Source organism: Cervus canadensis, chromosome 31 (genome assembly GCF_019320065.1).
Source record: "Cervus canadensis isolate Bull #8, Minnesota chromosome 31, ASM1932006v1, whole genome shotgun sequence".
Lineage (NCBI taxonomy): Eukaryota > Metazoa > Chordata > Mammalia > Artiodactyla > Cervidae > Cervus > Cervus canadensis.
This window is the reverse complement of record NC_057416.1, coordinates 27,058,211-27,201,319: the sequence shown is the minus strand read 5'-3', so window position 1 is coordinate 27,201,319 and position 143,109 is coordinate 27,058,211. Positions and strand designations below refer to the sequence as shown.

Below are 143,109 nucleotides of genomic sequence, written 5' to 3'. Positions count from 1 at the left end.
TGCATACATGCAAACCCTCTGCGTTGTCTGTGGTTATTGCCATGCAAGGGAACCAAATGAGGTTCTTTGGGACCCTACGGATGCCAGGATACAGCTGAGGAAAGGTAGAGGATGGAATTTCCCTGGTGATCCAGTGGTCAGCTTCCAATGCAGTAGGTTCGAGTTCAGTCTCTGGTCAAGGAACTGAGATCCCACTTCCTTCCCCGCCAAAAAACCAAAACGTAAAAGCAATACTGTAACAAATTCAGTGAAGACTTTAAAAAAAAAATAAAAAGGTGCATGGAGAGTCACGGCAGATGGAGGATTAGCCTCTTACAGCATCAGCTGTTGGTGAGACGGGGCAGGGGAGACGTGCCTGGTGGGGAAGAAGCCTCTTTGGTGTGGAGGACAGTTACCTGGAAGACAATCCCAAACACTGTTTTGCAGAGTAGACAGAAAGTTGTTCCTGCCTGGCCAGTCCAGCATGGTGTCTTCATGGAAATATCAACCTCCGTTGGCCCACAGAGGTCAAATATTTGAGCGGAGGGTGAAGAGTTGGTGAAAACTTTCTAACCCATGCTGGAGGCTGAGAAGCAGGGGTTTAGCAAAGTTTAGTAGCTAATTAATTTTTTCCCAACTTTAACCCAGAAGTCTCTCTGGACAAAAACTACTTTTACTTTTTGTTTCCCCACAATGTCTAGATCAGTGTATAAATCAAACCAGCAAGCACTACTTGTTGGTTGACTGGTCACCCGTCAGCTGAGGGCAGTTTCTGGGCAATTTTCCCAAACTTCAGTCTCCATATTTTGAAGCAGGAGCTTTTGCCAAGAGGACTAGGTCGCCTTGAGAAAAATCAGGAATTACTTCTCTGTTAACCAGTTACTGAAAAAAAGGCAAGCGTGAGGGTAGACACTGAAAAAAGACCAAGGACGAAAATTCAAGTTGCTGTCCTCAGACCTAGGAGTACTCAGGCTCATTAGAACTCTCTGTCTCTGATGTCAGAATTGTGTGTTGTTGTCATTGTTCAGTCGCTAAGTCACGTCCGACTCCTTGCAACGCCATGGACTGCAGCCTGCCAGGCTTCCCTGTCCATCACTATCTCCCAGAGTTTGCTCAGATTCTTATCCATTGAGTCGATGATGCCATCCAACCATCTCATTAGTCAAACATCTATGTGCCACACTTTCCACGATGGAAATCTTTGTGTCTTGTCTTCTTCCCTAGACTGTAATATCATCTAGTCTTTGCTTCCTTTTCCTTCAGTGTCTGTCATGGTACTTGTCATGTAATCAGTGTTTAATGCGTGTTTGAGTTAAATGAAGCTGATTCTAGGAATCATAGGGCAACCTAAGACAGTCACCTGTGCTGGAGCCGAACACGTGATACAGGCTGTGAGCGCTATAGTATTCGAGCCGGGGTTGGAGGTGGGGTGGGGGGTCCTGGAATACCACAAAGACCAGCCTTTGGGGGGCTTTGGGAAGGGAGAGAGAATTTCAGGCTGAGAAAGTTGCATGAGCAAAAGTTTGGAGGCAGGTGAAGCAAGAAATAGAGAGGAGACTCGCTCACCTTGGGTGATGCTGGGGGATACTGAGTTGGGGAGGAAGTGAGGGGACCCAGCGCATTCCTGTTTGGGAGGACTAGAAGCCTGAGTTTGGTAGATCATAGTAGAAAAACAGAGTGGGAGGATATGCCAGACATGTGGGCTAAATTAGAGGAGGGACTAGACATCAATTAATAGGGACTTGGAGTAGAACTGGGCTCCAAGTGTGTTTGGAATAGAAACTTGGCAGGAGAGCTGGCATACAGTCTGAAAGAGGTCTGGAAGGGGCTTGTTATATTGGTCACTAGATTGATCTCGGGGATGAAGAGGGTGGAGATGTGGGAGGTCAGAGATGACTCCGGTCTTTCGAGTCAAGTCTTCTGCGGAGCTGGGGTTGCAGCCCTAATTACGGTGTAGCGTTTCAAAGTATATTAATGGCTCCTAACCACAATGTCAGGAAAGCACAGAAACCCGTATTGAAGGCCTGAGGCCTTCTCCCCTCTCTCCCCGCCCGCCCCTCCATGGCTTGTGAGATCTTAGTCCCCACCTCCCGACTCCCCTCACCCCCACCAGGGACTGAATCTGTGCCTTCATCAGTGAAAGTGCAGAGTGCTAACCACTCAACTGCCAGGGAAGTCCCCGTAGGTCTTTGAAGCCAGGCCTTCTTAGCTGTTTGACTATAGGCGTTATTTAATGATTGACTCTTTTTTCAAACCCTGTGGAGGGGGTGGGGAGAGTCCATTTCATGGTGATGTTATTACAAAGGTGCAGTTGGTAGCATGAGATGTGTTTGGCTGGTAGCGTGTGTAAGGGCTTTCCAGGTGTGTCATTGGTAAAGAATCTGCCTGCCAGTGCAGGAAACTCAAGGGACATTCGATCCCTGAGTTGGGAAGATCCCTGGAGAAGGAAATGGTAACCCACTCCAGCAGTCTTGCCTGGAGAATCCCATGAACAGACGAGCCTGATGGGCTACAGTCCATAGAGTCGCAGAGTTGGATACAACTGAGTGAATGAGCGCACACACACACACACACACACAAATGTGTGCACACACACGTGTATGATGAAGTCTAGCCTTCCTGTCCCAACACTTTCTGAAATAGGGGCTTACCTGTCAGATCACTGATATTTTTGCCTGCTAGGAAGAAAAACCACTCACCTGATCTGTGGTTAATTCCTTTTTCTTTGTTCCCCCTTACAACCATGTTAGACAATTTTCTAACCCTCAGGACCAATGGTCCCAGGAAGTAGATCCAGGATTGAATTTTCCAGCCACTTGACAGACCGCATCTTTCATTCCTCCTCTTTCCTTGTCTTCTCTGCCACCAGCTTTATGTTGAACTTCCCTCTTACCAGCTGTAGCTTGGCTTCCACCATTCCAAATGCTTTGGAGAGATGTGACCCAAAAAAGGAAAATCTTGTCTTTATAGCAGATGTTCTCTTTGTTGTTCTTCAGCCAGAACCTAATCATGTACCTTTGTTGGTGTTGTCATAGTCTCTGTCACCCCATGGACTGCAGCCCACCAGGCTCCTCTGTCCATGGGGTTTCCCAGGCGAGGATACTGGAGTGGGTTGCCATTTCCCTCTCTTCTCCAGGGGATCTTCCCCACCCAAGGATCGAACCCCCATCTCCTTCTTTGGCAAGCGGATTCTTTACTGCTGAGCCACCAGGGAAGTCCAATCACATACCTACCCCAACACCAAACCCTGCAAAAGCAAGGTGATTGTCACCTTCAAATCAATCAGGATTTACTCCTGAGTCACGTGAGTGAAGCTTCTAGTGGCCACCCATGCTTCCCACACTGAAGGGACCTTGTTAAAACATAGATTCTGATTTGCTTTGATGGAGGCTGGCCTGAGATTCTGTGTTCTGCAAGCTCTGGGGACGCCACTGCCATTAGCAGACCGCTTGGTGAGGCTTTGAATAGAAAGGGGGATGGTGGCCAGGAAAAGTGAGCCGAGGCTCCCCTTCTCCCCCCCATTCTGGAACACGGGCCCAGACTCAGAGTGAACAATTTCTATTCTGGTCTGGGTGCAGCCTGGCTTCTGGAGCAGGTGGCTTAATAATGACAAATGACCTTTGCAACTTCGCTTTGCAATTTACAAAGCATATTTCTTACACCACAGTCTTTGGTCGCCTCTGCACTTTGCTTGTTTTCCTGTGACAAAGGGGAGCTTTTTAGCAAGGTAATTTCTCAAAGGTCGCATAGCTAGGGAGGGGTGGGACTGGAGCCCAGATGTACATTTCCTCACCTGAGGCTCCCGGTCTTGCTATTTCATCCTAGGGGCTTCTACCAGACGGAAGTGAGTTTTCCATTTCCACCCATTGCCTGATTCCTTGATCCCCTAAGAAGGGAGTGCTGGTTGAAGTACCATGTGTAGGATCCCGTTTCCTAGATTGATTAAATCATTTACCCAAGATCATGTCGCTAGTGTTAGAATGAGGGTGTAAATGTAAGTCCCTGGAATGTAAATTGGTGCACCCAGTATGGAAAACAGTGAAGAGGTTCTTTAAAATACTCCAAGTAGAACTGCCACATAATCTAGCAGTCCTGCTTCTGGGTATTTATCCCCAACGCCCCCCAAAAAAACCCACTCATTCAAAAAGATAGTTGTATCCCAGCATTCATAGCAGCACTATTGACAGTAGCCAGGACGTGGAAGCAACCTAACATCAACCCGAACCGTCAACAGACGAATGGATAGAGAAGATGTGGTTCACACACACACACATACACATACACACACAGGATATTGGGTTGGTCCAAAAGTACATTTGGGTTTTTCCATACAATGTTTCAGGAAATAACCCAAATGAACTCTTTGGCCAATCCAGTATAATCATGGAAAACTAATCAGCCATAAAAAGAATGAAATAATGCTCTTAGCAGCAATGGATGGACCTAGACATAATCATCCTAAGTGAAGTGAGTCAGACAGAGAAAGACAGATACCATACAATATCACTTATATGTGGAATCTAAAATATGACACAGATAAACTTGTTTACAAAACAGAAACAGAAACATAGAAAACAAGCTTCTAGTTCCCAAAAGAGAAAGGGAATGAGGGAGGGGTAAATTCGGAGTTTGGGATTAACAGATACCAACTACTGTGTATAAAATAAATAGCAAGGACCTAGTGCATAGCACAGGTCATATTCTATATTCAATATTCTGTAATAAGCCATCATGGAAAAGAATATGAACAAGAATACATGTATGTATATGGATATCTGAATCACTTTGCTGAACATCCGCAGTGAACACAACATTGTAAATCAATTATGCTTCAATTAGAAAAAAGTCAGTCCCTGAGTCAGAGGCTTGCCACTTCTTGCTGTATCCTTGCTCACGCAGAGTGCCATCAGCCTTGGTAGTAAATTTCCCACTATCATAACACTTGCCCTCCCCTGTTCTCCGCAGGGTGTTTCTGTGGCCTGGGACTGGTGAGCACCAACAAGTCCTGCTCCATGCCCCCCATCAGTTTCCAAGACCTTCCCCTCAACATCTACATGGTCATCTTCGGCACGGGCATCTTCGTCTTCATGCTGAGTCTCATCTTCTGCTGCTATTTTATCAGGTGGGTGGCTCGCTGGCTGACCTGGGGTCCCGGGGAGGGGGAAGTCCAGGAGGCGGCGGCCATAGGTAGGGTGAACCGAGTGAGCCTCCTGTTGCAGAGTCACCAGCCTCCAGCTGGGGCTCCTTGCTTTGAGGACAAGACTTAGCCTGCCGTTTGCTGGGCCCCTGAGGCCTGCTGTTGCTATTTCCATCAGCCTATCAAGTTGTTCCAGAGCATACAAGGTCAGCGTGGATCAGCCTGCATCCCGCCTGCTGGCCAGTTCCTCTCGTGTTGCCTAGAATGACCAAGTAATATCATCAGTGGTCCTTCGCCATCTCTCTCCACCCACTCACACCCCCTGGGTGGCCAGGGCTAAGGGGGCGTCATTCCAACCCATGGCATGACCCTCTGCCCTCCTGGGAAATCCTGTTATCATCCTTCCAGATACTAATATTAGCAAGCTGGTGTCTGCAGAGCTGCCTGTTTGTACTGCCTCTTACATTTGGGAGAATAAAAACTGAAAACCATCACTTCTTATCGTGTGGGGGTCCAGGGAAGGATTGGAGCTTAGCAGGGCGAGCCAAGCTCCAGGAACTGTGTTCTTTGCTTCTAGACAAGGGACTTGGTGGCTATCTTCTATCAAAAATGTAGGGCATGCCTGGTATTCAGGGTAGAAAATACAGTAGTGTTTCTGAACTAGGGAGCCCTGTGGGAATTAACAATTCCTCATTGTATGGGTCTGTCCTGTGTATTGGGGAACATTGCATACCCCTGACCAGTAGAATGTCATGGTCCCGAGAGCCATTGTGATAAAACCAAGCCACACGCCCACGCACAGACACACACACAAGCATATGATTACCCAACGCCTGGGTAGATGGACATCAGCTGGGGTCTAGTGTCTCATCAGATCATCTAAACAGGTTAAATTAAGATGAGGGCCAAAGGAGTTCCCATGCCCCGCGGAGATATCCTGGTGGGTTTGAGTGGCTCGCCTGGAAGGAGGCTGGAGGGCCAGCAGATGCTTGTTCAGATTCCTCGGCCGAGGAGCCCCTTCTTAAGAAGGGGAAGTGCCCTGGGGCCCTGCTCCCCTTTGCTTCTCATCCACTGCCTCAGCCCTCTTTTTTCCTCCAGACTTTAAAAAGTCCCTGGGACTGGAATTTTCCACTTACAAGGCTTTTTGCAGAGAAGGTAGTGGTTTATTTCCCCGCCTTGTACCACTGAGTCTGAAATTTGCATCTCATTAGTAAGTGAGGGTGTGGGTAGATTTCCGGTATCTCAACACCCTCCTCCACACCCGCCCGCCCCTTTCCCCCAGCTGAAGTTTTCTTCCTCAAACTTTTCATCTTCCTGACCAGCAACTACCCCACTCTCCGCCTATGAAGCAATGTATGCAACTCCCCGGAGACGGAAGATGGAGGCATACCCAAGATTTATGTGCGATGCTGGCAGGAGGCTGTAAAACCAGGCTGTGTCTGGCCCCTACACACACACACACACACACACACACACAGACACACAGACACGCATGCATGCATACATGCACATCCCTGCCAGGCTGCAGAGGTGGTCAAGAGAGGAAACTCTACAAAATCACTCTGAGCCAGTAGGTGGGAGTCCCAACTTCGTTTCCTAGTTCTGCCACTAGTAGGTGTGATCTTGGGGTTTAAGCTCCTCTTTGCCCAGGAATTCCTTGTGTGCCAGGCACTGTGCTGACCACCTTTTATTAGTCTGCTTCATAAATAGGAAACTCATGCTCAGGCGGTTAAAGAGCTGCCTGAAGTCCTGTATCCGGGAAGATGGTGAGATGGGCTCGTCCGATGACAGTCAGAGAGGGTCTTTCGGATTCCGGATATTGGCCTTCCCAGATTCTTATTTCTTGAACGGGATCATCTGGGGCTCCCGTGGCCACCCGCTCACAGCCAGATACTATGGTGCTGCAGAAGGATGGGCTGGGAGCTCTGGGCACGGCGGGTTTATTTTTTTTTCTTTGCTTGGCTGGAGCTGGTGACCACATGATACCAGAAGCTTCCCCCCCGCCGCAGGGCTGCTTGTCGCCACCTGTTTTCCCTCTGCAGTCATCTGCCCCTTTGCCACCCCACCCTCTGTCCTGCAGCCCAAAGCCGGTGTGACCCTGGCGTCTCGTGGCTCCCCAGCCTTGCTGGTATGTGGCAGCCTGGGAGCGCCTATATTTAGAAAGACACACAAGCACAGAAGCCACTTCCTCTGCCTGCTTCTCGGTTTCCTCCTCAGCCAAAATAGGCCTGTGACCCCCGCTCCCGACCTGCTGAGCTCATCGGCCCAGCTCCCCCTGGCTCTGTCTTCCCCGGCCGCCCCCAGGAGCTGATCTCTGCCCTACACAGGATGGAAGGGGCCTCGTGAAGTACAAATCAGGCAGGAAAGAAACGATTCTTTGCAGGACCTGCCCGCATTGTTTGTTGCAAAAGGGGAAAAGCCAGGAAGCGCCCACTGGCAGCGGCTGGAAATGGGCTCATTGAATTCAGGGTATTTTTAGCTGCTTTGCTCACCCCAGCAGCTGAGAAGGCCACCTGTCCCGAGTTGTTGGCACTCCATTCCCGCTGGGATGGCCCAGAATCTCTGCTTTTTTGCTTTCATTTTCCTTGCAACCCTTTTGGCCCCATTTCATCCTAACCTCTACCTTCCTGATATGGAAATCTACAGGCAGAGTGAATCTAGAGCATGGCTCTGAAGCCTTCACTCTTTGAATTGATGGTCCTGGACTCTCAGAATCAGGCTTCTGGAGAATCCTTGGGTAAGACCATTAAATGGAGCCAGCCAGACAGAAGGGCCCCCCAGGTGTCCTCCGACAGAGCAAGCAGAAAGGCACTGCGTGTACTGCGTAAGTGTAGCCATGCTGCAGGCGAAGTAGGCGAGGCTCCGGAGATGTGACATCCCCTCTCTCTGAACCAGGAAGCCGACAGGCTCCTTACCACTTCCTTATTTACTCTGTACATACCTGCTAAAAGAGCAGCAGTCTGTCCCTCAGAAGGCAGCTCTGGGCAGCCTGGCAACGAGAGCACGTTTCTTCCCCAGATGAACCCAGTGTCAGGCAGGTGGCCCTTGATCATTTAAGTGCATCCTTCATTTTGAGAGCATCCTTCCCCGCCCCTCTCATTTGGAGGTGGGGACACAGATGCAGGTGGTGCAGGTAAGGATGGAACAGTGGGAGTGCTGGTTGGACCCTCAGCCTGTCCCTCCAAGGACCAGAACCCCCGCTAACCCCCGATGAGGGAGGAGGCAAGGGGCGGGGGGCAGGCATCGGCTGTACTGCCTGGTCCTCAACCCCGAGGCAGAGGGACACTGGCCTCATCTGTCCCCTGACCTCCTGTTAGGAGCCATGGAGGTGGAGGCCGCCGGATCTTATCTGCCCCCCTCCCCGCCAGCTGTGCACCAGGCTTTCTGCATCCTCCTTTGCTCTGGTTCCAGCATCTTGGAGCATCTTACTTTGCTCCCTTCTTTCAATTAAGGCTAGTGATTGAAGATTCTCTTCCTCTAACTCAGACCAGCCTTTTTTTCTTTTCTTTCATAAAATGCCAGATATTACAGGCTTTGCGGGTCATACGATATCTGTCTGAACCACCCAGCCCTTCTGTACAGAAGCAGTCATAAAGTATAAGTGTGGCTGCGCTCCAGTAAAATTTTATGGGCATTGAAAGTTGATTTGCATATAATTTCCACATGGCATGAAGTATACTTTCAATTCCTGCTTCCAGCCATTTACGAGTAAGCAGAGTTCTGTAACCAACAAGGACCTAGTGTATAGGACAGGGAACTCTGCCCAGTGTTACGTGGCAGCCTGGATGGGAGGGGAGTTTGGGGGAGAGTGGATCCATGGATAATGTATGGCTGAGTCCCTTCACTGTCTACCTGAAATTGTCACAACCTTTGTGTGTTAATCTGCTATACCCCACGACAAAATGAAAACTTTAGGGGGAAAAAAAAAAGACAGGGCTTCTCTGGTGCCTCAGTGGTAAAGAACTCCACCTGTCAGTGCAGAAGATACGGGTTTGATCCTTGAACCAGGAAGTTCCCATGTGCCGTGGAGCAGCTAAGCCCATCCTCCACAACTGCTGAGTCTGTGCTCTAGGGCCTGGGAGCCGCAACTCCTGAATCCACGTGCTACAGTAGCTGAAGCCCGCGCACCCCAGAGCCCATGCTCCACAATAGGAGAAGTGTGAGCATCAAAGCCAAGGGTAGCCCCCGCTTTCCCGAAACTAGGTAAAAGCCCCCGAGCAGCAGCAGAGCGCAGCCAAAAATTAAATAAATAAAATTGTATATATAGGGAAGGACAGTTCTTCACGTCTGGGTCTTGTGAAACAAATGGTTAGCTGGCTTTGACTCTCAGGAGACTGATTGGCCGCCCCTGTCCTAACCTAGTGGTTCTCTGATGTCTTCTTCCAATAACACAAATCTTTGGTAGAAATGTTTCCTGGGAGAGAAAACTCCATCTGCTCCCTGCACAGTTCAGAAGGTTTCTCTCACTGAAAATAAAACAGCAAAAAAAAAAAATCAGTGCATCATCTCGGTCTTGGCCATTGGCACAGTAAGCCATTCAGAAAGTTGGTGGCTTGTTGATTGAGAGGGTGTTTCCCTAAATCCCATCCTATGCCCAGGAGCATGGTGTGTGCCACCTGACTGTGAGGCTGGCCACAGTTTGTGTTAAAGAGCTCAGGCTCTGTCATCAGATCGACTTTGGTTAGAATCCAGGATCTGCTGCCAGGCAGCTCTGAAGTTTGGGCAAGTTATTTAGCTTTTTTGGACTCCGTGTTCCCTGTCTGCCAAGAAGCACATCTCTCCCTCTGGAAGGTGTTTGAAATCGATGAGCACAGATATGGATCTATATCGGTACAGAGATCGACGCCCAGCAAATCCTCCATCACAGTTATGCTCCTGCCATTAGTAACGGCGTGTTCTGGCCATTGTGTTCTAGCCATTGAGAGTCCGGCTGTATACAGGCCACCAGCTTGAAACAAAAAGAGGAAAACAAGGGATTGCCTGTGTTGCCCTGGTGCTGTGAAGGGGGAAGCGTGTGCTCTGCCTCCAGAATACTTGTGTTCTCTGGGTGGAAAATTCCCCAGGCTCAACAGATGTTCTCCTGCTGCCCGGGCTTGGTGGAAATAGCCCTCTAAAGAATGTCTAACTTCCAGGACTTCCCTGGAAGTTCAGTAGTTAGGGTTCCTCGCTTTCACCACTGAAGGGGGCAGGTTTGTCCCTGGTCAGGGAACTAAGATCCCACAAACCACGTGGTGTGACCAAAAAACAAAAACAAAACTAACTTTTGCACACTCAGCAAGCAGATGGTTGATCTGTCTAGTTGGGGAGCCCAAAGGAAGTGACCTGCCGGGAAGGAAGGTGAATGAACTTTTAGGGTGCTCTGCTGGAACCCCCACCCCCAGTTGAGGGGAGGTGACAGTGAGTTTTGAGGCAGTTGAACCTAAGAGTCGGAGTCCTTACCCCAGGCTGGTGACCTGCAGAGGCGTCTAGGCATACTCTGTCTACGGGTCACACCTCCCCACCCCCAGAAGGAAGCCCCAAGCCGCCGGCCTGTCGCTCCTGCTCTGAATGGCTGTTTGTGCAAAGACATAATGACTTCTTCTCTCCCCTCTTTCTTGCTTCCCCCAGCAAACTCCGGAACCAGGCACAGAGCGAACGATATGGATATAAAGAGGTAAATAAAGTCCTCGTTTTGTTCTGAGACCTCTCCCCGCTCCACCACTACTAGCCCAGCTAGAGATAGCTGGGGAGGTGGAGGGAAAGGGGAAGGGGGCAAGATGAAGCTGGCCTGTTCTCCCTTTGGGCCTAGGGAGGGTGAGGGTCTCCCTGGACAGGGCTGGGGGTTCCCTTCCTTGGCTGATGCCACCTGGCCCCACGTTTGGTTTCTTCTAACCCCAGGTCTGCCCTCTTTTTTCCCAGGTGGTTCTTAAAGGAGATGCCAAGAAGTTGCAGTTATACGGGGTGAGTGCCCTGGGGCAGCTCGCGGGGCGCCCAGTGGGTAAGGCAAACCTTCTCCAGGTCTGAAGACCTTTTTTAGGAACCTTCTTAGTCCCTGCCTTCCTGTCTCCTTGGGCCAAATAGAAGACATTCATACCAGGAGGTGATCAATGTGCAGAATCCGTTATGTCTGGGACTGATGCAGGCAGAAAACAAAGGGGGTCACAAAAGGGTTTGGGTACATGGTGACCTGTGACCCCAGGAAGCCTGCTAGACGTAATCTTACCAGGGAAGGCAGTCTGACCACCCTGGGCCAGACTTCGCTAACTTTCCTGCTCAATCCCACTGTCTGGGTCCTAAAGCGGTCAGCTTTGTGTGTGCTTTGGCCTGGCGACTGTGGATCTGACATGCGGGTCCAGCCCTCTAGTTCTCCCTTTTCCCCTCCATTCTCGCCCCCACCCACCCATCACACCCACTTCCTGGGGCCCCTCAGCTCCCAACTCTTTTAGGACTAGACCACTTCTTCTTCCTTTCCCACCTGTGCCTTTGGGGTCGCCTAACTCATGTCCCAAGACTTCTGTCCATAACCACAGGCACTCACGCAGAGAGCATGTGAGTGGTTGTCCAGGTGTGGGAAGAATCACTGGTCCCATCACACACAAGACTAGCCCGGACATGGCCTCATTTCATCCGTCTCTTTGGGGCCCATGGTCATGATGTCCCCGAGTTCTGATGTTTCTTAAGCGCTCCTCCAGAAGAGGAAATTCAGCTGGGATTGAGGGGTTAATATACTAGGCTGCAAGGCTGGCTTTAAAGAATGGAAACCATATACCAGACCCCCACCCTTACCTCTAGTTATGGATAAGTGCCCCCTGGTCGAAAGTCCTAGGCTAGAAAGACTCTTAAAAAAAAAAAAGGATGAAATAATGCTATTTACAGTAACATGGGTGGACCTCGAGATTATCATGCTAAGTGAAGTCAGACAGAGAAAGATAAATACCATGTGATAACACTTACATGTGGAATGTAAAATATGACACAAATGAACTTATCTACGAAAGAAAAAACAGACTCAGACATAGAGGACAGACTTGTTGCCAGGGGGAAGGGGAGTAGGGAGGGATGGATTGAGAGTTTGGGATAAGCAAATGCAAACTACTATATGCAGGATGGATAAACAACGAAGTAGCACCTGTAGCACCTGGAACTATATTCAGTATGCTAAAATAAACCATAATGGAGAAGAATATGAAAAATAACGTGTATAACTGAGTCACTCTGCTGCACAACAGAAATTAACAGTAATAACAACTAAATGCTTTTTATCTGTATTATCTGGCATGGGAGCCACTAGCCACGCTGTGGTTGTTGAGCATGTGGCTGCCGTGACCGAGGAACTAACTGTTTCGTTTCATCTACTTGGATCAGTTTACATCTGGAGTGGGCCGCTGTGGATCATGGCTACCACGTGTCAGGGTTGGTTCTGTTTTGGGTGGAGACGAGGTGGTGTGATTCAGGATTGCGGGGGAGGCTGCTCCCCGGCTCCTCTCACACGGCTCTCTCTCCCCACAGCAGACCTGTGCCGTCTGTCTGGAAGACTTCAGGGGCAAGGACGAGCTGGGTGTGCTCCCGTGCCAACACGCCTTTCACCGCAAGTAAGTGTCCAACGTGGGACTGTGTATCCAGGTGCCTTGGAGCCAAATAAGCAGGGAGCATCTTCTAGAGGGCGGCTTCCCAGGTGACACAGTGGTAAAGAACCTGCCTGCCAGGCAGGAGACTCAGGTTTGATCCCTGGGGCTCAGGAAGATCCCCTGGAGAAGGACATGGCAACCCACTCCTGTATTCTTGCCTGGGAAATCCCATGGATGGAGGAGCCTGGCGGGGTACAGTCCATGGGGTTACAGAGTCAGACATGACTTGGAGACGGAGCAATAACAACAGTCTTCTAGAGGCTCCTGCCCTTCCCACCCACCCCTTGCTGATGCCCTGCATCCTGTCTGCACATAGGCAGGCTGGAAGGGTTAGACCAGGGCAGAGATAGATTCTTGTCTGGAGAAGCAGCTGGGCTCTATGAAGGGGCAGCCGGAGCACGCTGGTATCTTCTTCTTAGGAAGTAACAGGTCGGCTTTTGCCCGCAGGTGTCTGGTGAAATGGCTGGAGGTGCGCTGTGTCTGCCCCATGTGTAACAAGCCCATCGCTGGCCCCTCTGAGGCCTCCCAGAGCATCGGGATCCTGCTGGACGAGCTGGTGTGAGCGCTGCCTCCGTCCCAGGCTTGGAGAAGACCTCTAGCTTCGTGGGTGCCTGGTCCTTCCTCGCATCCACAGTGAACAAGACTGGCGGGTGGTGAGGGTCCTGGTCACCTGGAGGGGAGGGGATGCCCGGCTGGTCTTCACCATCAGGATGAGACCAGATTCGCCCACTTCCGCCTCCCGAAGCCTTCCTCCCTGCTACCCGGTGTCGATGGCCTGGCCTTGCCGGGATCGGACTCTGCCTGCGTCGTCCCTGCTCTGGGAACAGAAACCCACTCCTGTTTGGCCGAGAACTTGGAGCTCACCCTGCCTTGAGGATCTTCCCAAGGAGGACAAGCTGCCCTGACCTCGAAGAAGGGGTGCGATGAGCTGTGCCCCGCCTGTGACCCCCCCCACCTCCTCACCACCGCTTCCAGAGGAAGGTTAGAAGGCAAGGGTGGGGAAGACGGAGGAACCAGGTGCCTCCAGCGGAAGCCAGGGAGGCTCTGTAGGAAATCGGGAAGCGCGTGGACGGGCAGAAGAGGAGTCAATGTTTACACGGGACCTGCGGAAACAAAGGCTGGCCGGCCGGCCTGCTGACTATAGCGGGGGGGATTGGGGGGCAGCCCCCGCCCGCTCCTAGCATCTGAGGTGCTTATCCATTCACTGTTCCTCGGTTGATCTCAGAGCTTCCTATTCCGTGTTGGCGTTTGAGCGCCCCTCCCCACCCCTCCCAGAGGAAGGGCTTGTTTTACACCCAGGTGGATTCCCCAGGGTTTGTTTTTTTGTTTATCTTTTCTAAAGGAGCAAAAAGGGGCCTGGGGGTAAGGGCCTGTCTGAAGGTTAAGGTCGCAACGGACACCCTCTTTTGCTTTGTAAATAGTATTTTTATACTTCATCCTCACCATCTCAGGCTTTGTACATGGAATCCCCCAAATGGAGGGACTGGGGGCTTTCTGTTCCTCCCCCGAAGTGGGTGAGGGTGGGAAAGAGGTATGTATTTAAAGAAAATTAAATTTAATAACAAGTTTCTCTAACCTCCTGCCTGTGGTTGTGGCTTGTGTCTGTCGGCCCTTTGCTGCCAGCAGAGGGAACAGAGGCCTCCAGCAGCGTCTTCCCGCTTCCCCTGTGCTCGGAGCAGACACGCGTATAAAGGGTCCTAATCCTTGACCAGGAGAATTGGCATTAGGTTAGTATCTATCTGGGCTTCCCAGGTGGCTCTGCAGTAAAGAATCAGCCTCCCAATGCCAGAGAGACAGGTTTGATCCCTGGGTCAGGAAGATCCCCTGGAGAAGGACATGGCAACCCACCCCAGCATTCTTGCCTGGGAAACCCCATGGACAGAGGACCCTGGTGGGCTACAGGCCATGGGGTCCCAAAGAGTTGGACATGATTGGGCAACTGAACAAGCATGTAGTATCTATCTGTTTAGCATAGGTTAGGACTAACATCAATGTGCTTGAAAACCTGGCTGAACCAGGCTCACTCAAGTGATCTCTAGAATTTTTTTTTTTTAAAGCTGGTGTATGGTACCAGAGCATTCCAGCTACCAAGACTTGTCATTCATAGAATTGTCCTTGTAACTCACTGAGCTCTTTAAAAAAAAAAAAAAAAGCCTCTATGCTACCATAAAGGCTTGATTTCTTTTGCTGGTAAGACTTTTTCTTACCCAGTAGCTGAGAATCACTGACCCATCCCAGCCTGCACCACATCTAGAAATAACTACATTGTTAACTTTTTAACACATTTTATTTAGTTTTGCCAATGCGTGGTCTTTGTTGCTGCATGTGGGCTTTCTCTGGCTGTGGCAGACGGGGCCTGCTCTTCATTGCGGTGCGTGACCTTCATCAGTTGCAGGCTCTGTAGCTGTGACTCACGGGCTTAGTTGCCCTGAGCCATGTGGGATCTTAGTTCTCCAACCAGGGATGGAATCCGAGGCCCCTGCACTGGAAGGGTGGAGTTTTAACCGCTGGACCACTCCCTTGCCACTTTTCTTCACTCTCAGGGGTAACCACTGCTCCTTAGAGCCTCCACCCGCTCTACAGGGTTGGATCTCTTCTTCATTGAGAGCATCACTTCCTCTTGGTCTGCCCAATTGCTGTAGTACTGTGAATACAATGTATTTCCTGAGCAAGACAAGAGTCCTCCCTCTCACTCTTGCCTCAGCCTCCCGGTGGATGCATCAAGAGAAGGAGGTGGGAAACAGGTGGTCTAGAGGTGGGGAGGGGAGGGGCCGTCTCGACCTCTCGCTCCTCCCTCCCCACCTGGCTTCATCTTAAGGAAAGCTCGTCAGTGTTGGAGTAAAACTGGAGTGCCAACACAGGAGTATCTGTATTGCAGATATGCATAGCATTGTCCTGAAGTCAAAACAGTGCTAGGAATGGTAAGGTACGACCTTCATGGTTTCCATGCAACTTGGTAGGATGGTGCTGCAGCAGACAGAGATGGGAACACCGGCTAGTTTGTAGCTGATCAGATGGGATGTGATCAGTAGCTGTTCACCAGCTAAAATAGTCACAGGTCCCAAATCCATAGGCTTAAGAGTGGTCTTGTTAGTTCAGCGTTTCTAGAGGATCTACTGCCTGGGCCAGGCACTGTGTCCAGTGTTGCTGGAAGACAGGACCGCCCTGGCCTTGGGGAAGGGCATAAGTGCATTGTAATTTGGGTGAGGAGCTCGTCTGATAGACCCTTAGCTTAGACCCTGGTGTGGAAGTGACTGCAGAGGTGCCTGCAAGGAAACGGTCCTCAAGGTGGGGCTTGCCAGTAATATGGAGAAAAGAATACAAGGGTTAACTACCTGTGGGTGCTGGAGACCACACAATCCATGTGAAGTTGGGGTGAGGGAAAGCTGGGGGTGAGAGGTCTCTATGGCGCTAGAAATCTGGGACTTGATAGCCTAAGAATCCTGAAGTTTCTTTAAAAATCTGGGCATGGGGGCTTCCCTGGTGGTCCAGTGGTTAAGACTCCTCCCTTCCAACTTGGGATGTGTGGGTTCAATCCCTGGTCGAGAAACTAAGATCTTACATGCCGTGTGGCATGGCCAAAAAAAAAAAAAAAAAAAAAAAACCTGGACATCAGTTGGCAGCAAAGTCAATGGTTTTCTAATTTGAACACAAAATATTCATGGGCAATTACTGTGCTAAGTAGTTCCCATTACTGAAAATTTGCACCCTAAATGTGTTTCAAGGAGTTAAAAAAAAAAGGAAGGAAGCTGAGTGATAGTCATACATCCCAGGATTATGACTTTAGTGAGCGTATCTATGGTGAGCAAATACCATCCATCAGTCAAAACATAAGGAGCACTTACCTACCAAGTTCTTTCACAAAATACATTTTGCTTTTCTTTCAACGTACATTCCTTTGAGTTTGGGATCAGGAAAGGAATGTTGAAAAGCACATTATGGCTTACTCATAATTACATAGATACAAGCATCAAAACCAAGGCACAGACTTGAATCCTGCATATCTAAGCATCGTTGATTTTCATCCACATAGCTTTGGTAGCAGATTGCTTGCTATGAAGATACTCAAAGCTAGCAGGTGCTTTTAGCTCCTGGGCTGATGCAGTCGTGGAGGACAGGAACTCCAGCTCACTGTCAAATGGTTTGTGGGTGTTTTGAAACTCTGCAATGGATTGCTGCTTTTAAAGAAATCTTATGTGGATCCACCATTGAGAAAATGCATAATTAAACTCAGAGCAGAATTTGAAAAGCACTGACTTGAATGGGATGTCCTTGGATGGGATAACCGATGTTGATGAATTGTGCCCTCCCATCCCCCCTCTCTCCCATCAATTCTTCCGTCCGCACTGGCACTTTCCCCCTTCTCACTGGGTCCTTTGATGCCTGCTCAGTTATGCCATGTTTCCCCTATAAACCTAACTCAATCCCTGCCTTTGACTCTGCCGCTCTCTTCTGTCTTTCTGGGCATCAGAATTAACACCTGGAGTGCCCTTGACTGTATCACTCACAGGTGAAGCTTCTTTTAAGGCCATACACATGGTTTCAGAGGGACAGATGTGACCGAATTGGGGGCGAGAAGGACAAATGGATGACTAGTCATGCAAGCTTGTACAACAAAGCCATTCATGGGAAAAGAGGCAAGCTGTGTACCGTGCCCCAGGCCAACAATGGCATTCGATTTCCACTGATCCAATTTTATAAAGCATCATAGGCTTCCTCCTTGATAAACTGGCAGACTCTAGACAGGGAGGATGCCACTGATGTCACCTTCGTGCTTTGTCATAGCCCTGGATCCTGTCTCCTTATGACAGTCTCAGCTGCAAACCAGAGCCTGCCCTTGGCAGACAAAGGGGAAACGAACGGCACCCGGAGGCCCAAGATGACGGCTTCTGACCGTTCATCACCACCTATCAGCTCCCCACTGGTGCTGCAGCCCAGCACATTTTCCTTTTTCCCTTTTTGTCCATGCCTGTCAGCTTGTGGGATCTTAGTTCCCAGACCAAGGATCCAACCCGAGCCCTCGACTGTGAAAGTGCAGAGTCCTAACCACTGGACCCCAAGGGAATCCCCAGCACATTTTTCTTATCCATCCTCTCTTCTCTCTCTTTCCTTTCTTTCTCCCTCTTCCTCTGTTTGAGGCTTTCCTGGTGGCTCAGATGGTAAAGAATCTGTCTGCAATGTGGGAGGCAGATTCAATTCTTGGATCAGGAAGATCCCCTGGAGAAGGGAATGGCAACCCACTCCAGTACCCTTGCCTGGGAAATCCCATGGACAGAGGAGCCTGGTGGGCTGCAGTCCATGAGGTCGCAAAGAGTCAGACATGACTGAGCGCCTAACATTTTCCTCCCGCTTTTTCTCCATCCCAGCCTGTTCTTTGGTATGAGACAGAGCCCCAAAGCCATTGCAGAACCCTCATGATGGGCCATCATTGTCATCAGTGGTTCAAAAGATACACCAATTCTGAGGGGTTGACTGCCAAATGGTTGTGTGAGCAACCCCAGGGACCAGCTCTGAGTTTCTATGTATTTAACATTACATGTGTTCATTAAGTCTCAAGAAGGTGGCTGATAGCCTCAAAGATCCATGGTGATGCTGATACATTAAGGACATGATGCAATGTGAGAGAAGCCAAGAAATCCAAACCCCAAACAAGGAAAAACCAGGCTTGCTTCAGTGGGAGAACTGGATCTGGAAACACAGTGGCTGTCAAGTTGGGCATGTCAGAAAAAAAAAAATCCATACAAATCCAAAATGCAATAGTGAAGCTGTACACAGTCCGGGAGTCATCCTCCTGGCCTTCTTCAGTATCGAGCAAATCTCTCTGGGATTACTTTGCTCAGATTTTATGTCTGCGAAAAACCAAAAAAGCTATAAAAAGGACCATGAGAAAAAAGCTGGAGTATTTTAAGTGTGGATGGATAAAGACCAAGGGGCAAGAACTTAGTGGTGACATTCAATATTATGTTGCAAGTATGCATCTCTATCACGGACTCTGATATTCCAGAAATGTATTGTTTTCTTTAAGTTTATCTTTGACCCCAAGCCACCAATTCTCTTCCCATCTGCAGTGCTTGCCTTCCTCCCCAAATTATTCATGAATCAGAGTCTCACACAGATCAACCCCCTCCCTCCATCCTTCTGAAAAGATGATTTAACCACAGAGATGTCCACTCTCCAGTCCCCAGAGACTCTGCCTCCATCACTGTCAGTGTCCAGTTTGTTGTGTGTGAAACTTGTTGGGATGTTGAGAGCCCTTTTGTCCAAGTCCCACATAGTGAGCTCCACGGGCACCATCTCTGGAAGCTACCTGGGAGCTAAGAGGCAGGTTCCCAGTAACCTTGGGACCGGCCACTTTGATCCTTTCCAGGCTGAAGAGTCGGTTGTAGAGTGAGTCACCTACATTCCACAACAAACATTTTGCTATTTCTATTTTATCCCATATCTATCCATCTAGCCTTAGTTCATGTGCTATACAATTGCATTTCAAAGCAAGCTTCAAATACCAGTACACGTTAACAAAAAAAGTTTTTGACCACACCCTGTGGCATGTGGGCTCTTAGTTCCCCAACCAGGGATCGAACTCTTCTACCCTGCATTGAAAACACCAAGTCTTAACCACCGGACCACCAGGAAGTCCTCAAATACCAGTATACTTATATTAAGTTGTATAGCCAACTTTTTAAAAAACAAGTGAACTGAGTATAATCAGAAATCTGCCTTGCATATGAAGAAGATAAGCATTTTCTGATAACTGGCGGATACATGGGGATGAATGGCTCTGACTCAGGCTGGTTTGAGAAATAACTCAGATATGAAATCATTTTATACTGAAAATGTGGCCGTAAAGCACCTTTCACTGCCTCAGGTAACATCTCACCTTGCTCAATTATACACTGGATGTCCAGGCAAAAAGAGAGAGAGGATGAGAGAGACAGAACTATGCATCCAAAGTGTGAGACATCCTTCTCTTCCTGCACGTATTAACCTTGCTTGCACAGTTACCCATGGAATATTCTCATTTTGGACTTTTTCCACACCCTAAATTTAGCAAGCTAGAATTATCTTTAAGGCGCCACTTGAAGCAACTCTTTTGAAAGGAAGAAGCTAGGGGGTTGGGGGGTGCGGAATTCTGCATTTCCTTGTGGTTAAGATGCCGTGGTCTCAATTTAATTCTTCGGCCGAGACACAGACTCCTCCTTTATTGTATGCTGAGGGTAGGGCAAAAACAGTCTCGCAGCAAATTCATTACAGGTTTGTAAGATTAAAAACGTATACATTCAGATGAAGAAACAGGCCGTGCATTCCAGGCGTTGTGTGTTCTGGCCACGGTGCGCACTGAATTGAATAATTGCCTTAAGTGTGCCAGGCGGATTTCATTATTTAAAAGGAATTCTCTGTCTGAGTTTTTAATGCCTAAGAAAGTCTTTAAAAGGAGATCTAAGGACTTTTTCATTTATATACTTTGAAACACAAAAATCTTCATATAAAATCTGTTTGTTTGGTTTTTTTTTAAGTGTGACATGCCTATAGAAGAAAATAAATTAGAAGAAATTTCTTTAAAGCCTGGCTGACAATGCAGGAAGCCAGCACAGATCAAGACAGAGCTGTTTTGAATGAACGAGTTTTGCTCATAGTGACTTGTTTTAAAAGGGGTAAGGGCTCAGGGGTTGAGAAACAAATGGTTGCCTGGCAAGAGTCAGCGATGAACTGGGGCTGTGTTTTAGGAAACCAGGGGTCCTCTCCCTTCTGCTCCTCATTATGAGGTTAATTTGCTGAGTGGAATAAACAGAGCCAGCAGCGGAATCCAAAGAATGGGTTTTAAACCCAGCTCTGCCTCTAATTAGCTGGGAGGCACTGGCCTTGTATCTTACTCTCTTTAAGCCTCGTTTTTCTCCTCTGTAAAATGGAGATCGTGGGAAATGCCTGGGAGTGTGGTTAGGAAGAGTACATAAAAGAACACGTAACAAGGCTCAAAGTCCCTTTCAAATATAAGCTCTTTATGTTTCTAAAGTCAAGTCTCCAGATAAGGGGATTAAGAGATAGATATCTCAGAAATAAGTCTTGTGGATTTCTCCCAGTTGTCCTAATGAATACAGCATCCTTTATGGAGCATAGACTGTGTTGCAGATGTTGCATTCATTTTTTAAAACTTGGGGTATATTGCTTTACAATATCATGTTAGTTTCTTCTGTAGAGTGAAGTGAATCAGCTCTGTGTATACATATATCCCTTCCCTCTTGGACCTCCCCCCGACTGCCTGCCCCATGCTGCCCCTCCAGGTCATCACAGAGCGCTGAGCCAAGCTCCCTGCCCTATACAACAGGTTCCCACTAGCTAGCTATTTACCCATGGTAGTGCGTATATGTCAACCCTAATCTCCCAAATCATCCCACCCTCCCCTTCCTCACTGTGTCCACACGTCCATTCTCTACATCTGTGTTTCTGTTCTTGCCCTGCAAATAGGTTCATGTGTACCATTTTTCTACATTCCACATAGATGCATTGATATACGATATTTATTTTTCTTTTTCTGCATTCATTTTGTATAAAGAAGATTTGCTTTACTTCACTGGGCATAGCTGAGACCTATGGAATATGCCACACTTATAGAGAAGTCATACGGATAACTGTACTCAGAGTCACGTGTTGAAAAGTACATATTTCAGAGTTTTCCTCTTTATTCAACTGCCAGTGCATATTGAGTGCCTCCCATGCGCCAACCCACAAAACCAATATGGTCCCTGCTCCTAAGACACTTACTGTCTAACGGGAAAGACAGAGAAAAAGCAAACCAAACAGACACACAGCAACCACGACAGAGTATGCAGCACCTTCCTAAACTAAATGGGCCCGGGGTGTGGAGCTGAGTCCAGGAAAGGCCTTTCTGAGACCAGAAGAATGACAAGATGTAGAAAAAGACCAGACAGAAGAGCATATGTAAGGACCTGGAGGCTAAACAGGGCTTGAATTTTTGGAGAGCAAATCCAGCGTGGTTGGAGCTCCATGAGAAGTCGGGAAAGACAGTATAAAATGAGGCTGAAGGGACTCAGCGGTCAAATCACGTCAGGGCCCGGGTGAGGAGTTTTAATTTATGATAATGGGATTGAAGCGCAGAAGTGACATGACTTGAGGGAGTGGTTCCATGGAGACGCGGCGCTGGATGAGAATGGATGCCAGCGGCCAGATGGGAGGGAGGGAACAGCCAGGATGACTGTCAGGTTTCCGCCTAAAGGACTTGGTGGGTGGTGGGTTATTCAAAAGGAGCAAGATTATGGAAAGAAAAGCTTTGGAGAGGAAGATTCAGACTTCAATCTAAAAATGTTAAGTTTAGGAAATTCCCTGGCGGTTCAGTGGTTAGACTCTCCACTGTAGAGGTCACAGGTTCAAGCCCTGGTCAGGGAATTAAGGTCCCCCAGGCCTCCCGGCTGAAAAAGCAAAACATAAAAAACAGGAGCAGTGTGAAGTAATTAGCCTCCAACTAATAAAAAATTAAAAAAAAAAAAAGAAAAAGAAAAGAAAAATAAAGAAATAATCAATCCTGCCTCTTAAAAAAAAAAAAAAAAAACAGGAGCAGTGCTGTAACAAATTCAATAAAGACTTTAAAAGTGGTTCACATTTGGAAAAAAAAAGACTCTGTGCTTCCACTCTAGGGGGCATGGGCTGGCTCTCTGGTCAGGGAACTAAGATCCTGCAGGCTTTGCAGTGCAGACAAACAAGAAAAAAGAAACAGGTTTTAAAAAAAAAAATTATATTTACCCACGAGACCTACAAAAGGGGATAGAAGGAGGTAGAGATTTGAGTGTGTGATTCTGAAGGTCAGTGGTGGGTATGGACATCCACAGTGGGGTTTGGACACCCTAACCCTAACCCACAGTGTTGAAGGCTGTGGGCAGTAAGAGATCACCTCGGGAGAGAGGGTTGGCGATGAAAAAAAAAAAATAGATACCTGATGACTTCTGAGAAACTAGAGGCTGTCAATACCAGGAAGAAGCAGATGATCCTGGAAAGGGGTGACAGAGAGACGGAAGGAAAACCAGAAGGGATGGGCTCCCCATAAGCAAGAGAAGATGGTGCTAAGGAGAGGAAGGTCAAGAGCCGGGTGTTTCTTAGGAATCAGGTAAGAGGGATGTGAAAGTGTCCTCCGAATCTGGCCATGAAGGGGACACTGATGGCCTGAACAAGAGCCATTTTGCTCGATTCAAGGGGGTGCAGGCTTGGTTGAGCATCTTGAAAAGTGAATGAGAAGCAAGAAAGAAGCCATTGTTTAAAAACTGAAAAGAAATAAGTGGATCTAAATGTCTATCAAGTTGGTCACACAGCCATAAAGAAAAGGAAATTTATTTCAAGTGATTGGCATCTTGATGGCAGCTGACTGATCAGGGTGGTGGTGGCTGAAGGTTGTGGTGGCTGTGGCAATTTCTTAAAATAAGACATCAGTGAAGTGGGCCACATCGATTGACTTCCTCTCATGAATCATTTCTCTCTAGCAGACACAGCTGTTTGATAGCAGTCTATCCACAGTAGCACCTCTTTCAACACTGGAATCAGTTCTCTCAAACTCTGTCCAGCTAAGTTTTATGTTGTGTTCTAAATCCTTCGTTGTCATTTCAACAGTCTTCACGGCATCTTCACCAGGAGTAGCTTCTAGCTCAAGAAATCATTTTCTTTGCTCATCTGTAGGAGGCAACTCCTCAGCCCTTAAAGTTTTTTTTGTTTTTGTTTTTGTTTTATGTGATTGCAGCAATTCAGTCCCATCTTCAGGCTTCACTTCTAATTCCTTGAGAATTACCAAAAGGTGATGCGGAGAGATAAAGTGAGCAAATGCTGTTAGAAAAATGGGACCGATGGGCTTGCTTGACGCAAGGTTGCCACAGACCTTCAATCTGTAAAAAAAGGTACTATCTTCAAAGTGCAACAAAGTGAAGGGCAATAAAAAGAGGTCTGCCTGTTATAAAATTAGAAGTTGCCATTTTGTAGCCCCTAATAAAGCAGAGATCATCTATGGCTGCTAATGCCACCAAGGGAGAGGCTGATAAGGAACTTTATGTCAGATATTTCTCTTATCAATAAGAGTGGGAAATGACGTGCCTCCTGCGATACAGTCAGGGCACAGCCCTGCCCCCCAAGACTGATCCTGGCTGTAGTCCTGCCTCTAGATCTAACTAGCTCTTCACAGGAAATGGGGGTGATAGAGGAACAATTTACATGACGCCAAGCAGAAGCAATCTGCCAAATTCAGAGCTTTGGTCCCTTTACAGGAAGAAATGGCCCTTCTTCTTCAATGGCCTTTTTTTTTTTTTAAAGAGAGAGATTTTTAAAGTATTAAAAATTTAAGAGATACAACCAGATGTGAACTTTTCATAAAAAAAGAAATCTGAGTGAATGTTAAGTGGGGAGTTGGAGACAACATGAATAGTTTGTTGTTTTCTCTTTTTTTTTTTGTAAAATATTTTGCTGAGGGACTTCCCTGGTGGTTCAGTGGTTAAGGTGGAGCCTTAACCACTGAAGGGGATGCAGGTTCGACCCCTGGCCGGGAAACTAAGATCCCGCTTGCCATGGAGCGACTAAGCCCATGCGCTGCAACTACTGAGGTGGCAAGCCACAACTACAGAGTCTGCGCACAGCGACGAGTGATCCCACAGGTGCAGCGGGGATCCTGAGTGCCACAGCTAAGACCTGGTGCAGACAAATAAAGAGACATTTTGCTAAGCAGAGAAACAGGGTAGCTCCAGAGGAATCTGGCGTCAGGGAGGACATTTTAGCAGTGGACTAGAGTGAGCCTTTTGGAAACTAACGGTAATGATGGAGTAGAGAACATAGCAAGGTCATGCCATTGGAATGAGGTCCTCGAGGAAAAACAAGTGAGTGGGATCCACACCCTTGTGGAAGGACCAGCACGTGGGGAAGATGTTCTTTGATCATACGCCGCCTTAACAAAAGAAATGACTGCAGAAATGTTACACTGAGCTCAGGCACAAAAAGGAGGCTAAGTAGCCCTAAAATTTTAGGAGGGAGAAAGATATATAATTGGAGATGCAGTGGGCTCATATCACTGTGAAAGTCAACTCACTTGGTCAAATTTTCAGCGTGGCTACAGCTGTTACTCTGATGGATGTTGTGTTTATGGGCTTCCCTAGTGGCTCAGTCAGTAAAGAATCTGCCTGCAATGCAGGAGACCCGGGTTCAATCCATATTTACAAGCCTCTTTTGCTTTATACTTCTCTATAATGTTATGTTTTTTCAGTAGTCATGGATGGATGTGAGAGTTGGACTATAAAGAAAGCTGAGTGCCAAAGAATTTATGCTTTTGAACTGTGGTGTTGGAGAAGACTCTTGAGAGTCCCTTGGACAGCAAGGAGATCACACCAGCCCATCCTAAAGGAAATCTGTCCTGAATATTCATTGGAAGGATTGATGCTGAAGCTGAAACTCCAATGCTTTGGCCACCTGATGCGAAGAGCCGACTCATTGGAAAAAATGCTGATGCTGGGAAAGACTGAAGGCAGGAAGAGAAGGGGTTGACAGAGGATGAGATGGTTGGATGGCATCACTGACTCGACGGACTTCAATTTGAGCAAGCTCTGAAAACTGGTGATGGACAGGGAAGCCTGGCATGCTGCAGTCCATGGGGTCGCAAAGGGTCTGACACAACTAAGCGACTGAACTAAACTGAACTGATATTGTTTCAAAAGAATTTTGGTTCATTAAGAGCCATTGGGTGCTTGTTCTACGGGTTTTATTAATGTAAAGAAACTTCAAAATAATTAGTATATTCTTAGTCCAAGAGTTATAGTCATAATCAATGTTAAAAATTTTATAGCCTTATATGCAAAAGGATATAGTGGTTGCCTCACTCTCTGTGGGTATTCAGGGTTTAAATATTGTATTATCATTTTTTATTTGGCCTATAAGCAGAAAAGTCTCTCTGCGCAAGCAGTAATTATCTTACAGTGTATTTCAGAATCCTATTATTAACCATGTTTAGACCATCCGAGCCTTGAAAGACATAGTTGAAATACAGTCAAGCTGTAATCACATCAGCTTTTACACTTAGTTGAATAAATGGGAGCAAAAACTTCATTTTCACTTTAAGTCGTCAGACCTATGGTCTTGGAAAACCTGAGAGGTACTACTAAAGGTTTAGCCACAAAATCTCTGGAATTTACTACATTCTTCCATTTCTCCTTAAAAGAAAGGTTTAAAACTCTAATCTCTTCATACATAACCACGTTCATATATAATTTTACTTAAGTATATAAATATAATCACGTATATGCTTTGTAAAAAGATGTGGTCATTTTTCCCCCTTTCTGTTTGGTTTTCTTAAGCTCATGCATCTTCCTCTGTTCCTTCTTTACCCCATGGCAGCATCCACAGTCATCTGTGCAGAGACTCTGGGATATAGCCTGGCATATGTCCTCCTCATGCAAGTATTCTTAGATCTAAAGGCATTAACTTTAAAGCACTGTCTGATAACTGGGAGATCATACCATCTCTTGCATCTTACACTCACCACTGCACAAGACCTTGTGGAAACCCCTCCTGGTCCTCTGGTTTAGCTCTATTTCATTCTTTTAATAAATGGCTGGGGAATTCCCCAGTGGGGATGTGTTCTTGATGAACTTTCATTTTGTTTTCAGGGTTTTGCCCTACGAACAGTCACACAAGGAACCTACTTGTTCTTATGTGGTCTTAAAGCCATATCCTTATAGGGTTATTTGTATTTGATGGAGTCTCAAGACTATAGTTGCCACTGAATTCATTCTTTCAAGGGATGTTGCCAGATTGCTTTCCAAAAGTTGGGGGAGGAGAAAGAGTTGAGGAGAGGGAGGCAAGATGGACAACATGCCTACTCCAAGGAGTTAAGCTGTATAGACTGAATGAGGGGACAGGTGGAGGGTAAAGACCAGTCCAGTTGACGTTATTATTAGTTCTTTTCCTGGAGACTGTGGGCTCCCCACGTCACCACCCGGGTTTCTGTTGAGGGGGCCCATTCACGAGGTTCACAGTGGTAGTGACATTCCGGGACTGGGCACCCGGGGGGTCTACAGAGAAAAGGAAGAGCCAGGAAGAGCAAAGACCTGGGGACTTATCAGATCCGGTTTTAATCGCATTTTACCACTTTCCACTGTGAGATCTTGGGTAAGTTTCTAAACTTTGAAGTTTCAAAGTTTCTTCATCTGCAGGACGGAGATAATGATGCCAGCCTCGTAGGGTGACTGTGAGGAGGAAACATCGGATTTGAGGCCCGGAGCAGGATGCCTGGTGCCCCTTAAAGGTGCCACTTTTTCTCAAATGCCTTCCTTATAGCTCTTCCCCCAGCAGATGAAAAGCTGTTGAAGGCAGGAACGTCGTCAAATTCATCTCTGTATCCTTTGTAAAAAAAAGTATTTATTTCTATTTTTTGACCGAATGGCATGTGGGATCTTAGTTCCCTGACCAGGGATCAAACCTTCATCCCCTCCATTGGAAGCACAGGGTCTTAACCACTGGACCACCAGGGAAGTCCCAAGATTTTTATTTTTCAAACGTGCACCACATTTTAAAGTTTTTATTGAATTTGTTACAATATTGTTCTTGTTTTGTGTTTTGGATTTTTGGCCGAGAGGCATGTAAGGTCTTAGCTCCCTGCGTGTGTGTGCTCAGTCGTGTTGACTCTTTGCGACCTCATGGACGTAGCCTGCCAGGCTCCTCTATCCATGTAGTTCTCCAGGCAAGGATACTGGAGTGGGTTGCCATTTCCTACTCCAAGGAATCTTGATGAACCAGGGATCAAACCCAAGTCTCTTGTGTCTCCTGCATTAGCAGGCAGATTCTTTACCACCACGGCCACCTGGGAAGCCCTTAAACCAACACTGGTTAAAATAGGAGCAACAGCACATCTTTTATCATGGGAAGATTTCAGATGTACATTAGAGAAGCTGATAAGAAGAACACCCATGACCTACTACCCAGATGCAACATGTTGATAATCTTGTTTCATCTCTCCCTCAATCACTCCTTCCCACCACCCCTCTTTCTGAAGTATTTCAATGTGAATCCTAGATATCAACTGATATTGATTGTTCATGCATGCGTGCTCAGTTGCCTCAGTTGTGTCCGACTTGTGTGTGAATTTCCAGGTGCTGTTCTCAGAGTGTGATCTGGAGCCCCCTGAGGGTTCACAAGACTCTATGAGGAGGTCTGCCAGGTCAAAACTATTTTTATAATAATATTAATATATTGTCTATCATTTTCATTCTCATTCTTTCATGAATGTATGGTGGAGTTTTTCAACAGGGTGAATGCAGCAGCAGATCTGAGAATCCAGCTTTCTCCTATTAAACCACATATGACAGCTGAAAATATTTACAGAAATGTTTGCAAAAAAATGAGGGGCTTCCCTGGTGGCTCAGACGGTAAAGAATCTGCCTGCCGTGCAGGCGACGTGGGTTCGATCCCTGGGCCAGGAAGATCCCCTGGAGAAGGAAATGGCAACCCACTCCAGTATTCTTGTCTGGAGAATCCCATGGACAGAGGAGCCTGGCGGGCTGCAGTTCATGGGGTCTCAAAGAGTCGGACACGACTGATCAACTGGCACTTTCACACTTTTTCACTTTTTACAAAAATGTAAAGTAATTCTACTCTTCTTGGTTTTTGTTTTATCTTGACAAATAGAATTGATTTTCAGAAAAATAAGTTTTAGTTAACATATAATGAATGTGGTTATTATTGCTATGTTTTAAGCAATTCAATGGAAATATTAAAATTTTGTCAGTTTTCATTTCTTGCATAGAAAAATTTATCTATCAAAATAATATCTAACATAAAGAAAAGCAATTTGGAATCCTCAATATTTTTTAAAATTAGTTTTTAAATTGACATTTAATTCACATACCACGGTGCTCAGTTGCTTTGGTCGTGTCTGACTCTTTGCAACCCCATGGACTATAGCCTGCCAGGCGCCCCTGTCCAGGAGATTCTCCAGGCGAGAATACTGGAATGGGTTGCCATCTCCTCCTCCATCACATAACATGGGACTGGCAATTTAGAGTTTATAATTCAGTAGATTTTAGTATATTTACAAGTTGGGCAACCATTCAGTTCAGTTCAGTCGCTCAGTTGTGTCCGACTCTCTGTGACCCCATGGACTGCAGCACGCCAGGCCTCTCTGTCCATCACCAACTCTCGGAATTTACTCAAACTTACATCCATTGAGTGGGTGATGCCATCCAACCATCTCATCCTCTGTCATCCCTTTCTCCTCCCGCCTTCACTCTTTCCCAGCATCAGGGTCTTTTCAAATGTGTCAGCTCTTCGCATAAGGTGGCCAAAGTATTGGAGTTTCAGCTTCAGCATCAGTCCTTCCAATGAATATTCAAGACTGATCTCCTTTAGGATGGACTGGTTGGATCTCCTTGCAGTCCAAGGGACTCTCAAGAGTCTTCTCCAACACCACAGTTCAAAAGTATCAATTCTTCGGCACTCAGCTTTCTTTATAGTTCAACTCTTACACCCATACGTGACCACTGGGAAAATCATAGCCTTGACTAGACGGACCTTTGTTGGCAAAGTAATGTCTCTGCTTTTTAACATGCTGTCTAGATTGGTCATAACTTTCCTTCCAAGGAGTAAGCGTCTTTTAATTTCATGGCTGCAATCACCATTTGCAGTGATTTTGGAGCCCCCAAAATAAAGTCTGACACTGTTTCCACTGTTTCCCTATCTATTTGCCATGAAGTGATGGGACCAGATGCCATGATCTTAGTTTTCTGAATGTTGAGCTTTAAGCCAACTTTTTCACTCTCTTCTTTCACTTTTATCAAGAGGATCTTTAGTTCCTCTTCACTTTCTGCCATAAGGGTGGTGTCATCTGCATATCTGAGGTTATTGATATTTCTCCCGGAAATCTTGATTTCAGCTTGTGCTTCTTCCAGCCCAGCGTTTCTCATGATGTACTCTGCATATAAGTTAAATAAGTAGGGTGACAATATACAGCCTTGACATACTCCTTTTCCTATTTGGAACCAGTCTGTTGGTCCATGTCCAGTTCTAACTGTTGCTTCCTGACCTGCATATAGCTTTCTCAAGAGGCAGGTCAGGTGGTCTGGTATTCCCATCTCCTTCAGAATTTTCCACAGTTTATTGTGATCCACACAGTCAAAGGCTTTGGCATAGTCAATAAAGCAGAAATAGATGTTTTTTCTGGAACTCTCTTGCTTTTTTAATGATCCAACAGATGTTGGCAGTTTGATCTCTGGTTCCTCTGCCTTTTCTAAATCCAGCTTGAACATCTGGAAGTTCATGGTTCATGTACTGTTGAAGCCTGGCTTGGAGATTTTGAGCATTACTTTGCTAGCGTGTGAGATGAGTGCAATTGCATGGTAGTTTGAGCATTCTTTGGCATTGCCTTTCTTTGGAATTGGAATGAAAACTGACCTTTTCCAGTCCTGTGGCCACTGCTGAGTTTTCCCAATTTGCTAGCATATTGAGTGCAGCACTTTCACAGCATCATCTTTCAGGATTTGAAATAGCTCAACTGGAATTCCATCACCTCCACTAGCTTTGTTCGTAGTGATACTTTCTAAGGCCCACTTGACTTCACGTTCCAGGATGTCTGGCTCTAGGTGAGTGATCACACCATTATCATTATCTGGGTCGTGAAAATCTTTTTTGTACAGTTCTTCTGTGTATTCTTGCCACCTCTTCTTAATATCTTCTGATTCTGTTAGGTCCGTACCATTTCTGTCCTTTATTGTGCCCATCTTTGCATGAAATGTTCCCTTGGTATCTCTAATTTTCTTGAAGAGATCTCTAGTCTTTCCCATTCTGTTGTTTTCCTCTATTTCTTTGCATTGATCGCTGAGGAAGGCTTTCTTATCTCTCCTTGCTATTCTTTGGAACTCTGCACTAGCTAATTCCAAACATTATCACTCTAAAAAGAAACCCCATAGCTGTTAACAGCCACTGTCAATTCCCTGTTCTCCCCAACCAGATTTTTTTTCCTCTTTTTGGCTGCACTTAAGAGGCATGTGGGATCTTAGTTCCCCCATCAAGGATCAAACCTATGCACTCCACATTAGAAGCACAGAGTCTTAGACCCCTGGACCACCAGGGAAGTTCCTCCTCAATCCCTTTCTGACTTCACTGATGTGTCTACCCTGAACATCTCATATAAATGAAATCCTTAACGTCTGGCTAATTTCATTTAACATAATGTCTTTAAAGTTCACTCATATTGCAGCAGATATCAAAAACCCATTCCTTTTTACGGTTGAATAATGTTCCACGGCAGGTACACGCCACGTTTTGCTCATCAGTGGATGGGCTTTTAGGTTGATTTCATTTTTGGCTGTTATGAATACTGCTGCTAGGAACATTTGCATCTAAGTTTTTGTATGAATACATGTTTTTAGTTCTCTTGGCTACATACCTAGCAATAGAGTTGCTGGGTCTCATATGATTAATTCTTTGTTATTCTATATTTAGGGGCCTTCCCAGGTAGTGCTAGTAGTAAAGAACCTGCCTGCCAGTGCAGGAGATGTAAGAGATGTGGGTTCGATCCCTGGGTCAGGAAGATCCCCTGGAAGAGGGCATGGCAATCCACTCCAGTAATCTTGCCTGGAGAATCTCATGGACAGAGCAGTGTGGCAGGCTACAGTCCATTAGGGTTGTGAAGAGTCGGACACAACTGAAGCGACTTGGCATGCACGCATGCATGCAGTCTATATTTAACTTTTTGAGAAACCATCAAGCTGCTTTCCACAACAGCTGCACCATTTTACATTTCAACCACCACTGTATGAGTGTTTCACCATCTCCACATCCTTAGAAAAATTTATTTTCGGTGTTTTCGATTCCAGTTATCTTTGTGAGTATGACTCAATAATTTTTAAAGCATGTAAAGGCTTCTGAGGCTAAAAAGTTTGACGATTGCTTTTCTAACAAATAATTTTAAAAAACATAAAAGCATTTTTATAAATAACAAGTTCATAGAAACAGGACAGATGGGTGATTGCCAGAGGCGGAGAAGGGGGCAGACAAAATGGGTGAAGGTGGTCAAACGGCATAAACTTCTAGTTTTGAAATAAATATGTCCTGGGCATGTAATGTACAGCATGGTGACTATAATTAATAAACATTGTATTATTTATTTGAAAGTTGCTAAGAGAATCCATCTTAAAAGTTCTTATCACAAGAAAAAACATTTAACTGTGTGGTGATGGACATTAACCAGACTTCTTGTGGTGATCATTTTGCAATACATATATTGAATCATTCACTGGTGAATTCAACCAAACATTTATTAAAAAAAAAAAACAAACTCTTTCAGAAAACAATCTCATTCAGAAAATAAAAGCAGATAGTTGTTGTTCAGTCTCTCAATCACATTGATTCTTTGCAACCCCATGGACGGCAGTATGGCAGACTTGGCACCCTGATGCTGGGAAAGATTGAGAGGCGGGAGGAGAAGGGGACAACAGAGGATGAGATGGTTGGATGGCATCACCGACACAATGGACATGGGTTTGGGTGGACTCCGGGAGTTGGTGATGGACAGGGAGGCCTGGTATGCTGCGGTTCATGGGGCTGCAGAGTCGGACACAACTGAGCGACTGAACTGAACTGAGTTATTTATTGAAGAAACTAGATAATTTGTGAAATTTCCTGTATCCTTAGTTCGGCTGCTCATATTGACTTGGTGTTTTGATCTATTTCTGTGTTCTCCATGTTTCTTGCCATTTCACGAAGTTAGATCTAGAAGTTTGATTAGATTTAGGGTCAGTTTTTGTGCAAGAATATTTCATAGACCGTGTGTATTTCCTGTTGCATTGCATCGAGGCACATGGCATCTGATTGTCTCTCTTTTAATGATTTAAGATAATCAGTGGGTTCAGGTTTTGTTAGCTTGATCCAGCCATTATAAGTTTCCCATCAATGTTCCACTTCATAATTCCAATAGCCACTGTCTGTGGCCATTGCCTAGTCCCAGAGCTTCATTAAGAGCTGTGAACAGTAATTTTCTAATTCTACTAGTTCTGTGACATTTGGTGCCCTTACAAACTATCTGGGTATCCTGAAATCTATAGTAGAATAAATGCTTGTTTTTTTTCACCTTTTACCAATTGTAAAATAAAGATTTGGTTCCTTAGGTGATCAAGCGTGAATGATGAGAGATTTTTATTTTATTTTTTAGTATTACTATAAGTGAATTCATGGACTTGTGGATATTAGATGTGTTTCAATCCATTAGTCATTATTCTTTCTTAAGTTCAAGTTGCTCCATCTTTGGCCAAAGGGTCCCCCTTCATCCTTGCCCTTGGGTTCTTTTCACATAACTTCAGTAGTATTTGATGGCTACCTTGCTTTCTGTCATTATAAAACACCTCAAGCTCATCTTACACAATCCTTGCCCCAGTTCTAACATCAGTCATTTCCTCAAGGAATCCTGGCTACTCTTAGTGGACAATGGCCTTTAAATTGTGCATTTGGACACAAGAGCTGCTCATAACTGTTGGATTATCATTACTTATTGATCTTTTCAGTGAACACAGTTAGGATATATTTATTTTACAGAATAAGAAAAATTAATGATTAATCACACTACCATTGCTGATTGAAATATTCGCTTATGGAATTTACACCTAACTTCATTGATTTCATACTTGTATATCTTTATCTTTCACCGTAGATCTGGTTTCTAACAACATTAAGACTTCTTTGCTATTTTATATACACAAAATATGTAAAATATACATGCAACAGCATCTAAATAACAATACCAGTATTATTACTAACAACTACTGTTACTGAAAGCAGCTTGGTTTTTTTGCCATTCTTTTCTGTTCTTAGGCTATATCACACTAAGGATATACAGCCAAAATCATCAGTTTTAAAGTCAGTTTCTTATTTTTCCATGTGGTTATGCCAGTAACTTGAAATATACTTTGATTCATGGCTTTTTTTTCCTTGTAGGAAGTGCTTTGTTATTTTCTTTTAAAAATAATTACGTATTTACAAGATCCCAAATTCAAAACTTAGAATGAGACCGAGTAGATCAAAAGAAGTCTAGCCTCCACACCCATGGTTTTCACCTTGTTCTTTTCTTATAAGTAGCCCTTTTTAAAATTAGTGTGCAATTTCTTCTTCCATTGCTGCTTTTTAAAAAATGTGAGCAAATGCACCACATGTTTCTTAGGAAGGAGGCAACATATATCTGATGTATGCTTTCCTTTTTTTTTTTTGACCACACTGCCTAGCATGTGGAATTTTACTTCCCCCACCCAGGATGGAATCCAGTCCCCCTTCGTTGGACACGCAGTCTTAACCAACGGATCCCAGGGAAGTCCCTCAGCCTTGCTTTTTTTTCACTTAACAACATATCCTAGGGTTCCATGGCCTCCACAGAGATGGTCTTCATTCCTTTGTACAGCTGTACAGAACTGCATTGTGTGGATGCACCCTGCTTTATTCAGCCAGGCCTTTGCGGATGGACTTGTGGGTTCAACAAACATGCATTGCATGACTAAATCGTGCCAGGCACTGGAGATAAAGCCACCGTCTCTGGCCTCCGGAAACTCAGTGAGCAGAGGGGGTGAGCTCTTGCAACAAAAGTACTTTCCTCATAAGGAATTAACTCGAATCCACTTAGCACAAGGGGAATGTGGAACAGAACAGACAGGGTCCGCAAAGGAGGGGTACAATAATGGTTTGTGGATTGCCATCTTGCCCCCATAGGGGCCGATATCTGATATGGGAGAATCTCCTTGGGAGAACTTTTTAATCAACGTTGGATTTTGCTAAGAATACCATCAGTGCCACCAATTGGTCAGAGAAAAGAAGGTCAAGTGAAAGGGAGAGAGGAAGGGTCCTAACCATAAAATTCCCCTAAAAGGAGGAAATAAAAGTTAATACAGAAGCTGTGGTTTAACAATAAGAACTAACACCTGTATTAAATTTACAAGAGACTAGGGATTGCTCTGAGCCACGTATATTTAACTTCTTTATTTCTCATAACAATCCTAAGAAGTAGGCAGTATTATAACCCACAGAGAAGGTACTGAAATTTTGGCCAAGCTGGGGTGGGGGTCGGGGGGAGGAGGGAGTTGGAAGCAGGAAAGAATTACAGACAAGATCCACAGATAGGGAGTTTGATGCTTTTGAACTGTGGTGTTGGAGAAGACTCTTGAGAGTCCTTAGACTGCAAAGAGATCAAACCAGTCCATCCTAAAGGAAATCATTCCTGAATATTCATTGGAAGGACTGATGCGGAAGCTCTAACACTTTGGCCATCTGATGCAAAGAACGGACATACTGGAAGAGACCCTGATGCTTGGAAAGATTGAAGGCGGGAGGAGAAGGGGAGGACAGGGTTGACACGGTTGCACAGCCTCACCTACTGGATGCACGTGAGTTTGAGCAAGCTCTGGGAGTTGGTGATGGACAGATAACCTGGCGTGCTGCAGTCCATGGGGTCGCAGAGCCGGACTGAGCGATGGGACAACAAATCAGGGCGCTGTCCACGACGGAACAAAAGTCTTTCGTTTCCCCTCACCCTAATCACGCTCTGGGGCCCGGAACCTGCTCTTGACACCGTCCCACTCCCTAAGATCTGCCTCAGGACGGCCTAGGGGCTCAGAGCCCAGAGGAATCCAAGAAACCCGAGGCGACCTGTGGGCACACGGAAGAGACTAAGCCGGCCTCCGGGGCCGCGTGGATTTGCGCAGCGACCCGAGGCCTCCCTCTGAGAAGCGGCCGAGTAGGCTCTTCGACGCCTCCCGCCCCGGGTGTCCGCCGCGCGTTTCTCAGAGCGCGCTCCCGCCCACGCCAGGGCACAGACGGAGTGTGCTTCCCCGGATTCCTATTGCACGATGGAAGTTACGGGAAATCACCCGGCAAATTCCCAGAACGGCCAAGCACCGCGACCTGAGAACGCGTGAGCCACCTTTCACGCCGGGAACCCACTGCGTCAGCGGCCGACACTTTTCCGGCAACTTCGGGGGGCGGCCCCGCCCCCACAGCCGCGGGAACAACAGCATGATATGCGCCTGACACTCTACTCAGGCGACCCTTGAACGTTTCTTGCGGGTAAGTGTTCCCAGAGGACTACGACTACACGTACTAAATGTTCCTCAAAAGTTGACGTCAAACCAGAATAAAAACAACTGCGCGTGTACTAAATATGTAAAAATTACCAACAACAAACACACAGCTGAAACATAATATCTTGTAATTATAAACGATCCTCTTAGTTCACGTCAGACAGGTAATGTGCCGATGTCGTAACAAGGTTTAGTGAGGGAGGCACATGTCACGCAGCAGCGTGAACACCCAATCATCATGCTCATGAACTACAAAAGGATCAGCCTGATCAGCTGATTAAGGAACTCCAGAGACGGCCCACTCACTTTTCACGAAGGATGACAGAGGTAGGGCTTATTTATTTATATTTGCATATAAAATCCTGTACATTTTATCACCGTCACCGACGTTCCGTGATATTTCTTTTGTTTCTACTTTAGTGGGCGGAAACAGAAAGAAAATATCTAGGGGGGTTATTCCCCATGCAAAAATCCTCCTCACGGCTCCGCCCTTTTTGATCCTGGGACGGCATTGCTTTACGACCGTCCGTCGTGAAATGATGGAGCGTTGCCGCGGTAATGGCGGAAGCTAGCCTTCTGCTTTGCGGCAGCGACGCTGGCTGAGTCGGATCCTGACACGCCCAGGCGCGCCGGAAGGGCTTCAGATAACGGTGGCCGTGCGAAAGTCGTGCGTATGGGGTTTATTTCTTAAAGTCTTTTTTTTTTTTTTAAGTCTTTAGAAAGGCCAGAGTAACTTCCCCTCTCCATTTTGGGAATCAGACTCTGTTACTTCCAGAGACACCTCTTTCTCGCATCTTTTCCTTTATATCTTTACTCTTCTGCCTGTTAGACCGTCTCTCCCCGCTGTCCTCCTAGACGTCTCACCGTTTTTTTTTTTTTTCCTTCTGTGCTTTTCGAGAATCCCAGCCCCCGAGGTGATCTTTCCTCCCGTTCTGTAGCGGATCCCCGGCCGCCTCCGTCGGCGTTCTCGGTCTGAGGGATGGAGCCTCACGGCCCTCGGGAATCCCCGGGGGGACCTTGGGAAGGTTCTTCCTTGCCCGGAGCGTGGCCTTCCTCCGCCCTCGGGCAGGCCTTCTCCCAGATCTTGCACCAGTTTGCCGGCCAGGAATCCCGACGGGGCAAGGCCAGAAATGCAGCTCTTGAGGACCTCGCTGCTCTGCTCGAAGCTAAAGAATCTGATCGGTTATTTGAGGGGAGTGACGCCTCGCTCCGTGGAATGCCCGAGATGCTGGGGCAGGTGGTAAAAGCCTTGGGGAAGTATGCAGCCCCTGCGGAGGAGCCGGAAGGGAGAGGTGACCGCCACTCCGAAGTGGCGGAGAAAGCGGCGGCAGTTGCGTTACTGTTTCTTAAGCTCTTGAGGAAGGTCGAGGCCGCCAAGAATTCCTTGGTTTGCCCTGCATGGAAGACAAGCCTCCGTCCCTTGGCAGGACCCATCTATGTTTTTGCGGTCACACACAGCTTGGAGCAACCGTGGACCAGCCAAAGATCTCAAGAGGTCGCTGGACAGGTGCTCGCCTTATTGCTTCAGGTCACAGATTGTGGCTCTGTGGCTGGATTCCTCCACGGAGAAAATGAAGAGGAGAAAGGGAGATTTAGTGCGATCATGGGGCTTCTCAAACCCGATTTGAATAAGTGAGTACTCTTGCCAATAAGGGCCATCAACTTGAGCTTCAGCCTAATGTTTTAGAAGGCTAGAGCTCAAAGGAGTCTTGTATTTTCATCAGTAAGATGAGGGCGTTTAATAGCAGGTCTCAAGGCCCAGAAAGATTGTGATTTGCTATAAATGACATTAACTAGGTAGTGGCAAATTCGACATTAGAACCTAGGTCTTCAGACTCGATTTTCCAGTGCTCCTGACAACTGCCCTGAAATTGGAAATTAAGTCTCATTTATTTAGACTTAACTTTCTTTAGTTAGGTGAGGTTGGGGATTTGGAGATTTAAAGGTAGGGTTTAAATTTAAACTCAGGGCTGTTGAAACTCATCCTTGCCTTTGTTAGATGTGGTAGCCATGTTTGGTGGCTTAGTGGTAAAGAATCCACCTGCCAGTGCAGGAGACACAGGTTCGATCCCTGGGTAGGGAAGATCCCCTGGAGAAGGAAATGTCAGCCTACTCCAGTATTCTTACCTAGGAAGTCCCATGGACAGAGGAACCGGGCAGGCTGCGGTCCATGGGGTCAAAAAGAGTTGGACATGACTTAGCGACTGTACAACAACAATGGAGTTAAAAGGCTTAGTTATGAGGCAGCCTGGTATTGCGTTTTTATTGCTTCAGAATAGGACCAGTGTCATTGTTACAAAGATAACATTACGTGTTACACTGTATTTGAAGATTGAGTAATGTGTATAAACTCACTTTATAAGCTATAAATTGCTGTTTGAATGTTGAATCATTTGCTCCCATATAGTAATAACGTTACTGAAGGCATCTCCTTTCCTCCTCTCTCCCTTCTCAAGACTTTCTCCCTGTAACCACCACTACTACCATCGCCACAGATTCTTTACATAGCAGTGGCTGTAACTGGCTACTTTTCCTTGGATATGCTTTAGGCTCAGAGCCCTGGGTAATAAATGGATTTAGTGTAATTTTAGTAAGTTACTTTTATCTAAATCTTAAAAATGTATGTTATAACATCAAGAGTTACCTTACGCGGGACTTTTTTTTTTTTCAAGTCCAAGAAAATCCATTGAGCTTCAACAGGACACCATGTCACTTAATGTGGTTTCACATTTCTATTTAGGGACTCCTGGAAGAATAACCCGGCCACCAAATACGTTTTCTCATGGACTTTGCAAAAGGTCGCTCGACCCTGGTTGAGCCAACATCTGGAGAGAATACTTCCTCCATCATTGCTCATGTCAGATGACTATCAGACTGAAAACAAAATCCTGGGTGTCCGCTGCCTCCATCACATTGTGCTTAATGTGGTGAGTGACCTCCGCTCTCTGGTATGTGTGTTGATGGCACAGACTGAGTCTTCGTGGCCATTCCTCATTCACAGTATCACCATTTTATTGTTTGTATTTATATGTTTTATTAACTATTAATGCTGTTATGTACCTCAATTCAGTAATTTATATTTTTGCCTATATTTTCCTCAAACAATCTACTAGCTTGTGAGGTGAAGTGAAAGTCTCTCAGTTGTGTCCGACTCTTTGTGACCCCATGGACTGTAGCTTCCCAGGCTCCTCTGTCCATGGGATTTCCCAGGCAACAATACAAGCAGCTTGTATCTCAGAGCTTTTGAAATATACACAGAAATAGAGTAGTGTAATAAATCCCATGTACCATGTTTGGTCTCAAAATTTATCAACATTTTGCCCACCCTGGGAAGCTTTAATTGGGTGATTTGTCTCATTGCAGCCAGCTGCTGAGTTGCTGCAGTACAACAGGGCCCAGGTCGTCTACCACGCCCTTTTCAACCACCTGTACACACGGGAGCACCACCTCGTTCAGGTGATTAACTGTAAGATTTGCTCATAACTCTAAGTCTTAAGCTTTCAAATTTGAGAAGGTGGCATTATGTGAATAAGAATGGTTGGTAGCATTTTTCTCTTCTTAGAAGGTGGGGATGATAACTGAGAGCCACTACCAAGTTGAAAATATGGGGATAGCTGGACTTCCCTGGTGGTACAGTGGTCAGGAGTCCGCCTGCCAATGCAGGGGACACAGGTTCGATCCCTGGCCCAGGAAGACCCCACATGCTGCAGAGCCGCTGAGCCCCTGTGCCACAGTCACTGAGCCTGCACTCTAGAGCCCTTGGGCCGCAGCTGCTGAAGCCAGTGCGCCTAGAGCCCACGCTCCACAACAAGAGAACTCACCGCATTGAGAAGTGAGGTTACTGCAGCGAAGAGTAGCCTTGGCAGTCTGCAACTAGAGAAAGCCTTTGAGCAGCAACAAAGGCCCAGCACAGGCAAAAATAAATACATTAAAAAAAAAAAAAATGGGGTTAGCAAATGGCTAGTGAAAATGTCTCAGTACCAAAGAGGTATCCATGTTTCTGAGCTTCCACAGAAAAGCCAGTGTTTTGTCTTCATCTGGTCAATTATATATCACTTGGGGGCAGCTTTATGTCTGAAAAAGTTCTAGTTTTTAAAAAGATTTTCTTTTTGTAGTCTCTCACCTATTTGTGAACCAGAGAGAAAGAAGTGTTCTTTCTTCCCACTGCCCCCCTCCCCCCCCCTCCTTTTTTTTTCTTTTTAGCCACATGGCTTTTAGGATCTTAGTTCCCCAGCCAGGGCTCAAACCCTGGCCCCAGCAGTGGAGTGCAGAGTCCTAACCACTGGACCACCGGGCAGGGAACTCCCGAATGAGTTCTATTTTTATTAAGTATCCTTCCTTCTGGGCTGCTTTTATATCAGCACAGACACGGGGACCTCTTTGCATGTTGGGTAAGCGTCATTTGCTGTTTCCTCCAGTAGACACTGAGTATCTCTTGTGTGCCAGTCACCACTGTAGGTTCCAAGACTGAATGAGTCAGGCAAGGTTTCTGGCTTTAAGAAATCCTTTGCAGACATGTTGATGTAAATATATATATACTGTAAATATAAATACAGTACAGAGTAATACATCTATTCAAAGAGGTTTGTATAAAATGCAGTAGGTATTTAACAATAGGCAGCTAACAAGGTTTGGTGGTATTGGGGTGTTTTAAGAGGATCTGGTAAGGAGGTGATACTTGCTTATAAAGAATGAGAATTTCTGGGGGATAGTGTGGTGGGAGGGGCGCCAAGACCATTCTGAAGTCAAGAAACAAGTTACATAAAATTAGAGGTAGAAATAACCTTGTTTCTTATCTTAGGCCAGATATTCTCCCTCCTCCTACCTCAGCCTGCCCCTTTCTTTTTAAAATATGATTTTAGGTTTTGAGAATCTAGGCTATACTAAAAACCAGTAAGGTTAAGACTCTTGTGATGGTAGTTAAAAAGTAAGAGAAAAAGCAATGATCCCAGGAGAGCTAAAAGGGATTACATGGACTTTGAAACTTCAGATAGGGAGGTCAAAAGTGGATACAAATAGAGTCATCTTAAGATTCTGTTGGGGAGAGGTCTTATAGTAGATATTTATACTTGTAAATATCAACTTAAACTTAGGTATTCAGTGACAATAGACTGAGACTCCTAAATTCTGGATTAAAGTCTTAGCTCTGCTCCATTCAATAGATTAGCAAAGAACTATCCTAGGAGATTTTAACTTGAGACTGTCTGATGGAAACTAAGAATGTTTAAAAAGTTTGAAAATATAAAGTAATACATTAAACTTAATGTAGTATTACTCACATCTTTTAGAATTCTATGACATGGACACTGAGGGTGGTAGATGAGTGGAAGTTGCAAGAGAAATCATTGAGTGTCATGACTACCAACTGGTGAACTACAGCTCCTTTCTCCTACTTCCTCCTAGGCTGTGCTCCTGTGTCTGCTGGATTTATTCCCCGTCCTGGAGAAAGCCCTACACTGGAAGGGAGATGGGGCCCGACCCACCACACACTGTGACGAGGTCCTGCAGCTGATCCTAACGCACATGGAGCCCGAGCACCGCCTTCTCTTACGCAGGACTTACGCGAGAAACCTGGCAGCTTTTGTGAAAAGGTGAGTCCCTGAGCAGCTGGATCTGGCCATACTCCTCAACTTCACTCTGCATCGCATCTTCTCTGTTGTCGTTAGGTTGGGGATCCTAAGTGTCCGGCACTTGAAAAGGCTGGAGCGAGTCATCATTGGTTACTTGGAGGTATATGATGGACCCGAGGAGGAGGCCAGACTGAAGATGCTGGAAACCCTGAAGCTTCTCCTGCAGTATACTTGGCCCAGGTATGACCGCCAGGGTCAGGCGTGCTGAGGGGCGAGACTCCACCCATGCTCCCCGCAGGACTTGGCCAGGTGTGCGCGCAGTACCAAGTACTAAGGACATGCTGTACAGATACCCGTTGGACTTTACTGTGAAAGTGGCATTGACAAGATACAGACTCAGTTCCTCAGGTGACATCTCTATTTATGAGGCTTGTTAGAACGTTCAGGCTGTTGAGCAGCGCGACAGTAGACAGCCTTGACTTTGTTCACCCTTGGGTTTCCTGAGTCTGATCAAGGGTGCAGCACTCCCAGCACACACTGAACGTGTGTGGTCAGGAGAACGCTGACTGGGGACACATTTGCTTAGCATTCCAACTCTGGCTCAAGGGGGGTGTCATGAACAGCAAGCTGGAACCCAAACACATTGAGTCTGCAAAAGGCTGTCTTGCAGGAAATGTTCAGTTGCTCAGTCGCGTCCAACTCTTTTAGACCCCATGGACTGAAGCACGCCAGGCTTCCCTGTCGTTTACTCTCTCCCATAGTTTGCTCAAACTCTTGTCCGTTGAGTCAGTGATGCTATCTAACCATCTCATTCTCTGCCACCCCATGCTCCTTTTGCCTTCAATCTTTCCCAGTATCAGGGCTTTTTCCACTGAGTCTGAATGAAACAAGACTTAGTTGGGCGAGAGTCCCATTGTCTTAGCAACACGTATGTGTCTGTTCTGAACTGTATTCTCTCATCTCCTTATAATGTACCCCAGAATCACATTTGTTCCCAGGTTGCATTTATTTACTTACTGTCTCTCTCTGCTGAACTCCAAGCTCCAGGAAGATGGAAGATCACCTTGGTATACCGAGAACTCCAGATTTACTCAGAACCTGGTATTAAGTTTTGCTGTTTAGTCACTAAGTGGTGTCTGACTCTTTTGCAACCCCATGGACTATAGCCTGCTAGGCTTCTCTGTCCATGGGATTTTCCAGGCAGGAATACTGGAGTGGGCTGCCATTTCCTCCTCCAGGGGGTCTTCCCAACCCAGGGAATCCTCCTGAACCAGGGATTGAACCCAAGGCTCCTGCATTGACAGGTGGACTCTTTCCTACTGAGCCACCAGGGAAAGCCCAGTACTAAGTACACAGATATTTCAGAAGTGACTGGAATAGATGGATGAATGAAATTGAATCAATACTGATACTAAGTAGAAGTCAAGAAAATGTGGAGAGGTCAGAAAACAAATGTGAAGTATGGAGGGGGTGAGGTCTGGGGAGTGGAACGCAGAGCCCAACTGTGTTGAAAGACGACAGGTGAAGTACTGAACCTCACCCACATTATAGGAAACCACTTAATGGTTTTCAGATCAAGATGAAGGATGTAAACTTTTCTTCTCCCAGTCATATTTCTGCCCAGAAGTGTGGTATTTTCACACTATAAGTTAAATTTTTCAGCCTCCTTAGGGCTTTTTAGTTTTTTTATTATGGTTAAAAAATACACAAAATTTACCATTTTCAAGTGTATAATTCAGTGGCATTAAGCACATTTACAATTTTATGTAATCATCATCATAAAAATTTTTAGAAAGGCAAAGCAGAAGTAAATAGAGACAGGGTGGTAATCTAGGATCTAGCATTGAAGTGACAGAAAAGTTAAATCAACTCTGAATTCTCAGAAGCCAAGCTTACTTCCCTCACTGTATCTTTAACCTCCAGGCCTAAGACCACATCCAAGCTAAAGAACTGTGGGCCGTTTCCTGTTCTCTGGCCAAAAGTATAGGCCCCTGGTAGGGAGGGCCCAGTTCTCCCTTTTCAGGAGGGCTGTTTCCTAACAGTAAAACCACCAACTTCTGGAGGGCAACCAGGTGCTCTTGGGCATGCCAGCGTGTCCGGGTGTGTGGGCAGTGTGCTGTAGAGAAACCAGCGGGCTTGGAGTTCAGAAGTCTGGACTCTGGTCTCTCGTTCTGCTTCCAGCCCTATGGTCTTAAACTTGGACTTCAGTTCCCTCCGTTATGAAATGAGGGCTTTATCCCAGATGCCTTTTTCAGTTTTAATATCCTGATTCAGAGTATGAATATCATGTTTCTTCTTGATTCCAGAGTCTCCTGTAGACTTGTGGTCTTACTGAAGGCTCTCTTGAAACTGATATGTGACGTGGCAAGGGATTCAAGCCTCACACCAGAGTGTGTTAAGAGCGCCTTGTTAGAAGAGGCCACTGACTGCCTGATTCTCCTGGACCACTGCTCTTCAGGACGGGTAAAGGTGAGGGACAGTTAGTTTCAGAGGGACAGAGGTTTCAGTTAGGCCTCGTCATCCTCAGGCGATTTCTGTGATAGTTTTGTGCCTGACCAAGTCTGTAATTGGACATGGAAGGTTTGAGTCTCTACCTCTCAGTCTTTTAGCCTTCAGCAGAGTTTGATCAATACCTTATTCTCCCTTTAAAGCTATTCAGAACTTTTTAGATGAAAAGGCAAGAGGATCAGTGGATGCTTCTGGAACTAGGACAGAGAATGGGCAAAAGGATCATGATCGAGTTTTCAAAATTGAAATTCTGTTCTAGTGGTCTGAATGAAGAGAAAAAGTTAAAATAATGGGCTGTAATCCACCAAGGAATAATTTAGGTAGAGTAAGTAATTCAGATAACAGATGTTTCCAATTTTTCAGAGACAATGATGTTTTCCACATACTTTATTTATCCATGTGGGAATTCTTCCTTTGGTCTCATATTCCACAGAAGTTTACTTCTCCAAGCCATCACATATAACAGCTGTGTGTCCATGTATACATAATTTATAAATCATTGTCTCAAAATCTTCAATTTAAAGTTATAGGCAGCATGAAAAGAAATTAACATCCTAAAAATATTGAGGGATATTTTATTCATCTTGGCTTTTTAACCTCCATCAGTTTTCAAGCCCTAGATCAAATCTGATTCATCCTGGCTGATAGAAAGCTGCTGCTTCGTGAGCCAGTAGGACATTTCCAGTTCCTAAAGTCACACCAGTTCTGTGAACTGCCCTGGTGTCGTCGGTTCTTTCCTTCTTTGAGTCTGATACCAAGAAAAAACCACCAATGTGCAGTAACAGTCAAAAAAACAAGCCTGTCTGGTTTCACGTTTCAGGGTCTCCTGGCTAAAATCCCCCACAGCTGTGAAGACAGTCAGGTGGGGAGCTGCATCCGAAGAGTGCAACAGCTTTCTGAAGGCGCTCCCTGCGACGCAACTTAAGACTTGTATTACTTTCCTGAAAAGGATTTTCTTTCTCTTCCAGTTGTTTTAAATGGAATTATTTCAGGCAAAAGGTATATTTATACTAAACATTATAACTTAAACTTTCTCTTTCCTTCTTTCTTTTTAACTCCCACAGAAGTAGGGAAAGGAGAATATGAAAAAATGGAATCTGGACATTTCTAAATAAAGGGGTGGGGGAGGCATGCAAGAGGGAGGATGCCAAGGAAACAGGGGTGAGTGGGTAACATTTAAATTTAGAAATATTTATACCCACAGACTCATCCCTTATGCTTCTTGGGCTCAAGCTGTTACTTCAGCACATGTCATGTAACAATGCTATAAAAATATTCACAATTTAGGCTTTTCTCCACTCCCAGATTTTTTGCCCCACAGAACTAGCATAAATATTAAAAACACAAATATTGTGTTAAGAAACAAGATGAAGAGCAAAACCCAGAAGTGTTATGTGTTTAAGATGTAAAAAAGGAAGATGTTCAGTCCTATTTACAAATGTCTGAAGGGAAATCACGTGGTTTTGGCCTTGGCCACGGGCTCTGTCTCTTGCTCGTACTCTATCTCTACGTAGGCTCTTTTCTTCCTCAAAGGCCCTTTCAGAGGTGTTTTGCCTTTGTGTTTGGCATCAAGGGCTTTTTCTTCTTCTTCACTGGAGGATTTATCATCCTGATCTTCATCACTGCTGGCGTCCACTTTATCCATATCCTACCACATGAAGGGAAAAAAAGAAGACACTAGATTCATTCCCTAAACTCCCGTCTCTGTTCTATTTAGAACTAAAATTAGAGAATTTACCTGTTCTGTGTGATCCGAACCCCAACCCCCATTTCTGGTTGAAGCCAAAGGACAGTGTTTTACCCATGAACCTCACCTCAAAATCACTTATGTCGCTCTCATCCACTTCATCGTCTTCCACAAACTCTCTTTTCCCCACATCCTAAAATAAAACTAACTGTTAGGTTCAAGATACATAATGAGAATTCAGTTTAGACATCTAGAATTATTCTTTGATAAGTACATCACTAACGAAAACACAATGAGAGAATGGTTACTAGGCAACCAAATCAACTTACTTCTTTAGGGATATCAATTCTCATGCCTGATTTAAATCATCAGAGATAAAACATCAGTTTAATCGGTTAAAATCAGTATATAGGAACAAACAATTCTTTATACATTCAACTAAAACTATTCATTTCAAATATTAAAAACTATATTACTAATAGGAAAAGTACAACTGTGTACCTATGTGAGTCTCCTGTGAATCAATTTGTTGAATCTGCCCCTATCCCCAAAATACTATCACTTAAGTACTTCCTGTATATTAACAGTAAGATTAAAACCCTTGATAAATTTTAGTAGGTTCCTTAACGTTATGTTCCTTTAGGCAATAAGGACTTGTTATTTGTCACCTTGCAGGAAAAATTTTAGAAGGCTACTGAGTAAGATTAAATTGTCAATGTGTGGTTTGTTGGCTGATCCTGGAGAACAAAGAAGCCACTATTGAACCAAATTAATAAAAAATGATAGGAAATGAGTGACCAGATAACTATTTTTGGTTAGGGAACTAAAAATGATACTCTGTTTCTGTTACATAAAAATAGATCTAATCCTACAGAGTACTGCTTGACAGAGCAAAAACACAAAGCTTACTTCTTCATCTTCTTCATCATCTTCTTCCTCAGCATCTGAAGAGTCACTCTCTGCCTCCTGCTGTTCCAGGGCCTTATCGAAGGCATGGATGGGGAAGTTGTAGATGTCACCGTACTGAAGAAAAGAAACAGGGGTCAGCTTTCGCCACGTTTGACCTTGTGCTTAAAGTCCACTGTCCAACCAGCGTATTATTTTCCTCAGTGATTAAATAGGAACATTTAGTTTGACAAGTAATAGTACTATATTATGTTCAAGCCCAGAGCCAGTGGTGTCTTTAAAAAACCCATATTTGACATTTAAATAATCAGCAATACCAAACTGGTAACTTCTATGAAGGATGGACACCAGATCAGTTAAAATATAGTAGTATATAAAACCCACGGATTGAAACAAATGTAGTTTTGCCAACAAAGGGGAAATAAGGTGTAAAAAGCCTATTTTATTCATGTTATTTCTTTAAATGACATTCATTTTTCAAAAGAGAATAAAAATCATTTTAAAGAACCTTAAAAGACTAGGATGAATAAGCAGAAGGATCAAAGCTGTGTGTCTTTTGTAGAGACCTGGAATTGCTGTGTTTGGAGGAGGAGTTGGGAATAATGGCAAAAAAGGAAAGGTCTCCAAACTGGAGTATCAAGGGTTAACTGCAGTAGTTTACATGCTTGCATTACAAGCCAGAGCTAATATGATACTTATTTTATTCCAGGAATAAAATCGAGGTAAGGCTCTTTCTAACATCTTTAAAAATAAAACCCATTTCCAACTAGTCCCATGTCTCCTGGCATATTACCTACCACCTAAAAAATAAAATCTGAAAAAAAAAAAATAAAATAAAATCTGTACCCCAAAGTTTCTAGCTTTCTCACCGTATCCTGTTTCAGTCTCTCCAGCAACTCTTTTTCGATGGCATTGTCCAGCTGAGCAGCTATTAATGCCTTTTCCTGTGAGAGAGAGAGAACAAACCCATTTACTTCATTAGTACTCATTGTTCAGCCTGTAGAAGGGAAGAAACCAAGTTTTTTTTTTTTTTTTTTAAGAAACCAAGTTTTTATGTGAAAGATGTAATCACCTTTTCCCTCTTGTTATAACAGGAACTTCTGCCTGTCTAACCAGATATATTTTTTCCTTGTCAAACTTTGGAAATCTTTCAACTTAAAAAAATTCCTATGGTTTTATGAATAGATTTCTAAATTAAATTCTAACAGAGTCTTTGATAAAGCAAATTGGTATATGAACACTTAAATATTTCAGAAAATTAGCAATCCCGAAGCAAGACTCTATAAAAGCTGCAAGAAAGGAACAGAGACCTTCACTTATTTACATTTTCTAAAGCCATAGATACAACATGTTAGAAAAGAAGATAAAAAAATCTCTTCCTACTGTATAAATCAGGGAACTATATTAAACATCCTGTGATAAACCATAAAGAAAAAGAATATTATATATGTAACTGAAGCACTGTGCTGTAGAGCAGAAATGAACACCAATACTGTAAATCAGACTTCAACGAAATAAATCTCTTCCTTTAGTGATTTCTTATAGGTGATGATACATGGTATCTCTACCTTTACTAAACTGAGACATAAAAACCAAAATGTAGCCTCAATCTACCTTTTTCCCCAAAGACTGCATTAATATGTTAGTGGAAATCTCAGAGGATGTTAGTGGTACACTCTGAAGCTGGGTTAGAATGAATCGTGCACAGGATCAGTTACAAAGGAGATGGGGGCTCACAGAGCAGTCAAGAGGTTATTGTGATATTCTACATTTTTCTCTAAAGTGGGTGCTTACACCTCAAGGGTGATCTACTGAGATGTAGGAACCAAATGCTCAAAACTTCTGTAAATATTTTTTCTTTAAAATACCACACAAAGAGTAAAAGTGGTGCTCTCATTCAGATTCTTGCAGCATACAGCTATTTGGTTAAGTTTGGTTACGTAGTGAATAGTTTGCGATAAGATAGGCAGTAGTTATATATGCTGGTTATTTAATGGTTTAGCACTGGAGTCACAGAACTTAAAGAACCACGCAGTTTTCACACACATACACACACACCCCTCCCCCGTTCAGATCTGTCAACATTTTCTAAGATAACAAATGGCTATTGGTGGTATGTAATATGAAGAAGTTTTTAAAGTTGTGACAGTCAAGGAAGATGAAAACTCCCTAGCCAGATTTAAACAAAGGTGTCTGCATAACTGGTGGTGGAGAAGGAAAAATGAACAGCAAGTACGAAATGCAGGCACTCAACAAGACCCTCCTTTCTCTGTCTGAGCTCTATCACCTGTGACAGCCCTTAGAGGCAAATTTTACTTTGCTGAGAACCAGACCTTCACTACATCACAAACTATTATTTAAATATATCTATAGCACAAATGTACATGTATAATAACATCTGCAAATAATCTACTGGGGAGGAAATTTCAAAAATTTTATTGATGGAGTGATCAAAAAAGTTTGGAGACCAATGACTCAGGCTTGAAATGCAGAATTCTATGTGATTAATGGAAACAAAAGCATCAAGATTACTAAAGCTGTTTTCTTGACAGGATATGAGAAATGATGAGGTGGATGTTTGTGGATGTGCGGTAAGCAAAGCAAATACTTAAAATGACTGAAAATGTCAACTTGTCAGGAAGACCTCATTCTGGGTCTTACAACCATAAGAATGTTCAGCCTGAGTGAGGTCCCATGAAGTGGACAGGGAGACTGCTCTCTTCCACAAAGGCTGTAATTTCCTGACTAGATTTTCCACGGTTAGCACAATATTACCATCATTGTTCACTACCTCAGTAACAAAGCTGACTAGTTCAGAGACATGAATAATGTCAATCCCTTAACAGCAATTTCAGAACCCCCAAAGCTCAATTTGGGCTTCTCTGGTAGCTCAGGTGGTAAAGAATCCGCCGACAATGCAGGAGACCCTGGTTCGATTCCTGGATTGGGAAGTTCTCCTGGAGAAGGGATAGGCTACCCACTCCAGTATTCTTGGGCTTCCCAGGTGGCTCAGACGGCAAAGAGTCTGCCTGCAATGCAGGAGACCTAGGTTTGATCCCTGGGTTGGGAAGATCCCCTGGAAAAGGAGACAGCAACCCAGTCTAGTATTCTTGCCTGGAGAATCTCCATGGACAGAGGAAGTTTTTTTCAACAATTCTACCTACTATAAATTCATCTAGTGAAACACTGTTATATATCACTGTACAACTACTAGTGTGTGTGACTAGAATACTCAAAATTAGTTGAGTAAAATGTAAAATATAAGATCAGCAAAACATCATAGGATTCTAAATCTGAAAACCCTGACTCAAAAATTTCAGACAAGGAGCTGCGGATCTCTGTTGAAGTTTCCGTTTCGTATTATAAATGTCCCTGAAGCACCCACATTTTATCTGGCCCCAAGAGTCATAATCTTCAGATACAGGATACCAGATACCGTATGCAGCTAACACTTGTCTATTATCCAGGGCGTGAACAGTTCACAGACAGTGGTCACTGAATAGTGCTCATGAGCCCTGCTTATACATCCCTACTCTTCGGTGAACATGGAGATGTCGTGACTGTCAGAACAATAAGTTACCTCTCTTCGTTTTTCCCTCCGCTCCACCTTCTTACTCAAAGGAACAAGTTTCCTCCTATGGGAAGTAAAACACAGGATCAGAAAACACATTCCTTTATTTAAAAAATGAGAAGAAAAAAGGATGTAGGGCTCACCTCAATATAGCAAGATTATATACTAAAATATCCTCGATAATGCTATAAAGTCAAGTAATTTTACACACATTTGACAGACATGTTTCACATGCATGGCTGTTTTTGTTTCTTTAGGCATTCTGAGATCTCTGAGGGCACTCACAATGCTGAAGATTAACGCTTCTGTGAACTACGAGAAAAGAACTTTCTAGAGAACTGAAAGTTCTAGCCTTCTCTGCAGGTCACAATCAGAAAGCATTAGGGCTACTACTCCTTAAAGAAGGCATGCAATTAATTCTGTGGATTTCATATCACTTTAAAAATTAGTTTTCAGTGAACCCAGAGTGAAGTTCTTACACTCATTTTAAATTCCCTAATTTTAGGATTCCCTCAGGGTTATAAAGACAGTTTTCTGAAGCTGATTTTCAGACAGGAAGGGAATAATCAAGTTGTACTATATGCTTTTAAAATCCTGCAAAATCAAAGAGCACAATTTTAATTTGTGGTAAAACTGCTGCTGCTTAGCAATGCTAGTCATTAAAAATTACCCAAAGCTCAACTTAAGAAAAAGCATTTCTAGAGGTTTCACCATCTCTCAGCTTTCATAATATGATGCATGCAAAGACATTTAAAAATGAATGATCAATACTTACTGTCGCTTAAGTGTAAGTTTTCGAATTCGAATTAGGTACTGAGTGATCTTGGTGAATCTCTGCTTACATTTGTGTCGAATGAAACGGGGCCAGTAAATTAGGTTTTCATCTATTTGCTCCAGTGCTTTCTCATAGTTTTTATGAAGCCGGACCTGTTGAACAGATTAACGGAAGCATGATGAACAAGGATAAATGATCAGGTCTTCACTGTTAGTGACACCCATGGGGCCTCTTAGAGGCCTTAAACTCCAGGAGTTTAAGTTGGTGTGGTCAAGGAAGGGAGAAAAAGCATGTGGCCTTCTTGCTGTGATCAGTGGTCATGGTAATTTAATACCCCAAGTCTTACCCGTTCCCAGAGACGCCTGGGGAAAGCTGCTCGTTCTATAACCTTCATATACAAGTAGCACTGTCCTGTGGGATACAGTAAATACTTCTATTATTATTTTCAGAGAGACTGAAGAACATCCTTTTAAAAGCTGCTAAGTACTTCTCGTGGAAGATAAACCTGTAGGAGTTACCTTTCTCTTCTTTGATAGTGGCATACTGACTGTTTGCCAGGGGACAGGATGACCGATTACATAGTCCAGTCAGGCTATATTCATTTCTGCAGAAACTCTGAGTCTTGGTTCTAAATAAGAGGGAAAGAACCAAAATTATAAGATGGGTTACCAAGAGGGCAACTGAAAGAATCTCTGTTCAAGATGAAAATCTAGACTCACCTTATTTTGAAGGAACAAAATTGCTTGTTTCCTAGTGTATCCCAGATAACCTGTAAGACAAAAGTAGAAATCCATTTCAGTTGCTCTCACCTAAGAGACGCCACATTAATCCAAGAAAACAATGCCCTGCTTTACTAAGAAAAAGTCTCTAAGGACTTTTGAGGACAAAGTGCTTTGTAAAATAGTCTGATTTATTTGTTATTTTACACAAATAACAGATTCTTACAGGAAAAGTAAATACAAATTAATAACCATAACCTTACTGCCCAGAGATATAATTTCATTAGTATTTTGTAAATATTTGTATGTTACACCAACTAATATGCCTACATGGATATTTTGAACAACATGAGTTTGTAGTAAGTATATATAAACTATATTATATATATAATAGTAACTTTCCTTTTTTAATTAATATGTTCATTATCCATTGTGAAAGGCGGCACAGTACTAGGTTTTTAGATATACATTCCATGATTTTATCTCATTGAGGACAAGGAAAATCATCTACTATCTTCCACTAACTCATGTGCTCTATATTCATTCGGCATTTAATGTACATTTAGTAGTTATGTAAGACACTGACATTTCAAAGTCCTGACACACAGGAGATACTCAAGCACATGCTGAATGAAGGAAGGTACAGTCCTTAAAGAGTGTTCTCTATCTAGTTAGGAAGATACAAAACATCAAGAAGCAGTAGTTGCTAAATACCACAATACTGCTGCTGCTGCTAAGTCACTTCAGTCGTGTGCGACCCCATAAACGGCAGCCCACCAGGCTCCCCCCGTCCCTGGGATTCTCCAGGCAAGAGTACTGGAGTGGGGTGCCATTGCCTTCTCCGAAATACCCACAACAGAGGTGTATAAATGGCTGAGAACCTGTGAGCGCGCTGCCTTGAGGAGCTGGGAGAGGGCTCTAGAGAAGTTAAAGGGAAAAACACAAAGAGGCGTTAAAGAATGAAACATTTTTGGAACTTTATGGGACCTGTTTGGTAGCTCAGATGGTAAAGCGTCTGCCTACAGTGTGGGAGACCCGGGTTTGATCCCTGGGTTGGGAAGATCCCCTGGAGAAGGAAATGGCAACCCACTCCAGTATTCTTGCCTGGAAAATCCCATGGACTGAGGAGCCTGGTAGGCTACAGTCCATGGGGTCGCAAAGAGTCAGAGGCGACTGAGCGACTTCACTTTTGCTTTCTTGGTGAGGGATGGTAGGAAACAGGTAAGAGGAAATGAAACTGGAAAAGCAGGAGCGAATTCTGGCTTGTGGCTTTAAACATCATCTCAAAGTTGATGACTCCCAAACTGTCATCTCCTAGTCAGACTTCTGAGCACCAGATTGGTATATACATCCAGCTGCCTACTTGACATCTCTGCCTGAATGTCTGAAAGGTCTCAAACACATAAACAGGTCCAAACGGAGCTTCCAATTCCACACCTCTCAAAAGAACACCTTCCCTAGTCTTCCCCACATCCATAAACAGAATCACCATTGAACAGCCTGTTCAAATCCAAAAGCCACTTGATTTCTCCCCTCTCCTCATCTCACCATAACCAAGTCTTGCCAGTTATGATAAAACAGATATCAAATCCATTCACTTCTTTTCATGACCAGCACTACCTTAGTTGAACCTACTCTCATCACGCTGTAGTCTCCTAGCTTTCATTCTTTCTCTCCTTTCACACGACAGAAATGTTCACAAAAGTAAGTCAGATGTCATTTCACATTAAAACCTTCAAAACACCTCCTTCGAGACTCTACACCGATGTCCTTTACGACATTCCTTCTTTCTTGCCTCCAGATCTTTGTACTGTACTGTTCCTGTGGCCTGGATTGATTGATTGCTTTTCCCTCAGCCCCCAGTGGCAGTTCCTTCTCATCGTTCAGATCTCGGCTAAGATATCTTCTATTCAGAGAAATCTCTGATCCGAAGTAGTCTCTCATCACTCTCTATCACCCCGGTGTTTCTTTCACAGTAGTATTACACATTTCCATTGTATTTAATTCGTTCACGTGTTTACTGTCTCCCTCGCCAGAGCTCCAGGAAAGCAGAGGTCTTTTGCCTGGCTTAATAACAACCAAATTGCCAGTAATCACTACATCGCCGGGCACGCTGTAGGCGCTTGAGTATATTTCATACAAATAATGAATGAACCTAGGATGCTTCCAAAATTATGACGCGGGCAGAGAGTGGAACAAAGGTAAAGGAAAAATCTAACACAGGGGAAGCAGGCTGAAGAATAACGCGCACGTGGATTAAAAGGATGCTTAACTTTGGTGCCTAAACCTCACCGTACCGTCCCCCACGCCGGCACCCCCCCCCCCGCCCCGCCGCCTCCCAAATCCCGAGAGACCACACGCAAAAGCCTCCCTTGCGAGGCACCAAGGGCCGTTTACACCGAAACCGGGGGCGAGGTGGCGGTGAGCGGTCCCCTTAACTCCGAAGGACCCGGGTAGACACGTGAGAGCCCCATGCTCGGAAATCAGGGCTCTGGAGGGCTAGCTTCCGGAGCCCCGCGAGGCTAACGGGTGGCTCCTGAGTCTCCTAAAGCAGGCGAGACACCCTGTGCAAAACTTGGGTGGCAGAGCATCAGGACTCACATCGTCCGACTGCATCTCGTCGGCGGTTCACCAGGTAGGTAGAGCCGGGTCAGTTGAGCGGAGCAGCCATGCTGCTTCCGGAGAATCACTTCCGCGAAGCCCAGTCTCGCCTATCGCGAGAGTTCTGATTTCGCGGCCTTGCAGCAGCGGCCCCTGGTGGTCTAACCTTTGCGCTCGCCGCCGAGTCGTCGGACTATCCCCACACGCTCGTGTCGCCTGGTTCTCGTCAACCCCGCTGACGGTCCGTGGGAGGCCGCTCCTGAGCCGGCCGATTCCGATGCGAGAAGACCGGGGACGCCAGGAGCGCCCCCTGTCGAGCCCGCGGTGTGTCGGTCTCTGGAGAGTCGGCCGCCGGGACTTGGACGCGGGCTCGGGCTGCGCGCGGGGCGCTAAGCCAGGCTGTCGCTTCCTCGCCCGGTCTGTGGACCTCAGACGCGGTCTTTTCAGACCTAAGACCCTCTCTTCCGCTCTTAACACGCATTTGCTTGGTGTGGAATTGGGTCCTGACTAGAAATTCATGCATCAGAGGATATTTCAAGAGCAACAGGTTTTTTTCCACGCTCTTTCTTTTGACAAGGAAAGAAGAAAATCTTCACTAGTTCATACCGTTTTCGAAAAGAAAGGCCACGAAAAGAGTAAGAAAGTCACACTCTCAGAATAAAGATGGTCCTTGATTTGCATACCATGTTATAAAATAATTCAATGTGTCATAAATAGTATAACTTCGTTGCATGCAGATGAAAACCAGGAATTGGAACCACCCTGTTAGAAAGCATTGATATAGCACTGGGTTTTGAAGCCAAACTTAGTATAAAAACCGACTTCAGTGTACTGGATATGTGGATGAGTCACTTAACTTAGCAAACTTAGCAAACTTAGGAGTATGCAAGGTCTAGAGGTATTACAATAGGGAAGAACAAGTCTGACTTCATACTGGATTTTTTTTTCCCCCACGTCTGTATTCCATTGCTCTTGCTACTCCTTAATAACTAAAGGGATGTTACCTATAGCCTGAAGTATACAGGCTGGCCCATTCTCAAGGATCAGACCTTTCAAGGTGTAACACTGTCCCATTCATATAGAGAGAAAAAGTTGCAGAACAGAGAATAACACTTCTCTTGTTGGACACTCATAGGAACATCGTGACCTGACCCACCTTGACAGCCGTAAGAACAAAGGATTCTGGCACTAAGAAGTTTGCAACAACCAACCTAACCTTCCTTTTTTATTAATAAAAGGCCTGAGTCCTCTGTCTTCTCCATTGTCTGGCTTTCCAAATAAAATTGCTATTCCTTGCTTCAACAATTAATCTTTTTATTCATTGGCCTGTCTTGCAGCCAGCAGTAGGAGCTTGGACTCAGTAACAGTATGTTAAAAGTGTGGTTTACATTGCTTCCTAAAAAGCAGTGATCTTTCTCACTAGCCTACTGCCTTATACAAGACTGGGTTAGAGACCAGAGGAAAGTCATATTATAAATACAAGTATCCTTTTATGTTAGTAAAATCAAGTATAAAACAATGTGGAAGAACTGAAAAGCTGGATATTACCTAGACTACGCTTACCACCTGGACTACAGCACCCTCTCTGAATTAAGTAGGGGAAATCGTGTGGGGTTTTTTTTCAAACTTTTAACTTTTTATTTTGTATTGCAAGAGATCCCAGTTTAATTCCTGGGTGGGAAGATCCGCTGGAGAAGGAATAGGCAACCCGCTCCAGTATTTTGGCCTGGAGAATTCCATGGACTTCAGTCCATGGGGTCGCAAAGAGTCGGACAGGACTGAGCGATTTTAACTTTCGCTTTCATTCTTCCCCAAACCCCCTAGCATCCAGGCTGGCATATAACATTGTGTAGAGTTCCATGTGCTATATAATAGGTCTTTGGCTATCAGAAACAGTGTATTTTTTTCAGTTTGGTTTCTTATAACACTCTGTCCCTGCTCACTATCACCAGGTGAGTTCTGTGAATATATTTTTAATTGAGGTATAATTAGCATATGTTAATTTTAGGACTATAACAATGATTTGATATTTATGTTGCAAAAGGATCACCACATTAAGTCTAGTTCGCATTTATCACTATACATAGTTATGAATTTTCTTCTTGTGATGAACTTTTTACTCCTTTAGCAACTTTCAAATTTGCAGCAGTGTGATAAATTATCAATACCTTACTATTTATTATATATACATACCATGCTGAATATATATGTATATATACATATACATATATATATCTCCCCTCCAAGCATTTTGTCCCCACCCCACCAGCCCACCCCTCTCCTCTGGCCACCATTAATCTGTTCTCTGTAGCTATGAGCTCTCTTGTTTTGTTTTTAGATTCCATATGTAAGTAAGATCATGGGGTATTTGTCTTTCTCTGGATTAATTCACTTAGCGTTATGCTCTCAAGGTGTATCCATGTTCTTGCAGATGGCAGGGTTTCATTCTTTTTTATGGCTGACTAATACTCCATTGTACATATATCTATATATATGTATGTACATATATGCTGCATTTTCTTTTTAAATTCATCCATCAGTAGACATGATTGTTTCCATATCTTGGCTATTATAAATAATATTGCAATGAATATGGGAGTGAGTCTATCTTTTTGAGTTAATGTTTTCATTTTCTTTGGATAAATACCCAGAAGTGGAATTACTGAATCATGTAAGTGGTTCTATTTTTAAATTTTGGAGGAACCTCCGTACTGTTAACGGTGGCTGCACCAATTTACATTCCCATCAGCAGTGTTCAAGGGTTCTTGAACATTTCTCCACATTGAGCATTTCTCTACATTTTCACCAACACTTGTTATTTCTTGTTTTTTGATAAAAGCCATTCTAACAGGTGTGAGAAGATACCTCACTGTGGTTCTGATTTGCATTTCCCTGACAACTGGTGATATTGAGCATCTTTTCATGTACCTGTGTCCATCTTGTATGTCTTTGAAAAAATATCTGTTCAGATCTGTCCATCATTTAATCCAGTTGTTTGTGGGTTTTGTTTGCTACTGAGTCGTATGAGCTTTTTAAAAATATATTTTGGACCTTAACCCCCTATCAGACATATGATCTGCAAATATGTTCTCCCATTTAGTAAGCTGCCTTTTCGTTTTGTTGATGGTTTCCTTTGCTATGCAGAAGCCTGTTTAATTTAATGTGGACTTGTTTGTTTTTGTTCCTGTTGCCTTGGCTTTTGGTGTCAGATCCAAAAAAATCAGCACCATGACTGATGACAAGGAGCTTACTACCTATGTTTTCTTCTAGGAGTTTCACGATTTCAAGTGTTACATTCAAGTCTGTAATCTATGTGGGGTTGATTTTTGTGTCTGGTGTTAGACAGTGGTCCAGTTTTGTTCTTTTGAATGTGGCTGCCAGTTTTCCCAGCACTGTTTATTGAAGAGGCAGTCCTTTTTTCATTCAGTGTTCTTTGCTCTTTGTTGTAAATTAATTGACTGTAAAACTGTGGATTATTTCTGGGCTTTCTATTCTGTCCCACTGATCTGTGTGTTTGTTTTCAAGCCAATAACATACTGTCTTTTATTACTATAACTTGGTCATATAGTTTGAAATTGGGAAGTATGATGCCTCAAGCTTTTTTCTTCCTCAGGATTGTTTTGACTATTCGGGGTCTTTGTGATTCCATGCAAATTTTAGGATTGTTCCATTTCTGTGAAAAATCCCATTGGAATTTTGATAGGGATAGCATTGAATCCATAGATTTCTTTAGGTAGTATGGACATTTTACCAATATTAATTCTCCCAAAACACAAGAACAGAATATCTTTCCATTTATTTGCATATTCTTCAGTTTCTTTCACCTGTGTCTTACAGTTTTGGTGTACAGATCTTTTACTTTCTTGGTTACATTTATTCCTGAGTATTTATTCTTTTTGGTACTTTATCCTATCAAATTCCCTTCCACAAATATTATTATACATTTAAACAGTTTTTTTAATGTCCTATAATCTTAAAGCTCTATGTATAAAGAAAAAGTTATGGAATGAGTTATCATTGCAATTAGTATTAATTGAAAATTGAAAAAAAAAAAGAAAATTGACTTAAGACACTGCTGTTAGACCTTTTCAACATGTCTCATCTGTCCCTTAAATTTTCTCATAGTCAGTTAACATATTGCCCTTCTTTTTAAAAAGTACTTATTTATTTATTTTTGGCTGCTCTAGGTCTTTGTTGCTGTGCGAGGACTTTCTCTAGTTACGTCGAGTGGGGGCTACTCTCTAGTGACAGCGCATGGGCTTCTCATTGCCGGGGCTTCTCTTGTTGCAGCCCACGAGGGGTCTAGAGCACCCAGGCTTTAGTAGTTGCCGCTCTCGGGCTCAGTAGTTGCGGCTCATGGGCTTTAGAGCTTGAGGTCAGTAGTTGTGGTGCATGGGCTTAGTTGTCCCTCAGCATGTGGGGTCTTCCCGGACCATATTTTTGAGCAGAATATGGGCCTGATCTGATTTGTGACTTGAAAAGATCACCCTGGCTTCATATGGAGGCAGGTGTGGAAACAGGGAACCATTGGGAAGGTATTACAGTAGTCATGATGACATGATGTTGAGCATCCTTTCTTACACTGGTCTGCCATCTCTATATCTTCCTTGATGTGTCCAGGTCTTTCACCCATTTTAAAAACTGGGTTGTTTGCTTCCTGATTGTTGAATTTTAAGAGTTCTTTGTACATTTTGGATAATCAGACTCTATCACATATAACTTTTGCAAATATTTTCTCCTGGTCTGGACTTGTCTCATTCTCTTGACCTTTATTATCTTTTAATGTTCACGGGGTTAGTAGGCATGACCCTTCTTTTACTTCTGATGTTAGTAATTTGTGTCTTCTCCCCTTTTTACTGGTTATCCTAGAAAAGCATGTCAATTTTATTGATCTTTTTCAAAGAACCAGCTTTTGATTTCCTTGATTTTCTGTTAATTCTCTTTCAATTTCATTGATTCCTGCTCTAGTTATTATTATTTCATCTCTTTTGCTTACTTTGAATTTAATTTGCTACTCTTTCTTTAGTTTCCTACAGTGGAAGCTTAGCATATTGATTTTATTTTATTTTTTAATCTTTTTTTTAGCATATTGATTTTAGATATCTTCTTTTCTAACATTCGATAATATAATTCAGTTTCCCTCTAAGCATTGCTTCTACTGTATCTCATAAATTTTGATAGGTTATATTTTCATTTTCATTTGGTCCTAAATACTTTTATTTTCTAGAGAAGTTTTCTTTGACCCATGTGTTATTTAGAAGTGTGTTCTTTAATTTTCAAATATTTGGAGATATTCCAAAATACCCCCAAGTATTTTAGAATATTTCTGTTATTGATTTAATTGGTTTCATTCTATTGTGATCAAAAGCCATATTTTGTATGATGTCTGTTCTTTTAAATATGTTATGGTGTGTTTCCTGTCTTTTGATGTATATACATATGCATGTTTCCTAGACGTATACCTTCGAGTAAAATTGTGGATCACAAAATAAGTGCATATTTGGCTGTAGAGAATACTGATAGACAAGTTTTCCAAAGTGGCTGTAACAATTACACCCCCCCAAGCATGCACTAGAGTTCCATGTGTTCCACAGCTTTGCCTTTGTTATGTTTTAAATTCTGTAGCCACTGTGGTGGGTGTGTAGTAGTGTCTCATCATAGTGCTAATTTGCATTTCCCTGATGAACTGCGTGCTCAGATGCTCAGTCGTGTTCCACTCTTTGGTGACCCCATGGACCGTAGCCCACCAGGCTCCTCTTGTCCATGGATTTCCTAGAGTGGGTTGCCATTTCCTTCTCCAGGGGATCTTTGCTGACCCAGGGATCAAACCAAGGTCTCCTGCACTGGCAGGAGATTCTTTACCATTGAGCCACCTGGGAAGCACTATCTTTTCCTGTCAGTTTACTTCAGTTCAGTTCAGTTCACTTAGTCGTTCGTGTCTGACTCTTTTCGACCCATGGACTGCAGCACGCCAGGCTTCCCTGTCTATCACCAACTCCCAGAGTTTACTCAAACACATGTCCATAGAGTCGGTGATGCCATTCAACCATCTCGTCCCTTCTCCTCCTGCCTTCAATCTTTCCCAGCCTCAGGGTCTTTTGCAATGAGTCAGCTCATTGCATCAGCTGGCCAAAGTATTGGAGCTTCAGCTTCAGCGTCAATCCTTCCAATGAATATTCAGGACTGATTTCCTTTAGGATGGACTGAGTTTGATCTCCTTGCAGTCCAAGGGACTCTCAAGAGTCTTCTCCAACACCAGAGTTCAAAAGCATCAGTTCTCTGGTGTTCAGTTTTCTTTATGGTCCAACTCTCACATCCATACATGACTACTGGAAAAACCATAGCTTTGACCATACGGACCTTTGTTGGCAAAGTAATGTCTCTGCTTTTTAATGCGCTGTCTAGGTTTGTCATTGCTTTTCTTCCAAGGAGCAAGCATTTTTAAATTTCATGGCTACAGTCTCCATCTGCAGTGATTTTGGAGCCCAAGAAAATAAAGTCTGTCATTGTTTCCACTGTTTCCCCATCTGTTTACCATGAAGTGATGGGACCAGATGCCATGATCTTAGTTTTCTGAATGTTGAGTTTTAAGCCAGCTTTTTCACTCTCCCCTTTCACTTTCATCAAGAGGCTCTCTAGTTCCTCTTCACTTTCTGCCACAAGGGTGGTGTGGGTTCTTTACCACTGAGCCACCTGGGAAGCCCTATCTTTTTCTGTACTCATTGGCTTTTGGATCCCACTTTGGTCAAATGCTGTGTGTCTTTGGTCCCCTCCCTCTCCTCTTCTACTGGATTGTGTTTCTTTATTGCATTGTAGCTGTTGTTGCTATATTCTGAGTATGAATTCTTTGTTTGATAAATCTATTCCAAATATCTTCACCTACTCCCTGGGTTGTTTTTAATTGTCTTCATAGTGTCTTCTGATGAACAGAATTTATTTTTAATGACATCCAGTTTATCAGTCTTTCCCTTTGTGTTTGGTGTTTTCTAAAAGTTGATGTCATTATCATCAACCTGATTTTACAGAGAAGCTAACAGAGGTGCTGGGCACTGGTGCTCTGAGGGCCTGGAGGAGAGAGAGGCAGGCCCCGGGCAGCAAACAGCAGTCACTGTCTGCAAATGTGCCCAGGAGGTGCATGAGTCTTAATCCCTCCTCAAATTTGTACCCCTAGACACTCACGTAGCCCTGGCCCTCCCAAAGTCTGAAAAGACCCCTCTAGGTTTATCCCTTTGGTCTAGACTAGGCCAAAAGAATTTTAATTGGATTCTCTGAATTTAGAAGTCAAGTAACTAAAATCACTTTTCCTTCTCCAGTAAAGTAGAGCTAAGTGATCATCTACCAAACACTGACAGCTGATGAAAGGTACCGAGGCCTCCGCTTTGCTTAAAATGTTCTCAGTTTTTCTGGATAGGTGACTTTGAATGAGCTGCGCTCAGAGTTTGAGAAGCAAAAACCCCTGGTGGCTCAGTGGTGAAGAACCCTCCCGCCAATGCAGGAGACCCGGATTCAATCCCTGGGTCAGGAAGATTCCCTGGAGAAGGAAATGGCAGTCCACGCCAGTATTCTTTCCTGGGAAATCCCAAGGCGAGAGGAGCCTGGCGGGCTACAATCCAGTCACAAAAGAGTCGGCCACGATTTAGCGACTAAAACAACAACTTGCTAAAGAAGAGGATCTTGGGAGCCTTCCAGGAACTTTCCAGAGGGTGGAGCGCCCGGGACAGGCAAGGGAGGGGCGGGTGGGTGTTTCCCGGGCAAGGAGGTTCCCGCAGGCTTTTAAACGCGGCGTCCGCGCGAAAACCCGGATCCAGGATCGCCAGGCCTGGGCGCACTCGGGGTTATTATCCCTTCTCCCAAATCTCCTCTCCGAGTCTTCGCTCGAGCTGCGGCTGGGAAGCGAACCGAAAGTGAAAAGCCGCGGGGCTGCACCCGGCAGAGCGCGCCTCCTTTTCCGCGCTGCGGTAAGTAGCATCTTCAGAGTCTTTTCTGGCTTGAGCGATGGCTTGGTGGGAGCAGGGACTCTGTGCGGAGAACCGAAAAGGGTCTTTACAGAGGCGCGCCGAAGCTGAGACACTGCCCGCCGAACTCACAGCCCTAGGGAAACCTCTTTGTGCCCAGAAGGGAGTGTGTCTCAGAGGAAGACGGAGTTTTGCGCTGAGAAAGCGTCCGCGTCCGCTTTGGGAAGCCTTGGGCAGCGCTTTCCAGGGACCCTCCCTGAGATGCAAACCCATCTGGCTGCTGAAAAGCACAGGTGGGAGGGAGGTGAAGTGCAGGGGCCTCGGTGATAGCGGGTTCCCGCCCCCCACCCCGTCCCAGCACCCCCTCTTCCCCCCAGGAAGGTTTCGCATCCCTCCCCGTCTGCCACCATCTTACCAGCCCCACTAACTCCAGAACCTAACTCCACCTCTGTGCGCTGTGAACAGCTTCCTTCTCCCTGTCTTGAGTCGAGCATCACTTGTTGCTAGAATTGTGTGCTGAAGTAGGAGCGACGCTGGCTGTCCAGTTGGGGAGAGCGTTGCCTATTTAAGGCAGAAGATGCTCTGAGAAAACTCCGGAACTGTAGGCTTTGCCTACGATATGCAAGCCATTTCTTAAGTATTTTGGTACCCGATTAGCATCCTCAGAATAGGACACATTTTATGTAAGCTATGGAAAGAACATTGGCGTGATTTTAAGACGTTTTCTGGGACTCTGTTAATGATTCTATAATATGTAGCAAGTGCCACGCAAAATGCCGGTTTTTCTTAACGCCGTGGCTCCAGCAGGCTGCCCCCTCCAAACCCCTAACACCACCAACAGAATCCCTTCCCCACCCCACCTCACCCCCTCCGCACAGCCGTCTAAGATAGTCGGAGAGAGTAGTATGCATGTCCGAACTTGGGTTGTTTATTTCAGTTGAGGGCTACGTGCAGTTTTGAATTTGGCAAGTTGGTCTTCAGGACCTTGTTCTCCTTTTACGTCCTCCGTTCACTAAAGATGAGACACCCCCCGCCCCCCTCCGCCCCGGCCGCTCAGGGCCACAGGTGGGCGTGTTAGCGACGTCACTCTGCCACGGGGGCATTGTTTCTCCCGCCGGTCCACGTGGTCTCTAGAGGAGGACCTGGATCCTGCCTGTCTGTCTTGAATAAGCAGCCCCGGGTATTTGCACAATAAAGTGGCAGAGACACCAGCCTAGCCTCAGGGTTAGAACTTTCTCCCTCTCCTGCCTGAAGCCCGCGGCAGGGTCCTGGCGAGGCTGCGTCGTTTAGGTCAGCCCCTTTCTTGGACTTGCTGTGGCGACTCTTCCGTTTGCTGCCTTCCTGCTAGATGGCAGTGTGTAACAGTGAATTTAAACACACAGCCTCAACTGTTACTGTTCTTACGGCTCATCTTTCACTCTGCGGTTAAAAAAAAAAGTATTTTTCAAGTTTTATCTTACAAACAACATATTTGAAAAAAATTTCAAACCAGGATTAAAGTTAGGAAGTACAGAAGATGAGCATATTGTTTGGACAAACAATGATGTTATTCATGTAAGTGTAAGCATTGCTCAGTTTGCAGGCATTTCCAACCCATATTTAAATACTTTCTAAATTTGGAAGGTAAAAAGTTGATTTCAGGTGCTCTGTGATGACCTAGATGGGTAGGAGAGGGTGGAGGTGGGAGAGCGGGCCCAGAGAGAGGGGGTATATGTATACATGTAGCTGATTGACTTCATTGTGCAGCAGAAGCTAACACAATATTGTAAAGCAATTATATATTTTTTAAAAAGAATTGATTTCAGTAAGCAATCCAGTACCTATTTCACATACTAGTATTCTATTAATAAACATTTGTAGTAGAGTTCTTGACTATGAGTTTTTAAAAATTAAAAACAAGTTCGTCTTTGTTTACAGTATTTTTCAGATATTTATTTACTTGAAAATAAGATTTCAGTTTTTAAAAGTTAATGCTGAATTAGTCAAAAGGAGAATGAAGATCAAGTAACTCTAAATTGTCATATAGAAATATTTCTTGTTTTATATTTCCAGAAATCTTTAGTTTGTGATGACTCAGCTTGTCCCAATTACTGTCTCTTTACTTGATTGACTTTTCTTCTATGGAGAGTTCCTGGGCACTGTTCAAGAGATCAGAGAACTTAATTTTGGGATGAAGATCCCCAGAAGATCATTTGTTCCAGCTGTTTGTTTTTAGGCCGGTGAAGTATTAGTCAGATTTTATCATGTTATTTGATTGTTTCCTCACTCATGATTATAGGAATGATCAAAGCAGCTGAGGGATTTTAGTTCCCATCTTTGCCAGGAAGGAAAATTGTTACAGAATAACCAGTAAGCCCTTCCTGGAGAAAGAACAGTTATAAAGAACACCTTCCAAGGAAAAAGAAGCTCAGCTCTTAGTGTGATACAGAATCTTCCCAATAGTGGACCCCCCTCTTGCATTTAAAAAACCTATTGTTTTTGAACACTTCTATTTGGGTCTTCATGTCAGTCTTTTTATGTAGTTCTTTAGTGGGTTTGTTTTTATCTAGTTTCTGTGTTTAAGTAGACCCACTAAGTGAGATTGTGTTAATACTGTATACTCCCAGTGCTTCAGTTTGTGTCTGGAATTTAAGAATTTGAGAATGGCGTCACTCTCAGGAGTAGAAGAATGAAGACGCTCATGCCACCACGTTTATCCTCCCATTAATCTTTCTTTTTTTATTAACACAGTCTTTTCATTTAATTTTTAAAAAAGGTATTTCTTTCTGTATTCGGTTGCTCTGGCTCTTAGTTGCAGCATGCGGGATCATGGGAGTTCTTTAGTTGCCACATGCAAGATCTAGTTCCCCAACTAGGAACTGAGCCTGGCACCCCTGCACTGAGGGCATGGAACCTCAGCCACTGGACCACCAGGGAAGCCCCTAATCACCGGTCTTGATTCCAGCAGCTGCCAGTATCCCTTTCTTGTGATTCTCTGTCTCTCCTGCAATGTGTGGTTCCAAGAGGATGACCTTCCCAGATAGAAATCTGTAAGGCAGGGCACCACTCCAAAAAAAAAGAAAGAAAGAAAGAAAAAAAAGCTCAACAAAGTATGCAGTCCATTAAAAAAGAGTGAGGAACATATTAACACAAATAAGTGTTAATAAAGAAAATGGGATGAAAAGGGAAACTGTGGATCCACCACACCATGCTCATCAGGTGCCCAAGGGGACAGGCCTTCTGCAAATTAACAATGGTCAGCTTTTTTGCTTGTTTGGTCAACTTTTTAATGTTCAACGGTTGTTTTATATTCACCCAATAAAACAGCTTTAAAGAGTTTCGTAACCTCCCCCAGCATTTTGTCCACTGATGTAGAAACAAGCATAATGCATGGTCATATATCTTCTGACCTGGCGCTAGGGTGGAGTAAGGCTTCTCCAGGCAGGTAGCCTTGAATGCCCAGAATGGCTGTGGTAGTGAAAGAGGTTTGGGTGTTGTAGGTGGGGACCAGAGCACAGAACAGGAAACTATGTTCCAGGAACAGCTAGAACAAAGGGTTTGTCAGGTAGAAGGTGGAAAAGTAGGGCAGAGTCCAGAGACTCTTGTTTTCTAAGCTGATGAATTTGATCTTTATCTTGAACTCTTTGGGAAGCCATTGATGGATTCTAATCAGAGGGGAGATACCCAGGCTACATTCTAACAACATCTCTGAGCTGAGTGGGAGATGCTAGCAGGTCAGAAATCCTAGTCATCAGACTTTTGATATTTTTTCTTTCTTTTTTTTTGCCACACTGAGAAGCATGTGGGATCCTAGTTCCCCAACCAGCGATGGAACCTGACCTAGAAACACAGTCTTAACACTGGACTGCTGGGGAAGTTCTTATCAGGCTTTTGGAGTTACCAAGTAGGAATAGATGCAGAGTGTCGGTGAGGTCAAGTAGAGTCGAAGGCAGTTAGTTAAAAATTGCTTGGAAATTTGTCCAGAGGCCCTTAGACTTTCCTATCTGCCTGCCATGTCATCTCTCTTTCCCAGGAGAGCAGCCCCTACTTAAGGGATGCTCCGAGAATTTTATACATTATGAAATGAAAACATCTTGGAATGTTTTCGTTTGAGAAATGACACCCTGGTGTGAATAACGTGTCTGGTAATTAGACATATTCCTTCAAAAGACTCTCCCTGGCATAACCTCAAACTCAGTTAAGAGTCAGTTATTAACCCAATGACTTCCCTGGTGGCTCAGATGGTAAAGCATCTGCATACAATGCGGGAGACCTGGGTCTGATCCCTGGGTTGGGAAGATCCCCTGGAGAAGGAAATGGCAACCCACTCCAGCATTCTTGCCTGGAAAATCCCGTGGACAGAGGAGCCTGGTGGGCTACAGTCCATGGGATCACAAAGAGTCGGACACGACTGAGAGACTTCACTCCACTATGAACCCAAATGACTCACCAGTTACTAGAGGAGAGAGGATCTGAGACTTCCCAGAGCTCCCTGGTGGGTGTCACCCAGGGTTGGCTTCTCATTTTCCACTCGGGACCACAGGTGGAAATCACCTGGGTCCCATGGCTGAGACCCTTGACCCACAGCAGGGACTGGCGCTGCATGGCTGGGGCCGTGTGGGAAGCTGGCATCCTCAGGCTGCTAATTCACTAAGATGTCCAGTGTCCCTCCTCTCCATTTTAATTCAACATAAAGCAGAGACCATGGAAATTATTTTGGACTGAAAGTGTTGCTGCTTTTGACTGGACAGCCCTTGCAGGATTATGCGGTGGTGACTCTCAGCTCCAGACCCCTCTCCGGGCAGCAGATGAACCGTGTGCACGGCCCAGTGATGCATCTCAGGGCTCAGCGCTTGGGTCAAGGGGGTCGGTTAGTGAGTCCACTTCGGCTGTGATCGACCTGGTTGAGCAAACACACACTGCCGCAGCCTGGGAAGGGGTGTTCTGGGGTGCTCTCTTAGAAGTGAGGGTCTGAAATTCACCCTGAGGGCAATGAGGAAACAGAAGGGAACTTTCTTCTTGGGGCCCCTTTGTCTTGGAGCTTGTCAGCCTTCAGGGTGCTCTCTGCAGGTCCATCTGTCCCCGCCGTCGGGAAACCGCTGATTTGATGACAAACTCCCGGGTAACTCGTGCTGTATGTATGTTAGATTGATGTGCCCCAAGGCCTGGTTGGCTGCTGCCTGCTCGAAATCATCAGACCATCCACCCCAGCTCATTCTGTTCTTTAATGCTGAGTATTTACCCACAGCTCAGTCCTCGAGACTGTTCTCTGTACTCCTGGTTTGGGGACTATGACCTCTACTGAGATTCTTTGGATGGAAGGGATTTTTGTAACCTTAAATTCTTCTGGCATAATTTGTGAAAAAGTGAAAGTGTTAGTTGCTCATTTTTCTCTGAATCTTTTGTGCCCCAGTGGACTGTAGCCCTGTGTTCCATGGCTCCTCTGTCCCATGGAATTCTCCAGGCAAGAATACTGCAGTGGGTTGCCATTTCCTTCTCCGACCCAGGGATGGGATCTTCCCGACCCAGGGATGGCACCCGTGTCTCCTGCGTTGCAGGCGGATGGTTTACCAGCTGAGCCACGAGGGAAGCCCAGAGTGAGAATAAGAGCAAACGTTTATCAGATGCTTCTTTTGTGTCAGGCTCTGAAAAAAGTGTTTTACCAATTTTATCTCATAGAATTCTCACAGTATCTCTCTGATTGGGCACCTCTGTGACCTATATTTTGGAAATTGAATTGTGGAATCACGGACAGCCTGAGGAGTTGAGATTTGAATCCTGGCAGACTGACTAGAATCTGTTTTCTTATACCCTGTGGATTGTAAGACTTCCGTGGATGAAAAAAAAAAATGAGCTTTTGGCTATCTCTGAGACCAAGAGTCATTTTGTTGCTGAGGGGAAGAAATAGCCTGGACTTAAGAGTTTTGACCAAGGTAGATGCAAGAGAAGGGAGCACACCTTTAAAATCAAGGTTTTAAAGCAGAATTCTGCATCACTTGTGTATTTCTCATTGGATCTTCAGTTCCATATCTGAGAGGTGTACAGTCAGATCTTAGGACCAGGCTCTTGGAGCACCCCCTTCCTCTGAAATGGTGATCCTTGCTCTCCTCTGAACTCGACAGTGTGGTTTGCTCAGCTTGTTTGACTTCAGGGAACCCCAGGAATAAGAGGCATTCTGTGGGACTATTTAGTTCATTTGAAAAGTTTTTGCAAAAGACCATCCATTTCAGATAGATGGACACCTTATTTCAAGACATCCAGGGGACCCACAGTCCACACAATCCACTGCTTTAGTGCACTTGTTGCAAAAGACTAAGCAAATAAAGCAGTAATCTAAATTCCTTATGTTGTGGCCGAAGTGGTTTTCCCTGGCGGGAACAGAGGTCAGTCAATCATTTGCCATTTCTGGGCAAAGCCTGAAACTTTTGTTCTTTCCCTAATTTTTAACAAACTGAGGGGACAGTCCCGGCTATTTCTGCTCCACTTCTCTGTTCTTTTGAAATGTAGATGGAAAGAAATGATCACATGTCAGTGACTTTCGGAATTCAAGTCTGATGGCAAAGAAAATTAAGTGGAAGCATCATTTTAGTCTTGGGACCTGATTGTCGATCTCTCACTCTCTTCTAATGGACTGTATGACCTTGAGCAAGACCCTTCACCTCTCTGGTCTTGGTGTCCTTATCTATGAGTGAAGTGTTAGGTCTACATGATCCCAAAGTTTCCCTTTAGTTTTAAAGCCTTTCGTTTCTATACTGCAGCCCTGCAAGTCTGCATTAATGAAATCTCCTGTGCTAAGGCCAAACTGTTGTTCATTTGTTACAGATATTTTTTGGATGCCTTCCGGTTTAAAGAATCCCCAGCTGCTCTGATGATAGCTTAAGAAGACTGCATGCTGTTCCCTTTCAATGCCAGGCCAGGCGCCCTCAGAACCTCACATCTCAGTCCTTCATGGAGCCCGGGTCCCAGCAGGAATGGCAGTGGGGGAAATTGGCACGCAGATGGTTCCTCCACGTGAAGTCGTCTTGGTCTGCGGGCCGACTCGGGAACACCTGGTAACCAGGCTCGCCCTCTGTCAGTCACCCAGGGCAGGGCAGCATGGTGCGGATTCAGAGGGGGAAGCTGCTGGCATCTTGCCTGTGCGTCATGGCTGCCGTCTTTCTGCTCATCACACTCCAGGTACCAAGAGCTTGGGTCATGTAGTGTTGATTCTTGGGCCTCTGCCCCTGCCCCCACCCCCATCCCATGCTCGCCAAGGACTTTACTTTTTGCTTCATCTCTCAAGGTCAGGATGTTCTCTCTAAGGCAAGGAGAATACTTTCTTCTTTTAAACATATGATATTGAGGTTTAGTGAGTGGATGTGGTAGGTAGAAACAAGATCAGTGAGTTGGGACATCAATTTGTGACTCTCGCAGGATCCTAGTTTTAAAATTTTTTGGATGTGGACCATTTTTAAAGTCTTTATGAATTTGTTGCAATATTGTTTCTGTTTTATGTTTTGGCTTTTTGGCCACTAGGTGTGTGGGATCTCAGCGTCTTGACCAGGGATCGAACCCACACCCTCTGCATAGGAAGGTGAAATCTTAGCCACTGGACCACCGGGGAAATCCCTGAGTCCTGGTTCTAGTAGAGCCCTGTCTGTCTTGTTGGCTCAAGACAACTCTGAACAAAGAAGCCCTCAGTGTAACCATGAGGACTGGGTAACAGCCCAAATTGTACTACTGATGGCAAACTGCAACTAAGATCCAGATGAAGGTTTAGCTTGGATGACTTCCTCCCAAGTCATGACCCCTTCTGAAAGATCCCATTCTTGAAGAAGCAGTGACTATTTAGAGGACAAGCTAGTTTGTTCTGCAGAACATAGACAGCGGCATTAGTAAATTTGTCGGTGGTAGGGTGAGTGAACTGAAGCACTTCTTCAGTCCTCCCGTTTATCTCATATAGTTGGTTCTTCTGAACTTCATTTGCTGATTTCAAAGTGAAATAAAAATTTCACAGTGAGGGTAAAAGTATAAATATGAGTTCAGATTTTTTAGCCCCCACTTGCGTCCCTGCTGTCCGTTTCAAAATCCAAAAGGACTTTTAAAGATTACCTGCGGATGTGAGTAGTTCACATGCAGGCCCTATGGAGACGAAGGTGTCCTCTGGGCATTTTATTCTGGAGGATTGCCCTTCTCCTTGCTTAGGACGGAATGAACGAATGCTTATACCAACACTTTGGCAGGCAGTCCTGTGCTGTTTCCACCACCTTCCGCTGCCAGGTTGAGATTCTGGTCAGAGCAGACCCCTGGCTGTCATTGTGTCTCTCTTGGAGGTAAGGATCCAGGACCTGCTTGAGCTGGAAAGGCTGCAGTTTTCTGCTTCATTCTGTGGGAAATTATGAGAAAGCTTTGATCTTACTCGACATTTGACCTCTTTTCCAGGCTTGAGGAATGCCAGTGTACAAGTTAAGAATTTTGCCTTTGATGTCAGAATAAATTACCATGCTTTTGGTAGGCCTGTTATCTCGTAAGTTTCCAGACTAGAAGAGGTAGTGTGTTTCCTGGAGCTGAACCTTTGCCTGGATCTTGATCGCAGTTTGCCATCGGTGGTCTGATTTGGGATGTTACCCAGTCCTCATGGATACATTGAGTGCTTCATTGTTCACCGTTGCTGTTATACTTTTTTATTTGAACACCATAAAATGAACAAATATAATGCCTGTATATTTAGTGTCATAGTCTGTGCACAGGTTGGAAAAGAATTTCCAGACACGAGGCAGAATGAGAGGAGAACAGAGTTTACTAGGGTGGGAGACGCTGTTAGAACAGTGGGCAGAAAAAAAAAAAAAAAAAAGAACAGTGGGCAGGTTCAAGGGAGAGCCGACCCCTTTTGTGGTCTCTGCAATGTGGGAGACCTGGGTTAGATCCCTGGGGTGGCAAGATCCCCTGGAGGAGGGCATGGCAACCCACTTTGGTACTCTTCCCTGGAGAATCTCCAGGGGCAGAGGAGCCCGGCAGGCTACAGTCCTTGGGGTTGCAAAGAGTTGGACATGACTGAGCGACTAAGCATAGCACAGAACAGCCAATTTTTGTAGCCTCAAGACAGAGAAAATTCCTGCTGGAAGGGTAACATGAGATGATTGGTTAGGATGCTAGAGGGTAGGTATTTTTACCTAATATAAGGTCAGGGAGGCTCATGGCAATGATTGCTATGGTGCTTAATCAGTTCCAGAGATGACCTTGGTGCAGGGGTCCACATCTGTGTCCTTGGTACAAGGCTTTACACCTGTGACCTCGGTAGAGAGCTCCACATTTAGGACCGTTCCTGTTTTCACTGACTTGTAGGCTAGGCAAGATGAAATAATTTGCCACGTAGGTAGGGAAAAGGAAGGCTAAACAACAACAAAAAGATCATGTCATGAATCCTGTATTAGTTTGCTAGGGCTGCCGTATATAAAATACCAAAGATTGGGTTGGGTGATTACACAATAGGAATTTATTTTCTCACAGTTGTGGAGGCTAGAAGTCCAAGGTCAAGGTGTTAGCAAGCAGGGTTGTTGCTCTGAGGCTTCCTCCTTGGCCTTGTGGATGGCTGTCTTCTCCCTCTGTCTCCACACAGTCCTCTTCCTATACTTCCATGCGTCTCCGTCTCCTCTTTTTATAAGGACACCAGTCATATTGGATTAGGGCCCACTCTGATGACCTCGTCTTAACTTAATTGCCTCTTTAAAGACCCCGTCTCCTAGTTCAGTCACATTCTGAGATGGGAGGGGATAGGGCTTCAACATGTGAATTTGGCCAGGGGGGCGGAGGAGGGGGCACAGTTCAACCCATAACAGATCTTATAACGTGATTAATAGTCTAAACTTGAAAATGTTTCATTGACCTACAGTTAAACTAAAACATCCTGGTTCTCTGGAGGAAGTCATCTGAGACACTGTTTTTGATTCACATTTAACTATATTTTGTATATAGTATCTGTAGATTCTTTGGGTGTATGGTATCTTTTTTTTTTTTGAATTTTATATACCTTTCAGTTTCACAAATAACTGATGAAATCATTTTACAGCAAATCTAAGACATATTATTTCACCTGGACTTTCTTTAATGTGATTCTCTAACACAGGGGCCCCCAGTGTCCAAGATCTAATGCCTGATGATCTGGGGTGGAGCTGATGAAATAATAATAGATTTAAAGTGCACGCGAAATGTAATGTGCTTGAATCATCCCTAAACCATCCTCCCCCTGGTTTCCTTCCCCCAGTCCGTGGAAAAATTGTCTTCCATGAAATCGGTCCCAGGTGCCAGAAAGGTTGGGGAACCGCCGCTCTAACAGATGGGAACTTTAAATTTAGTATAACCATATGACTGTTGTCATGCTCAGCAAAATTAATATTACTCAGGGCCATCTATGTCTCAGGCCATGTTAAATTTTCCCCAGTTATCTCAAAAATACTTTTATCGGGTTGATTTGACTCTGGAATAAAACAAATCCACATTTTGAATTTATCTTAAGTTTTGTGGATTTTTTTTCTATAAAAGTTTCTTCCGCCTCACATTTTATTCCATGTCAAGGGTTTGTGGAAGAAACTAGGTCATTTGTCATTTTGAATTTCCCAGATCTTGGATTTGGCTGATTTTCTCCTCATGGTTTTGTTTAATATGTTCCTCTGTGCCCCGTATTTCCTACCACCTGTTACTGATGTCTGAGGCTAAGCACTTTTTAAAAAGCTGTTTGGTAGGACAATCTCTCCTTAAAGCAATCCCTGTTATTTGGATATGACCTTATGCCTTGCACAGTAGATGTTGATCAGAAATGTGGAGCAAAATTTATCTTCGAAGTTATACCCACGACTTTCTCAATGTGATTCTTTAAAGTCGCTGGTTGTACATTTGCAGGGAAAGGTTGGGTGAAAATGTAGAGCATTTGTGGCTAAAGTCAGCACCATTCCATCGAGCTCTGGGGAGTAGCCGTCTCCTTGCTGAGCTGTGCTGAGTCACTCAGTCATGTCCGGCTCTTTGTGACCCCATGGACTGTAGCCCACCAGGCTCCTCTGTCCGTGGGGTTCTCCAGGCAAGACTACCGGAGTGGGTTGCCATGCCCTCCTCCAGGGGATCTTCCTACCCCAGGGAGCGAACCCAGAGCTCCCGCACTGCAGGTGGATTCCTTACCATCTGAGCCAGCAGGAAAGCCCAGCCACCTTATTATGTCATCATAAAAGTGCTGCGGACGCTGTTGGCAAGGGTTTTTAGTTTTCAGTGACAGTTGTACTGTTCTAATGATGACTTTAGTGTCACAAATGATCCATGCTTTCTTCAAGGCTAATAGAATTCTTTCCTCCTTTTGGAATACTGTGTGGCTTTTTGCCAAGTTGCTCTTAATAGTTTTTTTGGCCTTGGACCCCTCAGAGAATCCAGTGAACATTACAGACCCTCCCCAGGGAGTTACAGACCTTCCATCATGTCAGTGGGTAGGGGCCCTTTTCTGACACCAAAGGTAGCAAATGCATAAAGAAGACACCGCCCTTGGCTGCTGAGAGTGGGGCCTGAGGGCCAACGGGTAGTCTCCTCTGTTGACAGGTGAAACAGTTAATACATGTTAATACATACAGTTAATACATAGAGTTAATACATACAGTGACTAATACATACAGTTAATACATACAGTGACTAATACATACAGTTAATACATGTTAACACACACAGTTAATACATACAGTGACTAATACATACAGTTAACACATGTTAATACATGCAGTTAATGCATACAGTGACTAATACATACAGTTAATACATGTTAATACATGCAGTTAATACATACAATGACTAATACATAACAGTCAATATATACAGTGACTAATACATACAGTTAATACATACAGTGACTAATACATAACAGTCAATACATACAGTGACTAATGCATATAGTTAATACATGTTAATACATGCAGTTAATACATACAGTGACTAATACATACAGTGACTAATACATAACAGTCAATACATACAGTGACTAATACATACAGTTAATACATGTTAATACATGCAGTTAATACAGTGACTAATACATAACAGTCAATACATACAGTGACTAATACATAACAGTCAATACATACAGTGACTAATACATAACAGTCAATACATGTAAATATGTCTTCTTTTAACTGCTTTATTCTTTGCACAGTCTGACTGTTAATGTTTTGTTATATATGGTGCAGACCAGCCCCTACTTTTATACTGCTCTTTCTACCATATTTTGTAATATGTTAGAAATACATTACATTTTTTTGTAATGTATTACATTTGTTTGCCATCTGAATATCAAACCTTAAAGTTTGATGAAATGGCAGGAATTTTGCCTCTGATTTTACTCTGCCCACCCTGCCCTCCAGATTACTTTGATTGATGGCCTTGTTCCCCAGAACCCAGACTCTCTGTCTCTTTTAAATTTACTTATTTGGCTGTGAACGTGAATGTATGTGCTCAGTAGTGTCCGACTCTTTGCGACCCCATGGACTGTAGCCCACCAGGCTTCTCTGTCCATGGAATTTCCCAGGCAAGAATACTGGAGTGGGTTGCTATTTCCTTCTCCAGGGGATCTTCCTGACCCAGGGATGGAACCTACATCTCCTATGTTTCCTGCATTGGCAGGCGGGTTCTTTACCCCTGAGCCATCAGGGAAGCTGTACCAAGTCTTGTTAGTAGTTGTGGCACATGAGACCTTCGATCTTTGTTTTGGCATGTGGGAGCTTTAGTTGTGGTCTGTGGGATCTAGTTCCCTGACCAGGGATGGAACCTGGGCCCTTGCCTTGGAAGCATGGAGTCTTAGCCACTGGACCCCAGGGAAGTCCCCAGACTGTCTTGAAATACATAAAAAACATGGTTTTAAGTGAGAAGGAGCCAAGTACTATGCCATCTCCATGCCATGGTGAATATTATTGGACTTCCAAGGTGGCACTAGTGGTAAAGAATCTGTCTGCCCATGCAGGAGATGTAAGTGACGTGGGTTCCATCCGTGGGTCAGGAAGATTTTCTGGAGCAGGAAATGATGACCCACTCCAGTATTCTTGCCTGGAAAATTCCATGGACAGGGTTTTAAGTGAGAAGGAGCCCAGTACTTAGGCCATCTCCATGCCATGGTGGATATTTTTACAAACATAAGACCCATGTTATGACACTTTGAAAAGTGAAAGTGAAAGTCACTCAGTTGCATCCAACTCTTTGGGACTCCATGAACTATACAGTCCATGGAATTCTCCAGGCCGGAATTCTCCAGGCCATAATTCTGGAGTGGGTAGCCCTTCCCTTCTCCAGAGGATCTTCCCAACCCAGGAATCGAACCAGGGTCTCCTGCATTGCAGGTGGATTCTTTACCAGCTCAGCCACAAGGGAAGCCCTATGACACCTATAATTGTACTAAAAGGAAACCAATAGGGTTTTTATCATTCACTTTCCCCAAAATGTAATCTCCAGCCTTTGCCAGATAATAGCCCTGGCTCTTGCAGGTTTCATGAAGAGACACAACCACTTCTGGATTCTGTATATGCCTACAAAATGGAGGAGAGATGTATCTGTTAAGTGTTTAGTAGAGAGGCGTGTCCTTGTTGGTAGATAGTTTGGAGGCTGTGTCTCTACCCTCAGCCCCAGAAACTGTGATGTGTTATTTTACTTGTCAAAAGGGACCTTGTACGTAAGATGACAGTGGCACGCCTGGAGGTCAGGAGACAGCCCTGAATCGCGTGTGCAGGCCTGGTGGGACCACAGGAGTCCTTAACAGAGAAGACTTTCCCGGCTGTGGTCAGAGAGTGACATGACAGAAGAAGGGTCAGAGAGATGCAGCATGTCTTTTTTTTTTTTTAATTTAAAAAAGTGTATTATTTATTTTGGCCATGCTGTGAGGCATGTGGGGTCCTTATTCCCCGACCAGAGCTCAAACCCGTACTCCCTGCAGGGGAAGCACAGAGGCCCAACCAGTGTACTGCCAGGGAAGTCCCAAGAGGCAACATTTCTGATTCCAAAGGTGGAGGAACGGGGCCACGAGCCAAGAACTGCGGGTGCCACTGAAAGAAAACCAAACAATGAATTTCCCGCCTGTTTCCTGAAAGGAACGTAGCCCTTCTGACACCTTAATTTTCTTTATTTTTTGAGGGGACTCCACATGCTGAAAGGAAGACTTTAGGGGGCAGAGCAGGAAGCTGCTGGGGCACAGAGACAAGGGTAAGAAGTCCCTCCAAATGGGAGTGGAGTGCCCGCCACCCTGCCTTGCCCTGAACATCTGCCTCCAGGGCCATGGCAGGAGTCCAGCCATTAAGTACAGCGTGCAGTCCTAGCCCTTGGAGTCTCCTGTCCTCATCGGTGAAGTGGCCAACACCTTTTAGCCCAGCGAGACCGTTTCAGACTTCTAACCTCCAGAACCAATTTAGTATTGTGATAGTAAAGTTGTATCATTCTAAGTTGCTCCACTTGTGATAATCTGTTAGAGTAGCAATAGGAGGCTAATATGACACTTAATCAGGTTTGATCCCTGGGTTGGGAAGATCCCCTGAAGGAGGAAATGGCAACCCACTCCGGTATTTTTAGCCTGGAGAATCCCATGGACAGAGGAGCCTCTTAGGGTATAGTCCATGGGGTCCCACAGAGTCAGACATGACTTGAAGTGACTTAGCATGCATGCACGCAAGAAGCGAAATCCTCATGATGCATTCGAAATATGCAGAAGGAAATTATAACCAGCCTGACATAGGTCATCATCTCTTTTAGGTCGTGGTTGAGCTGGGAAAATTTGAAGGCAAGAAGTTTAAAAATTCTCATTTGAAAGGTGGACGTGCAGAAATGGAAGCAGAGCCTCTCCACCTCCATCCATTCTTTAACAGAGGAGGACTGACCCTGAACAGGAAGAAGACATTGTTAGCTGACAGCTTCCCCATCATGCTCTGGTGGTCCCCACTGACCGGGGAAACCGGAAGGCTCGGCCAGTGTGGGGCGGATGCTTGCTTCTTCACCATCAACCGGACCTACCTCCATCATCACAGGACCAGAGCCTTTCTCTTCTACGGTAGGTTGGGCTTCTGCCTTTCTCCGTGTTTGCTGACATCCCCCTTCAAAAGCTGAGTTACTGCTTTTCTCTCAAGGAGGACATGGGGGCTCCCCGTGAAAGCTCCTTGCATCCCTGAACCCCTACACCTGCCCCGGAGAAGGCCTGAGCACTGAGCCAGTACGATAAATATGTGAGCTGCACCAGCAGTGGGGTGGTTGGTCGGGCCACCTGGTATTTATTATGGGGGAGAAGAACTGCTTCTTCTCACCTTTTCGTAGTTGGGTACCATGCTCACTGGATTTGGTATTTAGGAACTGGGTATTGATTATCCCGCTGATACCAGTTCAGAATATCATCTGTGATAATGGCCGGGAGATTCTGATTACTGTGACAGAGGTGTCACTGGACACAGGCTCAGCACAGTGTTTTTTATTTCATTTTTTTTATTAGTCAGACTAATTTATTAGTCTGACTTTTCATTAGTCAGAAATAAAAAGAGTGTTCCACGTCAGCTTTCGAGAGCAAGTGGGTATTCATCCCTCCCCCAGGCTGATTACATGTCCTGCTGGATTGAAGGGCCGCCAGACCCAGCCGGGTGGAGGTGGTGAGATGCCAGCAGCTGTTAGAAATATGGAACTCTTGGATGCTGAGGGTTGAGGGGTGTTGGGGAATACAGGTTAGCAAGCTCAACGGAAGATAGGCAAGATCAGTCACTTACATGAGGAAGTCTGAAAGGACAGCTGCTTTAGAGTGGTGTGAGTGTGTGTGTGTGTGCGCGCGCGTGCGGTGGTGCTGGCTTTGGAGTGGCAGGACTGAAACTGGGGTGTAGGGCTGAGTCATCCTCAGTGTTCTCCCTAACAACAACTTAAATAAAGCAGAAAGTGGCCTCAGCAGGAATCAGGCGGTGTGTGGGTCCTACAGCTGGTCAGGGCTCCAGAGCAAGGGGGGCTTCCGTGGTGGCTCAGTGGTAAAGAGCCCGCCTGCCAGTGAAGGAGATGCAGGAGATGCTGGTTCCATCCCTGGGTTGGGAAGATCCCCTGGAGGAGGACAGGGCAACCCACTCCAGTATTCTTGCCTGGGAAATCCCATGGACGGAGGAGCCTGGAGGGCGACAGTCCATGGGGGTCACCAAAGAGTCAGACACAACTTAGTGACTAAACAACAAATAATCCTCTAATGGTGTTTTGAGATAAGGCAACATTAAATGTATGAGTTTAATTTCCCAAATTTTCACAGAAGCTCCTAGACATATTTCAGTTAGACACAAAAATATATAGGTAATGTATATAGAAAACCTACTACATAGCTTAAGAAATAAAATATTACAAGTAAAATTGAAAGCCTGTATGAGCCTTTTCCTGACCCCATCACATTCCCTTCGCTCCTACCCCAGCGGGGATTGTAATTCTGAAATTCGTGTGTGTGTGTGTGTGTGTCTGTGTGTGTGCTTAAACAACATAAAGTATTATTTTGTATGTTTTAAAAATTACCTACATAGCATGATAAGTTAACTTTCTGTAATTTACTTTTTCTCTTACATGATTTTTGAAGACTTATTAATGTGTCCTTATAGCTCTAGTTTACCCATTTTACTGTTGCATAGAATTCCATTGTATTTGTCACACTTCTTTTAACTATTTTCTTGCTGTTAGACATTTTAAGTTGTTTTAAAAGAAAACTTGCTTATGGAAATAGAGACACAGAAGTAGAGAACGAATTTATGGTTACCAAGGGGGAAAAGAGGGTGGGGTAAAGTGGGAGATTGGGCTTGACACATACACACTATCAGTGCTATGTATAAAGAGAGAGGTCTTCCGTCGTGGCCCAGATGGTAAACACTCTGTCTGCAATGCGGAAGACCTGGGTTGGGAAGATCCCTTGGAGGAGGACATGGCAACCCACTCCAGCATTCTTGCTGGAGAATCCCATGGACAGAGGAGCCTGCCGAGCTACAGTCCGTGGGTTCACAAAGAGTCAGACACGACTGAAGTGACTTAGCATACACACACGCAGCGTGCAGTATGTGGGATCTTAATTGCCAGAGCAGGGATCGAACCTACTTCCCCTGCAGTGAAAAGCGCAGAGTCATAGCCCCTGGACCCCCAGAAGTCCCAGTCTGTGTCTTTATTTCAGTGTGTTCTGAGAAGGGTTCATGGAAAGTAAGTTTTTTAGGAACTTTATATGTACGAACATGTGCTTATTTTACCTTTACTTTTACTGATGCTTTCGCTCAGGACAGAATTCTAGTTTGGAAATTCTTTTCTTTCTGAATTTTTAAGACATTGTCCCCCTGTCTTCTGACTTCTAGTGATACAGCTGAGGAATCCAGAGCTATTTTGTTTTCCCATCCTTTGTGGTGTGCTTTTTTGTTCCCTTCTTTCTCTGGAAAAATACAGAACCTTCACATTTTCACCAGTTTGGAAATTCAGTAATGATTTTTTTCACTGATTTTTTTTTTTTTTACACTAACCTTTAAAGTGTCACTTGAGAAGATGAAAAATTAACAAAAATAAGTTTATTATTTAAAATAAAGTAAAATATAAAATAGTGTTAAGCGTGTACGTGTGTGGGAATCTGAAGAGGTCAGCCTACCTGGAATTAAGACTTTGGCATTCTTGACTCTGCTGACAGATTACATAAAAAGAATATTCTGGAATACAGGATAAAGTGTAGATGAAGCGAAAACCACTATGGGGGCACGTGTTCAGGCTTGAAATGTGAGGTAAATCAGACAAAACTTTCTAAAAGATCGGTAATTGATGATCTCGAATTATTGGGGAAAATATCTGAAAGTTTACCAATTAAGGGGGAGTTACTCTGTTGAAATCATAAACATCATCACAAAACATAGTATTTTACCAAATTACTGAGTAATTGGCATTCTATCTGAGACATTCATGTTAAGAAATTCAGTCATGGTTGCTTTGCTGTTTGTCTATTTCCTTCTGTTGAGGTGAGCATGCAAATATCTGGTTGCCAGGAAGCCTAGCGTGCGTGCATGCTCAGTCGTGTCTGACTCTTTGTGACCCCATGGACTGTAGCCCACCAGGCTCCTCTGTTCATGGGATTCTCTAGGCAAGAATACTGGAGTGGGTTGCCATTTCCTCCTCCAGGGGCAGTTCCCCACCCAGGGACTGAACGCTTATTTCCTGAATTGGCAGGCAGATTCTTTACCACTGAACCACCTTTGTATATATCGTAAGAGAAATGTCAACAAGTCTTGTGGGATTTCAAAGATGGGAGAGAGCACATATGATTGGAAGGATCAGGAAAGACTTCATAAGATCTCCTTCATAAAATGGAGTTTGAACAGGGACTTGAAGGAGAATGGAATTGGATTATATTGGGAATGGAGGACATTTCAATATGAAAATCATCATGAATGGGGGCATGGAGTTAGAAAATTATGGGTAATAGCTGAGATTACAGCAAGGAGATCGGTTGGCTATAGCCTAGTTTCATGTAAGAGAGAGATTAAGATTGAAGGATATATTGGAACTAGAGCATGGAGCCTCTTGAACTTTGGCTTAGGATTTTGTGTCAAATTAGAGGACGGTGTTACAGAGCCAGTGAAATTGAATGGCCTTTTAGAAACCAGCTCAAGGAGACTTCCCTGGTGGCCCAGTGGTTAAGACTCTGTGCTTCCACTACAGGGGGTGTGGGTTTAGTCCCTGGTTGGGGAACAAAAATCCTGGATGCTATGCAATGCGCCCCCCCAAATAATAAAAATTATTTAAAAAACTCAACTCATCTGTATTTATAATTCCCCTCTATTAGATGTAGCTTCTCTTCTCTAAATGTCCATAGGCGTTTTGTATCTTTTTTATGTTGTTTCATTGAGTCTCTACAATATGTCGGGCACCGCACCAATAATGGGGAATAAAGGAGATAAATAAGGTAACGATGATATCTGCTTCTGTCCTATATCATCTTTTCTTGCATATTAGAGTGTGAAGTTCTTTTCTTTTCTTTTCTTTTTTATGATGACAGGCCAGCATCACCACATCTTTGTGTCTCTCCTTCCCTCTGTATGAGCACAATGCCTTGGGCACATTTGACACTCGGGAAACAGTCACGGAGACTTAGAGCCCGAAAGGCCCTAGGAGTATAACCTCCCCTTTGTACAGGCAGGGAGACTGAGGCTCGGGAAGGGTAGGGATGTGTCCAGATGACCCGCAGGGGTTAACAGCCAGGAGTTGGGCAGAGAACCAAGGTGCCCTGACCCGATCCAGTGCTCTCTCCCCCAAACTGTATGTGAATGTACACTCGTGACTATAGTAACACCTGGGTATTTGGATTTTGAAATTGCTTACAGTAGATGGTTTATCAGATTGAATTAGAAATTCAGTTCTTTAATAAGGTTTGTTGAGCAAAACAGAGTGAATACAGGACACTTTTTCCGTCTGAGGCTTCTGAATTCTAATTAAGTGGGTCACCGAAAGCTGCAGATGGGACTCTGGCTCAGCAGGATTGAAGAAGAAAAGGCAGGAAAATGATTCAGGTATCAAAGGCTGACCTAATTAATGGAAATGGAAACTCGAAGGATTTTGTGACCTCGAAGATTTTGTGAACCAGAATTTTTTTTTTTTTTTTTAAAGATTTTATTTCTATTGTCTTGGGAGACTGACCTAAGAAAACGTTCCTAGGATTTATGTCAGGGAATGTTTTGTCTGTGCTCTCTTCTAGTTTTATGGTATCCTGTCTTACATGTAAGTTTTGAAGCCATTTTCAGTTTATGTTTGGAAGCACACATTCTTTATGTTTCTTGCTGATCGTTTAAGACCTCGTTCAGGGGGTTTTCACCATCTCCTAACTGGAAACTGTTGGCAGAGCTCTGACTTTTGTACTCACTCTTGGGGAATGGACAATCGTGTGGTCACTTTCAGTTGCAAACAGTTTCAAACTTAGTAAATGGAGTGTTCAGCCCCATGGCCATGCCTAGGGTTATATATTTTTGCGTCCCCAGCTCAGACCTCTCTCAGTTCAGTTCAGTTCAGTTGCTTAGTCGTGTCCCACTCTCTGCGACCCCATGGACTGTAGCGCTCCAGGCTTCCCTGTTCATCACCAACTCCCAGAGCTTACTCAAACTCATGTCCATTGTATCGGTGGTGCCATCCAACCATCTCATCCTCTGTCATCCTCTTCTTCTCCTGCCTTCAATCTTTCCCAGCATCAGAGTCTTTTCCAGTGAGTTAGTTCTTTGCATCAGGTGACCAGAGTATTGGAGTTTCAGCTTCAGCATCAGTCCTTTCAGTGAATATTCAGGACTGATTTCCTTTAGGATGGACTGGTTAGATCTCCTTGCAGTCCAGGGGACTCTCCCTCTCACACTGCCAAGGGACCTCTCTTATACTGCTGCAGGCCTGAGGTGCTTCTCCTTCTGCAGGGCAGGTCTTTCCTCCCTCTTACCTCTCCTCACCTCCTCTGTCCTGCACCACCTGCTTCTTGGAGACTGGCAGAGATGCCATGAAGAGAGTGAGGAGAATTAAGCAGACAGGATATTTCTTACTCGGCCATATGGTTTTATGTCCTGTGAACTCAAAAGGTGGTTAGAGAGGATGGCTTTGAGTGGGTCTGGCAGATGATTAAAGTATACTTTTTCTATTCTGGGGCATTTTCTTGGCGTTTGGAGTTTTCCTCCCGGAACCCTGGCTTTCCCAGTGTCCTTTCCCAGGAAGTTGCATCTCTGCTCTGGGTAGTCACGTGGGCTGGCTTCCTAGCTCCTGGTCCCGGCAGCGCATCCAGCTCCTTTCTGCTGAGCTGTGTCTGCCTAGGGCTCTTTGTATTAGGAGGACCCAAGACTCCCCACGCGCTCACATGTGTCAGTGGGAGGAGCTTTGGGGGTGTGGGCAGACCACAACACAGCCGCCCCTGTCCTCTGTCATGCAGGCAGATCACCATTCCCGGGTGAGAGTATCGGGGGAGGGCGGTCAGACCTGACCCTCACCCTCCTGAGCTCCTCAGGTAGGCACTCATCTTCTGTGTCTCTAAATTTCAAGGACATGTTTCGGATTTCTCTAGGTAGCTCTGTTGGAGCTAGGGTTTTCAGAGCAGGGCAATAGCCCTCTCCAGGGAAGCACTTTATTCATCTCCTCACCCTTTCTGTATTCTTGGCCTTTCACCCCTTTCACCCCTTTCTGTATTCTTGACCTCGAGGAGGAACCCATGAGTTGTAGAACAAGCTCTCCTTCATTCCCTCTGTGAATTCTGCCAGTGGGGACTTCTGTACTGTAGAGTGTCCCTGAGACTTCATGAGTAATGTATCCGTGAACCATTCTCAGGGTGTACTCAGGGGTAATTTCTGCTGATCTCAGCCATTATGACTCAATCCTTATTAGTGGTTTTTCTCTGGAGGTTGACTTTCCTCTGTGTGTGTGTGTGTGTGTGTGTGTGTGTGCGCGCGCGTGCGTGCATGTTCAGTCATGTCCGACTTGGCAACCCCACCAACTGTAGCCTGCCAGGCTCCTCTGTCCATGGGATTCTCTAGGCAAGAATACTGGAGTGAGTTGCTGTTTCCTCCTCTAGGGGATCTTCCCTACCCAGGGATTGAACCCGGGTCTCCTGCATTTTTACCTCTGTACCACCTGACTTTCCTGGGCCCTGCCTATTGAATGTAGGTAATAGGTAACTGCTGTTGCCAGATTAATATTTACTTAGGAGGTGGAGGAAGAAATGGACTTACTTTGGATTGTGTGGACAGCAGCAACATCGAACATGGAAAAGAAGTTCATAACTGATAGATCATATGTGATGTATGATGTATGTATAGATATGTATAGGTGTATCTACCTGCATATGTACATCTTTGCAGTAATCAAGCCCTATGTCCAAACTGCTGTGTATAAAAAATATAAGCTACAAGGATATACTGTCCAGCACAGGGAATAAGGCCAATATTTCATAATAACTATAAATGAAGTATAATGTATGAAACTTGTGAATCACTCTGTTGTATACCTGAAATGAACATGATGTTGTAAATCAACTATATCTCAATTAAAATAATTGACTTTTCATTTTTGCTTGAGCAAATAATTATCACATAATCTTTACAGAAGGTAAGCCCATTCTCAGAGCTCTGCTTAGACACTTGCAGTGACCTCCCATCTCATTAAAATTCCAGATCCTCACCATGGCCTCTGACTCTGCAGGCCCTGCCGACAGCTCTATTGTAACCTTTATCACGTCAGGGAGAGATGATGGTTTATCAATCTTACTATAAAATCCTCAGTGTTATGGTGTCACTGTCCATGGTTGGAAAGCAACAAAACCAAAACCTTGACCAAAACTTCAGCCCTTTGGGTAGGAGTTGTGAAAGTTTTATTGATCATTCATGTAATAGAAGGTGTGGGTAGTTCTTTCACATTCATTACTATGTCTAGGAAGTTGCTGCAAGTGATACAAGAATGGAGGAGAACTTATCCAAAATTAAATTCTCTGCCACTTAAATTTCTAAAGCTTGAGAGTTTTTGATCATACTTGTTTTACTGTGGGTGAGTCGTTCCCAAACTGAGCTCATCCTAAGATCATAGATGAACAGACAAACAAACCCCTAAGTCTCTGGGCCCCACTGCAGACTTACTCAGAATCTCTAGTGTTTAAGATTCATGATCTGTCAGCTATATATCAACTTGTCCGCGAGTAAGATTGGCTTGAGAAGGATTTTTGCAGGTTGTAGGGAGGTGTTGGAAGGTGTGGGGACAGATGGCCCAGAGATTTTGAAACCAAACCAAATTAAAACAGATTTTCAAGAAAGAAAACTTAGCAGTAATGCACAGATTTGGCGCAGCCATAAATAGCATTTATAGTTGTAATAATGAAAGCACTTGATAGACACTTAATCAGAAATGGATGAAGAGGGAAGACAAGTGTGTGTGTGAGGTGATGGGAGAATTAAATCTATACCTTCCATAGTAACAAGATAATAGGTATTTTCTAAAACTGAAAAATCAAGAAATAGCCCAGTAAATATGCTGTTTAGATATTTTTGAAATGCAAATACAGAAGAAATACCTGGAAAAATCGAGGTGGTGACTTTTGGCACGTGGAAATAGGGAATGCGGTGGGTAGTACCCTGCTCTCCTGTGTTACTATCTTGATAAAACTATTTCACACTGAAAGCTATATGCAGGTATTAATTTGATATCAATGAAAAGTGAATTAGCAAAGACATTTTGTCCTAGGAGGTAGTGAAGCACAAAGATAGTAAGAACAGCTATTAATAAATTATCCAAATCCTAGACTTTTTTTGCTTTATCAAGATACCTTTCAGGAAGAGTGTTCATTATGCAAAGGCATTAATATTTTACGGCTAAGGTACTCATTTCCTTCCATCAAGAAATTGCCTTTTCGTATTATCTGATTTTCAGTCTTTCCAGCTAAATAAATTAGCCGAGTTTTGCTGGAGTTAGTCTGGTCTAAGGACAAAGGCTGTCGTGAGCGTCATAATGTTTAGTTTTAAGAGTCGTCTGGTCAGGATGGGCGCTCTCTTCCCCTTGTTCCTGACTCAGCCTTTTTGACCCTGTCTGGTCTCTGAGAGTGTGTGATGGGATAAAGATCAAAGGAAGAACAGAAGTGGACTGAAAATCGGAAAGTGCTTCTCAGGTTAGACTTACTGATCGGAAAGGAAGCATGGAAGTGACAAGTGCCAGGAGCCAGGCGTTGTCCTGCTGGAGGCAGCGGACAGATTGCATTACTGCAGTTTTAGCAATTTGGGCCACTGACATGCTGGTGCCCATCCGGTTCTGGGCTGCTTCTCCGACACCTAGAAATCTGCAAGACCAGCTAGCAGCTCATTCTTCAGAGCAGGCAGCCACATCTCTCATGGGCCCCCAGAATAAAACCAGGCAGCTTTAATGGATAAGTTTTCTTGCTCTTAAAAATTAAAAGACAAAACAAACCCAAAACAGCTTCAGCTGGAAAGGAAGCACAGCAGAAAATTTCTTGTCGCAGAGTTTACATTCACAGTTTGATCCACCCCATCTCAATAAGTTCTAGGGCACAGATTAGAGTTTTCTGGCCTTGGAGAAGTGGGTTGTTGGGGAGATTCATGTGCCACTACTGTATATAAAATAGATCATCAATAGGGACCTCCCGTATAGCACAGGGAACTCTACTTGATATTCTGTAATAACCTATATGGGAAAAGAATATGAAAAAGAATAGATATATGTGCAATTGAATCACTTTGGTTTACACCTGAAACTAACACAACATTGTAAGTCAAATATACTCCAAAACAAAATAAAAATTTTTAAAAAGGAGGAAAGGAAAGAAGGAAAAAAGAACCACCAACATCTGTCCATCTCTTAGCTGGCTCTGTGTTGTATTGTTGAGTAAGCTGGAAATCTCCTGAAATATTGAACATTTTCTTTAATAGTGAAAAAGTAACCTCTCTGAAGGAAGAAAGTAATCCATTAGGGCTGATAATGGAAATGAGGACAAAGAGATGTATTTTAAGAAACAACGGTCATCAGGCGAGTGTGCTAAGTCGCTTCAGTCGTGTCTGACTCTTTGCAACCCCATGGACTGTCCATGGAATTGTTAGATATTTAGATAAGGAGTAGAACACTGGACTAACGTAAGGTTTGGATGTGTATGAATAGGCCACGGAACTCCCATTTTTCGAGGAAATCGTGTGCTGCATGTAATTTGGGGGAATTTGAGAATATCTCAGTATATATTCCTTCCTGATGTACAGCTGGGATGGAAGAACAATTTTTATGTGTGTGGCACTGTGCTAGCTGCTGGGATTATAGTGGTTCCATGACCTGGTTCTGTAAGCTTGTCTGCAGCAGACTCTGCCCTCCTGGGGCATAGTTGGTAGCTGTTGTTTAGTTGCTAAGTTGTGTCTGATTCTTTGTGACTCCTGTGGACTGCAGCCCGCCAGGCGCCTCTGTCCATGAGGTTCTCAGGCAAGAATATGGAGTGGGTTGCCATTTCCTTCTCCAGGGGAATCTTTCTCGACCCAGGAATTGAAGCCGAGTCGCCTGCATTGACAGATGGATTCTTTACCACTGAGCCAAGAGTAAAGCCTCATGGAGCTTATGAGTTTGGTAAATAGGATGCTACCAGGCAGGGATAAGCCTTTTGGCTTGAGATTGAGTGATCAGGGACACCTCTCTGAAGATGTAGCATTTGACGTTGAATCTTGAAAGGTGAGAGGAATCAGTCCTGTGAAATGGAGGGAATTCATTTCAGGGATAGGGAACTGCAGATGCAGATGAGAGGGGAAGGAGTTTGATACAATGGAAGGTCAGAAAGAAGGTCACTGTGCTGGAGTCTGTGTGCGTGTGAAGAAGGATAGTATGAGATGAGATTTGAGTGGGAGACGGGGGCCAGGTGAAAGGGCTCCCTAACATAGGGTGAGAGGGTTGGATTTGTTGTAAGGGCAATGGGGAAATAGCAGAAGGTTTTAAGCAGGGTTTTAAGGTTTTAAGGTTTTTTTAAGGTTTTAAGCTGTGCTCTGGTTTTTATTTTGCTCCGTTCTGATATGTGCTGCGCCCTGAAAAGGGCCCTGTGGGTTCTCCTTGGAGAAGGGATTGGAAATTGAAAGTAGAAGCAGGACACAGTTTCTGTGAAATAAGTGGAAATGCTGCAGCTCTGAGTTAGGGTGGGAGGCCGGGGAGAAAGAAATGGGTAGGTTTGAGATGCGATTTCAAGATAGACTGAACGTCCTAATGTCTTAGTGGTACCAATTTTCATTTATGTAGGTGTCCAAGGAGCAAGATTCACTGCACACATTCATTTAACTCCTTGGCCTCTCAGATGCTTAATTCAATCTTGTGTTACCAACTTACCACAACTGTGATGCATAAAAAATGCTCTTCATTTCCTTCCTGATGCGATGGAAAAAAATAAGTAAATTATTGATCACTGAATATTTTGCTTCCATAAGCATGTAAATATTTAATCCTTAAGGTTACTGACATCTGCATACTTTACTTTCCTGAGTACAGACGTCTGAATTTGACATTCAAATCACTGCTCTGTCCTCAGTTGCTCAGTTGTGTCCTTATGGACTGTAGCCTGTCAGGCTCCTCTGTCCATGGGGATTCTCCAGGCAAGAATACTGGAGTGGGTTGCCACGCCCTCCTCCAGGGGATCTTCCCAACCCAGGGATCGAACCCAGGTCTCCTGCATTGCAGGCAGAGTCTTTATTATCTGAGCCACTAGGGAAGCTAAATCAATAGTGACTATATATTTCAGTTGCATGAGAGACGCAGTGATTAAAATCTAAGTTGTGCAAGGGTCATCATATAATTCACAGCCAAAAACTTTAACATCTAAAAATGTGAATACACATTCATCAGGCTCATTTGTTTACTGATGAAGCCATTAGCATTTGATCAGTAAATGTAGAGAAAAACATGTAGTGTTACTTATATGAGTCATGCCCCCCTCGCTAGTGTCTTGACTCACCTGGAAGAGTTAAGAAGAAAATACAGCACTTTGTTTTCCACCGCGTATCAAATCAGTGTCTCTGGAGATGAGATCTGGGAACCTGTGCTCTATACCACCTTACCACGACGTTATGATGGGGCCAGACTGGGTGGAGGGGTATTGGGGACAGCTGATCTCCTAGGTGGCTTCCACCACTATCATTTTATGACTTAATATAAAGTCTCTAAGTTCCATCATGGGAATTTGTAGATGTCCTTGCTTTTATATCCCGTTGTCACTTCTGTATGCCTATGATTTATTTGATGCCTAGTCTTTGGTAACAGAATATCCAATTATAACTCCGTGCCTTTGGGAAAATAAGCTCCTCTTTAAAGACATCTGCCTAGTGACAGAGTTTTCAAGAATGTTTTATGTTGAGACTGGAAAAGCGTTTGTAATTGAAAATGTGGATTTTGATGGTTCTTTCAAAGGAATTATGCAATTAGGGTATTCTTTTAGTCACATGGGCACAATTTAGTCTTTTGGAAGCACTTAGTTGTTGGACCAGTACAGCATCTGATGATGCCTGAAAATGTTAAAACCGGGGGCCTCTGCTTAGAATCTGATTCTTATTATTTAGCTGATGCTGAACAAAAGCATGCATCCTGGAGGGCTGAGATAGAAGTTTTTCTTGATTGTCTCCAGCCAACAGTGCACAGACCCATAATGCACAGCCTCTCAGGGAGAGAGGAGAGGCTTCTGCGTGTTTCTGTAAAGCTATTGAGTAAGGCTGGCTGGGGAAGAGGGGACAGGTGTTCAAGGTCATTTGACTTAGCTGTCTACTGCAGTGCATGTATTCCTAGGTTCCTTTAAACGATCCCTTTACATTCTTTATTGATCAATGCCTGTAAAGCTCCTAATTTCAGAGACTCTTGGGACTAAGTCTTGAGACTAGTGTGGCCCATATTCTCTTTATTCTCAAGTCCACTAAACTCTAGTTTTTATTTTCAGACGTGGCATCAAGCAGCTTGCAGGTTTTCTAGTTGTCTTGTAGTTTAAAGTGAAGGCGAATACTCAAATTTCTGAAGTCGCCTACTTTCAGCCTCTAAATTCAGTTTTCCAAACACTCCCTGGTTGGGTGGCCAATATCTGGAGAGGAGTTGAAAGCATAAAGAATCGAGCATTTTGTTTTTTTATGGCAACCAAGTGACTGCCTGGTTTTTACTTATCCTTTAACTTTGATCACTTTAGCCAATGCTCTGTCTTAATTGACATTTGGTACCAAGACACCATGGTGCCCACACAAGTGGATGATTTTCTCAGTTTCAGTTTCAGCATATGAAATGATGGATGGTAATGGTGCTGGTGGTAGAGGGGGTGATGAGTTTCAGCACATGGAAAAGATTTGCTAGGCTTAGATATAAACTAGATTCTTTCTTTCTATTTTTAACCCCATGTGGCATGCAGGATCTTAGTTACCCAGCCAGGGTTGGAACCTGTGCCCCCTACAGTGGAAGCGTGGCATCTTAACCACAGAACTATCAACTCCCTAGATTATCTTTTTCATTTTAGCGGAGATCAAGTGTCTCTCCTTCTTTTCCTCTGCCCTCATACCTCTTCTGACTTATTTACTGGCCAGCATTTTTGCCCTTGTCTCCTCTTCCTCCTCAGTTGCTTCCTTCATTTCTGGCATGAACTATAGAAATAATCTCTTTGTGATACCCCATCACACTCTATTTTGTATCACTTTGTTCCTTTGGAGAAAGAAGCTGAAAGTTGTCTTACACTAGCCAAACTATTATTAAAGACACAGACTGACAGGAAGAACTTCTCTCTTCATGACCAAAGGCAGGTCAGTTTTATATATTTCCTTATTTTGCAGAGATGATGTGGCATTTTTTTTTTTTTTTTTTTTTGGCAGAGAGGAGGTAGGGTGAGCTATACTATAACCAAGCTATGTACCCCACATTGCTTGAGAAACTCTGTGGTGGAATGGATGGTCTGGGATTTGATAGTCAGTAAGAGCTGGGCTGAATTCATCTCCACTACTTGTGAGATCTGTGATGTTACAGCTGTTACCATCTCCTTAAGCTTCTTTTCTTGTTTGTAATATGAGAGGAAGTCCAATTTCTTTAAGGTTTTTGTGAAGTTTTAAGATAATTCATGTAAATTGTGCACTGTGTTGCCTGGGTAGTTGCCATGGTAGTTGCTCAATAAATAATGACAGAATTATCAATACAACCTGAGAGTTACTGTAATATTTATTTATAATATTCTTTTATTATCCTTTTGACATCTGTGGTTTCTGTGGGGATGTTCCCTTTCTCATTCCTGATATTGCTAATTTATATCCCCTCTCTTTTTTTAGCCTAGCTAGGGTTTATTGGTGTTATTGATCTTTTCAAAGATCTGGCTTTTGATTTTATTGATTTTTTTCTATTGATTTTCTGTTTTCAAGTTCACTGATTTCTGCTCTACTTTTTATTATTTCTTTGTTTCTACTTACTTTGGATTTAATTTGCTCTTCTTTTTTGTACTTTCTTAGGGTGGAGATGTAATGTTATTGATTTTAGATGTTTCTTCTTTTCTGTTACATACGTTTAATGCTATGAAATTACCTCTAAGCACTTCTTTCTCTGTATACCACGAATTTTTGTAAGTTGTGTTTTCATTTTCATGTGTTTTAAATTTTTTTTTTTCCATTTTAAAGTTTCTTCTTTGATGTGTTACTTAGAATGTGATGTTTAATCTCCACATATTTGGGGATTTTTGTTACTTTCTGTGCTTGACTTCTAGTTGAATTCCATTGTGTCTGAGAGCAGACATGATATCATTTCTATTCTTTTAAGTTTGTTAAGATGTGTTTTGTGGCCAGAATCTGGTCTTTCTTGATGAATGTTCCATGTGACCTTGAGAAGAGTGTGTATCCTCTTGTTGTTGGCTGAAGTAGCGTGTAGATGTCAGTTATATCCAGTTGACTGATGGTGTTGCTTTGTTCAGCTATGTCTTTACTGATTTTCTGCCTGCTGGATCTCTCCATTTCCAACAGAGGGGTGTTGAAGTCTCCAGGGGGTAATTGTGGACTTGTATATTTCTCCTTGCAGTTCTATCAGTTTTTGCTTCATCAAGTTTGGGGGTCTGTTGCTAAGTGTATATGCTTTTATGATCATCATTTTGTTTATATTCAGATGAGCAAATATAAAGTTAAAGAGCAATAATAATAGGGTTGTAACAGATTAAACTAATAGAGGTTTTGGGGTAAAGAAGATTTCTTTTCTTTAAAGTAGGTCATTGTCTCTGTTGCTGGTTCAAATCATCTGTCTGTTTTGGGGGAGAATAGAACTGACACAGAAGAAAAGCTCAACATTCATGTTCAGTGTTGACTTTCATAACAGGATATTTTCTGTAAGAGAGTAAACAGCCTTCTGAGGACACCACACAGGTTCCAGGGCATCTTTTCCTCTGGCAGACATAGTCCTGGAGAAGAGGGAGGTAGAATCTGAGAAATCCGACAGGCCTTTTTACCTGGAGAGAATGGGTGGTACTTCAGAGCATTGTTTTAAGCGTCTTCATTCATTTGGACTGAATCCACTGTTTTTCCCTTTATGCCCAATGGATGGGGATTTAGGCACAAACCTGGGTTAGTTACACAGGAGATTTACTTCATTTCCTCTGCAGTGTCTGAACTGCTGGGTGTGTGCACATTTTGCATCCTGATCAGTGAACAGTTCATCACCGTTTCCTACAGCTTCTTTGCATCCTTGCTGTGTTTTCTTGCCCAGAGTCTCTAAAGGTCTTTAGACAAGATCACTGTAAGCCTCGTAGTTAGTGTTCGAAGTTTCCTAAAAATAATTTAGCACCAAAATGGAAGCGATGCAGTTCCCATTTTTCACTGCTTTCCATTCAATGCTCATTCAACACTGTCCCCAGACATCGGCAGTGCTTCTTGTGTGATTGGAGTTCACCTTTATCTGCAGCCCCTTTAGGAAGTGATCTTCAGCATGCACCCCGGTGTCCGTAGCAGCACTGTTCACAATGGCTAAGACATGGAAAGAACCTGAATGTCCATCGATGGAGGAATGGATAAAGATGTGGTACATATATGTGATGGAGTACTACTCAGTCATAAAGAAGAATGAAATAATGCCATCCGCACACCACGGTTGGACCTAGAGAAAATCTTATACTAAGTGAAGTCAGATAGACAAAGACAAATATATGATATCACTTGAATGTGGAATCTAAAATATGACAAAAATGAACTTATCCACAAAACAGAAACAGACTCACAGAGAGAGAACAGAGCTGTGGTTGCCAAGCAGGCGGTGAGAGAGGGGTGGATTGCGCGTTTGGGGTTAGCAGACGCAAGCTGGTGTATAAGGAATGATACTGAACGGATAGATAACAAGGTCCTATTTTGTAAAGAATGATATTGAGTAGATAAATGGCAAGATCCTAACTATTACATAAAGAATGATATTGAATAGATAAATAGCAAGGTCCTAACTGTTATATAAAGAATGATATTGAATAGATAAATAGCAAGGTCCTAACTGTTACATAAAGAATGATATTGAATGGATAAATAGCAAGGTCCTAACTGTTATATAAAGAATGGTATTGAATGGATAAATAGCAAGGTCCTATAACTATAATCGGAGAAGGCAATGGCACCCCACTCCAGTACTCTTGCCTGGAAAATCCCATGGACGGAGGAGCCTGGCAGGCTGCAGTCCATGGGGTCTCGAAGAGTCGGACATGACTGAGCGACTTCACCTTCACTTTTCACTTTTATGCACTGGAGAAGGAAATGGCAACCCACTCCAGTGTTCTTGCCTGGAAAATCCCAGGGATGGGGTCGCACAGAGTCAGACACGACTGAAGTGACTTAGCAGCAGCATAATTATTACATAAAGAATGATATTGAATGGATAAATAGCAACTGAATAGCATAGGGAATTATATTTAATATAATGGAATTATACGCAATAATAAACTACTTCCTTTCCACTGAAACAGCTCTTGCTGACTTGTCAGTGACATTTCTCTTGTCAGGGCCTCCAGATTGTTACGTAAGATGGAGGCCTTTTCTAGTCCTTGTCATACTTCTCAGCAACATTGGATGTCATTAACTATGTCTTCCTTTTTGAAATATCCTCTTTCTTGTGCTTTTCCACCCCAGCATTTCTGTTTCTTTTCTCCTTTATGTGCCCTTGCAAGACCCTTTTCTAGGTAGCCGTTAAACATTAGAATCCATCAGTGAAGGTTGGACCTTGATAATAAGAGAGCTACTGACATCATAAAAAAAAATTTTGGAATCCAGATTTTGGTGTTTTTTTTTGCTTTAAAATCACTATCGACAGTAACTGCAGACATGAACTGAAAAGACACTTGCTCCTTGGAAGAAAAGCAATGACAAACTTAGACAGCATATTTAAAAGCAGAGTCATCACTTTGCTGACAACAGTCTTTATAGTCAAAGCTATAGTTTTTCCATTAGTCATGTACGGATGTGAGAGTTGGACCATGAAGAAGGCTGAGAGCTGAGAAATTGATGCTTTCAAATTGTGGTGTTGGAGAAGACTCTTGAGAGTCCCTTCGACTGCAAGGAGATCAAACTAGTCAATCCTAAAGGAAATCAGTCCTGAATAGTTATTGGAAGGACTGATGCTGAGCATGAAGCTCCAGTACTTTGGCCACCTGATTCCAAGAGCCGACTGATTGGAAAAGACCCTGATGCTGGGAAGATTGAAGGCAGGAGGAGAAGGGGACGACAGAGGATGAGATGGTTGGATGGCATCACTGACTCAATGGACATGAGTTTGAGCAGACTCTGGGAGATAGTGCAGGACAGGAAAGCCTGGCGTGCTGCAGTCCGTGGGGTCACAAAGAGTCGGACACGACTGAGCAACTGAACAGCAATCAAGACTCATGCAAGGCCCTCTCTGTTCCTGACGGTAGACTTTCTCCCTGGCCTGGTGGTCCCCAATCCCATCAGCCTAAGTGCCTGCTTCTTATAACAGTATGTAATTTTTAAAATTCCATGCCTTCTCTGTCATATAAAGGAAAGAAATTTGTGTGTAATAGGTATTTCAGTAGGTGTGCTTGGCCATATGAAGGCATCACGATGTAGCCACGTGCTAAGCCTCTCTGTAGAATCATCAGTCGTGAACATGGGTGTTCCCTACGGAGATGCTGCTTTGTAGACGGGCAGAGGGCTGTTTAACTGGCTCTCCGTTACCTCGCAGAGAAGGCAATGGCACCCACTCCAGTACTCTTGCCTGGAAAATCCCATGGACGGAGGAGCCGGGTGGGCTGCAGTCCATGGGGTCACTGAGAGTTGGACACAACTGAGCGACTTCACTCTCCCTTTTCACTTTCATGCATTGGAGAAGGAAATGGCAACCCACTCCAGTGTTCTTGCCTGGAGAATCCCAGGGACGGGGGAGCCTGGTGGGCTGCCGTCTATGGGGTCACACAGAGTCGGACACGGCTGACGCGACTTAGCAGCAGCAGCAGTTACCTCGAGTAGTGATTTGGTTTTCTGAAATGGTGAGTAGGTCTGGGTAAATACTAAACAGTAGTATGATTTTCCCTTAATTTACATGGTTCTTTCATTCTTGGAAATTCAGTGTAAATTGAAACTAGGCATGAAATACAAGCTTTGGTGTGTATATGGAAGATAAAATTGGATTCTAGGCTCACATAATTAAAAACAGGGTTTTAATTTCCATGGCACGTGGGACACAGGACCTTTCTTCTCGGTGAACTGTGCTGAGCTTTGCAAGTTGTCTGGCATCCCAGGTCCCCTACTGTGAATGGCAGCTCGCAACCCCTGAGTCACTGTGAGATACCCGCCCCTACCTCCCCTTCCCTGGAAAATTCCCACCCCGCTCTGGGGGTCCTGCTCAGTAGTTGAGTCAGTAGGCTCAGTAGACTGGCCTGGGCAGTCCCCTCTGGGTCTGCAGCCCATGTTCAGATAGCACACAGGCCCTTACGCCTTCACTCCAGACCTCTCTTCTGGACTCCGTAAGTAAATAGCCGATTGTCTGCTTGTATCCACTTTATTGGTCACAGAGTCACCTCCAAACTCACATAGTGGGTGCAGTGTTCATCCGTTTACACAGGTCAGGGAAGTAGGGGTCCTTGGAGCCCTGTTCCCCTAACCCTCTGTGGGAATCCAATCCATCTTAAAATTCTTTTGATTCTGTTTCCTAAGCATAGAAAATAGTTCCTAAATGTTTTCTCGAATCTTTTCATCCTCTCAGGTTCCATCTTCACAGCTTTACCCTAATCCACCGTAACTCTTACCTGGCCCACCACGGTGGCCTCCAGCCCCCCCAGCTGTGTTCCCCACCCCACCTCCTCGGGCTACACCGATTTTTCTTGTGATCCCTCTTACCATATACCTTAGAACACCTGACTGGAATGTTCAAACTTCCTTTAGAACTGGAATGTTCCTTCTCCCTCTTCGTTTGTTTATTCCACCGTCTCAGCCTGGGTCACTGCCTCCAGGAAGCCCTCCTGGACCTCTCTGACAAGGTCAATCCCCTCTTAAGGGCTCTCATGGCATTTCATAACAAGTTGAGTTCTGGTTTTCCATCAACTTATGTGAGTGGCTGATAAATGCCAGCCTCTTCCACTGTGTAGTGTAGGCTCCAGGAACACAGAGGCATTTCTGATTTTGCACATCATCGTATCTCCGATACCGGCCACAGTGCCTCGCATACAGTAGGCCCTCAATAAATGCCAAGCATTCCTGAAATTTGAGATTATTTGTGGCCGGAGTGGTGACCAGTTCCGTTTTGTGACAAGAGGGGGCAGCAGAGAGCTGCCGGAGGAGCAGCCTCCGGTTTGTCTTTTAGGTTAGAAGATGCCCTTTGTCAGGCTGTTTTACTCGGGAGTAAAGGGGAAGAGAGACGGGGAACACACGGGTGGAAACGGAGAAGAAAACAGGAACAGATTATCCAGAAGAGAAGTGGAGCCACAGGGAGAAGCTTGTGGCTGGGGTCCGGGAGAGGAGCCTGGGCCGGGGCTGGAGTCGGGAGGGGAGCTCTGATGTGACTTGGGCAGGCCTGTGGCTTACTGCTCCCCAGGAGGCCTCTCTGGGGTTGGAAAGATTCCTGCTCCAAGAAACCGAAAAGCTGTGGTGATGCAGGTGGGGGCCTGGAGCAAGGGGTGAGGCCAGTTTCCTCCTGCTGGCGTGGCTTTGTTTAGAAGCTTGTGATATGTGGTGGTCGTTCCGTCCCTTGAGTGGGAGATGGGACTGGTTGGGGGGAAGGGGGAGGAACCTAGGGGTGCTTCGGGACACGGCAAGACGAAAGGGAGGAAACTAACATTTCCCAAGAACTCTCTGCCTTACAGGCACAAAACAGTCCTGGAAGGTCTGTCTTGTCCTCATTCGAATGATGAGGGTGCTGTGACTCAGAGTTATAATAATATGCTCCAAGTCATATTCGTACAGCTAAACTGAGTTTTTTTTTTTTTTTTTTCAATTCCTAACTCCCTTGGCTCAGAAACCCACATTCTGTCTCAGATACTCTGGTGACTTTCTTAAAGACTTTGGCAATGGCCTTTGAAAAAAAACTTATTGTGCCTAAAGAGAAGCAGACAGAGCCTTTTCAATTATGTGCCATGTTGGTAGAGTGAGTGTTTATACTAGAAACTATTATCCCTGTTTATGAACTTGTTGACTTTCGGGAAAGCAAGTGTGCCATAAATTTAAAATACTGCAATTTAATCTCTGTGAAATGATGGAGCTCCACTCAGCTTGGGATAATCATTCCATGATGTACATAAGTCAAATCATTATGCTGTAAACTTATACAGCCTGGTGTGTCTATCGTATCTCATTAAACTGGAAGAAGAAAAAGAAAAACCAAAAAAATTTGCAGTGTAACTGACATTATGATCAGTTATGACATTATGATCATAACTGTAGGTTATGATCTATGATTGCCAACAAAGAACTCAGAATTTGAAATGTCCAAGTACTGTATGGCATGTTTGCGAGGGCCAGAAGTTTTGCAAGGATTATCATCCCGATTTTCCATGGGTGGTGCTCTTAGTCAAAGTCTTTATCAAGGGAGTAGTCAAAGTCTTTATCAAGGGAGTACTGATGGGGGACATCCCCGGTGGTCCAGTGGTTGAGACTCTGCCCTTCTATTGCAAGGGGTGCAGGTTCAATCCCTGGCCAGGGAACTAAGATCCTGCATGTGGCTCCGAGTGCCCTCACCCCCCCAAAAAGGCAATACCAATGTAGGAAATAGGATCTCTGCTCATAGGTTAGGAGCCAACATCAGAATGACCTTGAGCTAGGTAAAGAACTTCTGACCTTGAATAGAACTGTTGGAGGAGGAAGATTGGAAGAGGGTGCTTCTCCGGAGAACCCAGCCCACGCTGCTGTAGGTATTGACACAGCATGATCGATTGAACACTCAGGTCTAAGTGCACGTTTTTGTGATCAGCAGAGCGAGGGTGGGACAGAAGGGGGCAGCCACTCTGGAAACAGAAAACTGTTGAAGAACCACAGGGCTCCCTCCCTTATCGAAGGGCAGAGGAACAAATCTTGGAACTGAACATGTGTCGAGATACTAACACGTGTTGGAACTGAACGTGTGTCAGTGTTTTGGCAAGGAAAGGTGGGTGATTTTATCAAGGAGTAAATAAAAGTTTAGGAAGAAAGTGCATTCTTTTCATTGCAAAAGTGTGGTGAAAAGTGGGTTTTTTTTTTGGTTTTGTTTTTTTTTTTTGAGAGGGGATGGAGGATGTCAAGGGGGACCTTCCATCATTTAATCTCTCCATTTTCTCTCCAGAAATGATTTTGATCATATTGTCTGTGTTGCCTTGTCCATATTCCTTAAATATTTGGTTTAAAGCAGTTATTCATGGCAACAGTGAACACTTTCGTATGAGATACTTCATCCCTCCAAATTGCCCACAGATAGCAAAATGAGTTCTGAAATCAGTCACTTGTTGGACTCACGCATTGCTTTTTGAGCATCTATGTGTCAGACTTCTGTCAGCACTATATTTGATTTTGTAGGCATACATCCTCAAAATATTGAGGAAATGGCAAACATATAGATTCGTTTCCCCAGTTGAATAAATAGTTGTTAAGAATTCAAGATACATTTCCCCATTAATCATGACTAGGTTCCAAGACCTCTGTATCAAAACCTGTTGAATCCATAATGAAGCCAGACCATCAAACTAATAGTCCAAACCCGATTTTTGGGTCCTAGAAATAGGAGACTTATTCCATGGAGAGGATAGAAGATCCGAGATTAAGAGAGCATGTGACATTTGAAGATTTAAGTAAATTTAGGAAATCAGTCCTGAATGGAAGGACTGATGTTGAAGCTGAAGTTCCAATACTTTGGCCACCTGATGCAAAGAACTGACTCATTGGAAAAGACCCTCATGCTGGGAAAGATTGGAGGCAGGAGAAAGGGATAGCAGAGGGTGAGATGGTTGGATGGCATCACCGACTTGGTTACGAGTTTGAGCAAGCTCCGGGAGTTGGTGATGGGCAGGGAAGCCTGGCGCGCTGCAGTCCATGGGGTCGCAAAGAGTCAGACCCTGAGCCGCTGAACTGACTGACTGATAGTTTATAAAATTTGAGATGATTTCCCATGACTTGACACTAGAGGGCAGTATGTACAGTCAAACCTCATAATGGAACCAGCTATTGAATTCTTATCGTTTCTAGTTATGCTTTTTTATGTACAAATGTCACCCCTTAATTTTTAATTTGCATTACATAAATAATGGGAAGAAGACATTGAAATCATATACAACTATAACAAGAAATAACTTATGAGGATAAAGAATTTTGTTTTTACCAAAGTGAAAGTGAAGTCACTCAGTCGTGTCTGACTCTTTGCGACACCATGGACTATAGCCCACCAGGCTCTTCCATCCATGGAATTTTCTAGGCAAGAGTGCTGGAGTGGGTTGCCGTTTCCTTTTACCAAAGTAATGCATGAACAATTTAAAAAGTGAGATAGTATTAAAAGATTTTTTAAACATTTTTATTGGAGTGTCATTTATTTACAGTGTTTTGTTAGTTTCGGGTGTACAACACCACAAAGTGAGTCAGTGATACATGTACATATATCCCTTCTTTTTTAGTTTTTTTTTTTTTCCATATGGGCCATTACAGAGTATTGAGTTGAGTTCTTAACAACTATTTATTCAACTGGGGAAATGGATCTATATGTTTGCCATTTCCTCAGTGCTCTGAGGGTATCTGCCTGTGCTATGCAGTAGGTCCTTATTAGTTACTTATTTTACATATGTTAGCGTGTATATGTCAATGCCGACCTCCAAATTTATCCTTCCCCTGCCTTACCCCTGGTGCCATAAGTTTGTTTCCTGCATCTGTAACTCAGTTTCTGTTTTGGAGATGAGTTCATTTGTTCCCTGTTTAGACTTCACATTGACTGCTATTGTATGATATTTGTCTTTTCTCTGAATTAATTGCACTCAGTATGACAGTCTCTGGGTCCATCCATGTTGCTGCAAATGGCATTATTTCATTCCTTTTTATGGCTGAGTAATATTCCATCGTATATCACATCTTCTAAACTTATTTTTTTTTAATTAAGAAAAAGTTCTCTTTCCCCTCTCCCCTATACTTCTGTTCCCTGTAGCTTTCCTGGAATTTGTGTTCATATTTCTAAATGATATGTGCATACTTGTAGTTCTTGAGATAGTTATTTAGCTTATTTTTAATGACATCAGAAATCATTGTTTACTATATAATTGTGAGAATTTTAACTTTTCATCTTGGCACTTTTCATCTGGCTTCAACAGTCATCAATCTTTTCTAATTTGTGTTTGACCATCCCCACAATCCTCCTTGCCCTCCTAATTATTTTAAATAATTTGTAAGCACTATATCATCTTACATTTCCTGGATATTTTTACCTAGAGCTAATAATTGTCTTTAAATGATTGCTTAATTTTTATTAATTATCATTTACTTTATTTAAGCAGTTTTCTGTCCAATATATCAAGTGTCTCAACTACATAGATATATAGAACTCAACTATCAAGAACTCAACTACATAGATATATTGACATATATATGTATGTGTATATATGTATATATATATCAATATGTCTATGTAGTTCTTGATATATAATATCTATAATATCAATATATCTATGTAGTTGAGTTCTTGATATATAATATCTATAATATCAATATATCTATGTAGTTGAGTTCTTGATATATAATATCTATATATATATCAATATATCTATGTAGTTGAGCTCTTGATATATAATATCTATAGATATAATATATCTATGTAGGTAGAATGTTTGTTTGTATAAAACAAGTGAATTTTAGGTACATAAATAAAATTTAACATGAAAGGGTCTGTATAGGGCAGGTTTATCCTCCTTCAGAGTTTTGGAAGGTTTGCACCAGTGGGTTCTAGAAGTCCACTGTCCTGATTCTTTTTCCTTTGTAAGTGAACTTTGTGAGCAGTCAGTCACACAGTCTCATTTAATTAAGGGACATTAGATTTCTGATTTTGGTACAGTTTTCTGTCTTTGAAGGAAAGATACCATAAGTATTGTACTAAGAACACTCTGGAATTGGGTTCACCTTCATATTAGGTTATTACCTTTTTGTATCTGGTGGTATTTTTCTTCTCATTCCTTTGCAAATAACCAGTTTTCTAAAAATTCATAGTGATTTTTTTTTCCCATTGGGATGGACTCTTAGGCCTGTGATTGACTGGCGAGTATTTTCTATCTTGCTTCGCGTGGCTCTGAGGTTGGAGAGTGAATTGACTGGATCAAATTGCCGTTCCAGTGGTACAGTCATTGCTGAGGGTTTTTGAGGCCTTTTTAAACTTCATGCTGGTGTACTCTTTATAACCAGGGCTTCACTTTTGCTCTCTTGGCTTTTCTATGTCTTTGAAGATATGTTGAAGGCTTCTTCAAGAAAGTAGTTTGGTAATGTTGATTTTAAAGGTTGAGAGTTTCAGTGCTGGTCGAGGATTTTATTGTCTAAGGTCTTTAAAGATAATGAAAATGTGTAGTCAGTAAGGATGGGTTTTAAATACGATACATTGTTATTTAGGGCTTCACTGGTGGCTCAGTGGTAAAGAATCCGCCTGCCAATGCAGGAGACACTCGTTCGATCCCTGGGTTGGGAAGATCCCCTGGAGAAGGAAGGCAACCCACTCCAGCATTCTTGCCTTGGAAATCCCATGGATAGAGGAGACTGGCGGGCTTCCTCATGGAGGTGCAAAAGAGTTGGACATGACTAAGCCACTAAACAACAATTGTTATTTAACCATTGCTTGAATGTGAACTGTCAAAATGGTTCCCTAGGCCTATATAATGTCCACGAGGAGGTGTGACCTGATGTCCATTCAGAATTGGTTGGAAGCAGTTAAATGCCTGTTCTGAGCTGTAAACGGCGAATGCTGGTCAACTACAATTATGAGTTTTGAGTTTAAGACTCTCTGATGTGCTTAGTGAGGTGCACACATGCTTTATTTAGAGCTGGTCATGACGTGGTCCTCTAGATAAAGGGTCCCCAACCTCTGGGGACCGTCTGACTACCTCCAGTAGTCATGTATGGATGTGAAAGTTGGACTGTAAAGAAAGCTGAAGGCCTAAGAATTGTTGCTTTTCAACTGTGGTGTTGGAGAAGACTCTTGAGAATCCCTTGGACTGCAAGGAGATCCAACCAGTCCATCCTAAAGGAAATTAGTCCTGAATATTCATTGGAAGGAATGATGCTGAAGCTGAAACTCCAGTACTTTGGCCACCTGATGCGAAGAGCCGACTCATTTGAAAAGACCCTGATGCTGGGAAAGGTTGAGTGCCGGAGGGGAAGGGGACGACAGAGGATGAGATGGTTAGATGGCATCACCGACTCAATGGATGTGAGTTTGAGTAAACTCTGGGAGTTGGTGATGGACAGGGAGGCATGGCGTGCTGAAGTCCGTGGGGTTGCAAAGAGTCGGACACGACTGAACAACTGAACTGAACTGAACCTCTGGGACCTAAGGCCTGATGATCTGAGGTGGAACTGATGTAATAGTAATAGAAATAAAGCGCACAATAAATGTAATGTGCTTGAATCACCCCAAAATCATCCCCCCCGCATCTGTGGGAAAATTGTCTTCCATGAAGTCGGTTCCTGATGCTGAAAAGGTTGGGGACTGCTGCTCTAGATTACTCCCTCTTTGTTTGGCCTGTTATTGTTTTAAACCCCAAATGAAGATCGTCTAAAGACTCCTTTTCTGATTAACTAATGGCACTGTGCAGTTTTTCATCCTGAGACAGAGCCATTCGGTAAACGCATCCTCTTCAGCGTATCTGCGAGGGAGCAGATTAGTAGAAAAACCACTCCGTGGTTCGTCTTGGCCTCGTTCCAGCTGTGCTGTAGATTAGACACTACTTTGGTATTTCCCTGTCTCTCTCCTTCATCCTGATTTTGTGTTATCCTGTCTTAATTTTCTTATGTACCTTGGATCAACGAAAGTGCTATTTTTCTCATAACGTCATTCACCGATTCTAATCCTCTCACTCCTTTCAAGCGAGCTCAAAGATATCTCTCTGGTGCCATTATTTTTCCTGAGCACTAGCTCCGAGGTACTGGGGGAGGATTTATTTTCAAAGCTTGGCACCTGAATGGCCTGGACCGTAAAACCCAGCCGCTATCCACGGCTCGTTATTAGACGGAAGGGGACTGAGGCTACAGTAGGAAACCCGAGTGAAATGGGGTCCGGGGTGGTCATCAGTGCCAGGCAGCTGGCCCGAGGGGTCCACCTGGGCGGACGATGCTGCACTGGGGCCCCTGCCTGCTCGCTCAGCTCCAGGACTGACTCTCCTGTTTCCCCGGGGCCAGGATCTCAGCTATGGACCAGACTTGATTACATACCAGCAGATGGGAGCGTCAACCCAGTAACTTTCCATTTCCCAGACGGGAAATAATTCTGGGAAGACGTTTGGCTCTGCGGGTGCAGCGCAAGGAGCCGCTTTACTGGCTAGCAGGAACCAGCAGACATTTGGCACACTGCAGTGTACACGCATGCACACACCCGAGGCTCAGGCGTCTCTTATCCCTCGCCAGGTATGTATCAAGTGGGAGAACTTCTGGCTTTTCGCTTGAGAAGTTTCCAGTGCAAGTTCGTGGGAGCTCCAGCCGGCCGGACTGCTCTCTTCGCCCCCGGTCACCACCAGGAGGCAGAGCCTCCCCTTCTGTGGGCCTTGCAAGGTCACCGCTGTCTCGGGGCTGCCCAGCAATAAGGCAGATTCCATCCATTCCAGCCTCGGATGCCAACAACTTGCAGTGCCACCCAGATCTCTGGGCAGCGTTGGAATCAAGGAAGAGACGGAGAACTGAGAAGTGATGGTTTCCTGGGAGCAGGGCAAGATAATATTCTAAAAAACCCAATACTCGAGGCTGTGAAGGGTCGGGTCACTTCACGATTGGCTGAAGGGCATCGACTTCTCTGGTCCCCTCTGAGGTACCCCATCCCTCCATCCTGAAGGCCTGTGCCTCCATTCCCTAGTATCTCGCCAACTCTCAGATGTTTCCTCGAAGTAAGTAGATAAGACCTCAGGGTCAAAACGGAGACCACCTCCTGAACAAGAGCCACCTCACACATTTTTATTAGATTAGGTTCCCATAGTCGGGATTATCTCTGTTTATGTTGGGCTGCCCCAGTGCATTGTTCAGAAGGCACTGAACTCTGCCCCGCCTCCCCTTCTATTGTACCCCTGGTCTTCTAGTCTTTTGATGAGTTCATAGTTGTAACAACAACAGAACACTGCAGCAGGGGAGAACAGTGGCCGTGCTTTTCTTTCGATGTTTCCAGAGAAAGAATTTGTACAATTTCCTGTAATGGAGGACTGCACAAGCTCTGAGTGAATTTTGGATTTATTTTTCGTAGGGACTGGGGTAACGGGCTGCTGCCTTAGATTCCTGTAAGTGTAGAGTTGAGAGTGACCATGGATCTTCCACCTTCCTCAAGCTTCAGGGAGCCCTCCAACAGCATCCCTAAAAGATGTTGCCCCAGTCTGTCCTGCGTCCTTTGGGTGATGGAAGATCTGGCTCTCATTTTTTTTGGTTCCACCACGCAGCATGTGGGATCTTAGTTCCCCCACCAGGGAGCGTACTTGCACCCTCTGCAGTGGAAGCATGGGGTCTTAACTGCTGGACTGCCAGGGAAGTCCCTCACTCTTATTTTTAAAATCAACTCATGTCATGTATACACTCAGTTCAGTTCAGTTCAGTCACTCAGTCGTGTCCGACTCTTTGCGACCCCACGGACTTCAGCACACCAGGCCTCTCTGTCCATCACAAACTCCCGGAGTTTGCTCAAACTCATGCCCATCGAGTTGGTGATGCCATCCAACCATCTCATTCTCTGTTGTCCCCTTCTCCTCCTGCCCTCAATCCCTCCCAGCATCAGGGTCTTTTCCAACGAGTCAACTCGTTGCATGAGGTGGCCCAAGTATTGGAGTTTCAGCTTCACTATGTGTGTATAAAATAAATAGCTGATGGGAAGCTGCTATGTATAGCTCCGTGATGACCTGGGTGGAGGGATGGGGGTGGGTAGGAGAGAGGTCCAAGAGGGCGGGGATTTATGTATACACAGAGCTGATTAGCTTGATTGTATAGTAGAAACTTAACATTGTATAGCAGTTATACTCCAATAATAAAATAGAAATAAAATAAACTCTTGAAAGGTAAAGTTTACATATAACAAATGCACAGGTTTTAAGTCAGCAGTTGGTTGCAACTTGTTTCGTTAAGATGTAGAGCATTACCCACTCCAGAAAATTCCCCTGTGCCTTCTGTAAGCCAGTCTGCCCTACTCCCCCTTCTCTGCTATCCCTCTGGTCTGATTTCTAGCATCATCAATTATCGTTTTGCTCATTTAGAGACTGTGGTCTGTCTTTTGTCTGTCTTCTGTCTCAAAGCATATATTTGAGATTCCTCTAGCTTCCAATCAGAAAGAGATGAAACTTGGAACTCTCCTGGCAGTCCACTGATAAAGACTTCGGCTTCTAACACACGGGGTGCGGGTTCGATCCCTGGTCGCAGAGTGAAGATCCCGCATGCCTGGCACCCAAGAACCAAAACAGAAACAGAAGCAGTCTTATAACAAATTTAGTCAAGACCTGAAGAAAAAAAGCAATGAGACTCTGATTTGTAGCCCACACTGTAGACGTATCTGACAGGCCATGAGACTCCTGCCTGCGGCTGTCGAGGGCCTGGACGTTGTTCTCTTTGGTGGGAGTGTGGCCTGGGGGGGTGACTGGCTGTCCCGAGTTGCCGGAGGCTCAGGTAGTTCCTCGGGTACCGGATTTTCACTGGAGATGCCCCAGGCAAGTTGGGATGAGTGGCTCACCCTGGCTTCTGTATAGAGACGGTGAAGAACATCAGGTTGCCAGGGGAGTGAGCGTCTAAACAACAGACGAAGGACAAGAAAAAGGGACATGTTCGGTTTCTTCACCTTCAGTCTGAGCTCCAAGGACCCAGGCTCCAGGAGAACCCTCTGCGAGCCTTGCAGTTGGAGGGTTTGCTGGCTTTATGTCACTTACCCGGTTTCAACTGATTTTTTAAAATTCTGTTTATTTTTTAAATTTTTCATGGGGGGATTATTGCTTTATAGTGTTGTGTTAGTTTCTGCCATACAACAGCGAGAATCAGCCGTAAGTATATACATATACCCCCTCCCTCGAGCCTCCCTCCCCCCAACACGCATCCCACCCTTAGACCTAGGGTTCATCACAGAGCCCTGAACGCAACTGATTTTTGTAAAAAAAAATTTTTTATAGTTCAGTTCCTTATTTTATTAAGGACGTGTTCTGTTTCATTACTTTTCTACTTTCCAGAATACTCCTTTAAGAGCTCCAGCACTGCCAGCATTTAATACTTTTCAATGTAATCAAAAATTGTGACGCCCTATTGAAAACACAAAGATTAACATTAAAATAATAATAATTATTATTATTACTTCAAGGTGCTTGGTTTGATGGGCTCCAGCTTGGTTATTTTGATGTGTTTAATTTTAAAAATCCAGCCACTTTTTCGACTGAATTGCAAGGCTCTGCCCTAAGGTGGCTTCTCTGAGGAAGTGTGCCAATCTCTCGTCTATATCTGAAGTAATTCACTCACTGGATGTTAGCTGAACACATTCACTTGTTGATGGTCAAGGAAGCTGTAATCTGCCTGCTTTCCTTCTGGGGCGGATGAAATTCCTGGCAGTTGACTGAGTCACATAATTTCCAACATAAATTCTGAAATGTAATGCTCTTGTAAGCACACTGGATTCCAACGGAAATCTTTCGAAAGTAGCACTGGGGTTAGGTGGCAGTTCTGGGCTGTGATTTGGGAGCTTTATGTGCGATACAGAATTTGTGAGGCTTTTTAATGCTTCTCTTCAGAGAGGTGTCTCATTTTTCACCTTAAAAAAAAAAAAAAGAAAAGAACCCCTTTGGCTCTGCTGCGCAGCATGTGGGATCTTAGTTCCCTGACCAGGGATCAAACCCTTGTTCCTGCATTCGAAGCTTGGAGTCTTAACCACTGGACCACCAGGAAAGTCCTGCCTTTAATTTTTTTGGTTTTTAAAATGTACACAATTAAGGCATGAACAAATCACTGATGCAATTTAAACAATAAATATAACAAGTGAAGACCTTCAACCTTACTTTCCCAATCCCTTCTCCAGTTAGACTTTTCCTTCTAGAATTTTTATGTATAATTGAATTCAGCCTGTAGTTTTGTCTGTTTTTTTTTTTTCTTAAACTGAATCATACCATAGATATATATTGTTTTTTCCATTTAAACATGTGTTTGAAAGATTTTTTTTCACAGTAGACTATATCAGTTTACTTCATTATGTCTAAAGCTATGTTGATTTAGTAGTATGGCAGTACCTACATTTACTTAACCATTCTCCTGTCCATGGTTATTTAGGTTGCTGTTTTTCTGTTACATTACCACGAACATACATCTGTCTTTGCCCATATGTACTCTTACTTCTCTAGATATTTGATAATGGAGTTATTGTGTCAATGGATAAATTAAATTAAATTTTGGTACACACTGCCAAATGGGCCTCAACAAGGCTGCACCAATTTCCCCTCAAAGTTTAAATTCTTTTAACGTGAAAATTTTGAAACAAAATGAAAATGGATAATTAAATTTTGCAAGCTCAAACAGCAAATTGAGAATTTGTTCTGTTTTCAATAAAATCTTATTTATTGCTTATTTATACATCTGATTTGTATAAAGCTCAGAAAAGACTTTAGACACTTGGCTTATTGATTTAACTTGCCAGTTATAATTTCATGGACTTTGCATGAGCTCAGGATTAGAATGAGTTTTAATCATTTTCCATGATTGACTGCTAAGATGTTTCATTAGAATAAACACTAATGAAAATGCGGTCAACATGGAATTCTCTAGAACTCTACTTATGGAAAAGGAAATGGCAACCCACTCCAGTATGCTTGCCAGGATAATCCCATGGACGGAGGAGCCTGGTGGGCTACGGTCCATAGGGTCACAGAGAGTCACACACGACTGAGTCGCTGGGCATGCACGCACGACCTCCGCCTGAAAGATCTCCTGCCTGGAAACTCAGCTAAGAGTCTAGTTCTTTAGTATTTCCTTATGATCCCATTTAAACAATATAGTTATTTTTGGTTGTGCTGGGTCTTCATTGCTTGGAGGGCTTTCTGTAGCTGCGGTGAGTGGGGGTACTCTCTAATAATTGTGGTGGTTTCTCTTGTTGTGGAGCATTGGCTTGAGGCGTCCAGACCAGGTAGCTGCAGCTTATGGGCTCTAGAGCTGGGTCTCAGTAGTTGGGGGCACGCGTGCTTAGTTACCTTGAGGCAAGTGGAGTCTTCCCGGACCGGGGATTGAACCTGTGTCCCCGGCATTGGCAGGCAGACTGCCATCCACTGTACCAGACTAGGGAACTCCACTATTCCATGTTTAATTTTTATAACTCACTAATCCTTTCTCAATCATTGGCTCTGTCAGTTTTTTGTTTTTTTTCAAAGAGTTAATAACTGGATGCTTAAGTGTTGCGAAGACTTCATTATTATTATTCTTTTTAATGAGCGATAGTATCACTAGTCTACCATGAAGTATTATCATAAGTAATTAAAATAAAATTGCTCTACTTGTCAGAGCAAATGAGGCAGGAGAAAAGTCCTAAGATGATGTAGTGATTTTTCTCATCATTTCATCTCTTTCTCCCTAACTTACTATATCCATTTATATTTACAGAAACCTGCTGACCTCATTGGGTGGAGACGCAGGTCATGAAATCAGACATCTAGGACTGAAAACTGAAATTTTGTTTGCTTGGGATCGGAATGATATATTAATAATTTGCCAATGACGCTTGTATGAAAGATTTCTTTTTTAGAATTCTCAGTGGTTCCACATTTGAGCTCTATTCCCTTGACACATGCTTGTCGTTAACACCCTGTTTCTCATTTTAAAAAATCACTTATTTATTTATTTTTGGCTGTGCTGAGTGTGGGTTTTCTCTAGTTGCAGTGAGCGGGGCTACTCTATAGTTGCAACATGTGGGTTTCTCACTGTGGTGCCTTCTTTCGTTGCAGAGCACAGGCTCCCAAGTTTGGGCTTCCGTAGTTGTGGCGCATGGGGTTAGTTGCCTTGCAGCACGTGGGATCTTCCTGGACCAGGGATCGAACCCCTGTCCCCTGCATTGGCAAACAGATTCTTAACCACTGGACCACCAGGGAAGTCCCAACACCCCATTTTTACTTTTACTGCTTTCTCTTCCACTACCTCTTCTGGCCCAAGTAAGCTTATGCAAAATAAGATCAAAATGTATTTATATTTATTTCCCAAATATCTTTGAGTACCTGCTATATTCAAGATACTATGTTAGGTTCCACAGCAAAGATGAAATAAGACATGGGTCCTCGAAAGCCCCTCTGTCTGCTGGGGGGCTGTACAGGTGCTCACATAGTTATAGTTGAGTGTGAGAAGTGCTACAGTTCAGGGCTCTACAGAAGACCATGAGATAATTGAATAGGGAACAATGAAATGAGGAGTAGGGCAGTTTGGAAAACTCATCTTTCGGATGTGTTCCCCTCCTCAGGTCCACTGGCAGTAGCAATTTAGCCTGTTTTAGAAAAAGAGCAGAAGGAGCATTGTTCTTTTTCAAATTTAACATCTCTGAAATCAGCATGTATTTTGCATTTCTGTTGTTCAGTTGGTAAGTCGTGTCTGACTCTTTGTGACCCCATGGACTGCAGCACGCCAGGTTTCCCTGTCCTAAACCATCTCCCGGAGTCTGCTCAAACTCATGTCCACTGAATCGGTGATGCCATCCAACCATCTCATCCTCTGTCACTGCATTCTCTTCCTGCCTTCATTCTTTCCCAGCATCAGGGTCTTTCCCTGTGAGTCAGCTCTGTGTATCAGGTGGCCATGTGCATTTCTAGCCTTCCTTCAATCAGTGTCCATGGAGCATCACCAGTGATGGAGCTGAGATTGTCTGTGTGGGCATGAACTGGGCTGTCCTTCCGTCTGGCATGAGGGGACCACGGCAGCTCGTGGACGTTTCCATCCCCAAACCAATGAAGGGTCATTTGAGGAAAATATGAGTCAAGGTGGTGTCAGAAACCTTTCTTTGACGGCTTCTGGTCACACTGAGAAAGCATCGGCATCAAAAGTTGGGAATGGGTGTCAGTGGTTTGGGAGAAAAATCTTGGAGACAATAGTGGGGCACTTTTTTAAGCAGTCTGTATTGCCAGCAATCTTTTTCTTTTTAATTGAGTTGTAGTTGACTTACAGTGTTGTATTAGAATTGCCAGCAGTCTTAATGGCACAGAACAAAATAGTGTGTTCAAAAACAGACATCAGAGATTGGAAAGCGATTCAGAAGAGCTGGACTCTGACTGTGAAAGTGTGTTCGATACTTAAACAAATTTTCACCTGTATATTTCTCACAATATTCACAGGAGTGATGTGATAAAAAATGTGTGAGAAAATCTGAAAGAGCTCTTTCAGTAAGTATAAATAAAAATTCTCAGTATGTGGAAGCATTGTATCAATAGTTTAATTGGAAATATTTTTCTTTTCTTTATTTTTGGCACACCTTGTGGCAGTTGGATCAGGGATCAAACCCGTGCCTCCCTGCAGTGGAAGAGCAGGGTCTTAACCGTTGGACCTGCAGAAAATTCTGAAATATTTTTCTCAGTGACACAAAAAGTAGTAGTACATATTATAATTTATTTTTTCTCGATTCAATAAGTGTGACTCCCTTCCTTCCTTCCCTAGTTCCTCTCATCCATCCTTCCATTTAAAAAAAAAATGCACGTGTGTGTGCGTGTGTGTATGTGTTCCTCTCATCCATCCTTCCATTTTTAAAAAAAATGCACGTGTGTGCGCGTGTGTGTATGTGTGTGTGTGCGTGCTCCATTGTGTCCAACTCTTTTTGACCTCATGGACTGTAGCCTGCCATGTTCCTCTGTCCATGCAATTCTCCAGGCAGGAGTACTGAGTGGGTTGCCATTTCCTTCTCTAGAGAATCTCCCCGAGACACAGATCAAACCCACATCTCCTGCATTGGCAGGTGGATTCTTGACTACCAGTGCCGCCTGGGAAGCCGTTTTTAAAACATGTGGAACATAGAAGAAACACAGGAGAGGGATCTGGGTGCCTGAGGGATGAGGAGGAAGATTCTGTTTCTTAGAGAAGCTTTTGTTCACGTCATTTTAATTTTTATGAAAGCCATACATACTCCGAATTGAGACAGCGGATAGCTCTCTCCTGGTGTTACAATTCACGACCTCCGTCTGACCCCTTTGGTCGCCATCACCGGATCTCTAAGTGTTACAACATCGTGCGTGTATGCGTAGTCACTGTTGTGTCCGACTCGTCGCGATCCCGTGTTCCTCTGTCCATGGAATTTTCCAGGCAGCAATACTGGAGTCGGTTGCCATTTCCTCCTCCAGGGGACCTTCCTGGCCCAGGGATGGAGCCTGCATCTCCTGGGTCTCCTGCATTGGCAGGCAGATTCTTTACCACTGAGCCAAGTGAGAAGCCTGAGTAACCAGGGATATTACTGTTTCATAATTTTTCAACATTAGGTGTTAACTTCTGACTCTATCTTGGTAGATCAGGATTTATTTTTTTACCCTCTGCTGCTCAACACACACATGCACACTCCCCTTTTAGTTTCCGTGCCTTCCACTTTTATTATTATATTTGATAGATCAATATTCACCATCATTATATGGCCATCCAAATGATATTCATAGATGAATCAGTACACTGATTACTTTTCTTGTTTACCCTGAGTTAATAGATTTTTTTAAAATTTGCTTGATTTTTTTTTTTGATAGAAAAATTCTTTAATCAGAACAAGTTTACATGTTGACACTTACAGCTTAACTAGAATAAATTTGTCCAAGTTTAAATTGTGTAAAGACCAAACAGATATAATAGCCAGAGTTCCCTTAAAACAGTGGGTCCTAGTTCCATTGTAAGGCCTCTCAGAAGCAAAACTGCAATTACTGAAATGATTCCAAGTTTTCATAAAGATGAAAACAATTACCCGAGAGGTCAAAGCATACAATGCATGTCACATGCAAACACTGGTATTAAGCCTTTTCCCTGTATTCCTAGTTTTCAAAGATGGGAAATATCTTTTCAGTTCAGTTCATTCGCTCAGTCGTGTCCGACTCTGCGACCCCATGAATCGCAGCACTCCAGGCCTCCCTGTCCATCACCAACTCCCGGAGTTTAGTCAAACTCATGCCCTTCAAGTCGGTGATGCCATCCAGCCATCTCATCCTCCGTTGTCCCCTTCTCCTCCTGCCCCCAGTCCCTCCCAGCATCAGGGTCTTTTCCAGTGAGTTGGCTCTTTGCATCAGGTGGCCAAAGTATTGGAGTTCCAGCTTCAGCATCAGTCCTTCCAATGAACACCCAGGACTGATCTCCTTTAGGATGGACTGGTTGGATCTCCTTGCAGTCCAAGGGAAGCATCTTTTAAGCTACTGCAAACCACCAACTGACCTAGTATTCAGAATATCTTAGAAATGCTGTTTGTTAAGGTTGTTCTTAAATTTTGTGTTAACCTTGGTTCACTCTCATTTAGTCCATATACATGAATATACAGACAACTTCTTTACTTTTGTCTACTACCTCGGAGTAACTAACTTTTTGCAATCCTGTCACATGTATGCATTAGAAATAAAATTTCCCTTCTCATACAGCCATGCTTTCAAATAGGTTAGTTTCCTTATATAGTATTTATTTTTATTTACAGCAAAAAGCATTACAGATTGCATTTTTTCCAATTAAAAAAATACTTAATGACTTCTTTAATGAGTGGGGCTTTTTAAAAAATTCAGAACTCGAGACATTTCTCAAAAATAAACTTTTATCATTTAGTTTTCAGTTTCAGCTACTACTTACCTGTAAAGGATCTTAAATGGTTGAACCCTAAAAGCCAGATTCGTTCCTACATACACTACTGCTTACTGCAGGAAACTCATATGACTTTCACTGAATTCTCAACCACAAAACTAAATTACCTTCAGAAGTTAACATGAGTTTTGCACCTCGTAGAATTGTCAGTTCAATGTCAGTTGGGTATCTAGTTGTCATACAAAAAGGCATGCAGACTGCACCTTGTTACAAAGCACCAGGCTAATACAGCACAAGGTAGACTGAGATTAAATCAACTTTTGATGAAAGGAGGGAGTGAGTACTTAGATAGAAGTAACATTTTATCAACCATAAAAATGCTTAACTTAAAAAAAAAATGCTTAATTTCTACAAAACCCACAACAGTGAAAAGACAGTCTGGTAAATCAAAGATTTGGAAAAATTATGCACAAAACCCACAGTATCTGGGAAAAGAGGAGAGGTTTATACAAGGAGCAGTTTAAAATGTAACTTTTTTCTACTATCAATTACACATTAACTTACACACTCTAACTGAAAATATACTACCGCCAATGTCTGGAAGAGCAGTTTAACATTTCCTAAATGAACTTCAACCCAGATAATCACAATGGTGTGATCACTCACCTAGAGCCAGACATCCTGGAATGTGAAGTCAAGTGGGCCTTAGAAAGCATTACTACGAACAAAGCTAGTGGAGGTGATGGAATTCCGGTTGAGCTATTTCAAATCCTGAAAGATGATGCTGTGAAAGTGCTGCACTCAATATGCCTGCAAATTTGGAAAACTCAGCAGTGGCCACAGGACTGGAAAAGGTCAGTTTTCATTCCAGTCCCTAAGAAAGGCAATCCCAAAGACTGCTCAAACTACCGCACAATTGCACTCATCTCACACGCTAGCAAAGTAATGTTCAAAATTCTCCAAGCCAGGCTTCAGCAATACGTGAACCGAGAACTTCCAGATGTTCAAGTTGGATTTAGAAAAGACAGAGGAACCAGAGATCAAATTGCCAATATCCACTGGATCATTGAAAAAGCAAGAAAGTTCCAGAAAAACATCTATTTCCACTTTATTGACTACGCCAAAGCCTTTGACTGTGTGGATCACAATAAACTGTGGAAAATTCTGAAGGAGATGGGAATACCAGACCACCTGACCTGCCTCTTGAGAAACCTGTATGCAGGTCAGGAAGCAAGTTAGAACTGGACATGGAACAACAGACTGGTTCCAAATAGGAAAAGGAGTACGTCAAGGCTGTATATTGTCACCCTGCTTATTTAACTTATATGCAGAGTACATCATGAGAAACGTTGGGCTGGAGGAAGCACAAGGTGGAATCAAGATTGCCAGGAGAAATATCAATAACCTCAGATATGCAGATGACACCACCCTTATGGCAGAAAGTGAAGAGGAACTAAAAAGCCTCTTGGTGAAAGTGAAAGAGGAGAGTGAAAAAGTTGGCTTAAAGCTTAAAATTCAGAAAACTAAGATCATGGCATCTGGTCCCATCACCTCATGGGAAGTAGATGGGGAGACAGTGGAAACAGTGTCAGACTTAATTTTTTTGGGCTCCAAAATCACTGCAGATGGTGATTGCAGCCATGAAATTAAAAGACGCTTACTCCTTGGAAGAAAAGTTATGACCAACCTAGATAGCATATTAAAAAGCAGAGACATTACTTTGCCAACAAAGGTCTGTCTGGTCAAGTCTATGGTTTTTCCAGTGGTCATGTATGGACGTGAGAGTTGGACTGTGAAGAAACCTGAGCACGGAAAAATTGATACTTTTGAACTATGGTGTTGGAGGAGACTCTTGAGAGTCCCTTGGACTGCAAGAAGATCCAACCAGTCCATCCTAAAGGAGATCAGTCCTGGGTGTTCATTGGAAGGACTGATGCTGAAGCTGAAACTCCAGTACTCTGGCCACCTCATGTGAAGAGTTGACTCATTGGAAAAGACCCTGATGCTGGGAGGGATTGGAGGCAGGAGGAGAAGGGGACGACAGAGGATGAGATGGCTGCATGGCATCGACTCGATGGGCACGGGTTTGGGTGGACTCCGGGAGTTGGTGACGGACAGGGAGGCCTGGCATGCTGCGAAACATGGGGTCGCAAAGAGTCGGACACGACTGAGTGACTGAACTGAACTGAATTGAACTGAACTTCCCCTCACATTCACTGTATAAGGTAGCTGTTAATATTGCACAAGTACAATTAGCAATGTTTAGTCACTTTTAAACAAAGATAAGGAGAGTTCTCCCTCAAAACAAGTTTTAAACATCAAAACCTATGCTTATAGAAATTTAAAACTTCCAGCAGTCAAAATATTTCAAATGAAAGCCATTGCAAACTTCTCAAATGTTCTTTATATTCCAGGTATGTCAACCTAGTTATCTAGTTTAGAATCTTTCAGAGATATTTCAGTCTCTCTCTTCACTGGATGGCTTTTTCTTCCTGCTGGCCTCTTTGCTTTCTTTGCTTTCTTCATTTCTATCTCCATCGTGTTGCAGTTGATTTTTTTTTAAATGTAATTATCAGAAATTCAATTTTCAGCTATCTTACTGGTCAGAAGTAAATATTCCTTTCTTTCTCCTGCCCTAGCTGTTTGCCTTTGTATTATTCTATGTTGAATTTGGATGGCATCACTGACTCGATGGACATGAGTTTGAGCAAGCTACGGGAGTTGGTGATGAACGGGGAAGTCTGACATGCTGCAGTCCATGCGGTGGCAAAGAGTCGTACACGACCGAGTAACTGAACTGAACTGAATGTTGAATTATGGCTTCCCTGGTGGCTCAGTGGTAAAGAATCCATCTGCCAATGCAGGAGACCCGTCTGCCAATCCTGGGTTAGGAAGGTCCTCTGGAGTATGAAATGACAACTTACTCCAGTGTACTTGCCTGGAAATCCCATGGACAGAGGAGCCTGGCGTGTTGCAGTCCATGGGGTCACAGAAGAGTCAGACACAACTGAATGACTGAGCAACAACAAGAAATGTTGAATTACAGCTAATGGTTTAATATTTACATTTATAATCATAAGATACCTGGGACCTATTTGGTTCATGTTTGAAGCCACAGGGTTTCCAACTTAATGTTTTCCACGTAGGAGGGTTCGGTAAAACCTTGCTCTTTTAGGAGTGGCTGTGTTTCTCTGAGTTAGTGGTGATGTCTCCTGTCCCCATGTATATTGCCTGCAATAGCAGCAGGATTCAGAATGTGGGGCAAAGAAACGCCTGAATGTGGGTTTTAATATCAGAGGGTAAATTCTTCACATGCCTTGAGAGAGACCACAAACCCTACCCAGGGCCTTGAAAGTCTCCTGTTGAGCAGGACTTTCTGGAACTTGTCAAAGTGGCTGTGCTAACAAGCCCTGGTGACACCAGCTCGTCTCCCCGGGCAGAGGGCGGTGCTTTGGCTCACTGCACAGGGTGACTTCTGCTCTGGTTTCTCCTTGGTCTTCACAGCAACCTCATCCTCACTTTTTCTAATTATTACTGGGAAAGACACTGGATTTCTTTTTTCACTTAGATTTAGAAACTGTCTAGTACTTAAATTTGCTCTTAAGCTTATTGCAGACAGCTGGGGCAGGGAGGTAGCAATTGTAATAGTTTATCTCAAAAACTAAAAGTTGTTTGAGCTTTATGATTTAATCCAAGGCAGGAAATGAGAACAAACTCAATGAGGTCACTGGAAGTTTAGCTACAGCTGAGATGATTAACAATAGGTGTGATTTATGAACTATTGCTGTCTCCCACAATAACCATATTTTGCTCATTGTTTCATTAGCTTTTATATCTTTTGGCCATAGAAGTGTTCATTTCTGATGGGTAAAGGCTCTTTAATAAAATTTTTTATTTTATTAGACCAACAAGAAAGTCTTTATCTCTTTTTACATTGTGCCAAAAATACAGTGAAGAAGATTTGTAATTTGTGATAAAACTTAGAATATGGTCAGGTAGAGTTTCCTGGAAGATCTTCACTTCTACCTCATCATTCTTTGTACTACCTAGGTCATCAGTAAGCCTGGCGTGCTGCCGTCCACGGGGTTGCAAAGGGTCGGACACAACTGGGCGACTGAACTGAACTGAGGTCATCAGTATTCTGTATATTTTTATTAGCAACTCAGAGAGAGACTTTTCAACATAGTACCTGAATGAAGAATGTGCTTTTGATTTCCAGTAATTTGAGGGTTCCTTCCTTAAAGGGAGTCTCATCTTCTGATTTTATATTTTCTCTTCTTGAATAGAAGGTTTGCATTTTTTTCTGCCTCCACGTCCTCACCAGATGGAATAAGAGATTAAGCAGAAAGGTGATTCTCTTAGGGGAAAATGGAAGCCTGGGAAGTGGAAATGGTTACAAGGGGGTAGAACTGTGAAGAAAGATAGCATTTTTAGAAAAACCAAAGAGAAAGATACCAAGAGAAAACTCAGAACAAAACTTGGAATAAAAGTTGTGATCAGACAGAAATCTCAGGTTTTGGAAACAGGCTTCTGTATTAATCATAGTCTAATAGGAATAAAGGTTATCCTAGGTATTTCAAACAGTAGGAATTTATTACAGGAATTGATTACAGAGGGGTTGAAGGGTCAGTAAAGCACAAGAAGAGAGAGGAAGGCTGTGTAACCTGTGTAACTGCAGAGAACCTTGGGTCCATTTTGGTGGAAATTGTTTAAAAAATGGCAAAATCTTCCACGTGCATGATGTTTTGTTCCTCATAGGTATTCCAAGGAAAAATGAGCATTAAAAGCTATTTATTGGTCCATCTTGTAAAAGCTTTAGGAACTGCTCAGATCTCTGGGGCTGTACACAGGCAGCAGCTCCTAGGTATTCTGGAGTCCTGTGTTGGAGCTAAGATTCCAAATATCTGTGATGTCATTTCTATAGCTTTATACTTGGCCTTTGAAAGTGTTTCATGTACCAAAGGTTATGATAACTCCAATTCTGTGCACCTGAGATCTCTTTTTAAAAAATGAAGCATTATGCTCAAAGGTAGAACACCTGGCTTACTCTAAGAGTTTTAAACCAACCTTGGTGATGACATTGATGGAGAAAAAGAAGACCCATGAAGGAACGGGTTTCAGAGCAAGATGGCTAATTTAGTCAGAGCCCAGTACTTTGTGATTGTCTCTGGACTCTGCAAGCAGAATTTTTCTGAATGCTGTTAGATATCCGGTCGAAGCTTAGGGGAACAGTCTGGATAGAGTATAAATTTAGGATCCATCATAACATGGTTTAGTTGAAAACCTCAGTGGAGATGGAACAACAGTAGTTATGTAGGCCTCTTTTAGAATAAATCATTGAAAAAGGAGTCATTTTAAGGAAAAGGGCTAAAAGGAAGTGATCACCCCCCTGGTCACTCCTCTTCCTCCCCAACCATATTGGGTATTACTGTTCAGAGGTTTTAAGTCTGACTTTGTATCCTTGCGGGAGACCTGGGTTTGATCCCTGGGTTGGGAAGATCCCCTGGAGAAGGGAAAGGCTACCTACTTCTGGCCTAGAGGATTCCATGGATGGTATAGTCCATGGGATCGCAAAGAGCCGGACACCACTGAGCGACTTTCACTTTTACTTTGTATTCTTGGTTTAAGGAACAGAAAAGGCACATCAGGTGCCTGTCTAGTTCAGAGCATGAATTCCAACCTCCCAGTAACCGTGTTTGAAGAGGATCATACGCAATGTGAATTTGGATAATGGAGCATTTGTACTTGTTCAGGAAGAGTCTATCTGGTCTTCCTTCAGCTGTTCCCCTTCATGTGGGGCGAAGAGTCCACAGACCAAGGTCACTTGCTCACAGAGCCCATGCTTCCTGGCTGAGGCATCACACTCCACACACCAGGACCCCAGAATTCCTTGCCCCAAGGCCAAGGTGGAGCCCACTTCCAGACCTTGCACTGGGCAGTTCTCTGCTTTTTCCTCCCAAGGTCAAACTGGGCTGCTAGTATGCACTCCTGGGCTTGAAGGACGGCTGGGGTGACTGCAAACGTGGGGAGTGTAAAAGAATAATTTTGGAGACTTCCCTGGCGGCCCGGTGGTGAAGACTCCCTGCTTCCAATGCAGGGGGTTTGATCCCCAGGTTTGGGAACTAACATCCCACATGCTGCACAGTGCAGCCAAAAAGAAGAAAAATTCTACACTAGGCACTTGTTAAAAACAGCAAGGAAGATTTTACTGGAGTTACTGTAGTAGAAGAGAGAGACTTCGGTATAGAACTGAGCTCAACTCCAAGTCCAGCAAAGACAGCTGGGGACTGAGAGCCAGCAAGAATGAGGAGTCAGCCGAGAGAAAGTGACTCAGAGGACCTCAAAGGCAGGAAGATTCGTGCTAAACTGGCCTAACAGGATTCTTGCTAAAGGGAGACTTTAGCCACTGAGTGTGGGGATTGAGAAGCTTGTTCAGACATCGAGGGTTGAGGGTCGGGGTTGGGGGTGTGTCTCACCAAACCAACATAGCAGGATTCTTTGCTGAAACTGGGCTCTGTGGGCCAAGGGGGGTGGCTGACCAAGCTTGAAGAGTGATGAGAAGAGCGCTCGTGATGGAACTTGGCCTTGCAGATTGAGGTCAGTTTTCAGTGTCGATGTTTGCAAGATCCCCAGAGTGTGGGACAGAGCCAGGGTGGAAGGAGGAGGGTCCAGGCACCACTGCCCTCCAGCCTGGAACTCGGAGGAGCCTGAGAGTCCTGAGCTTGAACCTGGCCTTCTGGCTGCAAGTTCTTTTGAAGGACTTGCAAGGTGGGGCAGAGGTGTTTTGGTGGAGGCTCTTTCAACCGGGGAGAAACCTTACAGACGACACACTCAGGTGCTTCCTGAGGCCACTGGTCAGTGGGGGACAGAGAGGGAGAGACCCCGAGGAGGGAGAGCAAATGGGTATTTCCTCTGTGGTGTCCTGAGTAAATGGAGGGCAAGGTCTGAGCGATTAGGTGAGGGTGAGTCAGCAAGTGAGGAAGAATCCTCTCCCTTCTCCTCTTGTCGTGCCCTGCCAAGCCCCAAAGAGAACTGTGGTTTGTAGTAGAGAAAGATGTTAATTTTGAATAGATGTTATCCATGTTTGGTGTGAACTGTTGCTTTGCGTGATTTAAAAAAAAAATCATGAGTTGTGTATGTATGGTAAAGGTAGAAGACAAAACATTTAACAGCCTGTTAGGTCGATTTATAGCCTTGAAACATGCAAGGCATATGGCGGGTGGGACTCTGTCTGCACTCTTGCATCTGGCCCTGTGCTGTTAGGAAGGAGACTGCAAAGTTATTGACTGGCCTGAGCACAGGTTCAGTTCAGGGTGGTCTGAGAGATTTCCATGCTTAGTGGTAGAATGCACAGATGCCTAGCTGAATGTGTATCATCGAGAGAGGTCCTTAAGCCCTGGGCGTGTTAGGAACTGGGCTGGGCAGAAGGAGGTGGACAGCAGGCTGGCAAGTGAAGCTTCCTCTGTATTTACAGACGCTCCCCATCGTTTGCATCGTCACCTCCTGTCAGCTCAGCAGCGGCATTCATTCGTTTCTCGCAGTTCACAGAGGAACTTGAATCCTACCGTGAACTGCACGTGTGAGGGCCCTAGATCGTGTACTCTTGAATAGGATCATCCCCAAACCATCCCCTGTCCCCCAATCCATGGAGAGATTGTCTTGCACGAAACCAGTCTCTGCCTGGCGGTCAGTGTCTTCCAGGAAACCAGTTTTGCCCAGTGCCTAAAACGTTGGGGACTGCTGGGCTACATGACGTAGAATTGATGTAACGGTCAGATAAGCAGACTCATGAAGAGAGATGGCGGGAGAAGAGGGGAGAATATGGGTCTGGAAGTCAGGACCTCTCCCAGAGTCCCTCTGAAGTGGCGGGGCCAGGCTGTCTGCGGAAGTGTGTGTGCGGTATTTTTAGGTAACCCTCAGAACCTTACAGAAAATAAACACTCTGATGGGGCTGTGTGGGTAAGTCTAGAAAATTCACGTGAAATGGTTTAAAAAATAGCAATGGACTATGCAGATGATAATATTATCAGGGAGCCCCTTGGCCTAAATTGTTTTCCTCCGAAGTTTTAGGTCCTTCTATTGGGGTCTTTTTGCAGGATCACATTTTATGGGCCATACTGTTTTACAGTAGAGGTCCTTTTTTAAAAAACAGGTGACCTCTGGGGGACATTGTGTGGGAACGTTTCTTTTTTCTGAGTTAAGGCATGCCTCTTCCCGAGTGGACTGGGTGTAAGCTGGGTCATATTTCTGTGAGTGTCTTGGGACTGCCGAGAGTCGGTTATTCAACAGCATCAGCGTTGTAGTGGGGCCAGTGATCTCTCTGGTCCTTTGCCATTAACCAGTCTGAAAATTCTGGTCCCCACCAGGGATCTTTAACTTCAGATACACAACTCAAGCCAAACTTTCTTCATAGAGCGGGGTTAGTAATGTGTGTTGCCTCGCGCTTTTCCCAGTTTGTGTGGGAATAATAAAAGAAGTGTATATGCCCCTGAAGAAGAAAGAGAGCACATAAACAGATAGAGGATGGTCACTCTGCTTCTCTGCCTTTTCAGATTCAGTTCCCATCATCAGCACCCTACCACCGTTTGGATTTGACTGTGGATTTGACTATCCTAGGGACCTCAGATAAGAGGAATCACACGGTATTTTTATTTTTTATTTTTTTTGGTAACTAACTTGCATCACTGAACTCAGCACAACATCCTCAAGGTTTGTCCGCGCTGTGGCGGGTGGCCCCCTCCCCTTCCCGTCTGAGGCTGAAGCACCGTTTGCCAACATGAATTGTATTGCTTTCGTGCTTCTAGTTGTGATTTCCTTTACAGTGCACTTTAGTGCTGAAGACCTGTTTGTCAGCTAATAAAGGAACGAGTGAATTAGTCAGTATTCAGGAAACACAGAATAACCCAGGGAAATGGGAGTTTGAATCCAAAGTTGTTACCTGTAAGAGCAAGTGTACGTGGCTGTACCAAACTCCTGAACCAGTCACATGCAAGTTAGTCACATTTGTCTGGATTTATCATAGTTCAGTGGATTTTCTTTTCTTTAAATACCCCGGTTCCGACTCTTGTTACAGCGGGCGTTGCCCTGGAGTCAGAGAGAGCTCAATAACTCAGCTGTTTCCTGACCCACATCCAGTGTGTGTGTGCCTGCTAAGTTGCTTATTCGTGTCTGACTCTTGTGACCCCATGGACTGTAGCCTGCCGGGCTCCTCTGTCCATGGGATTCTCCAGGAAAGAGTACTGGAGTGGGTTGCCATGCCCTCCTCCAGGGGATCTTCCCTACCCAGGGATCGAACCCGAGTCTGTTATGTCTCCTGCATTGGCAGGCAGGTTCTTTACCACTAGCGCCACCTGGGAAGCCCAACCCACATCCAAGTACCTTTGCGAAATTGCTCAATACCGCCACCCGCATTATCGATTGTAATATCCTCAGAGAAGTGTTTTAGGTTTGTCATGGTTGAAACTTAAGAATTCTTCGGTGTTTACAATGATAAGCTGTAAGTTTAGGGGAGGAGCTTGCTGGGCGAGATGACATATATTTTTTAATCTTCCTCAGAGAATTTTAGTTAGGAAGAATATGATTTAAAAAAAAACACAACTTATTTCAATGTGTGTGTGTGTGTGGGGGGGGGGCATATAATGCAAGGTGTAATGAGCCTGGAAGCCCTCACCTCCTAGTTAAAATGAATGAAAAGCTCATTATAACTGGTTGCAGTTTCATAAGAATAAGTCTCATTCTTATTACCAACACACAGACTTAGATACTGGCTGTGACGAGGTTTCAACGTGTTTACTTCCTCTTATACTTTACAGATGTAGACAAGCAGTGATGAGAGTCAGGTCATATCCTTGTTCTGAAGCCCTAGTTGTGTCTTTCTGCTTCCTCGCTCTGCAGTTTGGATCTTTGCCATGCGGACCACAGGGTGAGGCGATTAAGAGTCACCCATGTGCCAGGTACCCGCAGCGTACGGCCACTGGTGTCTGAGTCCCTCACTCCGAGCACTTGTGCCTGATCATTAATTCTAGACCTGCTTTCATCTTAACCGTATCACCTCCAGCCTCTGATCGTACATCTGGATCCCTGCCCTCTGTGCCTATGGATTGGACTCTGGATCTTCCTCTCCCAGGAAAATGGCCTTGATTCTCTGCTCTGCCTTCTGTGGAAGCTTTATGTTCTAACTCAAGTTTATGGGTTCAGTGCCCATCATTGGCCGCTTGACCAACTTAGAACCTTTGTGAGCAGCTGCCAGTTCAAGGTGGTAAATTGCCTTTCTTCTCCAGCTCTCTTTCATGTCCGATGTTTGTCTGTTAACCATTGCTGACCATTCAGCTCTGCGTGCCATTACGGTCAGGCATGTGTGAGTATTCTTTTTATTCATTTATTTGCATCGGGTCTTAGTTGTGTCACGCGGACTTCTCTCTAGGTGTGGTGCTTGGGCTCAGTAGTTGCGGCAAGGGCTTAGTTGCCCTGCTGTCTGTGGGATCTTACTTCCCCAACCAGGGATGGACCTGAGTGCCCTGCCCTGGAAGATGGATTCTTAACCCCTGGACCACCAGGGAAGTCCCCTGAACCACCAAGGAAGTCCCCTGAGTATTCTTTTTGCTTCTAAAGGACTTGTGTAGCAAATGCCAAGTAAACCAAGATATGACCATTTTTAGATGTTAGTCTTTCATTCCTCCTCATTGAGAGTAAAAGCCTATTATCAAGACAGTAATACACAATCTTCAGCCGTTTCTCTGGGCTCAGTATACGTCCTCCAGCATAAACTTCTTTGGTCTTCAATTGTTTAAAAGCCTCTCTTGATTAATTGATTTCTCATTGATGTACTGTTGGCACAAAAGAGTATGTGTTTATTTGAAAGAGTGTGCACTGGCATTACATAATTAATTTTTATGAGTTCTACCAGAGAATATGTCTCATTTTCCTGGAAGAATTTATTTGGTGTGTCTTTTCCCCAGTGGATGCTAGATGGGTTTTGTGTGTGTGTGTATACCATTTTCTTGCATTAAAAAAAAAAAATCAAGTCACTGGGCCAAAATATCATCAGTGTCTGGAACACCTTAGAAATTGTGTTATGTATTGTGATATTGTCTTAATTCTTCTTTCTCAGTCATGGAAGTTACTTTTTCCTGATTGGGTTTCCACCCACAGTCAGGAAACAATGGTTTACCACATCCATCATTTCTGTCTGCACATTATCATGTTTCGAAGTTTTCCCCAATTAATCCTCTGGAAGCTAGAATCACTCACAGTTATAATCCTGTTATGCCTTCTTTATTTCATGATGTGCTTGTTATTTCACATCCATCCTTCAGCGATCTGTAACATAGTGCTATTATCAGCTCTTAAGTCTTTAAAAGCCTCTTATCTACCATTTTGACTAAGACTGATTCACTGCACTTTGTTGAAAATCGATCATTTTGGATTAAAAAAAAAAAAAACTATCCCGTGTATTTGTTCTGGCTACTTTTGCATAATTTCCTTTTTTTTTTTTCCATTTAATCAATCTGCCAAGCTAGTTTGCTTTCTCCCTTTTGGCTTCCTTTCTCTTTCCCTTTTTAAGAATTGTCTCTCTCTTCATTTCTCCTTTCCTCTTTGGGTAATGCCTCTGGAAGGAAAAAGCCAGTTGCAGGAGGCAGTGGAATAAATTCTTTAGAACCAGGCTAGACACTTACTCCCATTTCTCTTTTTATAAAATGAGAGAGAATGTCCCTTTCCTTGATGACCCTCCTTATAAGCAGTTTCTAGGATGAAAGCTTCATGATTTGACTATTGGGCATTTAAAAAAATATTTATGTATGTATTTATATTTGGCTGCGCTGGGTCTTTGTTGCTATGTGTAGGCTTTTCTCTAGTTGCAGTGAGCACAGGCTGCTCTCTATTGGGATGTGCGGGCTGCTCACTGCAGTGGCTTCTCTTGTCCTGGTGCACAGGCTCTGGGGCACTGGGGCTTCAGGAGTTGTGGCTCCTGGGTTCTAGTGCTTGGGCTCAGTATTTGTGGCGTCTGGGCTTAGATGCTTCATGCCATGTGGGATCTTTCAGGACCAGGAATGGAACCCATGTCCCCTGCACTGGCAGGCAGATTCTTATCCACTGCACCACCAGGGAAGTCTAACTGGCAGGCATTTTGCAGGCATTATAACAGGCTTCTTATTTATAGCCTCAACCTCCTCTGTGTACTAGTTTTCCCAGGTGAACTCAATCTGAAACACCAGAGTTCTTTTGGACATACTAACATTGTCTTTTCTTCTCCTAGGTACTGACTTTAGCATAAATAGCTTACCTCTGCCTCGGAAAGCCCATCACGACTGGGCCCTTTTTCATGAAGAGTCTCCAAAAAATAATTATAAGCTCTTTCACCAGCCAGTAATCACCTTGTTCAACTACACCGCCACCTTCAGCCGGCATTCCCACCTGCCACTAACCACCCAGTACTTGGAGGGCACGGAAGTCCTGACGTCCCTCCAATACCTGGTCCCCTTGCGGTCTAAAAACAACCTCCGGAAGATCCTTGCTCCCCTGGTGTATGTACAGTCCGACTGTGACCCGCCCTCAGACAGGGACAGTTATGTTCGAGAGCTGATGACATACATTGAGGTCGATTCCTACGGCGAGTGTCTGCGAAACAAACCTCTCCCTCCACAGTTGAGCAATCCAGCCTCTATGGACGCAGATGGCTTTTACAGGATCCTCGCCCAGTATAAGTTTATCCTTGCTTTTGAGAATGCGGTGTGTGATGATTACATCACCGAGAAGTTCTGGAGACCTCTGAAACTGGGGGTCGTCCCTGTTTATTACGGATCCCCCAGCATCGCAGACTGGCTTCCAAGTAATAGAAGCGCTATCCTGGTATCAGAATTTTCTCACCCTAGAGAACTGGCAAGTTACATCAGAGCACTGGATCAGGATGACAGACGCTACCAGGCCTACATAGAATGGAAGCTGAAGGGTGAGATCTCAAATCAGCGACTTCTCACCACGCTCAGGGAACGGAAATGGGGGGTGCAGGACATTAAGCAGGACAACTACATCGACGCATTTGAGTGTATGGTGTGCACCAAGGTGTGGGATAACATTAGGCTCCAGGAAAAGGTAAGTGAGCCCAGGTTTGGCAGAGAGGTGCTGGGATGGCCGTCTTGATGTTCTCCGCTGCTCTGCATTCTTCTGTTGCAGCTGCCTTATCACTGGTCCTCACTTTTATCAGAGAGGCCAGGTTCTGCGGGAAGGGTGGATATTTCATTTCTATTTGAGGAGTGCCATGAAGTTTGCTAGTCTGTCCTGAAGGCTTTAAATTCTACTTTATTGTTTCTTCTGGAGGATACCACACTACAGGTGCTGGGCAGTGATGCATGGAAGCTGCAGGGGAGGCATGAAGGCCAAAAAAGTTTAAAAAATGGGAAGTTCTGAATCTCATCCACATTTTCAGTCCTTCAACCCAGTGGTCCCCAGCCTTTTTGCACCAGAGACCAGTTTCATGGAAGACAGTTTTTTCATGGACCAGGGGACAGCGAGGGGAATGTTTTGGGAAGACTCAAGTGCATTATATTTATTGTGCACTTTATTGCAGTTATTATTGCATTGTAATATATAATGAAATAGTCATACAACTCACCGTAATTCAGAATCAGTGGGAGCCCTGAGCTTGTTTTCCTGCAACTAGAAAACATCTGAGGGTGACAGGAGACAGTAGCAGCCACTCCCCAGGGCTAGCAGCACCACTTCAGCTCCACCTCAGATCATCAGGCATTAGGTTCTTACAAGGGGCACCCAACCTAGATCCCTTGCAGGTGCAGTTTGCAGTAGGGTTTGCGCTCCTATGAGAATCTAATGCCAGTTGAGTTGGTCTAGTCAAGTGCCGAATCGCTTCAGTTGTATCTGACTCTTTGCGACCCTGTGAACCATAGGCCAGGCTCCTCTGTCCATGGGATTCTCCAGGCAAAATTACTGGAGTGGGTTGCAATGCCTGCCTCCAGGGGATCTTTCTGACCCAGAGATCAAACCTGTGTCTCCTGCATTGGCAAGCGGGTTCTTTACCGCTAGTGCCACCTGAGGGTCTAGTCAAGAGCTGACCTAAATTTGGGTTTGCAGAACTTCTCTGGTAGTCCAGTGGCTAAGACTCTGCCTTCCATTACAGAGGTGAGGGTTCCACCCCTGGCCAGGGAACTGAGACCCCACATGCCACGGGGTGTGGCCATAAAAGAGAAAAAGAAAGGTCTGTGTTGTTACTGTTACGTTTAGTGCTCTGCAGCTTCAAATTATTCCAGTATTTATAATTAGAGTAATCAATAATTAAATATTATCATTATTAACTCTGATGATTACCTGTACTTACAGTGGGACCTGGCACTAAGTGGTTTTTCTCAGCCTTTCCCCCCCACCCTCAGCTTTTGTCAGGTCCTGTATGGATGGGTCACGGGGAGGTCTCCCTTCTCTTGCGCCTCCATTAGCAGTAAACTGCTGTTGCTTGTTGCTCAGCGATTGGCCCGTGGCGTGGGCAGGGTGGGTTCTTTGTTTTCTCGGCAGCATCAGGCTTAGATTTTTGCATTCCTGGAACTCAGGAGTGAAGCTTTCTCAGTGTTCTTGCCTCTCCTTCAAGCCAGACTCTGCCTTGCATCTGTGGTTGGTTTGGATGGAAGAGAGTTCTGTGTCCCTTCAGGGGTAGGTGACCTCTGGTATCATGGTGGGATCCTAGGTCCAGATTGGTTTCCAGCCTCCCCCCAGACCATGAGACAGGTGAATTTTGTATGGGGGAGTGGTAGCTTTTCATCCCTTGGATCCGAAGATAAAAGGTTAGCTCCTGCTTCCTCAGTGTCGTAAGGCTTCTTCTCTTTGTGAGGGAAGGTTCTGGGGAGATGGAAGGGGCTTCCTGACGTCCCCCTCCCTGCCCTGGGCCAAAGAAGGAGGCTGTTTCCAGTGTTTTGCCCTGGCCCCAGTCTTCTTCCTGGGCATCTGATGGAGGTACATGGAAAAAGCTTGTGGGGCCTCCCTGCTGGTTCAGTGGTTAAGAATCTGCCTTGCGGTACCAAGGACGTGAGTTTGATCCCTGGTCTGGGAACTAAGATCCCACATTCCGTGGAGCAACCAAGCCCATGTGCCCCAGTTACTGAGCCTGCGTGCAACTAAGACCCAATGTTGCCAAATAAATAATATTTTTTTTTTTTTTAAAGAAAAGAGCTTTTGAGTAAGTTTGATCTCTTTTTTGGTGTAACCCAGCTATTCCAAACTAACATGGTAGCCCATACCTATAAGGATTTGTTAAAATTTTAGTTGATTTCTTGTTACCTACTTTGTGGTAGCCACCTCTTTCTCCTGTGTTCTGCAAAAGGTGAAATTGATCCTGTGTATATCTTTCCTGGAAAAAACATGTCACTTTGGGATTCAGTTCACTTGGTTGTTGTGTGATCTTGGTACCCTGACGAACTCAAGAAGAGTTACGAATTTGTAGATTATCTGACTTTTTCCTTATTGTTAAAATAGGAGCCATGTTCTCCTTGGAAGCAAAATATTTATTAATTGTAGTTTAGAAACAACTTGTTTTTCTGCCCAGGACTTCCGCTGGAAAGGCAATTTGGGATGCTGAAAGTTAGTTACTACTAAACATGCCATAACTATTTCATCAGACACACTTTCTTCAGGTCACACTATGAAACATTTCTGGAAGAACACTAGAGTTAAAAGAGTCCATTTCACAAGATTCCTTTCTCTGTGATGTCACCTTAAATGGGACTTTATCCTACACAACTGGAAGAACTCTCGAGTGGGCAGACAGGGAAAGAGTACTACGACTGACTTTCTCCTGTAGACAGTTACGCAAGGTCAGGGTTGGGAAGGCCACTGAAGGTGGTGTGGTCAGTACAGATGAAACTGATGTTTCAAATGTCACGACCAAGTCATCTGCTAATTTATGTTACATTTCCAGGGCTGGCGATTTCACCATTTTTTTAGGGTAGCAAATCTTATCTTTTGTTAAGTTTCTACAGTTATACCAGTCTTTGTATTGAACCAAGACTTCCCCTTCTATAGTTTTTTCTTAGCTTCCCACGTCTGACTATAATGCAATGACATACAGCTTTGCATGTGTGACCATCAGTCAGGAAAGATGAGCAATGGCCTTTCCAAAGCTGTTTTGTAGTAGTCGATTGGGGTCCTCCTTATTTGATTGTGGTCTTGCTCCAAATACAGTCTCTCCCCAACCATGAATTCTGGTTGTAGTAACCCCACGTTTGAACCTGCATCTATTCCTTTGAACTTTGAGTTGGTATTTATTTATTTGGCTATGCCGGGTCTTAGTTGCAGCATGCAAGAAGGACCTTCATTGTGGCATGTGGGACCTTTAATTGTGGCATGTGGCATCTAGTCCCTGATCAGGGATCGAGCCCAGGAGCATAGAGTCTTAGCCATTAGACCATCAGGGAAGTCACTGGATGGGTATTGAGACTCCCCAGATTGTAAGTCTTAGCATTTTCTTGTGGTTTGTCATTTGGATTCCTGTTCTGGTTTTCTGTGCTCAATTTAGTCTTGGTAAAGAATCCTTACTCTTGTTCCAGGCTCTTGGAAGCCAAACTCCATGACCATCTGTGAGTAGTTATCAAGAGGAGAGAGAATTTAGGCAACCCTATCCTTCATGCTCTACCAAACAAGTTAGTTCACTCTTCCGTTTGTAATCTCTTTAGATGCTTTAAAACAAGCTTTATGTTCACTCAGAGTCACCTCTTTTATAGGCTAAACATCTCTAGTATATTTCAGATTGGTTTTTCTGCTCTGCTTTCTAAATTTGGTATGGACGAAGAGTAATCATTGCAGACCTGACTATTATCGACTCTAATATCTTCACATGAAAATTTTTTTTTAGGACTTCCCGGGTGGTTCAGTGGTTAAGACTGTGCTTCCAATGCAGAGGGTGTGGGTTTTTTCCCTGGTTGAGGAACTAAGATCCCACATGCCGCATGGTGTGGCCAAAAGATAAAAAGAATTTTTAAGAAAAAGGTATACAGGTACAAGTATATCTTGTACTTGTATCAGATAGTTCTGCAAAGTTAGTTCAAAACAAAGCAATCTTCTATTTCTTTTTCCTTTTCTCCTTCCCTAGAAGGCAGCCACTTGCCACCAGCCACGTGCTGTGCTCAGGCGGGTCCTACTCCCTGGAGCCCCACGGGCTGAAGCCCACCAGGCTCCTCTGTCCATGGGATTTCCCAGGCAGGAATACTGGAGTGGGCTGCCGTGCCCTCCTCCAGGGGATCTTCCCAACTCATGGATCGAACCCCACGTCTTCTGCATTGGCAGGCAGATTCTTTACCACTGGCGCCACCTGGGAAGCCACTTACTACCATACTTAGCTAATTATTTTGGTTATTACTCAATGATTCTAAATAACATGCTCTTATACACAATTTTTTTTAATATCCACTGTTTATATGATCATGTAACTTATGTAGAGATGAACCATGTAGTATACTATGATTTATTTATTTCCCTTACCTGTACAGCTTTTGGTTTCCCTCGAGTTAATAATTGTCTTATTTCTTATTTGTTTATTTTTATTTTATTCTTTTACATAACTAATTCAATTCTTGTTGATTGTTTAAACCTCCTTTGAAGATGTTCAGCTATACCAGGCATTCAAATCATTTCATCTTGTTGAATAAATCTCTCCTGGAGCCTTGTGACATATATTAGGTACATCTGGTTGCCCTCTACACTGTGTAGAGACCACCCTGAGATCTCCCTTCTTTAGCATTTTGGGAATTGCCTTTCCTGTCTTTTTCTTTTATGTTGACACCTCTGTTTCATGTATGTTTTTCTCCTTTTCTCTTAACTTTCTTTCTTTGTATTTGGTTGATTGTACCCTGATCCTAAAAGGTGATGCTGTGAAAATGCTGCACTCAATATGCCAGCATATTTGGAAAATTCAGCAGTGGCCACAGAACTGGAAAAGATCAGTTTTCGTTTCAATCCCAAAGAAAGGCAATGCCGAAGAATGTACAAACCACCACACAAATGTACTCCTCTCACACACGAGCAAAGTAATGCTCAAAATTCTCCAAGCCAGGCTTCAATAGTACATGAACTGTGAACCTCCAGATGTTCAAGCTGGATTTAGAAAAGGCAGAGGAACCAGAGATCAAATTGCCAACATCTGTTAGATCATCAAAAAAGCAAAAGAGTTCCAGAAAAACGTCTACTTCTGCATTATTGACTACACCAAAGCTTTGACTGTGTGGATTATAACAAACTGTGGAAAATTCTTCAAGAGATGGGAATACCAGACCACCTGACCTGCCTCCTGAGAAATCTGTATGCAGGTCCAGAAGCAACAGTTAGAACTGGACATGGAACAACAGACTGGTTCCAAATCGGGAAAGGAGTACGTCAAGGCTGTATATTGTCACCCTGCTTATTTAACTTAAATGCAGAGTACATCATGAGACATGCTGGGCTGGATGAAGCACAAGCTGAAATCAAGATTGCTGGGAGAAATATCAATAACCGCAGATATGCATATGACTTCACCCTTATGGCAGAAAGTGAAGATGAACTAAAGAGCGTCTTGATGAAAGTGAAAGAGGAGAGTGGAAAAGCTGGCTTACAAGTCAACATTCAAAAAACAAAGATCATGGCATCTGGTCCCATCATGGCAAATAGATGGGGAACAAGGGAAACAGTGAGAGACTTTATGTTTTGGGGCTCCAAAATCACTTCAGATAGTGACTGCAGCCATGAAATTAAAAGACGCTTACTCCTTGGAAGAAAAGCTATGACCAACCTAGATAGCATATTAAAAAGCAGAGACATTACTTTGCCAACAAAAGTCCATCTAGTCAAAGCTATGTTTTTTCCAGTAGTCATGCATGGATGTAAGAGTTGGACCATAAAGAAAGCTGAGGGCCAAAGAATTAATGCTTTTGAACTGTGGTGTTGGAGAAGACTCTTGGGAGTTCCTGGGACTGCAAGGAGTTTGAACCAATCAATCCTAAAGGAAATCAGTCCTGAATATCCATTGGAAGGACTGATACTGAAGCTGAAACTCCAGTACTTTGGCCACCTGATGAGAAGAACTGACTCATTTTAAAAGACTGTGATGCTGGGAAAGATTGAAGGCAGGAGGAGAAGAGGGTGACAGAGGATGAGATGGTTGGATGGCATCACCGACTTGATGGACATGAGTTTGAGTAAGCTCCAGGAGTTGGTGATGGACAGGGAGGCCTGGTGTGCTGCCGTCAGTGGGGTCACAAAGAGTCAGACACGACTGAGTGGCTGAACTGAACTGATCCTCAGCTTCTTGACAAAGGATGTATGGGAGATGTCTGAAATGTCTTTATTCGATTCTAACATTTAAGCTATAGTTTAGCTGAATTGTAAACTACTAAAATGGACATTAGTGGTTTTTTTGTTTTTTCAGAATTTTGAAGGCATTTTGTTATTGGCTTTCTTTAAATTTTTTTTTTTAACTTTTGAAAGGATTACAGATTGTTAGAAGGTTTGCAAAGATAGTGCAGAGTGCCAGAATTCTTTTCTAATGTTAATACTTTACATAGCCACGCACATTTGTCAACATTGAGAAACCAATATCAACTGTTACTACTACAATGAACTGCAGTACAGACTTGAGTCCTATTTCTCCAGCTTCTACACTCACATCCTTTGTCTGTTCCAGGATCGGATCCAGGATACCAGATTGTAGTTACTCCTCATGTCACCTTAGACGCCTTCAGTTTGTGACAACTGTGCCACCTTTCCTTGTTTTTTTAATAACTGACATTTTTGAAGAAGACTGGTCAGTATATTCTGCAGAATGTTCCTCTATAGAGTTTCTGATGTTTTCTCATGTTGAGACTTGGGTTTTGGATTTGGGAGAATAAGAGGACAGAGGTGAAAAGGCCCTTCTCATTGTATCATGTCAGAGGATGAGTGATATCAACATGATGTTTTACTGGTGATGCTCTCTGTGATCACCTGCTTAAGGTGGTGTCTGCTAGGTTTTTCCTCTCTGAAGTCACTAATTTTCTCTTTACACTGAGCGAGTCAGTAAATCCAGCCCACAGTCAAAGAGAAGGGAATTAAGCTTCACCTCCTTGGGGGAGGAATATAAACTAATTTGAGGATATATATATATATTTATATTTTTTAAATTAATTAATTATTTGGCTGCACTGGGTTGCCACACATGGGGTCTTTGATCTTCATTGCAGCATGCAGAATCTTTAGTTATGGCAGGTGGGATCTAGTTCCCTGACCAGGGGTTGAACCCAGGCCTCTTGCATTGGGAGAATGGCGTCTTAGCCACGGGACCACCAGGGAAGTCCCTGGACATATGTTGAAACCACCACAGTAATTAGTAAATATCTGGGGGGAGATGTTTCGAGGCTGTGCAACTCTTCTTTTTCTCCTTAAAGTTGTACTTACTAGTGTTAATACTCATCGATGAATTTCACCACTGCTTTTTAACTTCTTGTGTTACTGTCCAGACATCCAAAACCATCCTAACTTCTGACCTTCCGAATTGATCTTTCCATTTTAGGAAGTTTGTGGAATCCCTTCCTTTTCATCTGTGTTGTAAAACTCCATAAAAATGTGCTTTGTCCTGAGGGTGTTGCTGAATGGATTGAAGGACTGCATGAGACCACCTGTGAAACCCGCCTAGCAGAGCATCTAGTGCATGTGTGTTTTGAGTGCTCCGTCATTGCCATGTCTGACTCTTTGAGACCCCGTAGACTGTAGCCCACCAGGCCTCTCTGTCCACAGGATTTCTCAGGCAAGAGGACTGGAGTGGGTTACTATTTCCTCCTCCAGGGGATCTTCCCGAGCTAGGGATCAAACCCACACCTCTTGCATCTCCTGCATTGGCTGGCTAATTCTTTACCACTGAGCCACCTGGGAAGCCCATCTAGTCCACAGGATATTCTCAATAAACGTTAGATACTTTCTTTCTCCTTTTAACTCTTCAGCAGTGTAACTATGGAGACTCCATGGAATGAAGGTACTTGCTTTCGGTACTGAGGGAACATGAGACTTGTGCTAACTTACGTTTTTCATTCTCCCCTCTTTCTCTCAATGCAGGGCTTACCACCCAAAAGATGGCAGGCAGACGTGACCCACCTGAGCTGCCCAGAGCCTGCAGTGTTTGCTTTCTCACCGCTGGCCCCACGTCGGCGCTCCTTGCGAGAGATGTGGATACCAAGCTTCCAGCAATCCAAGAGAGAAGCCCGGGCACTCAGGTGGCTGGTTGATAGGAATCAAAACTTTTCAACTCAAGAGTTTTGGGCCCTAGTATTCAAGGACTAATATCCAAAAAGGATTAGTTTTACTCTCTAGGTTGCCTTACTGTTTGAATATAATAGCTGCTTTGTTGATGCTCCATTAGGATGAGAATAAATGGTTGCAGTACTCAAGTGAGCTCCGTCCGATGATAGATATGAATTACCCTTAGAGGTCGCTTCTCTATTTTTTATACTGAAAAGAAAAAGCAAGTATTGGGTTGGCCAAAAAGTTTGTTTAGGTTTTTCCATACCATCTTATGGAAAAACCTGAATGAGCTTAACATTTCTTACCAAATACTAGTCACCTTCAGACTGCATGTCTGGACACATGTCCTTGCTGTCCTGTGTGAAAATTCACCTGCTGCAGAGTGAATGTTTTCTTTGCTGCGAGGAGCGAGGTCCTGAAAAGAAGGCAGGGGTGTATAGCTGTGGGTTCCTCCACTCCCCTCGCTGTCTGCATCGATTGGTATTTGGCAAGCCCGGTGTCCTGACGCTGAGCGTGAACAGGAAATGCGTTAGAACTTGGCAGTGAGAGGAGCCAGCTGTTGATTTCCAGGGCCGTGAGTGTGTCGTGAAGGCTGCGTGAGGTTGATCCACTGTCGCCTCAAGTCTACAGTACGTAGCGCGTCTCCATCTCCCCCATGCTCTCAGCATCCCTCACACCTTTCTTATCTCCGCTTTGCCCTGTATCCTCCCCAGTTCCTTTTGTGAAGTCATGCCTCCTCTTCGGATATTCTGAGTGATGAGTTCCCCGAGGTCCCATGTCCCACTGAGCAGAATAGTACCTCGAATCCTATGAGCTGGGCTGGATGGTCTGTGTGTTTGGATCGTGGTGAGAGCGCGTGCCTGCCAGAACTCCCGTGGTGTGGAAGCTGACTTGTCTTAGGGAGATGTACAACCTGGGGTGGGCAGCCCTTCATTTTGGGAGCATCCCCCGTCATTTCTGACCCTGTCACAGAGGACTTTCAGCTGTCTTGTCTGGAGCTTCTGCTGGAGCTTCATGAAAGATGGGGAGAAAACATGAGTTCCCATTCTCTTTTCTTGGGAGCCTGGGAAGTCTTCTAGATGACACTTGAGCCTGTTGCCACTTGCCGTGTGATGGCTTTGTAGCGGAAAGACGTAAGCTCCAGAGGACAGGAAGGGTCCTGGTACTCATGTGCCTGCCGTGGGACAAGGAGGAAGCTGAGGAAGGCACCCTTGACACTAGCTGCCCATTTATCACAGGCCGGTGTCTTTCAGTGCCTGCCAAGGGCATCTCCTCTTCGCAGGTCTGTCTCTGGCTATGCCAGAGAAATAAGGATGAAACCAGAACATTCTTTTAGAGGCAAGAAGCGTCACAGGGCTTCTCGCCTAGGACTGGGTTCTTTCCATCCCAGCTCTGCCATTAACTAAATATTTTGAACAAACCTCTTGACCTCCCTGGGCCTTCGTTTTTGTGCCTAAGAAGAACACATAATTCTTATGTCAGCATAGATCTTTAGTTCCTTCTGATTACAGAAATGAAAATTCTTGAGAAACTCAGAGGGAATATGGAATGATGAGCTGTGACTCTAGAGTAAGAAAAACCTGATTATAGTCCCCCCTCTTCGATGTACCATCTTTATTACCTTGGCCAAGTTATTTGGTCTTTTAAATCTTTGGTTTGCTCATGTGTTATGTTTGCTCTCTGTGCAGTTGTTGTGATAATTAAATAAGTTTGTGTTCATGGAACTTCCCTGGTGGTCCAGTGGTTCAGCTCCGCGCTTCCAATGCAAAGAGTGCAGGTTCAATCCCTAGTCCTACGTGCTATGCAGCCAAAAAGTAAAAATAAATAAATAGATACTGTAAAACAGACAAATAAATAAATACGTAAATAAGCTTGGGAGGTTATACAGCCAGCTCCGATAGGCCATTATGATACTTGGAACTTTACTATTACAAAATCCTTAATTTTAAAAAAACTGATTGAGTAGGTAATTAAAGATTTTAGAGACCATCAATGAAGGTAGCAAGTGACATTAATGGTTTTAAAGCAAGAGCATTATCCCAGGAGCCTCACATAAATCGCTTCTTATATATACAGAGTAAACTACAATAGAGCAAGTTTACTTAATGGTGTTCTTGATGAAGTAATAAAAATGACTAATTTTATAAAACCTTGACCTTTGAGTATACGTCTTTTTAATATTCTGTGTGACAAAATGGGGCGTATGTATAAAACGCGTTTGCTGTACACCAATGCACAGCAGGAATCTCAAAGAAAAGCACTTGTGTAATTGTTCGAGTTGTGAACTGAACTTTTCTGCAGAAAACCGTTTTTGCTTAAAAGAATGTCTGGCAAACTGTGGTTGTTCAGCGATGGATTTTTGTCAGTCATCTTCATGGGAATGTAGTGCGCCTATCACTTTAAGAGGCTTGATAGACTTTGTTGCCAATGATAAAACTTCAGCTTTCAAATGAAATAACTGCATTTGTATAATTTCTTTTTAGATTCCTCATATAAGAGATAGCATATGATATTTCTCTTTCTCTGTCTGATTTGCTTCACTCAGTTTGACATCTCTAGGTCCCTCCTCGGTGCTGCAAATGGCTTGATTTCTTTCTTTTTAATGGCTGAGAAATATTCCCTTGCATATATATACCACATTAAAACTTTAGAAAATGAATTTCTGTCACTTTGAATTTGACAGCTTCCTGATATTTGAGACTTTGTTTAGGAGGTTAACAGATGTTACTTCTGACATTGAATGGAAACAGAGATGATGATGTTTAAAGATGTTTTTAGTTTATTTCTTTGCTTTTATGATTCGAAGGAAAGAAGCAATAGTATTATATACTAGAGAGATAGGCATTTATTTTAAATAATTTTTTTTTGGTCGAAGGGTTCCATCAGTGAAAATGGAGTTTACAATGGATATTTTGAAAATGACAGATCACTTCAAAATTGGGGTGAGATAAAAGGTAATCAGAGGTTTCCATGTGGGAAATAAAGCCTTTGGTTTTTTTCAGTTGGGAAACCAGAAAAAAAAAGTTCAAAAAAACAAAAAATATTTTTAAAATATATTGAGGAAATTATCATTATTTGGGTCACTCAGAATGTCAGGCTGCCTGGAATTTATTACTTTACTCAATATTTTTTTTATTGTGCACTTAATATGTGCCAGACATTATTCTGGGCCAAGAGTCTACAGCAGTGAGTGAAAATGATAAAACCCTTGCTACAATTAGAGCTTACCTGCTAATTCTAGGAGTGGATAAAAATAGAAATGTCTTCAGAAAATACAAACCACTTCCAGGAAGTTTTTGTTTCTTTATTCTGTTAGAGTCCCATGAGATGGAGTTTACTTCCTGAATTTCTGCTACTCTATTTGAAACATGAGGTGTGATATAAACGGATTATATGGATAGGAGTGTATTAAATGTGCTATATTGACAAGATGGTTCAAAGTACTGAAGGTTAGATTTTGGAGTGAGTTGGGAAGTCTAGAAGCAAATCCTTTCTCTGTTCTTTTCATTTTTCACTCCATTGTTTTATTCCTGTTTCCTAGAAGAAGAGGCATTTGTTCTGCTGACGTTGTGTGATTTCCGGCAAGAATAAGAACTGACTTGGGAATGGCAGTTAACAGCATTAAGCTCACTGGGCAAGCAGTCCTGCGGTGTGGCTAAACTCCATCTGTTTACCTTCATGACAGGGGCTGGGGCAAGTCAATATTTACTTAGTTGCAGCGCCTGACAAAGTTTTGTCTTCCAGGCTGCATTCAGTCATCGTGTATATAACTCATACACCATTCATGAAAAGACTCATTTCACCACTGAAATAATAATATCTGCTAGTCTGAAAGAATGCAGGTCAGTTAGATGAACATCTTTAAGTAGTATAGTATAATCACAGATGTCTTCTACTTCCTGTTTTCATGGTTCAACCTCTCAGCTTCAGTATGTCTTTAGCCTGGAGGTGATGAAGTGGAAAGAAGAAAATGAAACACGTCTTCTCTGACACCTGCTCCCTGGTTTGTTTGTTTGTTTTTGCAGTAACTCTAGGGATGACACTGAAAATATATTTTGGTCATCTTTTTTCTTTAATTGAGCTATAATTGGTTTACAATTTATGTTAATTTCTGCTATATAACCAAGTGATTCAGTTATACATATATATTCTTTTTCATATTCTTTTCCATTATGGTTTATTACAGGATACTGAATACAGTTCTCTGTGCTATACAGTAGGACCTTATTGTTTATCCATTCTATATATAATAGTTTGCATCTGCTTATCCCAAATGACAAATCCCCTCTATCCCCTTCTTCGTGGCAACCTCCAGTCTGTTCTCTATGTCTGTGAGCCTGTTTCTGTCTTGTGAATAAGTTCATCTGTGTCATATTTAAATTCCATGTATAAGTCATATTGTAAAATACTTGTCTTTCTCTGACTTACTTCGCTTAATATGATAATCTCTAGGTCCATTCATGGTCCTGCAAATGGCAGTATTTCATTCTTTTTCATGGCTGAGTAATATTGTGTGTGTGTGTGTGTCTAATATCTTCCATCTTCTTTATCCATTCAGCTGTCAATGGACATTTAGATTGTTTCCATGTCTTAGCTATTGTAAATACTGCTGCTTTGGACATAAGGCTACATGTATCTTTTCAAATTATGTTTTTTTTTTCTGACTATAGCTCCAGAAGTGGGATTGCAAGATCATATGGCAACTCTATTTTTAGTTTGAGGAACCCTCATGCTGTTTTCCATAGTAGTGGCTGCATCAATAATGTAGGAGAGTTCCCTTGAGAAAAAAACATTTTTAAGGAAGATGGAAGCCCATTTTAAAAGAAATGTGCTTTTCCTTCACCTAAGATGGTGAGGCAGGACATCGTAATATATACATAGCTTATTAGTTCTGTGTCACTAGTAAGTGATGGATCCAGACTTCAAACCCAAGACTGTTTGTTCACGTCCTTTTTGCCATACTCTGTTTTGTCCCATGGCGGGACAGAGAGGTTGCTGCCGTTCTTTTCAGTGCCTTTGAAAAAAGAAAATATCCCACTGATATGGAAAAATCTAGTTCTACCCTTACGGCCTTTAAAATAGGTATTCTTTACTAGTGGAGGAGAGCTTGTGTCATTCTAGTAAGTCGGTCTGTTTCTTCTTCAGAAATGCTCTTGTGGGACTGGAGTTATAAGTAATTTGGTTTGTATGTATTGGGAAGTGAAACACTTGGGAAATCTCGTTGTTGTTGTGTTGCTGTTCGGACACTAAGTCGTGTCCGACTCTTTGCCACCCCATGGATGTAGCCCACCAGGCTCCTCTGACCATGGGATTCCTCAGGCAAGAATCCTGGAGTGGGCTGCCATTTCTTTCTCTAGGGGATCTTCCTGACCCAGGGATCAAACCCGCGTCTCGTGCATTGGCAGGTGGATTCTCTACCACTGAGTCATCTTGGAAGTCCACAGGAAAGCTCGTATGTTGGCCTTAAAACTTACTCCCATCTTTGGGAAGGCCTCAGTTTGCTGGTATCGTGCCTGATTTGTTAGAAGAGGCTCATGCAACTCTGTCGACATGAGTCCTTTCTCTTTCCTGTGAGAACTGACAGAGCAAAGCTCTCAAAAATGATGATGTATTTACACAAACATCAAAAACTCAGAACAAATAGTTTGGATCTTGTAAGTGACACCATTGTAAACCATGATCATGGGGAAGGAAAACCAGCTTTAAGGATGAAAGAAAAGAGCTTATGATGTCCTTTCCTGTGTCCTGTTTATTATGCCCAGCTCCACTCTTCCCATACAAGTCGCCCATCTAAGAAACAAAGGTACCATTCATCAAGGCTGTGCTTTTTCTAATTTGAGGCTTATCCAAAATTTCCTTTAGTTTTGCAATTATAGCGGATAATGTGGCTTCCCCCAAATTCTGCCCCCATCTTTCGGAAAAGCAATACCTCCAACTAAATTTTATAAGAGGCTTTCACATTTTCAAAAAGTGAGAGGGAATGCAGATGACCAGGAACAGATAGCATGGGTAATGAAGGAGAGGTGGTACATGCACTTTCAGAGGAGATGGCAAAAGAGCATCAAGCTGGTGAGACCAAATTGTACGGTGAAGCTGCCGCACATGGTCCTAGTTCCAAAGAAAAAGCCGTTCTACAGGTTTCTTTACAGAGGCCAGCATCTCCGTTTCGATTTCAGGAAATCCCCAAACAGGAAATGAGATGTTGCAGGCTTTGGGCTTTGGGGACAGACTCACGAGAGAGATAAATTTCAGCAGCCTAAAAACAGTTCTTCTTGGCTCCTGAGAACATGCAGCTGAGCCAAAGTGAACCCCACTTCCTCCTGCTGTCTGTAGCTTCCTCGAGTGCCTGGCATCTCAGCACCCATCACCCCAGAACCACTGTTCCCTACAGAGCCCACGTTCGTCCCCTCGACACGGGAATCTGCGCACCTTTCACAAGGCTGGAACAAACTGGAGGGTCGCTCGTGGGCATCTTTAGGAGAAAACAACCCCCAATCTCGTGTGGACTGGGAAGAGCCTGTTTTGGCAGGTGTGGGAGAGGGGCTGCCGTTGGACTCAGGGCTGAAGCAGTCTGACCTCAGCGCTGGCAGCCTCTGCAATGACCTTGGAAAAGACCTCGTGTTAACTTGATCAGAACCTCCAGACAAAACACGTGCGTTCAGCCAAACATTTGAATGTTTCCAACGTTTAGCTGTTCGCCATCACGTGAAGACAGTCTTCATGGCGCTAGACCTTTATTTGAACCTCAAAGAAAGCAGCTGCGAAAGGGTCCCTCTCTACTCCCATTCTCTCCTTTTCCAGCACCCCTGTAAACAAACTATGGGGGTATAGTTGGGCCACGCAGGTATATCAAGCTCTCATATGATTCACACATTACCTAGAATACAGTGGAGGTGGGTTTAGGTTAATTTGGAGATGACTGGAAAGTGGCCCTGAGCCTGGGACCTTGACCGTGTCGCCAGGACTTGCAGATCTTTCCCAATGCTGTTCTATGCATTGGGGCTTCACTGCTTCCCAGTGAAACCGAGAACATGATCTTGGGTAGTGCTCCCCTCACGTCTTGGGTTTAATGTGTCACGGATTTCTGCAGGGCATTGCCCAGTGGGATGACTGATTAATATGAGATCGTCATTAATTGTTTGATGCCTATTATATGGGATGGGAGGGTGGTTTCAGGGTAAATATAATTTGAGAATAGCCAGAGATGAGTGACAGCATTGCTTGTTTTCTCATCTCCTGTGGACTTCAGATCTTCCAAGTGAGCCTGGCAATTATCTCAGGAAGAAAAGCGCGACATGTGGTTTTTCCCAGTGGGGGCTTTCATTGTCCATTGGGGTCCCTGTGTTTACTGCAGCTCAAGGAAACCATGACAACCATATTTGTCTCCATTTCCTCTCCCCTCGATGCTTCTGGTTCCATCTGTTCAGTACTCACCAAGGAAGTCAACATTTGGTCTCTTTTTCTCATTATAAATAAAAGTATGCTTACGTGAGTTTGTTTTGCAAGAAATATAGAAGAAAATAAAAATGGAAAAGTGGCGTGTGGCTTGATAAATTGTTCGATACCTTCTCTATACCTCCTTTTTCTTAATTTTCACTGACTTGTGACATGTTCATTTGAATTGTCAGAAGGTGCCTTTGCGGTGTGCAGAGATACCAAAATAGCCTGCTTTGTAGGTATATGTCTTGTTGATGAAAAAAAAAATGCCTCCTCTGTTTTCAGTCATGGTGGTGCACCTCTGAATCTAAGCATATTCCTTTCACTCCCAAAATCGCAGAGGGTGGCAGGTGGTTTTGACTTCTAAAGCTTTCTACAAGCTCTTAGGGTCATGTGGCTCTTTGATGAGCCCTGCACAAGATGACAGTAACTAAGAGGAAGACATATGTGGCTTCACTCCAGTAGGACATCAGCGGGTTCCTTTTTTTGTGGTATAGGATGGCCTTTTATAGTTGAGTCCCACTGATGGAATAGCTCAGGACAGAGCCGTTCTAGGTCAGGGGTCCTGGCTTGTATCTAGCGTTACCTTCACTATTAACTACCTTTGTGACCCTGCACAAAGCATTTTACTTCATACGAACCCCAGTTCCTTCATAGATAAAATGAAGCAAAGCTAGATGACATACAGACCCCCAAAGAGCTTCAGAATGGCACGATTGTTTCATGGCTGAGCACTAAACGCTGTTTGATGACTTTGTGAGTTTTCCTCTCCTACTCCTTCAATGCAGTTTTGCCTACATGCTGCGGTTCCGGGCCCCTTGATCTTAATGAAATGGAAATCAAGATCTTTCCTCATAAACCTGTCTGTCAAATCACCAAAACTACACATCTGAGCATCCTCTCCCTTCTTCCTTGCCCCCTCTCTCCATGGTAACCCATCCCACTTCATGATCTGTTGCTTTGTCATATTCACATCAGTCCCTTCCTTCTGCCACTGTTTTGTGTAGCACCCCACCAACCACAGTCTACTCCCCCCAAATTCAGGCGCTCCACGGATCTCTTCCAAGGTCACGCCCCACATCCTTCCACCTGGAAAGCTCAAATGACACTTGCATAACCTTTTCCCAATTTATTTAGATGGTGTCAACTTTGTAGTCTGCTCACTTTGGGGCCTTTCTCTCAAGAAAAACTTTTTTTCTTGTAAATCAAACACTCTGTAGCTTAATATCCTTTCATAGCCCCTCATTCCCTTTGAGATACAGACTCTTCTGATACAGCCCTTATTGACTTTCCAAGCTCACCTCTTAGGTCTCACCTGTTAATATGCCGTGTGCTCTGTTGTACCAAACTAACTATATGTTGTCTAAATGCTCCATGCTTTCTTCACCTCTGCGTCTTTGTATACACTGTTTTGTTCCCTGTGCTCCAATATCAATTTGATGAATCCCTACTTGTGCTTCAAGACTCAGCTCAAATGACTTCCTCATGAAGCCTTCCCTGATAACCTCAAAGATTATTATTATTGTCTCTTCTTTCATTACACATTG

The 143,109-nt window shown here is 43.9% G+C and overlaps 4 protein-coding genes and 1 non-coding gene across 7 annotated transcripts in view; 3 read left to right on the top strand and 2 right to left on the bottom strand.

The window, feature by feature from the left end:
• The window catches only part of RNF122 (ring finger protein 122), a 17,064-nt gene extending 2,766 nt beyond the window's left edge, over nucleotides 1-14,298 (top strand). The window contains exons 2-6 of one of the 2 annotated variants that reach the window (XM_043454450.1): nucleotides 4,945-5,101; nucleotides 10,724-10,769; nucleotides 11,015-11,056; nucleotides 12,608-12,687; nucleotides 13,171-14,298. In XM_043454450.1, the coding sequence (XP_043310385.1) occupies nucleotides 4,945-5,101; nucleotides 10,724-10,769; nucleotides 11,015-11,056; nucleotides 12,608-12,687; nucleotides 13,171-13,285 (440 nt within the window). In that variant the 3' untranslated portion in view covers nucleotides 13,286-14,298. Of the gene's footprint in view, nucleotides 1-4,944; nucleotides 5,102-10,723; nucleotides 10,770-11,014; nucleotides 11,057-12,604; nucleotides 12,688-13,170 lie in introns of both variants that reach the window. The other variant, XM_043454448.1, reaches the window with a different exon arrangement.
• Nucleotides 14,299-35,958: 21,660 nt separating this feature from the next.
• Nucleotides 35,959-36,065, bottom strand: LOC122432681. Its single transcript, XR_006266943.1, has one exon. It is a non-coding gene; the product is annotated as a small nucleolar RNA U13 (small nucleolar RNA).
• Nucleotides 35,991-47,244, top strand: TTI2 (TELO2 interacting protein 2). 2 transcript variants are annotated; one of them, XR_006266809.1, is made up of 9 exons: nucleotides 35,992-36,131; nucleotides 36,225-37,436; nucleotides 38,545-38,731; nucleotides 39,168-39,260; nucleotides 41,208-41,395; nucleotides 41,471-41,614; nucleotides 43,681-43,843; nucleotides 44,703-44,881; nucleotides 46,511-47,244. XR_006266809.1 is itself a non-coding variant. In XM_043454270.1 (8 exons), the coding sequence occupies exons 2-8, from the start codon at nucleotides 36,784-36,786 to the stop codon at nucleotides 44,805-44,807; spliced, it is 1,533 nt and encodes a 510-aa protein (XP_043310205.1). In that variant the 5' UTR covers nucleotides 35,991-36,131; nucleotides 36,225-36,783; the 3' UTR covers nucleotides 44,808-44,911. The 2 variants fall into 2 exon arrangements, 1 of the variants encoding a protein (XP_043310205.1); XM_043454270.1 differs by lacking the exon at nucleotides 46,511-47,244 and having other exon boundaries at nucleotides 35,991-36,131; nucleotides 44,703-44,911.
• MAK16 (MAK16 homolog) lies at nucleotides 44,255-54,268 on the bottom strand. Its single transcript, XM_043454272.1, has 10 exons — nucleotides 54,142-54,268; nucleotides 51,541-51,590; nucleotides 51,340-51,449; nucleotides 51,168-51,232; nucleotides 50,822-50,973; nucleotides 50,056-50,110; nucleotides 47,345-47,419; nucleotides 46,479-46,592; nucleotides 45,697-45,762; nucleotides 44,255-45,530 (listed from the first exon to the last, which is right to left on the bottom strand). Exons 1-10 carry the CDS (start codon nucleotides 54,154-54,156, stop codon nucleotides 45,336-45,338), a joined length of 897 nt encoding a protein of 298 aa, XP_043310207.1. The 5' UTR covers nucleotides 54,157-54,268; the 3' UTR covers nucleotides 44,255-45,335.
• A 7,678-nt stretch (nucleotides 54,269-61,946) lies between these two features.
• FUT10 (fucosyltransferase 10) lies at nucleotides 61,947-136,280 on the top strand. Its single transcript, XM_043454279.1, has 5 exons — nucleotides 61,947-62,099; nucleotides 68,898-69,251; nucleotides 76,815-77,109; nucleotides 125,139-125,974; nucleotides 133,940-136,280. Exons 2-5 carry the CDS (start codon nucleotides 69,171-69,173, stop codon nucleotides 134,162-134,164), a joined length of 1,437 nt encoding a protein of 478 aa, XP_043310214.1. The 5' UTR covers nucleotides 61,947-62,099; nucleotides 68,898-69,170; the 3' UTR covers nucleotides 134,165-136,280.
• The last annotated feature ends 6,829 nt before the right edge of the window (nucleotides 136,281-143,109 follow it).

What these genes read in the sequence shown, in the direction of transcription:
- TTI2 (XM_043454270.1), top strand. Translation starts at nt 36,784, where the DNA reads ATGGAGCCTCACGGCCCTCGGGAATCCCCGGGGGGACCTTGGGAAGGT. An exon ending in CTCAAACCCGATTTGAATAA is followed by an intron (nt 37,437 to 38,544) that starts GTGAGTACTCTT and finishes ATTTCTATTTAG; the next exon opens with GGACTCCTGGAAGAATAACC. An exon ending in ATCACATTGTGCTTAATGTG is followed by an intron (nt 38,732 to 39,167) that starts GTGAGTGACCTC and finishes GTCTCATTGCAG; the next exon opens with CCAGCTGCTGAGTTGCTGCA.
- MAK16 (XM_043454272.1), bottom strand. An exon ending in TTTTGTTCCTTCAAAATAAG is followed by an intron (nt 51,450 to 51,540) that starts GTGAGTCTAGAT and finishes CCTCTTATTTAG; the next exon opens with AACCAAGACTCAGAGTTTCT. An exon ending in ATGATGAAGAAGATGAAGAA is followed by an intron (nt 45,763 to 46,478) that starts GTAAGCTTTGTG and finishes GTTTTATTTTAG; the next exon opens with GATGTGGGGAAAAGAGAGTT.
- FUT10 (XM_043454279.1), top strand. Translation starts at nt 69,171, where the DNA reads ATGGTGCGGATTCAGAGGGGGAAGCTGCTGGCATCTTGCCTGTGCGTC. An exon ending in CAGAGCCTTTCTCTTCTACG is followed by an intron (nt 77,110 to 125,138) that starts GTAGGTTGGGCT and finishes TTCTTCTCCTAG; the next exon opens with GTACTGACTTTAGCATAAAT. An exon ending in ACATTAGGCTCCAGGAAAAG is followed by an intron (nt 125,975 to 133,939) that starts GTAAGTGAGCCC and finishes CTCTCAATGCAG; the next exon opens with GGCTTACCACCCAAAAGATG.